This window comes from Falco cherrug, chromosome 9 (genome assembly GCF_023634085.1).
Source record: "Falco cherrug isolate bFalChe1 chromosome 9, bFalChe1.pri, whole genome shotgun sequence".
Taxonomy (NCBI): Eukaryota; Metazoa; Chordata; class Aves; order Falconiformes; family Falconidae; genus Falco; species Falco cherrug.
Genome location: NC_073705.1, coordinates 47,255,986 through 47,398,187, shown reverse-complemented (window position 1 = coordinate 47,398,187; position 142,202 = coordinate 47,255,986). Strand labels below are relative to the sequence as shown.

Genomic DNA, 142,202 nt, shown 5'->3' with positions numbered 1-142,202 from the left:
TCTAAAGGCTCAGCTGCAACCCAGTGCGTAGGCACAAGAGTTAAAATTCCTGTTTTCTTCCTCTAAGCTACTCTTCCGCCTGTAGCTTCAACATAGAAAGTTCTGGAAATGGATGAATATGAATGTATAGCTCATTCATATGGAGAATTTTGGTAAATATATACCGTACGCAGGAAGGATTTGCTGTGGGTACTGTGTGAAGCACAATTCCTGCAAGACTGTCTCAAACCACTAAGTGGGTAATTGGTGTAACAGACCTCCTTGGAGCACACAGGTTCTGCAGCTGGCCAGTTTATGGTTTCGAGTCTTGGCGCCTCCTTGCTTGCTTTACGTTGACATGTCAGTGCCTTGCTGAGTAATTGCATGAAAGATGCCCTGGGTACGGATAGCTGCGTGAGAACTACTGGTTTGATTTTTGCATTGTTTTGCAAAGCTTCTTGCAGACTCTTCAGCTGCAGCACAGGCTTCTGAAGTGTTCTGTTATTTCAGTTTTAAAAGGCAGTAGCTCCTTGTCTCTAGCACTGATCTGAAAGTTCAGCTGTCCAAAACAGTAGCTGAGGCACGGGATTCCTTTTGCTTAGCCCATCCTTTCTTGATTTAAGCCCTTCCTTGGGCTTAGCCCGAGCCCTTTCTCTTGCTTGGCTCAGACATCCAAGAGAGGGAGTCCACGGCAGAGGGCAGAGCAGAGGAGCAGGGCAGCAGTGGTTAGGGAGCGGAGGAGTGGGCACGGGGGCAGCCCACCTGCCTCGTTGGAACCGCTGCTGATGCTTCACCAGCCAGGGAGGTGGCAGGCAAGTGGGGAGACCCAGGGAGCTACTGTCACCTGGGAATCCCTTTTAACCTGCCTTATGCTGCAGGAGACCCTTTACTAAGGGTGTTTCTTAAATGTCCTCAGGGGCTTTGTAACTGGCTGCCAACCGAAGAGGATAGGTGCTGCCTATGGAGCCCCTTAAAGACCTTGCTGTTAAAGCGTGCAGTAACACTCAAACAACTGCCCAGGGAGGGAAAGGATGACCCTTTACTTGATTATTTTTTTTTTTTTTAAGTGTGTGGAGGGTTTCATTTCTACCTTTTTGTGTGTGCCTTTACTGCATATAGTATCTCTGCCCAGCTGCTTCTCTCGTTAAATCCTTGGTACAGGAAGCTCCAGGAGCCAGATATAGTGTCTTATTGTTTGCCACTTGTTCTCTGTGCTTCCCTGGGAGCCCCACCAGATTCTTTTTTCCAATAACTATAAACTCTCTGAGTTTGCTTGCTGAGGTAGAACAAGGCTTTGAGAAAATAAGAGTTAGAGCAATTGCAGGAGACAGAAGAGAAAAACAGAGATAAAGATAAATGAAATGATGATTAGTATCATAGCAGTTAATAGGAGATGAGGGACAAGAGGGAACTGGTGGAACCGGTGAACAGAGTGGCAGCGGTGGGATTATATCCACTATTAGCTTCTGATTAATGGGTTATTTGACTGCTTTTTGTGGAAGTACTGATTGTCCTGAAGTCGGCTCAGGTCTGGAAGCAGTATTTTATTCATGGTGTGGGAATCTGTTCGCACCACAGTTGTCACAGAGAATATTGTTACCGCCTGCTTCAACACTGCACTCTCACTGATTTCTTCTTAATGCCTTCTTTGCATGGCCAGGATTGTCTGTGGGTTTGCTTTTTCTGTTTTATCCCTGTATTCCGTTAGGCTGGATAACAGAATGAGTATTTCGTTTGTTGATGAGTATATGCAGCTTATCTGTTCTGAGTTGCCATGTTGATTCTAGACTGGGCATTTCTCTTAATTAGCCCTAACCCTGTTGCAGGGAAGTTTGTTTCCTAGTTACTTTGAGTTGACACGTTATTTATATCAGAATTGGAAACTCTCCAAGGAAGTTTTAGGCAGCTTTTTATACGAAAGGAATGAACTGCAGATGCCTGAAGACAAGGGATTTTTATTTTTGTGTCCCAAAACTCAGACCTGTGTCTCACACGAGGGCTCAGTTCTTGCCTTGGTCAGCACACCTCACACACCTACAAAATTCATCAGGATTGTCTAGAACTTGTCTTGTGTATCACCAGGTTTTGAGTTGTCTGATGCAGGCAACGAGGTGACAGTAAGTACCAATCCATTTACTGCTCTGGACAGAGAGGCTGTCACCCAGTACCATCCCATCAAGGGCCTAAAAGCCATCAGCTTTATAACAGATCCCTGGCGTACAGGTTTTGGATCAGAGTTACTGCATCAGTTCTGGTGTATGGTTTTATGAGAACAATGATATTGGTTCAGGTATAAATATGGACTGAGCTACTCTAGTAAGAAAAGCTTTCCATATGTGTACATTTATCAATTATAGATAAAAATCATGGTGGTATTACATAAGTTAGTGCTGCTGATGGAACACTAACACCCCTACTCTAAAAACATTAAAATCTGTCCTCTTCCTTTTTAAGCCAGGCTGTTTTTTCACCTCAGTTAGTACAGTTGACAGACATCGTTCTCTCTCACATATATTTCTTGTTACTAAAAGCACTGCAGTCCAATCTCAGTATACTATAATCCAATCGCTCACCAAGAAAAAGAAAAGATTTACAAGGAAAAAAAAAAGTGCTATTCCTAAGCCTGTGTAAAAACCAGAGTTCTCACTGTAGAGTGACTTGTGCCTGATCAAATTCATTTTAGCCCTGTTTGAAGTCAGTCAAAGGCAAAACATGAACTTCTAGCAAGACATGTTTTCTTTGTTTCTTCAGTACAATCCTAAATAAGAAAAATGAAGTTGTAGTGGAGATCAATAAATAAATGGACCAGAATGGTGTAGGTACTCATGCATTAGGGAAAAACCTACCCCACTCCTTGGTGTACAACTGGAATATTTTGGCCCGTACTGTTCTTCGGGACAATTTTTTTGCCTGCTAACCTGAAACTTTAATTTTACTCTCCATGTTGGTCTAGACACTACTGCAGACCCTTACAATGAACCTCCTGAGTTAAGCCTGGTACCAAGCCCCAGGTGCTGACCTGACCCTTTCCCATTTAGGGAGGCAAGTAGCTTCTTCTCATCTAAAGGGCTGAACAAGCCTACTAGTGTCTCCATCTTAAACATAGCTGTTAATTTGAAGGTGTTAACATGTACCACCTGGTCCTGTGAGGGTGGGATTAGCCAAGGGTATCATTAACACTAATAACTTGTTGAATGAAAAGTGAAAATGAAAGCTGAGGAAGTCTGCAAGGGTGTAATTGCTCCAAAATTAACTTTCCAATGTTTCTACCTTATGGAATGCTATATTAGCTAAGAAATGTGAAGAACCAATGAACAGGTGAGATACTCCTTTGATGCACAAGTGAAAAAAGTGTGGAGTTCATTTCCCCACTTTCAATATTGTGATTGCACCTTGGTTTTTTTCACTTGTCTCAGCCCAAGCTGTAGGACAGTGTAGAGGAACGCAGGCAGTGGGTTGGTTAGCATTGATAACATGCAGCTGTGGCCCTGCCCCAGAGGCAGTGGGTTGATCGCCGTGGATGATGTGCAGGTGTAGCTCGTTCCCGCTAAGTGGTTAAATAGCCCTGAGGATTGGGGGTTGGCTGGAGGAGGAGCAGTGTGGCCTGGCCTCTGGAGGAAGGAGAAACAGCATGGACAGTAGAATCTGACCAAGGGTAAAGCCTTGTTGCAGTCTACTAGTTTGATTGTGCTGCAACAATTGGTGCCTTGTGTGAGGCTGACTGAGTTGGACTTTGACTACAACAGGCCAGGGCCAGCTATGGAAACACGTTCTCCAGCTGAGAACATCCACCTTGCTGTTTCTGCGACGGTATCCCTGTCACTGTAAACCTCTGAGTGAAAAACGCTCATCCCCAGCAATGCTGTCATAGACATGTCTTAAAAGTGGATTAAAACTGGATTGCTAGGTAAAGAAGGACATGGAGAGATGGGTGGATGTCCCAGGATAATCCTAATGCTCACCTTAGAAACCACAACAAAAGGTCCTGAATGTTTTTACACTGAGAAAAGATAAAGGAGAAGTAGTGAAAATCACAGTTTAAATCTTTTTGTGATGGATTCCCTCTGCACTGGTTGCCTTTTACGCCTGCAGGTGGAACATCTTTCAGGAAGGCGGCTTCAGCTCACCAGCACACATGCCATACCAGTGGTGTCAAAGGTGCTGTGTGTTTCTGCCACTGCCACATTCCACCTTTGCTAGTGGCACAGTTATGTATTGGATTCACCAAAAATATTTTTCCTATCCCTAAGCAAGGATTTTAATAAATAAATGCCACAGCAAAACATTATTTGGCAAAACCTATCCAGTTCTGGGGAGGAGTACAACAGTACTCGAGCAAACTGAACTTTTTTTGTTAAATTCATTTTGAATTGGTGAAAATTCTCATACAAAATATTCTGTCTTCATTGACAATATTTGCACAAAAAAACCCTAAAGGAAATTCAAATATGTTGAGCATCTGGGTCCCAAAAACTTGCTAGATTTTCCAAAAAGCAAAAAAGTTGATGGTTTACTATTTATTTGTTTTACGTGTGGTATATGCAATTTGTTTGCTACTGTTTCTAGTAGATGTGAAATTATTGAACCTTCTCTCTGTATCTGTGGCTTGTTTTCACTTGTTTCTAATGTGCTTTGAACAAAGGACGTGGTGGTGAGTGGGAGTTCAACTGCTGTTAAATGGTCTGTGTTCATCTCCCCTTTCTCGGCTTCAGAAAAAAGGAGAATTGAAGGAAAAAGAAAAAGCTTAAAATGTTAGAAAGGGCTTATTATCTACTATTTTAAGAATTAGGATGCTATCAAGCACAGATTACTTCAGAAGAAAACAGCTGCAAATTCTGGTTTTTTCTGGTCTGAAAGTAGGGGTGTAGGGTGTTGTCCCTTGTTAGTGAGAACCAGAGAGGTCTGGAGCAACCGTAGGTTCTGCAGAAAAAAGTTCATGTTTTGCTTCATTGCTGGTGTAACGTTATATATGCTGGTCAAAGTGGCGATGACAAATGGTAACATCCACGCTACGGCACAGCACAAGGGATCATGCTTTTCAGTCAGGTCCTTTCTAGGTCATGAGTGACTTGAATGAAAATGTCAGTATCCTGCATCTGTTTTCCTATTTTGCCAGATGTCCTGAGGTGAGGTAAGAGGATTCATGCAGCTAGAAAAAAAAACGCTTACCTGTATTGTTTGTGTATCAGCAGAAAAATAGCAGGCATCCCTTGGCCTGTGCTACCAAGAAGTTTCACTTGGTTTAAACTTACCTATATTTAGTAAAGATTATAACAATATATTAGAAATAATAACCTTTGTTTAACTTCTTTTAAGCTTTTCCCCTTGATGAACTGAAAATATGACTGTGCTGCAAATACTGCCAAAGTTATGATTCTCTTAAAAATCTTTTGAGAAGAACTGACAGTGACAACTAATATCCCCAGTAAAATGCTGTGGTTTGGCTTTCATTTGTGGTTAGCTGTGGCTGGGGTGTCAGCTGGAGGTGCAATTCGCAGAAGTACTTCCAGAATAATAATTCATTTTCAGTTGTAGTTCGACAGTTTGAACTGGGTTCAGATTTGGTTTGATTCTCTTTTCTAAAATGCCTGTATCTTGTACTGTTTCTGCACTTCAAAGATTCTCTTGTTCTCTCCACCATCGTAGTTATGTGATTATAATTCTTTCATGAAGAATGGCTCTAGAAGGCCCATAAATAAATAATTCATGCCACAACCCCTAAAGATCTGTTTTCTGGATAGCTTGAAGACTGTATGTTAGCAGGAGGCTTGGGTTACATTGGGACATTTTTAAACTGACAGTCACACTTTTAACATGAATAATTGTTTTTGATCATAATAACAGCCAGTCTGCAAGGACTAATAAATTCCACTGAGTTACCCAGAGATATAGCTTAGTCTCCTTGGAATCTATAATGCATTTTTAATCGGACTATTATGGCTCCGTGGTACTGCGTATTCCATTGAAAGCTTGAAAACCATTCAGTTATAACTCAGTAAAAATTGAAAGAGTCATATAACCTGCCTGGGTTTCTTAAACTTATATTTTTGGCTTGTAGTAATTCCCAGAGATTGGGGGAAAGGCCTCATTCTTTTCAACCTGCTTCTCTAATCATCCGCTTTCCCTTACTGAATTCTTCCTTATCAGTAAACTCTGTGTTCCTTTTCTTGGCCTGTTAACAGTCTGGTTGCTTATTATTTTGAAAGTCTGTTGGGGGAAGTAACAGTCCAATCCAAGTGGTGGGTAGCATATAGGGTTCTGTCTGCGTTAATGAGTACTGTGGCCTGATAGCAGTGATTTTTTATTTTTTTAAAGGATGATCAATGGACCCAGCATCCACACTCCACTCGTTTCAGGTTTTTTCTCCTTAGGACGAGATGTAGTCGTGCCGTCTAGACCAAAAGCCCTTCAGCATTCAGGGCACATTTTAGCACAGGTTTGTGTTTAGAGCGTGCTGTGTGTGCTCTCAGATGTGAGTAAAAACAGAGTGAGGGAGAACAGCCGCAAGATTTATGACAGGAGTGTGTTCCTGGTCTGGACTAAACTGCTGACATAGATGTTCTCTAGGTGAGCCTACCTGAGAGCAGAGCGTGAACTAGACTGTTCCTCTGGCTTTCCTCCTTGCTCTTGAGAGAAGATGAAGTATACTGCTGTTTCTTCTGTGCTGGTCCTGGGACCAAAGGCAAACTCCTGCCTTTCCCCGCTTTCCCTTCCCATCTATTTAGGATGGATTGTAGCAGTTCTCCCTCTTGTTTGGTTTTTGTTTCTTTCTTTCTTTTTTGGGTTTTTATTGCCCCTCAGTTTCCTAGCTTTTTATGCTTTCTCCTCTGTGGAGGTATGAAAGAAGGCTCTCAACTGAGCATTGCTGTTAGCAAGAGTTTGAAAACAGTAGGATGTCCCTCCTGTGTTTTTGAAGGGCATAAAATATGATATGAATGCTTGCCATATTGGCATTTTAGTAATGGCAAAATGTTTTCACACTGTGATACCCTAAATAGTTGGTCTTAACTTATACTTTTATGTTTCTTCCATTATGTAGCCTGTTTATCCTTTCTGCGAAGCTTCCAGAAGGATCGATGCCATGAATAGTGGCCCAGCGTAGTTCTGGTGATCACTTACTTGCTTGGAATGGAATCAAAACTATGTAGTATTTGACACAGGACACTAAACAGCCATCAAGTCAGGATTTTGTCAGTAGTGTGGGCCAAGTTTCAACCAGCAAGGGTCGAAGAAAATTCCCTATTTCATGCTCTTCAGGCTCTAAAAAGAATGTTTTTCTTTAATGACCCTCAGCTGAATGGTACTCTAGAATTACTAAGTCCTTTACTGATCTTCAGTAAGGGTGAGTGCATCCATTTCATAGGTGTTATTAGAACCAGCTCTGTAGGTATATAAACTTGGACCAGCTAAATGACTTGACTGTGGATAAACATGAACCCCCAGCAGGAAGAGCCGGCCAAAGCGGTGACCTTGCATTTCTGACTCCAACCACTAACCCGCCTAGCAGGGATTTGATGCATGTGCTTTAACAGTGGGTAGTTTGGAAATACGTCTCCTCTCTCGAAAAAGTATTCTGTGTTTTTGGTGCAAAGCCCTATTCTACCTTTTCCTCTGGAACATGTACAGTTTTCAGTTTAAAAAAAAAAAAAAGCCTAGTCAGCTAACCTGCTTCTGAAATTTATTCATCCCACTGAATTTTGTCCTCTTTAAAGGGCTGACTCAAATCTGGACACATGAAGAATGTTTCTCCTTTGTTTCATCGTCTTGTTTACCTTTGAGCTAGTTCCTGCCTTTTTCTAATGAGCTGCTAAAGCTGGTGGCATCCCCTGGGGCCTGGGAGCAAGGCGGCTGTCTGAACCCTTCCCTTTACCCTGCTTTGCAGCATGAATCTCAGGGGAATGGTTTCCACTGTTTATTGAAACTGGGATTAAGAGTGGCTGTGTTTTGAGTGACAGGCGCTCCTGGGGAACTGTAAAAGCCTTCATTTCACTTATTCCTTTCTTTTCACACTGCCCAGACAGTGTTGTAAAGTTGCACCACTGTTAAGAGTGAGATAGAACCCCACTGCAAAGCAGCGACTTGAAAGAACCCATCTGCTTTTTGGCACCTAGGTGTTCGGGCTGGGATAGGCTTAAAACCTGAAGCCCACTCACTGCCTGTGGAATACTTGTAGAAAACAAAAATAATGCTTTTCCTGCTCTTCCCAGGACCAGCTATGCCTGTTACAGTCACCTTACTGCACGGTGTCATCTAGCACTGACATCCCTTCAAGCTAAACTGATCACCAAGTGAAGGCAACAAGAACCCGAACTTTAAGTGGTAGCTTTGGACCTCTGCAGAAGAGATCTGGCTTCGTTTGGCCATGTGGGTGTTTGTGGCTTTTAAGTGTCTGCCCAGGCCCTGAAGTTTCAAGTGTAAGCTAGTAATTTATTACAAGCTTTGCACTTTGAATGCTTTTTTCACTTCAAGTTCTACTGTTACTGAACAACTTCTGCTCGTGCAGCAATGTAAGTACAGGCTAAACTGGGATATCAGTATTTCTGGAGGATATTGTTTAGAGTTAAAACAAAACAAAATGCAACAAAAAACCCTAGCTTGGGGAGAGTGCTTTGTTAGCAAACCATTTTTGCTACATCTTACCTGGAATATCTCCAGCTCCCTTTTTCCCACTGGCTGGTCATGGCAGATTCCCAGAATTAATAAGCCACCCTTTCTTCTAGCAAGAGGAAGGCTCTCGGTCTGCTGTAATTGCGCCTAGCATCCTGGCTCTACCTGGAGTGCTTCCACCTCCTGTAAGGAGTTCAGCGTCTGCTCTGCAGACCACAGTGCATAGCTTTGGTTGTTAAAAATATTGAAGATTTATTTTCTGAAATATACTTGTAGAAGAGTTCAAGACTCAACAGTTCTTACTGCCATATAAAGCAGAGTTATTTGCGTTTGACTTTACATTTGATGCCCATTAACATTTTGATTAAGAACTTATATTTTTCAGCCATTTCTTTCATAATGCTAAGCTCTGTCTTTTTGCATGATAGCATTTAAAGTACTTACAGTGTATTTCAATGCAAGACAACACTGAATATACTTTTCCTATTGATCCTCCTTTTTCTACTTCTCTTTAGATGAGAGGTGCTTTGTGTATTGATTTACCCTGACAGATTTGATGTAAGTATTTCCAGACTTTGTATTTGCTTTTTTTGTTGTTGTTTTAGTTTGGTGCTTTTGTTTTGTTTTGTTGGGTTTTTTTAAGAATAACAGCAACTTTGAAATCCAAGGCAAGAAGTGCTGTGTAGTTGAAAAGCTTGTTATAATTTTATAGCAGAGAAAAACTGCCAGCTTTTGTCTCAAACCAGGATTTTGAAAAGTGTGAATGTATAAGTTACAAAAGACATTAGATTTATTGCCTCATCGACCAGCATGATTCTATGTGGCTGAAGAAGGTCCAGCAGCATCTGGCTGCAGTCCTGAGGGATCCCTGCTGACCAGGCTGATCTCTTCTCCATCTCATCTCTGCTTATCCTCCTTATTTTGGTAAACTCACTAGACTTCTGATAACTCTGTACGTCCAAGCATGGGAAACAGTTTCGGGCACTTGGTCTCAAAATTTCCTCCTCTGAAAGATAACAGGTAGTTCTGAGAAAATAACGCTTCATTACCAGCAGTTGCAGGCTGGGTGTGACCCAGTAACCTGGCTCACAAGTCCAGAGGCATTGGTCCCGTTAAACGTTGTTGTGGTTTACTTTCTTTTTCTTAAATGGTACAGACCAAAAAACTCCACAAAATTAGTAAGTCACTGCTCAGATGCCGTTTCACTAAAGCATTGAATTTATTTCGTTTTCATGTTTGCTCTTTCTCATTTAATTGCTGCCTGCTATGTTGCCTTCAGCATCTCCATCGCTGTAGACTGTTGGTGGCGTAGGCTACGTGCTCCGGCTGACGGCCGCCGGGCGCTGTGGGGCACTGGTGCCCTGTGAAGCAGTCTGCCTGCGCCAGCCGTGCAGGATGCCTGCTATTTTTCTGTCAGCTGGATGTAAGTCACCGCTTGCACGTAGCTTCTGCTGAGAGAAACCCTGGGGGAGAGAGAGAGAGAATGGAGCTGAAATGCACTTTTCCCCCAATACTCTGTGTATTTGTATGAATTGCTATACACCTGCGTACTCAGTGATTTCCATTGCCAACAAAGCCAGCTGTATACAATGAGCAGCCAGTCCCTGTAATGTACTGAACCCATATGATCTACAGTGTAAAAATCATTTGTAGGAAGGACTTGGCAAATACGTTTTGAGAAATTAATACATCTGCAGAAAACTATGACAAAACTTTACAAAAAATTAAGATTGGAGTAAATTACCAGGTCTTATTGGGAAATACTCTCCTTCAGAACACCTTCATTTCATGACTCTCTTGTACTGCTTTCCAATCTTTAATAAATGTATTAATAATCTAATTAATAAATGGAGATTTGGTTATTCCAGTAATCAGTTTTCTTCATCTGCGGAAGAACAGATTTTGGTTTTATATTATTTCTGCCCTGGCAGGAATATGCATGTACGTCTCTGGTTACATGATGTGTGCTCACAGCTATTTATTTTCCTCATTAATATTTGTGAGACAGCTCCTCACAATGCCCTGTGAAAACCCACGTAAACTCTGTTGTTGCCTCTTCTGTTAACTTATTACTGTAGTCAGCTTGTTGGGGGAGGGAACAGATTTTTTTTTTCAAGAAACCACGCTGCTTTGACTGAGCAGTTGATGTTTTTTATCTCTCAATGTTGGACTATGCTGTCCTTAATAACTTTTCACTAGTTTCCCACTAAAATGTTTACAGTTATTGTAAAGGAGTGACTTATTATCAACTACAGATAACTAGAATTTTTTTAGTATTGTGAGCCGTAAGTCTTTGAATTGACTGAAGCTATATACTCTGACAAACTTTCTCCAAGTAGACATCTTCCTACATCTAGCTGTCTTTTTATTTTTTAACAACACAAATCAAGAAAGACTTAGAATGAACATTTAGAAGAAGACGTCGGGGAAAGAAAAAATAAAAACTTTTTAATCACCATTCGATAAAAACTAGTCTCAGTTGTTCTAAAAATAACAAAACCAAAAGTATAGAATGCCAGCATTTATTTCCTGATGCTTCATGAAAAAATTTACAAATGAAAAATTTAAAACAGCTGCTAAATTTTAATGTGCATTCTTGGGGTGGATTCCTTTTTTTTTTTTTAGTTGTTATTTCCTTTCCCTAAAAACTTACAAAGTATTTTCCCCTGCTTTGAAGCAGTGTATTTTAAAATACCTGAATTTGCTGCCTCCTACTTCAGGCTATACCTGGCTTAAGGATAAAGCGAGAATCACTCAGACTTTATCCAGCAGCAATTATCATCATTGGCAATTGCCAATTTCTTAGTTTTCAAGTTCAAAAAGTAGCTATTGGAATGGTGCCTCCTAGTTGTTTGGTTTTACCACTGGTTACTTAAGACAGTGATTTGGTTGCTTGTTCTACATGGAGAGTAAGTTAGTTTCCTGGAAAGTTTTTGGTGATCTGTCAGCACTTAACACGGCTATTCTTCCTGAGTTTTCATCCAACACAAAATATGGTATAAGTGTAATGGGCTGTGGGATTTTTGGTTCAGTATTTTTTTTCATCTTTTCAGTAACTTGTGTTTAGGTCAGATTCTGTGGAAAAATGATGTACAAATATGACCAGAAAAAAAAAATAATCTAATTTTTAACAGAAAAATAATATTTTACCATGGGCAGATTTCCTTCATATTGTTATTTTTTGACTGCCTGGTCTAATAGCTGACACATTGTATTAGATTTTTGAGATAGAGCTCAAGCTAAATTGTCTTGCAGAATTTGTCCCAAAGCCTTCGCATTTGCTGTGAGCTTAGGGATCTCTAGGGAAAAATTATGGAATTCATTATTCAGATGACTCTGTGCATGACCTAAGTTTTTTGTTTTGGTTTGGTTTCGCATGTCTTGCTCTACTGTGTTGAAAATAGTCACTGGTTAAGTCTCCTCAGTGCTACAAAAGTCTGAAATTTTAGCTATAGATTTGAGACACTGATAAATTGCATAGCTGTTGAGATGAAGTGGGTTAATTTAGTTTATCCTCTTGGGGTGTACATGTCAATGGAGGCTATGTATTGGTAGAACAGTAAACCATATGTATTTATTCTTTGGGCAAGGATTGGCCACAATGCAGCTTATATAGACAGCAACACAGCACTTTTTTCCAATCAGTAAACCACAAACCTTAGTTTTACTGTCCTGGGACCACACTTCTCCAGTGTGAAGAGAAAACCATGTAATTCTAACAGTGTTTGTTACACAGCATCTGTACAGCCGTATGGCTGTACCAAATGAATGCATGGCACTTGTGTTTTGGAGTTCTGACCACTTGCTTTTCTTAAAATACCAATTCTTAACCTTAGCTGTGGTAGCAAATAGTGAATATCTACATTTAAATAGTTTGGCCAAAAATACTGCATCTATTTCTATACACCTATTAAACACTCTCTGTAAAATATTTGTTAATGCGGTGTAATCTTGTAATTACCTGTTAGGACTTGCTGATGTGTTCTTTCTCTGGGAAAGAAGAACATGCTTTCTTACTTTTTACCTTGCTGTAGAAATACAAATTACTTATTTTCCAAATCAAAGCCAGGTTGAGTATAGAACAGTAGTTATATGATGTGGAGAACTGGATTTTGGTGTCAGTACTATGTGCAATGGGCCTCTGCTAAATGAGTGACAGTATTCCTATACTGCTAGATTGAAAAAAATAATAATATCCTTTTGCTGCTTTGCAGGATGTTTAAAGCCTTGTGTATTAGTAAACCCTGCTATTTTGAATGAGTTTCATATCGACACCAGAAAATATTTGACCTGACTTTTTTGATTTTTCAGCAAAAGTCAGGCTTTAGAAATGTTATCTTCTTTGTACCTTGGATAACTAATCTGCAGGGAAAGGGCTATCTTTACCTATCTCAGAAGATTGTTATAACTCTAAATGTGCTACTGTCTCTAAAGAGATGAGAGATCTTGTAGGAATGCTTTCTAGAAGTCTTGAGTTTTCACAACTTGTGTTTTGGCCATTTTTCTTTCTATTCAGTGGCCAAACTTGTCCCCCTCTTTGGGGAACTTGGTTTCACTGCTGCACCTGTCAATCTTTTCTTTTTTGCCCTAGAAGAGCTTGATAAACTAAGAAATCTGAAACATTTTAGCTGCTGAAGTATCTTCTTGGAAATGCAACTTTGGAAAGTATGTTGCTGCTTGGATTAAGAAGGGCTGCACTGTTGCTGAGAGAGCTCCCATAAATACTGCGTTGAAGAATCTCATAACCAACAATGGATACTGGGAAGGAAACTAACAGTGATCCATTGATTTCGTACTACACTTCTGAACTGTTTGTCTGTTTTCAGCTTCTAAATAGTGAATCAATACACAGTAAAGTCTTGAGCTTGAAGAATAATTGCTGGTATGCAGCAGCACATCTTGTGGTTAAGGCAATAGATGGGACTTGGGAAGAGCTGTATTCCTATTACCCATTCAACCACTGAACTACTCTATGGCCTTAGGAAAATCTCTTCACTTCTTTCTTTTCCCTTCATTTGTCCATTTTTATTTATTTATTTATTTTAAGTTAGATTGACTGGCCTCTTTATCAAAGGACTATCCCTTCTCTGTGTGCTGAGCTCAGCTTAAGGCCTGGCTGGATGGTCCAGTCACATCTATGTAGATCCATCTAGTGTGTCCATTACTTGTAGTCCTATAGGTCCGTTTCTAAGATCAGAAATGATCATATTGTGCACCTTGGTGTTGACAGAATAGATAAGCTTCACCATTCTCCTCCGTACCTCGATCTGCAGCTATTTCACTCTCTTGCGCTTAGCTTCATGATGAAGAGTAAAGCATCTTTCTAGTTTAAATTTTCCTTCCTGCCTTGAGGCAGGATGGAGGGGGTTCAAATAAGATTAGATGTTTGGGAAGACTAAGCAGAAAACCTGCCACTGAGAACATTCCAGTTTCAAATCAACTTCATATCTGGTGTGCCTAAAACTCACATGCAAAACGCTCTTGTGCATTATCACGTACGCTGGTAATGGTCTGACTGGACAGATATGGGATGAAATAGGGCAGTTTGGGGGTACTCCCCCTTGGGTCAGAGTTGTTGTCAGTGAGCTCTAGCTATGCCATGTGGCTTGCAAGTACTTCTTTTAAAGAGGAGCCAAGTTAGCTGTGGGGGGTCTTCTCATCTGCAGTACATGCAGCAGATATTTCCCAGTGGGATCATGATTAGGAAAAACTGTGACATGAAAAGCAGGGTAATAGGTTTCCTTCACTCTTATGTTGGTTGTAGTGCAGAGGAATAGGAGGGAAGGATTAATTCCTCTTCTAAATGTTTTCACATTAATTCCTTGGCTTGACAAATGTTGCTGGAGTATTTTCATAGTGTTTGAAAAACACAGTGTATGGTGAAGAGTGCAAAAAAGTAAAAGGCGCTCCATGCAAAAAAACCCAAAACCCAAGAAAACAAACAAACAGCCCTGAACTGATCAGTTCTTCATCCCGTTTCAAATTATCAAGAGCACAGAGTATAAATTTGCATCTGACTTAGAATGTGGCAGGGTTTGCTCTCGCTGATCTTCTTGAAACAAATAGAAGAATCAAGATCAGAAATAGCCAACTGGAAAAAAATGATGATCAAAAGAAATAGGGAATGTTGTGTATTGTACCCAGGAAATACAAACTATTTGCCTTTTGGAAGTCAAATGTTCAGAAGGTTGCCTTCACCCGTATACCTCTTTCTCGCCACTCATTTGGCTCTTAAATTGTTTAGAGAAGAAGTTTTAAACGTGTGAAGAGGTTACAAGGTTTCATGATGGGATCCTGAGTATTTCCAAGCTCAAATACTCCTCCCACACCCACCCCCCCCAAAAAATAATCCTGCAGTAGGATGTAGCCTTGAGCAGGCATGGAAGACCTGGTGGTCAAGGATTTGATAGCGTGTTTTCTCAGGAGTGTTGTCTGATGTATTTTATTGATCTGTAGGTTTATTCCCTTTCAATGTACTCAGTATTTTTCTTGGGAAGGAATAGGGGAGGAAAAAAAGTCCCTGTTACATGACTCTGTCAGTTGTCTACAGAAAGACTTACCTAATTAGTTGGCCACTCAGCCCTGCAGACATGGCTGGAATATGGTTCAGTTCCCTCGGGCTTGCATTTTAGCACTGGGTTTAACTGTTTCATTGTGCATGCTCGTATTTCTTTCCTTCTACTGCTGTGAAGTAGCAACCTTATTAAAAATACACTTGATGTTACTAGATACTTTAGTGGGTAACAGGGTTTTGTGTAAAGTGAATACAAATTTCAACTCAGAATGCTGTGAGGAAGGTCTAACTTTTCACAGGATTAAAGCTGGCAGAGACTATGGAAATGTTTATTCTGATCAATTCTAGTACGCAAGCTGTTGCATTTTGCCAAGAATTGTATAATCTTTCTAATATCTTTAGCTAAAAATATCTTCTTGATCTGAAAAACACCCCTGCAACAGGTAGGGCATCAACTCCAGTGATTAATCACACTCTGCATTAAAAGTGGCCTCAGCCACTAGTTACTGGTTTGGTTATTTTTTTTTCTTTTTTCTTTTTTTCTTCCCACTCCCCTCCCCGGTAAAGAGGTTTTTTTTTTTTTATCACATAGTGCTTTCTTTCTATGGAGGTTCTTTTGTCCTGTAATCACTTTGCCTTTTCATTTTGCTAGATTAAATAGTTTGAGGCCTTTTATTACTACGTAAAAAATCAATTGAAAAGCTTTCTTTAAAAAAAATTTCTCAAGTTTTTCCTTTATGCTTCCCTGCTCTCCAAACTTCAGCTGGTCTCATTAAAATGTGGATGTCAGCTGTACACGGTGTTCTAGTTCACCTCACCTGTACCATATATAGAGATAAATCACTTTCCCAGTAAAATCAGCACACCTACTCTTGTATAACCAAGGAATTGGATTGCCTGGAGCACATGGAAGGATCATGCGGGTTCCAAATTCCTTTTAATAGGAATTTGTTGGTCCAATTGCCTTTCTTGCTTTTGGATATCAAAGCTTCCTATACCTTTTTGGACTTGCAGGAATGATTTTTTTTCTACAGGCAATTTAAGTGGATTTGGGGAAATGGGGATTTTTGTCATCTGCCTTCTCCAAAAAGCCTTAAGAGTAAGACTTAAAGTCTCTAGAATTTGAACCCTTTAACAACTTCCATGTACTTCTCTTCCCTGTCTCTCTGTGCCTTTAGTCTCAAAGCTGACAATTGACCTTCTCTATGTTACCAGTTTAAAGCCAGGTAACAATAATAACAATAATAATAATAATTCCTGTTCCATATCACACCTGCAAGAAGTGCATGGAAAGATAAGAAGACGAATAACGTACTTCAGTACATGAGTTGTTCCCTCTTGACTTTGCTAGGTTTATGTTGAATCAAGACAACCCTTTTAGAATAAATTAACCAAATTAGCACATAAGCGGGTAACCTTCCTCCACTCCTGGCTGAAGCCAGCAGTGGGAAAGCAACAACAAAAGGCTCACAGGGTACAGGAGCGATATCCTACGCCTTACAGGAAGATGCTATTAAACGTGCTCTCACTTTTCAAGATGCCTCCCCCTCCCCCTCCCTTCCTCTCTTCACATTTGGTGTTAAGTTTCATGACAATTTAGCTGGTGATCAATATGGTTAGCTTGGTTCTTGCTCATATTTTGAGGTGGCTTCAGTTTTTCCATGCTTCTCCAGCAAGACAGTTCGTACAAACTTCTGCCTGGAAGAAGGAAACGGGCTAGACTTTTCCAGGCCTCGCTGTGGTGTTCTGTAGGTTCTCATTCAGAAAGTTCACCTGTGCAATGATTATACTGCTAGAAAACATAAATGGAAAGAAAAGCAAGACTGAGATTTCAAGTGGCTAATCTGGATATAGGGCCTTAATATCTTCAGGCTACAGGAAGGTGACAGAATAACGAAGACTGATTTTTATTTTTTTTTTTTAAATCAGTTTACTTGCTCCAGAAATTCCATTTTAGCAGCTGATAAAAGCAGAACATCTTTTTGAACAGCAAACAACCTAGACAGTGTCGGCTCATATTGCAGTGCAGAGATTCAGGCCTTTAGCACTGTCCTCTCTTGTTTTTGGCTTAAAAAGGTGTTTAATCAGAATAACAAGCTAGGAAGCTATAAAGCTTCCTTTAAGGAGAAATTAAGATAAGTTATCAAACTTTACATAATCTTGTCCAAGCCTTTTTATTCTTTTTGATGTAATCTCTTGGTACTGTTTACACACAAAATGCAACTGTTGGATGTAGATGAAGAAAAATAGAAAGTAAAACCTGCCAGGAAACATTCCTGCTGCAACAGCATTCACTGCTGCTTACTGGCATGGGGTGACCGTGGGAGTCTCTCCCGAGGTGCCAGGGGGTGAGTTAGTGCTGTACCTCCCAGCAGCCCCACAGCTGAGGAGGCTTTCGGGGATAAACCCTCGTGAGATGCTAGTTCAAATCTCCCCAGGATGTCTTGAGTGGATACTCATAGTAGCAGGACTTTGTCTAGCTCTTCTAACTGTTGCTTCTTAATGAATCATTAGAGGTAATCTGTTGATTTTTGTTGAGTATTTAACTGATTGGGACAGGAATACTGGAAAATGTAATGCAAGGGGAGAAAATGGGCACCACAGCTGTACAAACAATGCTAAGATGTACTTCATACCCTCTCCTCGTTGATTTGCATCCCCTGCCTCGCCTCTTGTGGTGAGAGGACACAGTAAGTTGTATATACTTGATGTGCAGAAAATAGATACGCTTCTAATGTGGATTATTATGGGCATAACTTATTAATGATCATTTAAAGAGCATGCTGAGACTTACTCTGTTACAGCCCCTAGGGCATCAGTAGTAGTTTGCGGGTCCAAGAGGATTCTAAACTATGATCAGCACGACACATACCAGTAGGTGTATCTTCAACAGAGGAACTGCCATGGGGCTATTTTTAGTGTGGCTATCAGATGTCTTAGGGTGGAAAATTGCAGAGCTCTGTTCCAAAAGATCCTACAAAGCCAGACAGGATGACCTCAAAAAATATAAGTAGATTTTTAAGACTGTACCAAGCATGAATACGTTCTCAGAAAGAGGAAGGGCAATTTTTGCTAGTCATGCAGGTGACAGAGAGAGATGCTTTCCCTAAACTGTGGTAAATCATAAATTCTTTGTACTTGTTCCAGAGTTTGTTTCTTTTCCTCAGTGTTCACAGGGCCCAGTCCTAATACTTTCCTAATTTACACCTGCATCATGTAATCCCCTACCTATTTTAAGCCTTGGCTGTACAGACTGAGCTGTTACATTACTGCCACGTAGAGTTCAGTGCCAGCTACTGTCTGTTTTTTATAATAACATACATAGTCAACGGTAATCAAGAGTTCCTTGATCACAGGACTGCTTTTGCTAATCATGCAAATAAATGGATGCCATTTTTTCTTTGCTCTTATATGCATATTCCAACCAATAAAACAGGATACAATTAGTCATGTGCAGCTAAGGCTAAGATAAAAACTCCAATAGCAGGCATATATGAGAACTGCCACATTTATTTGGAATATAGAATCCATATGCATATACGAATGCATAGACTCATACTCTGTGTAACTACACCGAATTGCATACTACTGAAGAAGCATATGTTGAAGATTGTAATGAGAGAAGTAACTATGCTGCAAAGCATGGCATGTGGCTCCGTGTTCTTAATTTTAGTAGTATCTAATCTCTCTGTGGCAGTAATGCACCAGCTCAGTTTCCACAGTCAGGTGTAACTTCTTGTTAAAGTCAGTCCTGATTACATGTGAGTAGAAAAAACCTAAAGACATTTCTTTGAAATTCCTTCCCATACTCCTGTAAAAGCGTATGTGAGTATGCTTACTTGGAGTGAAGAAGAATGACATTTTATTTGAGGACAGAACTTCAATATTCTCTCGCTTCACCAGAGCCGTATCATTGGTTGTATTTTCTGGAAGCTTTCTGAGTATGCTGGTGTTGGTTTTCTGCGGTTTTTCTACCTATCTTGGATAGGGAGGAAAAAAAATTGGTGTAACTTTTGAAGTCATAGCCATAACAATTGAGTGGCTGCAAAACTACAGTTCTGCATAGGAGTTTTAATAGCTTAGTCTTGTTTTATTCATGCAACAATTTATAGGGATTTTATTTTAATCCAGAAAATAATTGATCAAAGAGCAGATATCGGTGTCTGGCAGCAAAACGTTACCTGGAAGAGTCTTTAGTCTGATACGTGTGCATCACACTTTACAGAGTGAACTCTGAGACTCTATTTCCTTCAGTTTCCAGGTGGTAATCCCTAAGGGTGCTTGCAGGTTAGACTGTGGAGCATCTTATCTCCAGTTCATATGTTACGGTTTTTACTACTCCTAGTATTAAATGGGGTTATAGGATTGTAACTGTTTGTTTTATTGTCTATCTGGGCCCTCTCTGAAAATCAACATTTTGAACGATGGTAATGTGATCTCCCTGTTTCCTGTTCCAAGCCGTTTACCATGCTCCCCAGCTGGAATTTCTGGCTCTTTCCTGTTTCAGAGTGTTCTGTGTACGGTGACTGTCAGTATTTTTAAGTTTGCTGTTCCCTACCCTAAAGGTTTTTTTTGATAAAATGTTAGCGCTTTTCTGTTGCTTTATTTCTTCCTTCTCCTTTGGCAGCTTTCCTCAGCTCTTGGCAGTTCCAGTTCTTTGTCCAAGCTGTCCAGCAGGAGATATTCTCATTCTGGGTACATTTCTCGGAAAGGACAACTTTTGTTGCCTCTCACAGAAGCCTCATAGAAATCCACACAATGTTTTCTTTTCAACCAACAGCCTATGTAAATCTGTAGGATCCAGAGGAGTCTTCCTGCTATCAAACTGTAACAGAGGTGAAAGTCATCTCTTTCACTTTACCCCTGACCTTTCATTACACACCATATTAAGCAGTTAATTGTCAATTTATTGCAATTACACTAAGGAATGAGTTTGAGGTTTTTCCTGCCAAAAGTGCTGTGCCCTAGTCTTGAACTGCAGACATCTGATGGCCTGTTGAATGGAAACCTCAATGCTTGTGGAATTATTACACATATAAAGTGGCTTTTGTACCTAACCAGTAATAGGATCAGTAGCCGTGTCAATTTAAATGATAATTTATTAAGGATAGGATTAGTAAGAGCTCACTTGACTTTCAGAGTGGAGTTAGAACCTTGCTCAAAATCCCACCTAAATCTCCTGTGACTTCTCTTTAGCTTGTCCTTGTTTCATTGTGTTCAGCTGGTCATTCAGCAGAGGTTAAAATTACACACACTGAATTAAGCACCGAATTAAAGGTTTTATTTTTTTTTAACGTTCGTAGTGCTTACTGCACCCTTTCAACTTTCAAGCTGTCTTGCAAGCAGAAATGCATTGCAGTTATAGTAGCAGTTGCTATTCTCTCTTGTTCTAAGCGTGGATTCTCTGCTGCTCTATTCCTATCTTCTGCATATCCAGTTTCCAAGGGAGAGCTGTAAAGGGTTATCTTGAGGGGAGATCTCCCCTACTTCACTGGGTCTTTCCTGACTAGAAATCTAAGTGGATTTTGAATGTAAACTTTCTTCAAAAACATCAGGAATTATTTTGCAGAATATTCTGAAGCAATCCTCTTACCCACATAACTCACTTTGGTTTTTTGTTTCATTTGGTCATGTTGATCTATTATTACCTATTAGACACTAGTATCTAATATGAATACTGGATTGCTTTAAAAATAAAAAGTGTCTTACTCCTTGTATATCAGTATAGAAGGTAAATAATTCCTGTTAATAACTTGCACCAAGTGACCTGGCTGCATTAGTAAAGCCCTCCCCCCTTCCCTGCCCCCCCTAGACCCTGGAGAAAAGATTTTAAAAATGAAGTTGCTCAACTCTTCTATTTCTGATCATATAGGTAGCAGTGAGAGTGCAATTTGACACAGATAGTAAGTAAACAGTTTTTCAAGCTTCTGCTACTAGGGCTGTAGAGTTGCAATTGATAAGCTTCAAACAGATTTTGAAAGCCTGAAGTATAATCAATTCAGAGTTGAACTCAAGGTTAGATTATAAAGGCAAGGTATGGTGGCAGATAACACTGAGCAAATGTTTATTCTGTTCTTTAATCGTAGATGAACTACTGATTTTTAAAAACATGAAAGTACATCATGAGCCTACCGTAAAAGAAAACAGGAGCAGAATATTAGTAAAATACTCAGATGATACCAGATGGAGAAAAAAACTGTAAATGTTAGAATGGGCTAAGAAATAACTACAGAAATCAGATGCTTGAGTAAGAAATGAACAGATTTGATTTGCCATAGATCATTGCAGTTTATATGCTGTCATTCTTCTATGGAAGGATAGTTAGAAACTAGAAAATACAGGAGGATGGCAGCAATGTCATAGCTTAGGTATGTTTATTCAATGTTCTGGCAATGAAATAAATACAGCGCAACTTGGGGTTGTAGGTGTAGAAGGTAGTGATCAAAACTGGTCATTGAATTGATATTCAGCACTCAGGTATTATATTTGAATAATATGGACAGACTAGAAAATAGATGCAGAGGGAAGACTAAGAATTCAATTAGTACTTTGTATAGTATATTAGTAGAGCCATGAATAGGGAATTTAGTTTTTTCAAACCCTCAAAGAGTTGACGTCTCCCTGCAGAGAATTCAAGGTAAATGTCAACACATACTTGATGTACACAAGCATTAGTGAGTAAAGTGAGCAGTTAAATGGTGATATAATAGAGACTGACAGGTTGTAGTCAGGAAAGGGAAACTTTCCTACTCCGCTGATAATGAACTCTATTAGACTGCAAAGGTGGAGGCAGCGGGACCACCTTCTCAGATACAGCAGCAGTTTGGCTGGAGGATGAGTAAATGCACAGTTGAGATCAGTCTTGTTTTGGCATGTAATACAGCTAGACGAATCAATGATTATTTTTTCACAGTTCTAGCATCTATGATGTCACTCCTGTAAAAATATTTCATTAGAGGAGAGTTTTTTATCTGTTTTTCTATAATATATTTCTTCAGTGTACTGCAGGGGTGGAAAGTCACCATGCTGAGCTGTCAAGAGTCCTGGAGAGTAAAACTTTCCTTTACTATACATCATAGGCAATGGCAGGCCATGATGTGGGCTGCAATTGTAATTAGGTTTTATAGCATGTGTATCTGTGGTCTTTTTACAATCTATTGCCAGAACGTACTATTTTAAGAGGTGAGCGTGTGCCTGTTGAGGATTGATCTGAGCTCACCAGCTAGGGTCTTGCACGCTACCAAACAGCTGTCAGAACAGAGAATTCAGTGCCAGTCCTGTACTGAATTTCATGCAAGCGGCCCCTGAGCCCTGTTTGTGGATCTGCCTGCACAGAGCTCGCTGGGGGATTCAAGCAGGCATCAGGTTGTTCCTTGTAGCTGTTTTTCATTGTGTGTTAAGTGAGATGGTCCATCTTGGAGGCCAGGTACAGGCTGGTGGCTTACTGATGAAATACTCTGTTGCCAGGATCCTTGGAAATGCCAGAAAGATGATGATGTTTCTATATTTTCTTAAATTCTTGCTTTGAGTCAGTTTCCCAAATGTTTAGAGAGCCATATCCTGCAGGACAGTGCACTGTTTCTGGCTCAGCTTTTTCAGTGTCCTCCTTTCTGGACCTCAGGAGCAGGCAAGCTGGGTGCCTCCAATGCAGAGCTTCTCCTGGGGCAATAATAACCCCAAAAGCAGTGGGAGGGAGGATGGAGCAGCCTTTGCCTCAGCCGTGTATGGCTGGGGCTCCCCCAAACCAAGGCTGCCTTCATCCTCTCCTGCTGTTCTGTCCTACGTACTGCAAGAGTTTTATTATAGGAGAGTTTTGTTAATAATGCACAATGATCCCAGTTTTGGGGACTATCAGATTCTATCAATTAGTCAAAAGTCCTGCTTTTATAATTCAGTCTGATATCCAGAGAATGGCTATATTTCAAGATCATGTCCCACACTGAGAGAAACAACCATTTCAGACTATTTCTTTGTTATCTTTAAGATGCTCCAAAGATGCTCTGGGGCCAGACAGCAATAGAAATGTGCATGAGGGATGGGTCATCCTGGTTTGAACTGTGGTTCCAGCGGTCTTGGAAAAAGCGAGACCTATGTCAAGTCTTCAGGTGTAATTTCAGTGATACTTGGCTGATATAATCCATCTTAAAATTATAGCCCTCTCCTCTGCACCAGTTTCATAGATCACCAGCATGCCTTTCAGATGGATGTCTAGATTGCATCTCCACTTGAACGGATTAAAGAAAACCCCAGAACTGTGTTTCTCACCAGCCAGTTCCTTTACACTTCTCTTTGTAATTTCCATGCTTTTGGTGTTGCCCTCTCTTTAAGAACATCCTTTTAAAATACACTGTATTAATGGAAGGCTCTTGACAATGTTAGTTCCTTTCAAAACACCATTTCATCTGCAATATAGTAGAGAAACAGAGTTACAGTAAATCACTGGACATGTTTGACCTCTAAATAACTCAGAACTTTCAGAAAATTGTATGGGGTGAGGAGCAGCCTGCTGCTTGCACGCAGGTGAAACACTTTTTGCAAAAGGAATAGTGATGCCAGTTTTTAGCAGCTGGTTCAGGAACTGCTGCTCAAATAGCTCTAGGTTTGTTAGAAACAATGTGTCTGTACTGAGTCTCTGCTAACTTCATATTACCAGGCTTGACAAGTGCTAGGGGAGCTACTCTGACACAGTGAAAACCACCTTGACTAAGCAATGGACAAAAGACAAAACTAAGATTCTGTATCTGATCACTTTACATTTAAGCATTTGAAAAGCCAGTTTGAATCCTGAGGTGGTTGCTGAGTTCAGCTTACTTCAGCTGTGGGCCTGAGTTCAGGTTCTGCAGGACGCGATAGAAAGATGACAAAGTTTTCACTCAAGAGTGCTTTCCTTCGGCTTTGTACTGTCTGACTCTGTTGCAACAGTACAGTAATAAATCAGCTCAGAAGGCTTATACATACAGCTTGTGTCTTGAAAAAGCTTACTGTTTGTCATGTGCAAAACAGGAAACGTGTAATGGTATGAACCCCAGAGGAGCCGATCCAGGGCAAACTCTCCTGACCTTGCAGAAAACACATCCATCCCAACCTCGCAGTGAAATGGAAACATACAAGTTAACCACAGAAGTTAAGAAATATCCTCGTCTGCATTGTAGTGCTTTAACGTGGAAAGTTTTTCACATGAGAAGCTGAGCAATGAATAACGCAGCCTGTAAGCTGATGCCACCACGCAACTCTCTTCATGTTGTTTTTCTTCTTCGAAGCAACACCATACCCCAGTTTGTTTTCATTTTGCCAGCAAAGTGGTATTTTGGAGTGAATGACATACTTTCAGATTTATGCAATATTAGATATTGCTGTCCCCAAAGACTAAGAAAAATGTAAATACCGAGGAGGGAGAGACATGATTCAGATAAACCTGAGCAGGCAAAAGTTAGATCATCAGTTAAAACCGAGTAGCAATTTGACTGAGAACAGATATTTCGCTCCAGAAATGATATCTTCCGGACCAGACCGATGCTCCATGATATGTAATTTTGCACCTGTCAGAATGAACACAAGGCATTCTCAAAACCAGGTGATACTTCACTCTTGTTCTGTACAGGTATAACAACAGGATCCAAATCATGGTCCTAGTGATAGCTCAGGCCATGTCCCTTAAAATACCAGGCCAAGGTTTTATTTCATATTAAACTAGAATTCGGGGAGGAATATGCTATTTGAACCTCCAGAAGCTATATTCTACTTTTCATATAAGCTCATAATTACAAATAATTCTTTCCAAATGGCCTGAAAATAGATTTAAAGTTAGAAACCACATAAACTTTGGAAGTTTTATGTATCCCAACTATAAAGCCTACTGCATAGAGATGTGCTAAATATTTATGGACAGACTAGTATTAATATTTTCCTTTAAAATTCTGGTTGTTTCAGTAGTGTGTGTCTTCACCTACTGATTGAAACAATATTACTTTAGCAGATATTTTTTTTAAGGATACTTTTAGCCTTTCTGTTAAATACAACCCTGAAGTTATTCAGTGCAACATAAACATTTAGCTCTGCAGTTTAGTCTGTAAACACTTAAACTTTGGAATGTTTATCTAAAATGGCCAGACGCCCAAAACATGCAGAGCTGATCTGTTTACAGTGTTAACAAGGAGCAGAAAATAAGGAGATTTACTCACATGAAAGTGAAGAAGACGACCAAAAAAAAAATCTCATAATTGGCTCCCATTAACAATTAGGTTCATTTTTGTTTCAGTTCTGAGTTCCCTTGGCATTTGTTTGCCCGTTGTGAACTAGTTTCAGAAGAGAATTGGTTGTGATTAAGACTGCTGCTGGAATCTCCATGTAAATGCAGGTCCCAGTGAAAGGAGGGAAGGGGCCCGGGCTGATTCAGGTAATACTGCTTTTCTATTTTTACTTTTATTTTTAAAAAGACTCACTGTGGTATGTCAAGCTGGAAAAACCCAGAAGTTTAGGAGTTGCTTCACGAGCACCAAAGTCTTAACTACCATAAAAACGCAATTCCTTTGAGAAGGGAGGAGCCCCTGTCACACAGATGTGACTGTAACCTCATGGTTTTGTCTTCGTGCTACTACTAGTAAGCCACCATACCTCTAGACAAGTAAGCAAGACCGCTCCTCAGTTTTTGGTTACTTAATATTTCCATGGAACTCTGCTAGCTGTTGTAAAGAGCTTACTTTTGTGTAGGAAGTATAAATGTTCTTTCAGCTAATTTTTTGTCTTCCTTCAATGCACTGAGATGCTGAGTCCAAGATAATCCGGAACTTGATTCATATCATCATCGGATTAGCTGTTGAAATCGTCCAATCAAGTCAGAAGGATACTGGCCACTTCCCATAGAAGGTAAGCAGCAGGAACAGTAATGGTCCAAACAATGGCTCCAAAATACTAAATTAACATTTTCATAGTTTTCAAAAGAAAGTTTGGTTCATGTTGTGATGAAAGAGCAAGTGAAATCAGGAGGATCTTACTGTATACAAGTTAGTTCAGTTGATATTACAATCACACAATATTTTAATGAAATTACAATGTAGAAGAAATAGGATTCCCCTCCCAACCCACAGCAGGGGTTAACTGAACAGCTGCTGTTTGACAAGCTCTGACTACAACATCAGGAAAGAACTCAAACAAGTTTTACAGTTAAACGTTTATTTGCCAGCAGAGGGGAACTATATAGTTATCGGACATAATTCTTTTCAATGTGTTTAAAAGTAATTACTCTCATAGACGTTTCATAGCTGTGCCCATAGATATAATTGCTGTAATGATACAAACGGCCACTTGAATTCTCCAGTGCACTTCTAGTGATTGGGTGGCTGATATTACCCCATGTTTTGATCTGCTAAATACCCTGAGGTGACTTTATTTTCAAAACCTTTTCCGTTCTTGCTATTAGTGCAATGATAGTTGCACAGCAGGGACACAGTCACTTCATTTGAAACTGAATATTGACGTTGATAAAGTTCTGGTAGACAGTAAAAGGACTCCCTCTATTGGCAAATCTGTGTGTAACGATCAGATAAAATTATTCCGTACGTTTATCTTCCTAGGATACTTGAATTTTGTGAAATCTCAGCAGTTCAGTTAAACGCAGTTGAGATTAAGCAAACAAACAGACAAAACCAACTAGCCACAATCTGCAACTGAACTGTCAACTTTGACTCCTCGTAATTCTGGTCTATTTATATCTGAGCTTCATGTACAATGTTTTCTATTAACACATTTTTCTTTCCCTGCTATAGTATTAAATTAAAATTGAAGGAAGCAGGAATTTCAGGGGCTTATATTTGTAGGTGTTAAGTATTTGTGAAGGTGAAATAGCACAACTATTTAAAGAAAAGAAAAAATGTCTTTCCCTATTTCCAGGAGAGGGCTCTGATTCACCATGTAATAATGTGTTTTTAATAGGTTGAGGATCTGAATCTTACATGTTAGCACTGAGCTGTCATTCCTTTGCACTTTGAGCCACTTCAGATAACAGGTTTTGCTGATGGCAGCTGCTTTGTAAAAATTGACAAAGTTGCTTTTTTTTCTGTATTGGTCCTAAATATGCAAATGAAAGTCTAGCTCAGGATATACTGAGGCTCCCTCCCTTACAGCTTCAACTAAAGGAAGTTTGCAGGGCTTAAAGTTAGGGTGAGAGGTGCAGAACAAAAGAAAAAAAGCATCTGAGGCCAACTGTAACCATCTAGGACTGGCCGAGTTGGAGAGAGAAGGAAAGACAGAAGAATTCCTTGGCAAGGGTGAATTATCATCACACCTGAGCCTGTGTTTTGCACATGCTCCCCTGGCTCCATGTGCAAAGCTGCAGTGAAAGGACACTGTTGGGTTCCGGGGTGAAGCTGCAGAGCAAATCTGTGCGATGCAGCGCGGCCGTCTGATACTGTACAGCTGTGCTGCTTGCTTGCCACCAGGAGACTCTCTCCTCCTGCAATTTAAAGGCAAGGAAAGAAGTACTGATTCAAAGTATCAGCTAAGTAGGCAATTACTGGAAAAACTCCCTAACTTTAGATCTGAATTTACCTTCTTCCCTTTATACAAATACTGCCTCATTGCTGTCAATACCGAGAACATAAAACTGATTTTATTCATTCTCAGTTAAATATAGTGTCATCCAGCTCTCTCAGGATCTGGTCCCCAGTCCGTGGTTAGGGTGCTTACCTGGGAGGCCGGGACACTTCTGAAAGGCAATCTTTCAGTGCTTCATTTTCTTAATGGTTGCAGAATATTTTGAGCAATCTTGGGTAAAAGATCATCTGTGCTAAAGATGGCTTAAATTACACGGTCTTCCCTGAAGATGGGAAAGGTCCTGGGTGAGTCAAGGCTGAGTCAAGGGAAGACTATGCTACTTCTACCTATGCGACCTAGTTTTTCATGTTCCAAGAGCTATGCCCCAAAGAAGTGTTTTGCCGCAGCAGGAGGCTGCTGCAGTGGAGGCACGGTTTGAGGAGGTGCTGACCCATATCATTACTGAGGTGAAGGAGTCCCTTAGAGCTTGCTATGCACAGATGACCCCCACGGGCATTAGATTCAATGATCAGAAGGTCTGACAAGTTATACTTTCAACTACAGTTGGAACTTTGAGGTTTGGTAGTCTTGGGAATTTTATATTAAGCTTTTCAATTTTGACTGATAATTACAAAGAAGAATTTTACATGTAGGATATGTACCTTTATGTAAACAATATAATATAATATAATGGAATACAGCAAGTGCTAGAAAAACTGTCTTCACTCATATTTTTTTATATATTTTCTCAGAAATTCTGCTGTAAATCAAATGTCCTTCAACTGAAAATGCAAAGGTAATGTTTTGAAATGTGCTGTTGAAATACAGTGTATGGTTGGGTAAGCCTCTTCAGCTTCCTGTGAATTTGTCAGAGAACCTTGCTTTTCTTCTGCCCAAGAAGAGGAAATACTCCGCAGAACTACTGACCCGATCTGAAAACTCTCTGTGATACTGCTGAGTGTCAGGCTGCCCGAGTTGCTTCTCTCTCCATTTCCTGGAGACAGGGTGAACAGAAAAGATAAGTATCTGTGTTTATGTCATATTAAGCTCCACCCAGAAACTTTGTGGGGCTGGGAAGTAATACATCATGATGAAGCAGAGTTCAAAATGGCATTGCAAACTGTCACAGTTGACACACAAGAGATAAATGACTGATCTAGAACCTCTTGAAATGGGTCTCCCAGTCACCTGATTGAATTGCATTCAGGAGTACTTAAAATTGCTAGCAAATACTTATCTGTTTTTCCATATTGGAAGCTTAAGCTCTGCAGGTGTATGTGGGGTGTGCATGCCAGGGCCAGCTTGGTCTGTTTCTGTGAGCTCCTTTCCTGTTCTTTAACTCTATTACTAAGAATTAGATGTTAATTGCAGTTCAGAATTCAGTTTTGCACAAGATACAACCCAAAGCAGAAGATCTACACAAACTGTAGAAAATCTGAACTGCAAAGGGCCGAACTAGTGACTTCTATGACTGTGTGCTGCAAGGTGTCAGCCCACCAAAGTAAGCCAGGTTATGTCCACCAAGCAGCAAAACACAAAGCTATCCAATTGTAACACTTATAAAGGAGTTTAATGACAAGTTTCTGTTAATACAAAATGGAAACTAAAGCGCATTTGTTACTCCTTGATGAAACTGTTCGTTTCAAGACTATATTCCGCTGTGTGTGAAGGGTAATGGTTTAGATACAAATGCACACTCAACACTCCATAACTTGTATAGCCTGGAGCGTAGAATTAGCTCTTACCTTAATCTGAATGAATTTAGGAACAGTGTAAGGTGTTTGGATCGACAGCCCCACAGATCAAAGCTCACAGCATGATTGTTTTGGGAAAAATACGAAATACGTGCAAGAAAATCGTTTCAGCAAAACTCCAGTGTAGTAAAGACCTATTCATGTCTAAGGTAGATGCTGTTTGATAACACAGTCTGTACAGTCCATCACAAATTCCGGTTCAGTTTATGAAATGGCTGTATTGTTGCATTCTTCAGCGTACATCAAGCCATAGGTGCTATCACCTGTATTTCCAGACTAGGGGCCATGCAGAGTCATTAGACATTGCTGTCTCCCATCGCAACACGAATGCACTGGGAAAATGAAGCTGGACTGGAGAAATCAGTCCTGCTAAGCTTGACTCCAAGCAATGGATTTTAAGCAGTAGAATTTTCTCAGGACTGTAACATAGATTGAGGGTAATGCTACCTCTTAGATACCAGCAGGCCTGGTATGATATGCTAGGGGGTACAAAGAACCTGGAAAGGAACAAGCAGGGGAGACAAATACAAGTACATAATCTTGTCTTGCAAGGATCTGGTTTAACTGAAGGCTCAGTTACGAAGAAGGAAAACAGGTACATAGAAGAATTGCAAACGGCATGATTTGGAAACCACATGCGACAGAAGTATGTATAAAACCTAAGGAATACTCAGGAGTAGTAACAAAACTGAGGAAGGAAAATGAATGCCTTTTGTTGGCTAAAACAGAGTGAAAGCATTTGGCAAACTGTCTTTTCAAAATCTCCATCAACTAACAGGACCATAAAGAAGTGAACTACAACCCAGAATGACTGTGAGAGAACTCCCTTTCTCGTAAGGGAGAGCCGGCAAACAATGCCTGTCGGTTCCGCAGGGCTCAAAGTCAACATAGGCTGTGTGTACGTGCATCTTCAGAGGGTCAGAACCTGATCAGGTTCATGCAGGAAGCCTATGGGGTAACCCCGACCACTCGGGGTCTAGCCCAGTCTCCCTAGACTTCGGGAGTCCTCCCAAAAATGTACCATGGCCTGGCTGCTACTCTAGGGTTTCTAGGTTGCCTGAAAGACAGTGTTAAAATACTTGCAGAGACCTTTTTTTTTTTTGTAGTTTCTGCTTGCTTTTAGCATGTGAATTCTCATGTATTTTATCTGTGAGTTTTCACCAGTGGAATATTTTAGTGATGGAAATGAAATGCTGAAAAATGGATATGGAAGAAGGAAGAAGACAGCACCTGTGAAATCAGGGGTGTGGTTGTTGTACTGAATTAACTTACTAGTTTCCATCACTTGGTGCTGGTTTGTGTGCTGTTATGGCACAAATCCACTTGGCAAAGTCTGAGGTTGGAACTGAAGTTTGGAAGGGGCACTAGGAAAATGCAGTGCTTGCAGGAAATGCTGCTGTGATTTTGTGGGTTCTCCCACATAGGCTTCTCTGGTTTAGGTCCAGAGTCAACACCGGCAGAGTGTCAGAAGGCAGTACAACCATGCTCGAGACGATATGCAAACTCTCACCTATCCCGGCACCAAGGATTCTAGGCCTCATTTGCTGCTGCCTTATCCCGGCTGCGACGTCACTGTCTGTAGCCATTTGGTTCGAGATCCTATTACGGAATGACAGTTGTTAGTATGAGTAAAAGTGAACTTCTGTCCAAAGTGCAAGGTACACGAGGTTTAGGGGTTCTACTCTGGCCAAGTACCAGTTTAAATACTAAAACCTTGAAGACTAGAAAAAAATGAGATATTAAAACTTGCTGGTAGGTTTCCTGTAAATTTAGCTGGAGAAAATAATATCCTTGTTTTCCTCTCTTTATCAGCTGCGCAGCATGGCTTCTGTGGTTACCTTAGGATCTGTGTGCTGGAGTGGTTCAACTTCCAGGTTGGGCCAGGTTTCCTAAACTGAACCAACTGAAATCAGTCTCAGAAGGTATGTATACAAGATACATATAATAAATCTATGTAATATAGCATGCTATACTGTATGTTTCTGCATACTTTTCCTCTTGTAAACTCTTAAGGAAAATGTCTGCAGTTACATTCTGCTCTCAAGAGTAGTCAGTCAAATTGTGACATAATATTTACTTCACTAGTAAACTGTTCTAATGTACTTTTGCGATGAAACGTGTTACAAAGACATAGAGGAGAGTCCTGGTCAGAAATTTTAAGGCTTTTAGATCTACTACCCTCCTGGTAGTAATCCATGATACAGCTAAGCTGATGTAACAAGGATCAGAGAAAGCCTGGCTGGAAGTGAAGGGTGGAGAGGAGAGAGTGGCCTTGTCCCTTTTTGGCAGCAGCTATACTGTGAACGTCTCTGTGGGAGTATCAGATGCAATGCAGCTGAAGGTGAACACAAGTGGGCTTTATGTGGAGTTCCTGTTAACACCTCGTTTTATTTTAATAAACTCAAAGGGAAGCAATAATCTAATGTGCAAGTTACATCTAGCTCTGTAACTTTGAAATTCACACATCCTCCTTTTGAAAATGTTTTCCATATTTTATGTAGCCATATATTTTTATACATTTGGGGTGACAAAAATTGGTGCTTTTCAGATTATACTTTGTCAGTTGTTTGAACCAACAACTTGAGGTATTAAATAGAATTAAAGAGAAGAAATAGTGGGTCAAGGAGTTACATAAACACATTGCTGGAGCTAGATCTTCATTCTTGTATAAAGTACAAAAGAATCACTTGTTAGTATTTAATGCTCTGAATGTTCATTTGTGCAACTAATGACTACATAACTGTACACATCCACAGAAAAAGGAACATAGTAATCTACCAAAACCAACAAAACAGGCCATCTCTGTGTCCGTTGTTTTTTTTTAAATCATGAGCCACTTCTTTATGAGGGACCTGTCAAAATCATGGCCAATACTTACTATTGCACATGGGCATCCTCTTTGATATTTCAGAAACTGTTATATCTGTGCCACGTAATTTCTTCACACATGTATCTAAAATAGATGATCCATATGAAACCATCATTATTTCTTCATGTACTTGTTCCTGTGATTCTTGCAGTCTGAGATTTTTGCCAAGGGATGTTGTGAGATTCAGTGAGTTTAATAATTTTTGCCAGGTTGAACAAAGAAAGGGACAAAGGTCGCTGCTGTACTCTAAAAAAAAAAAAAGAGTAAGGGCATTGCTGTCATCTGCTTTCTTCTTCCAGCAGTGGGTCCGCATCTTGCTCCAGGAGTGGAGACATGGGTGTCCCCTCCCTTCAAGAGCATCATGTATTCCTTTCCCCTGTAGATACATGAGAGAAACAGAAGAGGTAAGAAGCCCAGCAGCCAGGGAACACGGCATTGAATTAATAGTGAAGCCTTAGTCACTACAATCCTATTGCTAACAAAATTTTCCCCTGGGCTTATTTTTCACCTCGGAGGCAGTTTGGGAATTCAGTCTCCATTAAGGTGTTTAGGGAAGTTAGAGCCATTGTTTTGGGCTGCCTACATTTCCAAGCAGGCTATACTATATTTCTTATACTTTGATCACTTTTCACAGGTTTTCATCATTTTGATGAATTTTTACTGATAAAATATGCTGCCAAAGCTACTGCGCTGATATCTTTTTCTTTTGCTGACAAGAACATTTTCTGCCCGTAACCGCTTTTGCAGGAAGAAAGGTTTGCTCCAGCCAAAGCTCCCAAGGAGTATGGGCTTGGAGGTTATCATTCCTGTGGAAAAATTTCCAGAAATGAAATACATTAAGCAAGTGCCTCACTCCCTGACTCTCTGAACATGGCAGCTAGTGAGGTTTCCATACAATGGTTTCCCTGTCATAAAAATATTCCATATGCTGCCGTAGCTAGCCCAGTTTTCTGTTCATGAATGCAGTGTCAAAGGTGTGGGACTTCCAGCCACCGAGGCTGGATAAATAGGGGGATTCATAGAAGCCAGCCAAACCTGGGCCTTAGTTAAATCCATGGAACATTTGGAGCTGACTTCAAAGAGAAGTCAACCGGGTCTGAAATAAATACTGGGCTGGCTGCAGCAGAACAAGCTTCCTCGTACATCCCTTCCAGCCTAGGCATGATAGTCAACAGGCTTTTCTAATGAGAAGGTAACAGTACTTAAGTTGCAGAAATACACTGGAAGAAGTAAGTCTTTGTAGAGGTCACCACGTCCTTGTCGGATGGGAGTAGCAGCTCCTCTGAATGGCTCCTAACCCATTTCAGTCAGAATTACTCTGGTTAACAAAACTCTCCTGTTAGCGCTAATTGTGGCCCCTTTTGGCTGGCCCAAGTGAGATGAGTCAGCTCCTGAGAGGAGCTCTGCCAGCATACTGAAATCCCAATGATCCCTGGCTGCCTTTCCACGTGAGCTACTCTGTGGGCACATCTTAATTTTTCCATCTGTCTGCCAGTGAACTTCAGACGACACTCTGCCTCAAAACCTGTTGATGTTTAGCTTTGCCTGTTAGTCAGAAGTGTCTTTACCAGTGAGGTTTAGGATCAGCTGGGAATAGATGTATAATTTACGCCACAGCACAATAAGCCATTTTTAAATTGAAATACACGTGTTCACCTGCTTTAGACTGCGTTGTTTAGCTTTCTCCCATGGGTGCAGCCTTGGCCTTTGGTACCAGTTAAAATCTTTATGAGAGGGGGGAAAAAGGGGGGATTTATTTTCTTTAGTTCCATCACAGCTTTTGTATTTCAGTGATGGACCATGATGGTACGTGGCAGTTGTATGGAGAAAAAAGCCTGGCCTCTCCACTGGAAGGAGCTGGCGGGTGAGCAGGAGGTGTGCTGTAAGAAGCATGAACGCATCCATCAAAATTAGTTTATTTCTAAATGAAATTGCCTGTTACAAAGCATACCTGTGAGTGAAACAAGGGTTGGAAAGGATGTTCCGAGACCCTGTTCACTAAAATCCCTGCTGCCAAGAGGAGTTTATTCCCCGCCCAAGCTGTCTAATTCCATGATTCAGTCAGCAATGGTATTTTGATGAGTCTCTTGGCGAAAGACATTTGATTGGAAAATGCTAGGCCCTTTTATTTTTCATTATTTTGTTTTGTCTTTCTAAACGCTTCCATGTGAGCAATTCTACTCATCTTTAAAGAATGCATGTAGGAAGAAAGATGTGTTTTGAAGCGTTTTGCTAGTATTGCTTGTGCTGGAAAAGGTCAACATGAAAAATCTCCCTCTAAAATTATTGTAGACTGTTACTGAAGGAAATGTGTATTATAGGTAACAAAATGGGGCTTTCTGTCCCAGCTTGCCCAGCAAACATATTTTCTAGAATGTCTTATGAATTCCTGGTGGAAGCCACGGGTTTTTGGGGGTTTAAATCCGATGTTACACCGAAGGCTCACGCCGCAGCCTCTGGCCTCAGGAGCCGGTGTGCCCTGCGCAGCGCCCACCCGACGGCGTGAGGGACGTTTATTTATTATTTTCCCCCTGTTCGTTCTGGTTCCGTGAGGCGGCCCTCTCACTGCAGGCCGCCTTTCCGCCAGCCCTGCTGTGCGGGCCCACCAGCAGCAGCCCCGGCTGCCCTGCCCGGGGCCCGCCCGCCCCCGGCCCTGTCCGGGCGGTTCGCCCAGGATCGCTGCGGCCGCCGCGGGCCCCGCCGCTGCCGTCACGGTTTCCAGCGGCCGCGCTGGGCCGGCCCTCCCCGCCCGCGGCCCTCCCTCGCCCCAGGCGGCGGGGCGGGCAGAGGGAGCGGCGGCCGCAGCGGCTCCTCCTCCCGCCGCGCAGCAGCAGCAGCACCCAGCCGTCAGGACGGGCGGCGGCCGCCGCGGCTCCCCGGGACCCCGCGGTAGGACGGGGCAGGGGGCGAGGGGCGAGGGCTGCGGGGCCGCGGGCCGGGCCGGTGTCCCCGGGGCGACGGGGAGCCTGTGGCCGCAGGAAGGGGGCGGCAGGAGCCGGGGTGCCCGACACCGGGCCGGGGTGCCCGAGGGACACCAGCCCCGCGGCTGGTACAGGGGGAGGCCGGGGCCTGCCGCAGCTCCGCCGTTCGTGGAAAGCAGCTCATGGTTCTGAAGGAAATGAGGTGGTTTCAGACGAAAAAATAGTCGTTTTGCTCTTGTAGTTGGAGTTCGGTACGTTGCCTGTGCCGTTCGTTTATCTTTAACGTCCCATGTTGATGTTGTTTTTTCCTTAGAAGAGGAAAAAACCCAAGATGGTAGCCCTGTCAGCAGTTACACAATGCTTTTCCTTACCAAACGTTCCTTTCTACAAACTGCTTGTCATGTACTTTACTTTTTCTTATGCTGCACATACCTAAAGCGCCTTAAAACTGAAACCCTTTAAACTCTTGCTATACCTTAGCTAGGTGTTTGACAGAAAACAGCTTAAGCATCTCATTTTTCAGAAGAGCAGAGTCCCTCCCTGTCCCAGTCCTGTTCCTGGAGGAGAGGGGCTGGGCAGTAGCTGGGGAGCGTCGCCTCAGGTTGGTTTTTTCCCCCTTTCTCAAGGTAGTGGTAGTTCCTGGAAGCCTCTTCCTGCTAAAGAGGAGCAGTTGGGGGAGAAACCTTCTGAAGGGAGCGGCAGGGGCATGGAAGGCAGCGCAGCCAGGAATGGGGATGGATGCGCTGGGGCAGGAGGCGTGGAGGTGAAGGTGTGGGGAGAAAAAACTGACACGAGGGAAGAGAGGTGCTGGTGCAGTGCGTTTTGGTGAAGGAGCTGGTGAGTAGGTTGCTATGCATCTAAAAGCCTGGCTGCTGTAGGTGGGGGTTCGTTCCCCGACACCCCCAGCACACGGGGTTTCCTGCCGAGTGCATCAGTATTTTCTGTTACCCTGGGGCGTGCCTGGTAACATCGGAAGCTGTGCAAACCCAGTGCGTGGCTGCTATGAAGCTTGAGTGCGTGAGCGCATTCCCCACAGCTCGGCTGTGTCTGTAAGTTCCTGTTCTTGAGCACCTCTGAGAGTCACGCAGACCACTCTCCTCCCGCTGGGGCAGATGATAGCTTGCATGGGGCACTGCTTCCAGTTTTGCCCAGGGCCTGGTCCCCGCTTCATTTCTTCTGAGGTTTTTCTTTCTGAAAGTGCCCCTGTAGCTACTTCTGTGACTTTTTCTCCCCTTGCCCCCAAAGCACCATATAGAATACAGTGTACCCTATATAATAAAGAATCAGCAAGATTTTGAAGGGCCTGATGGTTTTATGTCTATGTCGACAGTGATATTTATGTACCTTTCTCTTGCCTGACCTCAGTGTGAGGTTAGGAGCTCAAACATCTCTGTGAATCTGGACTTAAAATTTCTGGAGTACTCGTCACACGCTTTTGTATGCTGTGTCACTTCTTTAGCTTGTTGTCTATAATCCCCAGAAGTTCTGAATCATCAAACTGGAAATTCTGTGAAATGTCAGAAGTCACTAAAAGATATAAAAAACCCACAGCGAGATGGAGACATTTTATGAAGGTATTTAGAGAAAAAACATTGTGAAGGCGGTAGTGTTAGGTAACAACTTAAAATACGTAATCCAATCTAGTACAGACAGTTAAGCTAAGAAGTCTGTCTGGTTTGAAGGCTACAGGAGATGCTGTTTTCTAGACCTCTAGCAAGTTTCAGAAGATGGAGCATCCAGAGGGTTTGTTCAATAATGCATTAATCAGAGCTAAGATAGAGCCTGTCTTGGTTCTGTGATCTGCAATCTAGGGATAAAAAAGGACGTTAAAGCAGAGATGTAATCAAAAAGAGCTGATGATTTAATGGTGGCTACAGGAATAGCACGGCTTTTGAACAAATAGAAAGTTTACTTTACTTTTAGCCAAGGCTCTGTGTAGGCATCGATAGAAAGTTCTCAGTCAGCTTTGAACTGCAGTTAGAGGCTTCACTTCAGTGGACAGCAGAGTAGCAGCACCGATGTACTTTCTTCATACAATTGTCTGCTACTTTGAAACATATGTTTCTTATTGGGTATATTAAAATTGTATTATATAAACAATTGGAAATAAGTGGAGATTTGTCAGCTGTATGACTTTTGTTTTGGGCTGTTTTGAAGAAGGTAGCAAAAGCGTTAAAAAAAATAAAAGGCTGCATGTTTATTCTCCTGTGAGCAACACTTTCACCCATTTGAAACTTGGGTTCTCATGCACTGAAGCTAAGTTGGTCCCTTTGCTTTTCCTGTTGCCGGTTTATTTGAAAGCAGGTGTGTTTGATGTGAATGCCAAATCACCTTCAGGCGGTTCCCCAAGCTGGGAAGAATGTAATGTAAGCCAAAGGGCAGCACTAAGTATCTACAGTGTATTGCTTCTATTGTTGCTCCATGTTTGTTCTAGATTTTATCAGAGCTCACAGCAAAATCTTGATAGGAGGTTAGATCCTGGCTTGAGCAAGCCTGGAGTCAGTTATGGGTCAGAGTGGAGACTTGCTGGTGTCCTCCTGAGAGACAATTTCATTACCTGCGTGTGATTACCAGGCATCTGATCCTGCCTACACTTAGCAGGTGTTTTTTGTGGGTATGTGTGAAATTGTATCCCTACTATTCAGCAGTCACAGGTGCTGAGTGTGGACCAGTGCTAATCATTAGATTGTAGGGGCTTAGACTGAATAGTCTTCAAATGTTGGATGTTTGTTGGTTTTGTGGTGTTTTTTTTTTTTAAACAAACACAACCCCATACAGTCCTGCTGCTTGGCTGTTCCCTGTCCGGTGGAGAGCATCACTGTGCTGTCTGACTGGCAGCAGTAGGCTCTTCTTCTAAGATAGACAAAGAAATGGAAAGAAGTCCTTCTTAGATGTTGCTTCTTTTTTTTTTTCCTTACACATTGTTTGAGATAAGATACTGTCTTGCTGAATAATAGGAAAGGTTAAACTTTTTTTTCTTTTTTTTTTTTAATTCTTATTTACTACAAAGCATGGGTCGTTTTTTTGAGGGCATTGGGAAAGTGTTCGCCAATAGGTCACTCCGTTCTAACTTTAGCTCAGCTGTTGTCCTGAGGAAGTGCTGGACTTTATTGTTTCCTTCCTTCTTTGGAGCCATTAATAAGTATTTGTTTCATCGTTAGGAGAGGTGGGCCTCCAATTCAGGCTCTTAGATCCCAACTTCTGTCAGGCTTAAGAACTGTCAACCAAAATAATCCCATATTAAAGATCCAAATGGGTTTTAAACCTTCGCAAGGCCTCTTGTTTGTGCTAAATCTTACTATAGCCATTGAGTCAATATGTATGTGAAGTGATGCTCACTGTAATTTATGCATGTAATTCACATTCCCAAAGACCTCTTGCCTGTATAAAAAAGCATGTTAGATTTCTAACTTTGGCCTAACAAGTTGCTCTAAATTTGTCTGCTTTAGGAATCTTAAGCACTATGTGAATATCCCTTTTATTGTTGCTGGAGAGAACAACTTTAAGTTTGGAAAATTGCACTCCTGTAAACACTGCACCTATCTGTAGTCCAAATAACTGGTTATTGGTGCACTTGGAAGTGTTTTTAGAATACATTTTCCATTAGCTAGGAGAATAAATGTATCTTACAAATGTTAGGATTTTGGTGGGGAGAAAACCCTTCTTTTTCAGTAATAAGCGTTAGGGACCAAAGTTTGTTCATCCCACATGCAGACTGGATTTAAAGGTCTTGCTTGCTTTGAACTTTGCTGTTTTATGGTTGTTGTGAAATACCTGTCTTTCTAGTTAACTCTGCTAAATTGGCTTTTTCTTGAATAAGTTAGAAAGAATTAATCAGCTGAAAATCAGTAATTCTTTATAGTCACCAATGAATGAAGTGTGTCCATTTGCTCACTGACAAGTAATAATCTTGCTAGTGTGGCTGAACAGCTGTGTAAGCCCTTCGCTGTTTAGAAAGCATGGAAGCCATCACCTTTAAGAAAAAGGTAATGCATTTGTACACTCCTATTTACCTCTTTTTTTTTTTTTTCAGCTGCAGAGTTCCAAGGCTGTCAGCCTGGTGCAGAACACAGAGGTTTTGTGCACAGCATAGGGTACGTCCATGCAGCTTTTAACTAATGTCCCATAGAGGTCCTGTAAGTGTGCCTTTCTTTGTGGAGTTGTCAGTTGAACAGCTTGGTGGTGTTTGGCTGCTTCTGCAGCCCCAAAAAATCTAAATGTAGGAAGTACTGGCGGAGGACCTAATGGAAAACTTTTGTCGTGCTTTAGTTCCTGTTGCTTCGCAGGCCTGGGGAAAACCCTCTGCTTTCGCAGCAGGGCCACTCCCCCCCGACTCTGTGCTTCAGGCTCAGGCACAGCAGCTCATTTAAAATAGGTGGTGTGAAATGAACAATTAGGTATTTTTCTAATAACTGTTTTAGAGGACTGAACATTATACTATTGTTGTAGTTCTGTAGGATTTCCCACAGAGTGTACTTTGTGAAATGGTCCAATTGGTATTTACCTATGCTGACTTGCACTGATGATGTAAAAATTTGTTCTTGCATGGTAGAACTTAAAATAGAGTATAAATCCCTGAGGCATTAGTCAGTTGAGAACATAATTCAGACTATTTATAGCATGACTTTTTCGCAACACATAATTTTATATGACAAGTTAAGAGTTTGAAATAGAACAACTTAATTCTATTATTTCTTCAAACATCTCATAAACCTATTTTGGTCTTATTTCTTGCTTGCTGTGTTGTTAGGGAAGTGCCTTTATCTGTGTTGTCATATCTGTTTTGACTGTCTGTATTGTAAATACTACAAAGAGAACATTGCAAGAGTGTGCTACAGAAGGAAATGCTTGGATCAGGGCGGAGTCGGAAGCCGAAGTGAGGTTGACCTTGGTGTGTCATGTTTTTTCTGCATGTGGCTCTTGAGAATCCATACAGCTCAATTAAGTTATTTGGGTCTTTTTGCCTTAAGTATATATGTAGGGACTGACAAGTAAACCCAGAGAGGTCTGTGGTCTTCCCAGAAAGTCACAGATGCTGAATGAAACTCTATGCTGGTGGAATAATTGTGAAGCTACGTAAGCAGCACCTTCCCGATGATGAAATGCTGCCACTGCATGGTAACTTTATATTACCTTTTTCCCTCTCCCCTGTTGTCTGCTGTTTGCACCCCTAAGACAAAAGTCCGTAAAACCAAGCACAGGAGTATGTTTCTTTCTGTTCACTTGCCATCTCTGTGGTTCGGTGCTGGTGAATAGTGTTACATTGCCATCTCTGGCAGACCCAGTGATGCAGGCAGCTAGAATATGAGGTTGGCCTACGTGCACTTTCCAGTTTTGCCCCTCTGCAAAGGATGCAGCCCTTGAATTGTCGGGGAGATGTACCAGTGAGAGTATGCTCAAGCTGGGACAAGCCTGTGTCATGAAGGAGACAAGGGAGCTGGGGCTTTTGGTCCCTGTTTGCCCGTGTAACGCAGCAGATGCTGGTTATTGTTACTAGGTGTTTAAAGAACTTTGTCATAAAGTGGCTGAGTTGCCTGTTCCATCAGAATTAACCCTCTGCAGGCTTCTGAGGTGTTAGTTGAATGTGGTGTCATTTTTGTTTTGCTTTGTGTTCTTGTTAGCCAATAAAAACAAGCAACAAAAGGTACTAGTTGCAGGTCAGAGTGAGTCACCTGGGAAATTCTTTGTGGGCTAGATGATCTCAGAGGTCCCTTCTGACCCAAGTTATTCTGTGAAACGCAGAGTTTGTACTGGTGCAGGTACCGTCAAAGCAGTTGTTTCGCTACTTTGGAGAATCTTATTTTGTTCGTATGTTCTCTGTTTCTCTGTTTGTTTCTCTGTTATGTAGATTGTTTCCAACACTGTTCAAATTACTCTTCAAGTAATGTTTAACAGTATAAAAGTATAAAGTATAAAATATTTGAAGTGGGCTAGTCTTATATACAATTTAAATCATTGCTGGAGGTTTAGGAATTGCAGTGCAAATGTGCACTTCTGTCTAGAATCCATGACACGAATCACCTTGTGTCAACATCTCCTGCAGTGGTACGCCTGTAATGTCATGGTTTATGCATCTGTTGCTGAAAAAGTTAGATGAAGTTCTTATTTAACATTTTTACAGCTTGATTGTGGCTTATGGGTCCATCTTCCCATTCAGCTGTTCTTCGTTGGCCATAGTATCTCCCCCCTGCTCTACCTTATTTTGACTAAGGCTTGTCAGCGCTACCTTTCTGATGCTTCCCCTCCTGCCTCTGCTTACCCCACCAGGTCAAAAAAATGCTAGATTATCTTCCAATACATTATTTCTGTAATGATGATGATGGAATTAGCAGGATCATCAAAACGAAATGGGCAGTGTCCCTGACTCATAATACTAGCAAGCAGTTCAAAGGGTAGTTTTAAAAGGCCCCCTTATTTTGATTTCTTCCTGTTTCACCATCTATTCAGAGATGTGGGTTGTTGTTTGGGTGGGGGGGGTTTAAAGAAACATCTTTTTGTAGAAAATGGATGACGTGTTAGTACTCTTTGAATATACCTTTTGGGATGAAGACTAGTAAAGTTTCCTAAAGGTGAGCTATGAGTTCGAAGTTCTGTGTAAAAGAGCTTTCCTGAGTTTTGGCCGGCATGAACTCAACTACTACGTTAAGCCCTGTTGGAAGGGGAATGCATTCTACTACATCAGGGGTTTTTTTGTAGTGAAAGGAAGGCTAGGCAGGGAGTCACATACATAGAAGACAATGCAAAACCAAATTATGGGGCTTTTTATCTGTCAGGGTGAAAAATACTGCACCTGGTACAGGCCTGTGTAACGCTGTGCTGCAGTGTGTAAGTCAAAGATAAATCTTGCTCAGGCTCAGGCTGGTAAAATAGCAGTTAGCTAGTATGATGCTGGCTGTGGCTTGTCCTTGTCTTGCAAAAGCACAGTGGTGGATGCCTGAGTTCATCTCTGATGAAAGTCCACAGCGTATTGTAAGGTGGTAAGTTCTGTTGGGCTGATTTCACAATGAGGGATCAGTCTCGGAGCATGTTCTGTAATTTATAGCTTTAGGCAGCCTTTTGTACTACATCCTGGTAATTAACCTGGAGTAGGAGTAAAGGCCCAGGGTTTAAATTTACTTGGTGTTCCCTGGGAAGTGGGTGTAATAAAAAAAAATACTTTGAACAAACGTTGGTCATGGTTTTTTAATCCTTTTTTGCCCTCAAATTATTGGGCTTTGCTGTAGCTGGAGCCTGAGCAGCAGCCACTGAATAACTTCTGGGAGTGGGCATGAACGCAGTGGCTGCGCTTATTTCTATTGCACCTTAAAACAGAAGTTTTCTGGCACCCTTAAAGTTTTATTCTTTACTTCTGCCATCATTGTGTAATTTGTATTTTTGTTACATCTCCAGCTGTAGTCCTTTTCTGCTGTGGCTTAGAGGAGCCTATTTTCAAGAGTCCCATTTAAAGTATATTACAGATTGAATCTCTTATGAAAACAGGTCTGTTCCTTCGTAGCTCTGCTGAAGCAGCAGGAAAATGCTCAAGAGCCTGAGCGATTCATGGCCCGCAGAAGTGAGAGTGCAATGTCTGTGGCAGGAGTAAAACTTCAGATCTTTATTTAGAATTTTGAGGTGGACCTCCAGGGTGAGCACTGGGAATGGGGAGAGGACTGTAACCGTATTTGTTCTGTATTTTGTTCGAGACACTCCCACTTTCCATGTGTGGTTTGGTTGCCTGGATTTTTTTCCTCCTCTTAGGCACTGCTGCTTTTATGGCTGAGCAAACACAGACCTTGCTGTTCCTGTATCTTCCCACACATTATTTGTCTAGCAGGGTGTACTTCTGCATCTTCTGTTCCCTGGCCTATGCCACCACTTTGTCAGGAGGCGAGTGCTGGTCATCACTAACAATTTTAGTAAGATGTGGATGTAGCCAAAGAAGTCTGGGAAGATGGGCTTAGAAGATTCAATGGAGACAGGCTTGTGAAGTGGCCAACAGAGACCTGATGAAGTACAGAAGAGGTGGTGATCAGGAAGTTTATGAATATAAGAACTTGGTGCCTTTGTGGATCTGGTTTGCCTGGAATCAAACCAGTGGGGAAAGTCTCCCCTTGGAAAAGTCCTGGATAGATGCAGCGTTTAAAAGAAGCAAGTAGAACGTTTTGAGAGAGAGAGGTGGGGTTTTTTTTTCAGATTGCTAATTAAGTTAGCCATTATTTCTCAACCTCAGCTTTAATTACCAAAAGTATCTTTTAATGTTGGGTTTTTTTCAATTTGAAAGGAATGTATTACATAGGATTAAAAGCAAGCAAACAATCCTGCTAACAAAAACAATGGCTAGCCCGTTTCTCCTCCCCTACCACACAAAACCCCTCAACCGTTTTTGCCTTAAATTTGTACCTAAAGCTTTATTGAAAAGGGGTCTTACAATTTTTTTATATCCTTTCTTTGTATTTACATGCAAAGCTAAACATAAATAAATAAATAAAAAATAATTATGGTTACACATGAAGGAAAAAATAATTTCAATGCTGTAATAATTTGTATATAAAAGACATACCTGTTGACATTATGCATACTAAGAATCTGGGTTGTGGTTTTTTAGTTTGTTGTTTGAGTGACTGGAGTAATAATTGCTCTTTTTTATTTTAGTACCATGGCTATGTTTTATTATGTAAAGCCAATTTCTGATGTAGCGGGGCTCTGCAATACCAGGCTGCCTTCTCTTGGGTGTTGGGTTTGGTTTTTTGTGTTTTGGTTTGGTTTTGTTCTTTTTTGGTTTATTTTGGGTTTTTGCTGGCCTCTGTCCACTTCTGTGCCCCCGTACCTGCCCAGAGGCAGCAGTGGAGTGGAGCTGGCAGCATGGGCAGCGCAGGCAGTGGGCTGTGCAGCTGCCCTGCCACCACATAAGCCGTCCCAGCGTGTGGCTGGGGCCTGGCAGCTCCCTCCAGCAATCAAACATGCCTTTGTGCAGGCTGTTAGGAGCATGGCAAAGCACCAAGAGGAAGCTGCCTGCTCTTTTTCCAGCAGAGGAAAATACATGTTTTGCTTTCAGCTCTAATCAGGAATGTTGAGGTTTTGCTTTTTGGCCTCATGAGCTTGGGGTCTTAACAGCCCTTATAAGGGTAACAGCAGGCATTGCCCCCAGCAGCTATGATTCCCTTGGGATAACAGTATCTTGCAAGTGCTGTTTGGATGGATTTTATAACTTGAATTTGCATCTACTTTAGTAAAGTGTTTCGTTTATAGTGTTCTGTAAATTTGCAGTGAAGTGCAGTGGCTTTTTCAAGATGTTCAAGCTGGAACATTGTCTCTCTAGAGCATTGAAAAAGTTCCCAGGTAGCTGCTGCCATACCTTTATGCTCTTTATGTTAGTATTTAGCATCAGTGAATATTCAAAAGTAAAAATGCATTATTTTGCTGAACTGCAGGGGTAACCATCAGAGACTTTTTTTTTTCCCCAAGATTCAGCTTTAGCATTAAAAAGTATCCTAATGTAGGATATGCACTGGGTACACCTGGAAAAAAAAAAAGAATTGAAAAATTGCTCTCCCTTACGACTGCTCTGTATGGAGTTCGTGCTCCCTTGTGTATATCGCACAGTAATTGTCTTGTATGCCAGATCTGGTGCTGTAGGTTTTATGCACTGTGTTTGCATATGAAATGAAAAATTACATAAAGCTTAGTCATGTAGAGAAGTGCTTGTATAATCAAAAGGGTGTTGTCTTTTCAGCTGTAGCAGCTGATCTGGTAAGGGATGCTACTTCTTTCAGCAAACTCTTCCCTCTTAAGTAGGAGAGTGGCTGTTTTATAGGTAGCGGTGTTATTTTGAACTTTCAAGAGTCTGCTCTGGAACCTGTTTAAACATTTAGGTTTTTCTTAATGTGGCCCTGTAGAACATAATTTGCTCTGCGCAGAGGTGGTAAAATAAATGCTAGCAACAGCCTTGATGTTTAAATTATTCCAAAACTCCTAGATAGCTCTGCAGTGAAAGATCTCATTGGGAACCAAGGCTGAAGGTAATGTGGGAAAAACATTTACCGTGTGATGGAGAGAGCATCTTTTAAGCATCTGATACAATACAAAAATTTAAGTGAGCCTTTACCCTTCAGACATAATCTAGTTATGAACGGTGGGTGTCATGTTAGCTAATCTGTAGTCTGTTCTACCAGCTGAATGCGCGGAGTAGGGCCATGAGGTTTGTAGGTGGCTTTCTCTTCCTGGGACCTTTCTTGAGACATTTAAATGTGGCCATTTGTGATTGACAGTTTACTGATTTAAAGCCTTATTTGCTTAATACACTTTTAGTGTGCTCTGTCATTGCGATTTCTATTAGTTTCTTTCTTTAAATTTAAATGAGTACATGCAGTGTGAAGTCCAAATAATTTTTAAATAAATTGAAGATTTCCTAGTTGTATTTTCCTTAAGAAAAAAAGAAGAAAAAAGCATTTTTCCGTTCTGGTGTTGCTATGCTCAAGAGTCATGGAAACCAGAAAAGTAAGTTAAAGTGATCATGCAAAACAAAAACAATCCCACAAAAACAGCACCTCCCACAACCCAAACCAAACACAAAACAAAACAAAACTCCACAGCTGAAATCCAAAACATGGCAAAACAAGCCAGGTGCAAAAGGTAGTGCTTTAGGGGAAAGAGGGGAAAGAAAGGGAGGGGATACTGCTTGCATGGCAGTTTAAAAATAGATTGGGAATTGTCACTAAAAATAACCTTGAAAAAGTTAAGACTGATTATGGATGTTTTTGTCCTCTGGAACAAGTTCCTTGAGTTACTTTTACCATCTGTTTAAAATAAGGCTTTCTGTGTGCTGGAAAACAACTCTCGTTTTGTCCTTCATTTAGCTGTCCTTCCTTTTGGACAGCTAATGAGTCTGCACTTCTGTGCTCCAGAGGCACTATCAACTTTGAGAGATAAATTTGTTCTGGTGATCTTATCCTTTCTGTCAGCCCTTCATATTTTATGGCAATGCTGTAAGCATGAAGTGTATCCTTTCCACTTCTTACTCTGACCTTGCACTTTTGCAGATGCTTGCAGTTAAATGCATTTTAACACCTCTCATACAATTACTCACTTGAAGATATAGCTGGTTTGTCAGACTGTTCTGTATGGGTTGCAAACTTCTGGAGACTTTAATAATGCAATAAAGTAAGCTTTTTGAAGTCATACATCCTTATCAACATAATAGACAAAGCAAGCAGTAAGTAGTAATTGAAACAAATAAGAAAAATAGTCTGAGGAGTGAATTTACAACTGCTTAGGTACCTGAACATGTTCATTGGCCTAGCAAAGGGAAAAGCCTGTGCAAGTTGTGTAGTTTACGTCTACATTTTGGTAACTGGCTGCTGCAAACATGTTGCCTGTTAATTTTATTTGGTGTAATTAGTGAAGCATGCCAGAAAATAACTGTTATCACATGCACTTTTCAGATCTTTGCCATGAGTTACCCTGGCTGTCCCCCAGCAGGTGGATATCCACCAGCAGCCCCAGGTAAGTTGATCAGATGAAGTAAACTGGTTAAATGGCTGTGGGTGATCGTATCTGGAATGGAAAGGTGGCGTGGACAAAGAACCGGACTGCAGAGGGTTTTCTTGACTCACTAAAATTTTCTATGCTCTCTTGTTAAGTCCTAATTTATCTTGGCTGGGGATTCTGACTTCCGTAATGTGGGTGCTCTACCACATGCTCATATAAGGTCCATTTTCATTCATCTGAGATGCAGCACACAGCACTAGGAGATGGTCATAATTTGACCAAAATTAATAAACGTCAAGGAACAGTGTCCTGTCAGTACTGAGTCTTGAAGGGAGCTGGTGAGAAAAATTAGTATGGGGAGAAATCAGTCACACAATTTAAAACCATATCCCACAAAAAATTAGGGCTTTATTTATGACATTGTCCATAATTCACTGTTCTTAGGCAGATGGTTGTATATGGAAGGAGTAGGGCTGTTAAAAAGGATATCAATTACAATACAAAGATGATGAAATGTGTAACTACTGCTTGGTATCAGGGTGAACTTTACAGTTGTTGGTAATGAAACTTAGAGTTGTTAGTATTGTTGGTAGAAAGAAAGGGCTGGAGCTATATGGGTGTGGTGAAGTGTGGAGTTTGGCAAGCTAACTCGGGAAGGGGAAGCAGTATACAATGAGAAGCCAAAACTAGCCTGGGAGGGTAAGTCCTGTTTCACAGCAGAATATTCTGGCTTAGACTGCTGTGTGGAGAAGTCTGCACTGCTGTCTGCAGCCAAGTTCTGTGACTTGTGTATCTGTGAATGTACTGTGTCATGCTCTGTAGACATCTCTCAAATTGGCAGCCTAAAAGGCATTAATAATATCTTCCTACTGGAAGACCCAGACAACTTTGTAATTTAAAGGAAACTACTGTCTATTCAAAATACAGTGTTTACAGTATGAACTCTGAAGTGTTAAAACTTTAAAATATCTTCAGGGTTGTTGTAAAGGGCAGCTTACAGATTCAGTGATAACCAGTGTGATTAGAAATATCCAGTGAGGCTTTTCTTTACATCGTAAGTGTACTGCTGTCCTGCACCTCTTCAGTTCTTTTTCCTTCTCCCAAACTGCTACTCTTGAACAGACATCACATTAAAAATTTAAGTAAGGAGTAAGTTTAAAAAGATGTAGTTTTTTGTTTTAGCACAGCTGTTTGATTTCAGGTAGCAGTCCTTGGGGCGGTGCTGCCTATCCACCTTCAAACCCACCTGCAAATCCTCCTCCAATTGGACTAGAAAATGTGGCTGGCTATGCCAATCAGTTCAATCCCAACTACATGGCTGGAATGGTGAGTTTGCTTTCATTTAGTGTGTTTTACTATGACTTTCTGAAGTGCTCAGATATGTTTCTGGCATTACCACTGACAAGTTTATTGCTTGAGTTCTGTGACTGTCTAGTCTGTTTAGATGTTGAGCATTCAATATCATCTATTGAAGAAAGTGGTTACTGCAAACTATTTCTTATTTTAGGAAAGCAGACTGTGAGTTAAACGTTGATTTGAGAGCCTAACTTCAAGTGTCATGGACATAACAACAGTGTAACTTGGCTTTTGCTGTGCAGACAAATAGGGGACAGGCTAACACTACTGAGTATCTGTCCATAGTCACACTGGCAAATGCAGTTCAGATTTTGCCTGTTACCTGGGTTTTGGCCAGTCTGAATAAGGAACAAGGCTGTGCAATTTGAGGTACCGGTGACTTATTCCTGAAAAGAATATGGGATCCGCTGTCTCCTATAAGCAGTGATGTTTAACAGATGGCAGCAAAAACATTTTATGTTGACTGGAGAAAATGCACACGTTTCCAATATGACCTTTTTTTTTTTTTTTTTTTTTTGCATATAGTAGAAGTGAGTGACACTTATGACAACTCAGTCTTCAGAAATCTGTTATGCTGCATAACGAATGCGCAGTTTGTAGGAAGGCATTTGAGTTAGATGCCTTTCTGAGGCAGCGATTAAATTCCGTGATTTGGCAGCCTGCCGTCAAAATGAACAACAAACTATCTAGGGTGCACCACAGCAACTAGCTTCTGAGAACACTGTAATCATCAAATGTCAGTTCTTCTGGTTCCCCTGTAGAAGAGGGCCTGGGTGTGTCACGTGGGGAAGATGATATTACATGTGGAGTGGAGTATCTTTGTAGCAGTTTCGGTAGATGTCCTTCCAAATGTAGAATGCATCTAGTGCATCATAAACCAGCCAGAGGTTGCTCATAGTAAATCCCTGCACTCAGATGGTGCTGAGGTCATGTAAAGCAGCCATGGACAAAGAAGGGATAAGCATAATTTTGTGTTGCTGAAGTAAGCTTTTAGACTAAGAGGTGGGTGGCTGTTGGTGCTCTTCTGTGTGAGTGGTGTCTAATGCTGGATGTAGTGGCAGGTATGGGTCTCTTGGTTCTGCTTCGTGATGAGTGGCAGCTGATGCAAGAGTCAACTGAATACAGGGGGTTTTCCGTCTTGCTTTCTAGCAAGACGTGATCAGTGCGAAGTTCTTTTGCGGATGCAGAACCACCCATCTGTGTTGGTGGGGAGGGAGGCTGTATCGTATTAAGTACAATATTGTAACGCAACCATTTGTACACCTTCCTGTCTCTTGCTTTATTGGCTGTCATTGCAGGCATCCAGCCTGGCAGGGACCTTTGGAGGGACAAATGTACCACAAGGCATATATCCTTCAACACCTGGGGGTTATCCCCCAGTCCCTCCTGGTGGCTTTGGGCAACCTCCGTCAGGACAACAGCCCTCTTATGGAGGGTATCCACCATTAGGAATGCCATCTTACCCACAATACCCAGGTGGCCCTGCACCAGGCCAGCCACCGCCTGGTCAGCAGCCTATGGGCTATCCAGGACAACCACCAGCAACATACCCAGGGCAGCAGCCCATGCCGAATTATCCACCAAACCCAGCTGTGAATCCGCTTACGCCCTCTTACCCGGGAGCTACTGGGCCTACGGTCTCTCCTGTAACAGTAAGAGCATTCAGTGTTTTGGTTCTGAGATGTGACCATGTGTATGTTTCTCTACATTTCCTTTGTGTGTGTAAGTGTAAAGCAACCCTAAAAATGAAAAGAGGTCACGAAAAGAAGTTTAACTAGAGAGAGATGGATCCTTTCCAAATGCAAGCAATACAGGCTCATACGACTTGAAACAAATGCTGTTTTGCCATATTGTCCAAGAAGAAACATTTGACGTGAAATCAAATTTAATGAAATTTGCCTTTCCTAATTAACAAAGTGCTGCCAGTTGTATATACAGGTTCATCAAACTTGAATTAATTGGCAGCAGATTTAATATTGGTGAACCTTCTTGACCTTTAATTTTCTCATAATTTGGCTATTGAAAGGAAAAAATTGTTTAAGGTGGTGTCTTTCTGAGTTCTCTCTGTTACTTTTTTAACAAAAAGAAGATTGGTAACAGTGGTCATCTTTCCTAGGTAGTAAATCACAGTATTTTACTGATTGACAATAATACACAACTCAACTTGGTCTGATTTTAGCATGGAAACCGAGGCACAATCATGGATGCACCGGGATTTGACCCTCTGAAGGATGCAGAAGTCTTACGGAAGGCCATGAAGGGATTTGGTGAGCAGTCTGTGGATTTACATTTCAGTTAAAAGCAGAATTGCAGCTTTGATTCAGCACTGATCTTTCTCCATTGTTATGTGTGTACCGAGTGAGCCAGTTCACATGGTATTGTCTTTGGTTATGAGAAGAGTTACTGGAAGTTCATATAGGCATAAACAATACCATGAGTTTGGCATTTGGTTTTGGAGTTCTTTTGTTATTCTTTCTGTTTTTTGTGATGGGAGTAGAGCTTCAAGTTCTGTGGTCATACACAAGAGGAGATACTGTAGGTGAATTCAAGGCATACATGCCCTTCAGTTGGGTATAGAAAAGGTAATAAATGGAAATGGAAAGCTGCATCCTCACATGACGTGCCTGCTTATTCTGTGGTGTCTGTATACATTGACAGGAACTGATGAGCAGGCAATTATCGACTGTCTCGGAAGTCGTTCAAACAAGCAACGGCAGCAGATCATCCTGTCCTTCAAAACAGCTTATGGAAAGGTAAATACCTCACGAGAACAGAAGGAAGAAGAATAAAGAGCCTACCTTCACTGGAAGTCAGAAGACTTGGGGTTTGGAAAAAAAGATTGCAGGTTGCTTAAGGGGAACATGGGGCACAAGTCATAGCCTGTTTAGGGTTCTGCTTTTACCCACTCTTGACTTGTTCATGGCATGTTTCAGATGAAACATGTAAAGCAGTTTCTCTGCTAAATGGATGCGTTGACTCTGGTCTGTGCAGTCTATTTAGTTGGACCTTAATGACCTAGATGTACATGTTACATTATGCTGTTTTTAGTGTTGTTAAGGGGAATAGCTTTACTTTGAAGATATACTATTGATGCTTACACATAAAGAATTCTACTTAAAATCCACAATTTTTGTGCTCACATTTGTCAGTTTTGGTCTTTATGGTTTTTTGCTTGTTTTTATTTCTCATTAGGATTTGATCAAGGATCTCAAGTCTGAGCTATCGGGTAACTTTGAGAGGACAATCTTAGCAATGATGAAAACACCTGTCATGTTTGATGCTTATGAAATCAAGGAAGCTATAAAGGTTTGTGTCAGAGATGAAAATTTATAAGATGGAGAAAATACATGAGCTGATAAAATTTTTGGTAATCTTTTAAAAGCTTGGACTTGCATTCCCTCCTCTCTGTCCAGATATTCAGCCCACTGTTTGACTGAACTGTATCCTTTTTCTTGGAGGTGTATGATAGTACAACTGAGAAATGTTATTCCCATAGGTTATAGGTAAAGACTATTCAATAGGATGGTGTGGTAACAAAAAAATATTAATAAAGAAGTACCCAGAAAAGGCAGAAACTGAGTTCTAACAGTTTCTGCAGTTCATTTATTACATAGTCTTGAGTAAGCTACTGAGACGGCTCTCTTCTAAGCCAGCCACTGCATGGGGTGTCTTTGTTTCTGGGTTTTTGCTTTGAGCTGTGATGGATCTGATTATAAACCCGCTCGACTTTGTTTCCAGTGACTTTACACTTAGTGCTCAAGAATAATTAAGAAAACTAGGTTCATAAAGATTTTGGACAGGGTGTACCACCTTCTTATCTTTTCCTCCACCTCGAAATTATATTTCCCTAGCCCGTGCTGAACCTTTTCTGAAGTGTTATGGAAGTATTGTGTACTTTCTCTTTAAAACAATCAGACTATTTTATAAATGTTTAGTTTTTTTAAAATAAAAACAGGTCAAACATTTGTATTTCAAGACAATGTTTAAATGAAGGTGAAAAAAATACTTCCATTACTAAGTCAGTACATATATTTACATGTTCTTTGGGCACAATTTTCAAGTAGCTAGGAGGATGAAGGAGCATTAGCTGTGTTGTAATTGCAACTGCTATGTGTTAGTTAGTGAAAGTTACTATGAGAATTAACAAATTCATCTTCAGTGGTGGAAAAAATTTATTCTTAAAATGACTAAAATGGGGGGTGAAGGATGACGTTTTAAAATGAAATTTTCTTTTGATAATTATTTTCATTATCTGCCTAATTTGTATCTTTAATACATAGGATTTAGCACTTAAACTACTTTGACTTCTCCTATAACAAGATTATATTCTAAATTGTATTTTGTTGTATAGTTTTATTACATTTCTTTTTATACTAGGCTGTAGAAGCAAGATGAGAATCTGGAGTGTGTTTTCTCCTTATGCTTTTTTTTAGGGCGTTGGCACAGATGAAAATTGCCTCATTGAAATCTTAGCATCTCGCAGTAATGAGCATATTCAGGAACTCAACAGGGTCTATAAAGCAGGTTAGATTTGTTACAGTTCCATCAGAATTTTCTTCTTTTTCGTTCTTAATTACTGATTGACAGTATGAGTTTAGGAAATGAACAGAGGTGTATGATGATTCATGGCTGTGTGTCTCTTCCAGAATTTAAGAAGACTCTGGAGGAAGCAATAAAAAGTGACACATCTGGACACTTTCAGAGGCTTTTAATTTCACTTTCTCAGGTACTTGCACGCTAGGATTTTGGAATTTGGGTTTGTGTGTGTGTTTGTAGGGTTGGTTTTGGTTTGTTTTTGTTGGTGGTTTTTTTTTTAAAAAAAGGTCCACCAGTAACATATTTGCATCTTCAAATTCTTTTAGGGAAACAGAGATGAAAGTACAAGTGTTGACATGTCTCTTGTACAAAAAGATGTGCAGGTCAGTGGAAATTCTTCTTCATTTCTACGGTGAACTCAATACACTGAAATTTGACTGTGTGGCTTCTGCTTACTCTTAATTTTGGAGACCTTGTGACTTCTCCTGATGTAGTGCTTATGTTTCAGTGGATGGAAGTGTTAAGAAAAGCCCTGACAGAGCGTTAGAGCCATGTAGCTCCCTTACAGAGATGGAGCTCTCGCAAACAGAGTCCATGGGGGGGGGTGGGGTGGTATCTCTTTCTGTCAGCTTTCTGGCTTTTCCAGGTGTTGCGTGACTCTACATAAGTCCCGTGACCATTGTGCTGCCTATTATGGGAATGGTCCAAAGAGATTTGAGGTGATATGTGTGTGGATTAGATCTTAATCTGTGCAACACCTGCATTAGCCTTTGCCTGTTATTGAAGGAACTCTGGATTTTTGCAGCAAATAAGGCACTTGGACTAGTAACTCGCCCAGATAAGTTTTTTGTATGTTTTGTTTCACCACATAGCCAAGAGAAAACCCTGGATCATTTCAGTACACTGCTGTCATATAAATAGTAATCAGCTTTCTACGTAGTATGCCTCAGCCAAAAGACAAGAAAATGCCAGAACATCCTTAAAGGTGTAGAAAAACAGCCAGACGTAAACCCAGTTAGGAAGGACAGTCTTCAGTTATTTTTAAACAATTTTCCCTTCTTTAGTAATCTGGAGCTCTTGTGTCTGAGCCCTTAGTGTCAGTAAGCTAGGAAGACTGCAGGCATAGCACATTGTAGGGAGGTTAGAACTCTATATTTAGTTGCTTGCTCCTGTTTTCCAGCAGTACATAGACTAAGAAATAAGTATAAAAGGAGGGCAGGCTATAAGGAAGCCGATCTGAAACTCAGCTTTTCAGCCCAACTGCTTTTCTGAGTAATGAAGTGTGAATTGCCATCTGTGTTCAGGAGCTATATGCAGCTGGAGAGAACCGTCTAGGAACCGATGAATCCAAATTCAATGCCATTCTGTGCACAAGAAGCAGGGCCCACCTCAGAGCAGGTAATGGTGTCCTCTGTGTAAACAGTAACTTGGTTCTGTTGTAGGTAATGATAAAAATGACTCCTGAAATCTTTCTCTCCCATTAACAGTCTTCAGCGAATACCAGAGGATGTGTAACCGGGACATTGAAAAAAGCATATGTCGTGAAATGTCTGGAGACCTGGAAAAGGGCATGCTGGCAGTAGGTATGTGTCGTCTTAGCCAGGTCATTCCTGGTATTCCACTACAACTGGCTCAGATGGTGGCATCTGTGACTCCAGCGAATGATGGTGTTCTTAGTAATAATTCCAGTTTTCTGCTTTTAATGTTGAGCTTTCTGTGAAGTCACTTGTAAAACAGGCCACTTAATTTACTTCAGAATGACAGAGGAAGCTTTTGTTTCGGGCAGCTGCAGAATTTAAATCTCACATGTTCAAGTGTGGAGGCAATTATTAACTGTACTTGGCATTGTTTTAAGAAGTGATGAGGACTTGTTCCAACCGCTGAGTCAGTGAGAATGGAGTATGTGGGACAGCTTTGGAAATGAAGCAAAATATAGGCATTAACCTTCTAATTAGTTACCTCTACCTCTGTTTAGTAGAAAGAAAACTTCAATTTTGTTGCAAAGGGGTTAGTTTTTCCACATTTCCTGTAGTTAAGCTTTGCTAAATGTTTTTAAGTGCCTCCAGTATTTCTGAAAAGTAAAGGCTCTTATCTCAAGTCTACTGTTGTCCCTTAGGAGGTAGTCATTAGTTTCCATGAGGTTGGGACAAGGCCTCAAGCTGTTGTGCAGTACTTTTGTTTGGAATGTTTTGTTCCAGATAAAATTGTGGAGTCTGTCATCTTTCGTCTCTCATCTCTTAGACAAGACTGCTTCTTTACATCTCCATTCCTTTTTCTGTTTATTATTGTGAATTTATTGTGGTATCTAGAGCCGCTCCTTTAAAAGTGTTGTTCTTTGGTGTTGAATATGTTAGTGAAAAGTGAGATACATATATATATATATATATATAGCGCCTCCTACCAAAATAACTAGGAAAAATGTACTTTGCATCACTTGGAAACAAGATGGGAGAGGAAATTTGGCTCAACTGCAACAGATTTTTTTTTCGTGGAAGTTTGTAACAAAATCTTGCAAAACGGGAATCAGTTTTAAAAGCCTCATATTTTTTTTCACTCCTATTTTGTGCATATGTGAACTATGTAACTATTCTTACTCTACTTGGCCAAGCTGTCACTATAGTGGCTTTTCAGTGACCCAGACTAGGTCCAGCTCTGTTGGTGTGATTCAGAATTTATCACCTCAAAAAGTATTGTTAGAAAACCAAACTTAGGAAAAATAATATTTCCCAGTGTTTCTTGGTAAAGAAACTGTACTGTCAGAGTTAGGAAGTCCTTTGACTTAATGGAGCTTTGCAGTCACTTGACAGGTCCCCATGTAGATACAGATTCAGAATTGGGACTGTAGCTTGCAAAGAAGCCAGTGGCCCTTTGAGCAAGCATTGTCATTAATATTTGCTGAATAATTCCTTTATTGAATAGATTTTGGTTTAGTTTTTATTTATTTATATGTGTATATATGTATATACACATATATAACTATATTGGTCAAAGATGTTAGCATCATTTGTTCTGTGAACCTTATTTTCAGGAAAAAAAGGTTTTCTAATTGAATATATTTAATTTTGCTTTCTTTAAAGCTTTCTGGATTGTACAACTGGTAACTTACAATAACATCTTCAGACATCTTAAAGTGCAAGTGTGGTGTTTTAGCTAAATACTGTGATAAAGAAACATGTAATTCATTTGTCATTTGTTTTTGAATTCTATTATACTTATCATTGACAACTGTGCATGGTGAACTGCGCTCTCTCATCTACATTTTTCTATTCAGAAATGTACTTTTCCCTATATAGAATGTGTGTTGCTGTGAAACACGTATTTAGGTTTACCCCTTTGTTCTGTATTTTACGTGATTGCTTTTGATACCTTTTTGTGCTATAAAATACCAGCCAGGTGTGGTTTGTTTTCTCTGTACTTTGCCACAGATTGCATGATTGTTTACTTGTAACCAGCATAGGATCAATATATAGATTTTAATTCTGAAGAGTGATGGAGGCTTCTTTCATCATCCTGATTAACATGACAGTAACTTGATTTAGATTTTGTTCTTTAAGATTTCTGATGAACTGTGCTAATTAAATATAAAGTCCAATCATTATTAAATAAGCATGTTAAGAATTTTTCAGGTTTCCTGGTGAACTTTGTGGCTAAAAAAACCCAATAATGTAACTAACTTTAAACGCAAGGGTGAGGTTTTTGTCGTAGGCGGCTTCCCAACTTATATTGGGGCAGAACTTGAATTTCTCATACCTTTCAGGTACGTGGCCTAAGAATTCTTAAATTAGGGAAAAAGCCAGGAGCACCACTATGTGTTCTTTCAAGTCTTCTGCCCACTCCCCATCCTCTCTTTTTCCCTTCATAAGCAAGAATCTGGTCGTTAGACTCTTTTAAAGATTAATTATGGGCACTTCATGCTAGATGGTTTCTAGTGACAAAAAAGTTGGCCTTGAGCCATGAAATGCAATAGGCTCTTTATTGCAGTTGCTGTTTGGATTTAAAATCATTTCAGTGACTAACTGAAGGAGCGGAAGCTGCGTTGTATTGGTGTATGTTTATGTAAAATTAAAGCATGTGACTATCCAGGGTAAGCTCAAAAAATGAATGTGAGTTCTGACTGGGGAGGAGTACCTGATTTCTGTAATACTGTTTCTTTTTGCAGTTAAATGCCTCAAGAACACACCGGCTTTTTTTGCAGAGAGATTGCAGAAAGCTATGAAGGTAGGTGCCTGTGACTATATACGTAAACTTAGGGTGTGGGGTTGGTGGTTTTTTTTGGTTTTGTTTTGGGTTTTTTGTATGCCTGTACAGCTCATACATTCAGCTGAAGGTATGACATTTTTCAGTGGGCAGATGACTAACAAGGTGCAGTCATTATTATGAAAGGCTGGGAAAATCCAGCTAATTTGATCCACTTAACAAAGAGATGCATACAGCCATACCTTAAACAGAGTAACTTTCACTTGGTAAAATACAAATATGCTTAACACTCACTGAAATTGATACCTTTTAAGTCGAGAGCTCTAGCTGAAAGAAATAAATAGGCCATTAAACTCACCCAAATTTCCTGACCCCCTGTGCCTCTGACAGTACCCCCCACTTCTTTTTTTCTAACTGTTCTTGTGCAGAGAAATGACTCTTAGTGTCCTACCAGTAACTTTAATTTATTAAAGCATGATAGGCTGAACTCCGTTCAAGCTTATTGAAATCAGTGGGATTATGCTAATAAACGGTTATTTATGGGGTGATGATTCATTTTATTATATTGTTTTTACTAGTGCTGTATCATCCAACATTTCCACACATTATTAATACATTGTATTGTTGTTTTGTTTGTTGCAGGGAGCGGGAACAAAAGACAGAACTCTAATTCGAATCATGGTATCACGCAGCGAGGTTGACCTGCTGGACATACGTGCAGAATACAAGCGGATGTATGGCAGATCTCTCTACACAGATATCCATGTAAGACTTGGAGATTTTATCTTCCCTGCTGTGACATCCTTTCTGCTAGTAGAACACGGACCCTTATGCTGAATAGCTATTAACTGCGCTGAGCGTAGGGCTGTGTTTGGTTGGCTGTGTTTGTCAGGAGAGTGGAGGCTGAAGTGCCAGAGAACAGACAGCGCTTGCTTTTGCTTGGGGACCAGATGGGCTAGAGAGGGGAAGGAAGCCAACAGACAAGGAAGGAAAGGGGTATTGGTCCGGAGGGGTTTCAGAGACCTGGTTTTAAGTCTGGTCTCTCTCCCAATCTCTGTATATGATCTTGTCAAAACCATTTAGTCCCCCAAGTGAGTAATGAATGGTGCTCTACCTCGTGCCTGTGTTGAAAGAGTGCAAAGCTCCTGATAGGCTTTTAAGAGTCGGCTGCCTCTTTCTCTTGAAATTACAAGATTTTGAAAATCAACTTCAGATTCTTTAGCAGTTTATCCACCCTACTACTGCTGTTAACAGCTGTAGCAACAGTCAAGAGGATTCCTTGCCGATGGAGAAGGCAGGCAGAGCTGGAGGAGAGTGAGTGGTACCACTTTTCATTTACCTTGTAGTGAAGGTGCCATATCTGTTGAGCCCCTGTTTATTCCTCCTGCTGTCGCTGCTGAGGGCCTGCAACTTGGTGGTGTTTGGAAGGAATCCTTGCAAAGACAGTGAAGCCAAAAAGTCTTGATGTGAGTCTTCTGCCAGCAACAATATGGTCTTTCTGCCCATGCGCCACAGAGGATCACCTAGCAGAAGTTTTTCCCAAGGGTGTAACTCTGGAGTAAAGATGTGCTTCTGCTACAGTAGTTACATGCTGTGTAACCACCAATGTCTGAGTAAAAAAACAGTGAGACATTGGTGGAAAAGCTGGAGACACACCCTCACCCCCTTCACTCTCTTCCTCCCCTGCGCTTTTTTTTTTCTTTCCCCTTCTCATTTGATCTGACATTAAAATAATTCTACCGTTCAGAAACAGGCCATACCCATTTAATGGGCTGAACTTACTTTAAAACTTCGTTTCAATGAGTATGGGGCATGCTCGTCCACAGTTACATGTACGTAAGCTATACTTTGTATTTCTATAAAAGTAAAGCTGAAAAAATCTTTGCAAAGGAAATTCTTAGTTCCTTTCTTTCTTCTTTTTTTTTTATTAGTGCATATATAAACAGAAATGTTTTATATTTTGTAGGGAGTGCTCTACACATGCACAGGATTTATCCTGTTCTTTGAGGTGTCTTTTTGTCACTATTGTAATAATTTTGATCTGGACAAAATGGTTTTCAGTCATACCTGAAGATGAAGGACGAGATAAATGCACTAGCTGAAGCTGTTCTGTGTAAAGGATTGTCAGGCCTCATCAACCAAAACTAGTTAATGAGCAGCTCCCAGGGAACACTCCTTACTCCTAAGAGCACCAGGCAGAATTCAGCTGGCGGGGCCTTTCGTCATTAACTACGTGTGTGAGTGCATCCATACCGACATTCACTGCCCACAACATGAAGGATGTTCTCTAATTGTGGAAAAATCTTTTTGATATCAGGGCATTGTTTTTAATGTTTAACATAATAAAGAGTAAACTTTCAGTTGCTGTCCCTGGAAGAATATCCACACTGACTTCAAGGAAAAGCGCTTCTGTATTATTTTTCCCATAGTTTCATACCTTTTGCTGGAAGACAGCTTTTTAGTCAGATTTTTTTATTGAACTGTTCTCAGGTAGGTAGTTGAACCTTTACACCAAACTCAGTTTGATAAAGAAATATATTTTCTATTGACGCTTCTGGTTCCAGTTACAGAAGGAACACATTTTACCGTGTACTTGTATACGTGTATTAGACTGATTTCTAATTAGCTTTTTTTTTTTTTCTTAAGAGGTTAACACCTGCTTTCCTTCAGCCCTGGATGCGTTATCTTTTGGTCATTCATATCATATTTACAATGCTTACATTTCTTTTCTTCTGTTTCAAAACACAAGTCTTTTTAACTTTTCTTTTTCTGGGTTCCTTTCCAGGATGATACTTCAGGAGACTACCGGAAAATCCTACTCAAGTTGTGTGGTGGAAATGACTAAATGGAGCATTGAGCTTTTCTTAAAAAAGCTGCTATTTCCATTTTTTTGCTTTAAAGCACCTTCTTTTTTTTCTCTGCAAAAGTAAATATAAAATGACCTGTTTCTCCTAAAGTAATTACATTTTAAAAGGAGTGCATATATCTTTTCTTCAGTTCAAAAATAGTAGGCAGTACATGCCCCCAAAAATATGAATATCATGCTTCTGTGCCATCTGCTCAGGATTCTGTATAGTACTTTCAGCAATCCGTGAATGACAGGTCATTATTTCTTTTTTGCTTATATTATACTGAAATAATATGTTTGGTTTATGGAACAAAAATCACAGTTGTATGATTGAAGGTTTTATTTTCTATAAACTTTACGTGCCATTTTAATGCAAGTTTTATATATATTGTATGCAGAGTTGATTTCATGCTAGCCAACTCCCCGATGTGTGGAGAGAACAGCCTTGAGATTTTGTGTCTGGTTAGGACTGTTCTTTAAAGAAGTATTGTGATGTTCAGTTTTCTTTGCTTGATTGTTTTTAAGGAAGTTGTGTTTCACGTTTCATTCTCACTATGGCAGTTGTCACAAGGCAGTAATAAGGTTGACAATAGTAAATGTTCTATGGTTTATGTTTTAGGGTTTCTTGATTGTGCCTTAAAAGTATGTATGTAAGAAGAGATTATGAAATTAAAGCTGTCTTCTAACTTTTTGCAGATCATGTGCTTGTTGGTGTTCATGTTGATTTACATGTGAGTGATGACTCAGTTTATGTAACTTAGTGTTTTCACAGAAGTTCTCTGCTTGAATCCACAGAAGTATTCAGAAATTGTTGTGTTGACAAGAGTTTGGGACTTGTGTGCTCTTAATAAGCAATTATCTGTACATGATATAAGTAATCTGTACTTATTGCTCAGTGTTTTCAGTTTGCATGTTATAAGTTCTCTTACTCTTGGAAGTCCAAATTTTTATTCTCAGCTAGCACGGCTGATGTTTCTTCAGCTTGTTTTTCTCAAAATAGAAACATGTAAAGAAAAAAGAAGTGCAAGGGGGGAAAGGTTTGGAGCTAGGTCGGTGAAAATAGACTGCTTGTTAATAAAGAATGTGCAGACTTCTCTTATTTCACACACACACGCACACTCTGTCTCCATTCTGTAAAGGTCAGGCAGGTCCTTTTCCCTAGAAGTTGTGTTGCTGTTTGTCATGGAAGAAGATGGGAGTGTCATAGGGGTGGATATTGGAATTAATTCTGGGTTGCATTGTCACTACAGGAATGGCGAAGAGTGCAAAGGTTTCAGAATAAGGTGGCTGTGTGGCCAAATGACAAATTTCTGACTAGGGTGTGCAGGTAGGACTCCTGTCGCCGTCAGTGGCAGCAATGTGACTACGTCCAAAGCCAGACCACTCCATACGTTCAGTTTTGTCAATCTAAGTGTCTGTTGAGAGGAAATTGGAGCTGAACGTGTATCTTCATTGATTTACAGTGATAGCAAGGGTTCGCTTCGTCACCAGGGAAGGAGCAAGCTTTTGAATTAAGGGAAGTTTGTTAGCTGTGCTTTGGTCCCGGACCCCACCTAATCTTGTTTTCTTACTGAGGGGGCTGTATTTGAAACGTGGTTTTGAGAAAGTAGGGCTGCTGAAAGATTTAAAATACAAAGCTTTGAAATAGTGTCTAAAAGCAAGTACCTGTTTATTATAAAGCACAGGAACACGTAAGGCAAACTACAGCTGAAGATTGTTCATCCCTGCTCAAATTCTGGAAACAGAAGCTTATTAAATGAACAAAAGTGCAACTATTCACGAAAACTATACTGCTACATTCAGCTGTCTTCTGTCTTCACGGTGCTCAGCTGGTATCTGTATAGAGAAGAGTTGAGATAATTTTTTTTGGTTATAAAATCAGAATCAATCTTTGTGAATAAACACAGTTTAAAATATGAACCCTGCTACTTTAAACTGGGGAGTTGTCACTTTGATTCACCGAATCACAGAAGAAAGGTCCTGTCTGCAGTTCTTGAGCCATTTGGCAGTAGTTGCAAGCTCAGAGTGGTACTTACTATAGGTGTGCTGCAAATACACTGAGATTGACTTAGGACTTTCATTTTAAATTCATTGTAACACTTCACTGGAATACTTTTCATTTTTAAAAGAAATTATCATTGCAGGGAAGTAACTCAATTGTTCGTTATTAATTGTCCCTTATAGAAAACTGGAAGTTTTAATGAATAACAGAGTTGGTGTCGGTCATGGTGACCAGATCCATACAGCCACCTGCAAGAACTAAAAACCAACATAAACTCTACTGCTGTCTACTTGGAGCCCACTTTCCATCACCTAAGTGCTCTATAGTATGTGCCCATTACCTTTAATGAACAAACAAAACCCCAAACACTGACAAGTCTGACTTCATAAACATGTCTGTGGGTGCCCATACCTTTCCACAAGAGGTTTATTTTCCACCGGGAATCTCTCTCACCTTGTTAAATGCACTATTGATACTTGGGCAGAGAATGAAGAGGACAGAGCACTGTAAGAAGCTGTGTAGAATAGGTGGCGTGATCTAACTGGTTTCTGTTGTGGTTTAATTTATTCCACAAGTGTTTATCAGGAGCATGTTTTGTGTGAGGGGCTTGCATGTCAAAATTTGATTTAACGTATAAAAATGGTAATACTTCCAATAACTTTTTTGTATGTTGTTGCCCTGCTTTGTTTCATGTGTGACACATGAAACTATAAAGAATCACAGGATCTTAAAACTGGAAGAGACCTTGAGGCTGCTCAGTCCGTCCTGCTGTTCTAAGCTGTGATGCTTGTTTAGTTTTCCAGTGCTGGGGAAATGACAGTTGTATCATTTCAGTGGTTTACTGTCCTTGTAAGAAAGCTTTACATTGTGCTTTACTTGAGTCTTTCTTGCTGCATTGTTTCGTGTTTTATTCACTTTTGCAGTGGGGAAGAGAACACAGCTTTCATCTTTGTGGCAGCCTTACTTGTCCTGGTGGGCTACTTCAGTATTCTTTAGACTAAACATCCTCAATTTAACCACCTTTCTGTGTAGCTCGTGTATCTAGCTCCTTGGCTGGGTGTTTCTTTATTTGATATTTGGAGGTTTTTTCCCCTTTTCTTTCTCCCTCTCTCTTTAGTGTTTGTTGAAACCTGGTGTTCGAAACTGGACCTAGTATTTCAGCTGAGACCTTAGCTGCGCTGAATTGAAATAATTACTTCACATCTTAGGGGGAGAAAAGGTGACACATTTGGTAATAACGGATGCAACACCGCTTTCAGCTTATGCTATATCCTACTTGATACTTACCATCAAAAATGTCTATAAGTGGGGTTCCTGGAGCAATGGAGATATTTGATGTCGTCTCACTGATGATGTTGAGGAGCGATTTGACTTCCGATTCTAGATGCTCCACTGTTTTTATTACCTTCTAATGAAAATAGGGGAGAAAAATGGAGAAAGGTGGTAGTCAAAGGGTCAAGTGGAAGGAATTGTACCCAAGGTGTTAGCAGAAGTGCAAATCTAACGTCCCATAATGCTAACAGCTAATAGAATTGATAGGGCGCATTGCAGATTTAAATATTTCTTCTGTTATGCTGACCTCTAGTGGCGTGAAGTATTAAAACGTTTCACAGGAGCTACAGAGCCCGTTTATGAAAGTCACCTGTGATTTGACTTCTTGGAGGGTACTGCACATTAACTTTTTTTTAACCCTCTCATTTCTGAGCCGCCATCATACCCAAGAAAAGAATCTGCACGGAAGATGAGAGGAGCTGACGGGTGGAAAGTAAGAGGGCTGGGACTAGAGCAGGGGAGAGGTAATGTTGCCATTTGAGAACCAACAGTGTGTAGTTTGGCAGCTACCCAGCTGGAAATAGTTAGCGCTGGATATGTATCTTGTGAGTACTTAAGCCACCAGGGAAAAAAACTTAAAAAGTTCAAACTTTGCAGCTTTCCCAGAATCTCAGTCATATGGTTCATTTAGCTCTCGAGTGTCTGCAGGAGTGAGCAGAAACTCCTCTGTCAGGCTTGGACTCACCTGCAGAATTCACATGAGCAGATGTGAAACTGTACCGGTATCAGTTCTGAGATTGTTATATTAAAGGCACAGTTCTAAACTTTAGAAAAGGCTGATATGTGATAGTAATTGGTTAATCAGTTGTTTGGAATTCGTGAAGATTATATGTTTTTGTAATAATGTAATAATTTTGTAATAATGTAGAATGTAATAATAGTTAAAGCACGACATCTGAAAAAAATAGCCAAACTTTGAACAGAACAAAATCAAGAAGAGACAGTGTCTATAAACATCATTCTTCTTTCCTTTCTTTGGTCAGGATGGGCAGAGGTCTGGTAAGGTCCAGGAGCCGGCACAATAGCTCTTACCTCTTCAATAATATCTAAACGTTTGTGGATTGTATCATGTTCGTTACACCAGCTTCCTCTTCCCAGACTTCCAGGTAACACACTGATAGGGTCTGCAGCAGCTGGAAAAAAACAGCCACAGTTAGTTGACAGGAGCTTTTTGATAGCAGTCCTTACCTTTCTGACTTCTGAAGTGGCATTTTGCATGCTAGACATCGCTGTTTATGAAATCACATGTAGGACCCCCAGGTAGAAACTCAACCTCTCTCCCAACAGCTACAGCTGTATCCCAGTGCTATGAATGTCTCCTTGCATGTGCACGCTGTCATGGTTGGTTGGAAGAAGGTGTTTTCTCTGGCCGGGTTGTTTTGTTTTTTGTTTTGTTTGTGTGTGTGTGTGTTTACACAATCTGTTTTTTTCCTACCTGTGTAGGGTAAGGTTATAGACTGTAGCTGACTTTACAAGTGTAAAACCTAAACATTAGGAAGGTCTGCCTTTACACATCAGTTCCTCTTCTTTCTTCAGATTTTCTTCAGAAGCAGCTGGTACAGCAAAGCTTTGAAGAGTAGCTGGGTTTGTCCACTTATGCCCTGAACAGATACAAAAACTGGTGATTCCACTGTGCCACCAACTTGTCCGTAGCAGCCTGATACTGCAATGGGAAGGGAAGCAATAAAAGTGTGTACAGCTGATGCCGTTTGCTGACCGAGTCACTCATATATGCTGCTGTATACAAAGTCACTTATCTCTGTCAGTTATCTGTAGTTACCTCTTGGTACTCATGAGCTTTCTTGCTCTCTGAACGTTGCATTCTGCTGGGTGCAGTCCGTGAAAGGTCAGCACGTGCTGGTGTCTGTGCTTCAATGGAACCAATTTCATTTTCGGTGCAGCATTCAGTAACATTTAGATTTTGGTATGTGTGCATAGAACTGTAATGGAGTATTGTGAACCCCACTAAAATGATAACATATCTTGCTCCATGTAAAGTTAGGTCTTGTTCTTGTCTGAGGCCTGAAGAAACTATTGATGATGAGAAAGCAGCAGTAACTCATTCTCTTGTCGTTTGGTTGTAACAAAGAGGAAACTGTGAGCTTCTGTTATAATGAACAGTAAGAAACCTAAGCGACTAGTTCTACCTTCAGTACTGTTGTGCAAGAGCAGCGATTTGGAACTGCTGCAGTGCTTCGTCGCAAGTTCACGCCAAGATTTCTGGGGTGTAGGTACCAGATGACGGCAAACGCATGTCAGTAAGGGTTGTAGCCATTACAGTTTGGTGGGATGAGAGCGGTACTCTGAGTTGGAATGGTATCCTTGAAGCTGGAGGGCGGAGGGCAGAGAGGAGAGCTTTAGAATGTCATCTGATGTCCCAGGTGTTATTTAGAGACGTAAGAGAGAACTGGTGGTGGCTCATTTGCAGTGAGATTTGGATTTGGGTTGTTGTGGTGCGTTCACCAGGAGGTGGCGCTGTCGGGACAGACGCCCGAAGAATGTCCCTGTTCACAGAGCTGCCGAGATGTGGCAGGCACTTAAACACTGGATGCTTTGCAGTTGCCCTTCCCACCCCCCTTTCCTGCTGCTAGTGGTGTTTTGGGAGCGTTGTTACCTTGTAACTTAGTGGTCAAGTGAACCCTGCTGCTTCTCAAAATGTTTGTGTATTTACATGGTTTTTTCCATCATGGCTGGAACAGTACTGAGATACTGAAATTCTCAGTTAGAAATAGAGGTTACAAAGCAGCGACCAGTCTTTTGTCTACAAACCTTGGCTTTCCTAATAGTAGAATAATAGCAAGGTAACCTCCATTTTACTGTCAAAGATTAATAAAATTTCCTCCTTTCCAATATTCCCATCTCGGCTCTCAGGATCAAGCCTGGTGGCCCAATTCAGCTGTGTGCTGAACTGCCCCCCATCATGTTGGAGAGAGCGCCGAGGGCAAGCAGAAGGCATGGTGAGGAAGTAACTGTGGATCAGTTGTTGACTGCTGGGAACATTCCCAGATCTAAGTACAAATGAACTGTGAAAAGAGGCAGCAGAAATCATTAGGTGGACTAAGAGCAAATGGAAGAATTTGAGATTCCCCCAGGAAGTTATTTTTCACCATATTGACCTAGCTGTCGATGACTGGATCCCAAGGTTGGATGGAAGGTTTGGGTGAAGACCAGCACCGGTTGTGTGCAGTTTTTAAAGGAGCTTTTGGCCGCAGAAGTTACATGCCAGGCTTGTTTAGTTCTGTCCATTCCCTAGAAATGGAAGCGTGAGAGGGTTAGCGTTGGCCCTTTCTCCTTCTCTGATCATGCATCTTATAGCATGGTGGCCCATTAAAGACAGCCTAGAGCTCGTGTGCAGGAGAAGCAGAAGTAGCTGTCTGTCCTGTCTGAATGGGACGCTGACCCAGAGGCTCTCTGGCCTTTCCAAACTGCCTAATGGCACGGTGGGGACGCCTGCTGGCACCGTGCAGGGGCTCCTTTCACCTTTCTCCTGATACGGGACCTTAAATCCGCAAAGTGACTTTTTGAAGCAGAAATGATATAAGGTCTTACCCAAAATGCTCCTTTAATCATTCTTTTAGCTTAGCCCTTCCGTCTGAAGGAGGATTCTGTTTAGCGCAAACCTCAGCATTGTGCTGACTGCTAGTCTAGGCAGGTGTACGTAGATGGGGAGGTTCGATGTGATGGATGAGTGTCACTTGATTTCGGTGTGCCATCGTAGATATGTACAGCCTACATAAGGCCATTGCATCTCACTGTGAGGTGTGTGCACATGCATGTCTAGAGAGCTGGGTAGAGGGGTTGCTGTGAAATGCAGGACTTAGCAGTGCTTGGCTCCTTGGGCTGGTTGGTTCCTTTCTTCTGACATGGAGACAGAGAACTTTCCAGCACTCGGAGCACATCACTGCGTTATAAACTGTAGCGGGCTTACTGAATGAGGAGGACGTGTCCTAATTTGATGAGGCTGTAAGGTGTTACTCAGAACCACAGGACTAGTGCAGTGCCTAAAAAATTTGACTAAGAGTCAAAGCCTAAGTGTCTTGGAAGCACCTGACAGCTGTTGTTAGTGAGTGATAAGAGTTAGTAGAAACCAAAGTGTGTCTAGTTCCCAGACCTCACAGTACGGAGCTGTCTGAGGGCTGACCCAGCAGAAACCCTCTCAGCCAGGACCTTTCGTGTCTGTGCCTGGTTAGTGACCTTGACGCTGAGACAGACGCGCCCTTGCGCTTGCCCCTTCGCCAGCAGGTCGGAATGGGGTACTTCAGGTGGGTGGTTGCTGCTGCTGCTGCCCGGACAGCCAGTACTTTGGTCAGCGTAGTTTGCATCTGTTTTCTGAGCCTTGGCTTAAGGCTTTGGCTACTAAAAAAACCTTATTGTAATTTTGTTGTCTGGCTCTAGCTCTTAACCCACAGCCTTTATCTCTGGGATGGGCCGTTCACAAGTCACGTCCGGTCCCGTGTAAATATGGCACGTATCTGGGTCACTATGGTCAGACAGTCCAGCTGAAGCAATAACTTCCGTGTGCTCAGAGAATCACATGTTGCTTATGAGTTGCTGCCCTTCTCGGCGTTGCAGTTGGTGAAAGAAAATGACGTGGTCTGCCTTTGGCACCGACCTTCTCCGGCAGCATCGCAACCTCACGTAATGACAGCAGTCGCCTTGTAAAGGGAGTGAAGAACGGAAGGCTGCAAGCCATGTAAGCAAAAGGCTGATGGCCTTTTAGGATACTTCCACGTACTTGCTCTCTTCTTGCTGAAGAAACGCTTTAAAAATTTAAATTAGAATTTTTACTTGCTCATGTGTCAAAGCACATGCATAAATGCAGGAAATTGATAGTAAATTTTAAAGCTAACAGCCCTTGCAAGTAAACTCTTTGTATGCTGTATAAATTACGTATTTAAAATGAAGGGGTACTTGCAACTTCACTCTTGCTGTCAGGAGGAGGCATATTTCAATGTCTTAAATATCTGATTTGAAACTTAATGGATTACTTGAGGCAGATATTTATTCTAACATTTCAAAACGGCAGAGAGAACATTACCTTTCAGTTAATCTCCCATATGCAAATTCCCACCAGATGCTTCCTGTGAGATGCTTAGTTCAATTTTTGATGTCCATTCTGTTTGATATACAGGTGGTAATTGTCCATCAAGAATCAGAACTCTTTTGTTCAACATAAAATGGCCCGTGCCTTTTTTTCCTCCGATTTAAGTCCTCTGTGCTATGTTGATGGTGCCGGTAAAGCTGGGTGGTTCTGACGGCCCTGTGCTGTGAGAGTCAGAGACCAGCAGATGGAGCAGGAAAATGGAGAAGCTGAGTTGGTTGCTAATAAAGGTGTGTTCAATAGATGAATATGCTTAACGTTGGAAAGAAGTAGCACGGTGAAGAGTAAAGTTCTATGTATCATGGTCAGCCTGACTGTAAAAAACTTGATCTTATAGCAGGGGACGGAACGAGCGACGAAGTCAGAATTAAAACAACTTTAGCAAACAGGTTAAGAGCAAAGGCCCTAGTTTTAGAATACCTCTCAGTTTAGCTCCTCTGCCTCCTGTACATTTGATATGTTCCCCCAGCCCCCCAAATGTTGCATCTGCAGACTCCCCGAAGAAGTCCCCTTCTACGACCACCAGGATTCTGTCTATCCAGATGCTGGTAAATGGTTCATTTTGATCATCCAAATAGTTGCTGATATTAAGCATCAGAATAAACCTGAGCAACTGTCTCTTCACTGTCATTTGCTGCTGTTAATAAGGCTGACAACCGAAGTATGCCGTCACACGGATCTGGCAGGTCTTTGTAAGTATCTTTCCTAAAGGTGCCTTGCTGGTCAAACTGAAGTTACAGGCTTGGTGTAGAAATTACTGGGTTGGGTCCCTTGGTCTGTGTTATTGGGGAAGATCAAGCTGAGTGACCATAATGTTCTCAATTGGTCTTAAAGTCTATAAAATTCCTTTTGCATCATCCTATGATCAGTGTGGTTTTGCAAGTTAACTGGGAGTGTTATGTTTAGTAGGGAGGGGTAGAACAAAGCAGGCCACAAGCCAAATGAAAGGCAAGTGAGATTGAAACAGGAACCAGATGGCAAATAAGGAAGTGTGAAATCGTGGATAGACCAGGGAGGATAAAGGAGAACATGTATAACCCTTCAGGAAAACATACTGTGCTGTGTGATCTTGTTTGCACTGTCTTAGGTTTAGCAGTATCATTTTATTCCTGGAGCGTGTTGCATAAAGTGGCCAGATAGCTTCTAATGAGAAAATGAAGGGAGTAGTAATGGATTTACGTTCCAGTAGGAAAAAGGTCATGAACTTGAGTATCAGGTTCAAATAATGAATCCAATAACCAGTTTGGGAAGAATGCAACAGACCTCTGAAGGGATTTGCTGATCTTTGCTTAAATTATGCCTTGTCTAAATATAAGTGTTGGACTCCACTTGAACATGTGTATATAATTTTGAAGTGTTAGCTCAAGAAATTACACAGCTTACAAAGATGGTTGGCACAGTTAACTTGCAGCTGTATACAGGAGAGGTTCAATTGCTCTGACCTGTACTGATACTAATAGTATTAGTGCTTTCAGACCTGAGTTAAGTCAAGGCTGTTAGTCATATTTAATTTGGGGGGGTTCTTCTTAAAGGTATCACATGTAGTTTCCAGTTATGTCAACCCTTAATTACATTGGCGTCCTTAAATATGGAAGTACCGGATTAACTTTCTGTACCAGTATGGGGTTTATTACCACCAGTGTGGCCAAATTCCTTTTAAGCTGGATTCTATATAATGTAATCTGTATCAAATTTTATTGTTAGGACACCAAAGGTAATTTATTTGGATAGAAAGGGTTGTACTGGAAATGCTTTTTAATGTGCAGATTGTCTTCAAATTCTTACGTGCTCAGGGGCAGAGCTTTAACTGGGCATAGAGCTGTTATCCATAAAACACTGTCTAATGCTTAACTGCGATTCAGGTACCTCTGAACCTCTTTCTCGAGTTTGGAGCTTCTAGTTGCTTAAAGATAAGGGAATTCTTACCTTTAGTGATTGCAGTAAAGACTGCAGGAATTATAATAAATATCTAAAATTTCTTAGCTTCTTATATACTGTCATAGGTTACTATGCTTTACACAGGAGGCAACTGCAGGAGTTTGCTTGTATATGTGTGCAGATACACACACACACATATAAATACGTATACGTACACACACCTTTATGGGGCTCTAGCTTTTATGGCAGAATGACATTGCAATGTCCATCCAGGGCAAATGTGGAATATTCAAAGTAGGAGATGGAAAGCAGGGTTTGTATATTAGACAGAGAACTGACAGTAAAAGGCTCTTCTAGAATTTGGGGGGACAGAGGAGGACTGGTTTGGCTTGGCTTGGTTTTTTTTTTTTTAATCATTTCAAGAAGGTACATTGAAAGTTTTTAATGCCTGATTAGGGATTAATCTGTAGTTTATGCATTCACTGTATCTTCAACTGCTACCAGAATGCCGTCTTGGAAAGATTTCAAACATGGAACAAAATCTAAGGGATTCCTTGGTATCCAAGATTCATGAGCCTCTGGTAATAATGCAAGTATCCGAATTAAGTTTCTTCCATGAAATTAATTATTTTTAATATTCACTTTAGAAGCTAAATATCAGAAAGTCAAAGTTCCAAACTTGCAGACCTGATTCATACTCTGTTTATCAAGATGTGGAATATGCTCTATGGATATTATTTCAGATCCTGGATCAGTTAAGATTGAACTTATTTTAATTCTTTTTGGGGTTTTTTTCCTTGAAAGAGAAGAACCAAATAGGAAATCTCATGTGTTGCGGGATGTATTGCGTTAGTACAGGTGGGTCAGGGTATCATCCTACCAGTTCTCACTCCTCTAACTTGCCTGTCCCATCAACCTACATGTGAGATGTCATGTTGTGATGTGTTCTGGTCCTACTGTGACTCACTTGTCCTTGTGAAATATGCAAAATCAGAAATGGGACTTGACAGAAATTTCCCTGACTAGGAGATGGCTGCCACCTATTTCTGTGTAAAACTACTTGGTTTGGAGGAGGATTTTGCTGTCGTGATCCCTGTCATTCTCACTTCACAAGGGAGCTTCAGCTCACGCTTACCCAGCAGCGGAGGTCGAGAGGGAGTGTGCAAGACCAGGGGTAGTTCATGCTGCCGTAGGGCATTTTTTATTTTATTTTTTTTTTCCCAGGCACAGCAAAATCCACGGCCCCTGCCATGGCTATCTACGAGATGCAAAATTACTACTTGAAAAAACATTTGCTGCTGTGTTACCATATTTGTGATCGTAAGAAGCACTTAAGTTTTGTATATTTTCATTCAAAGGAAGGAGGATAACAATGAAATGTTCCTGTGAGGGAGCTGTTAGCTTGGAATATATTTCCAGCATGCTGGTCTTCTGATCAGGCAGCCAGGGAATATTCTCTTGTGCTTGCTGCTGTAATGGAAAATGACTACAGGGAATTGGGGTGATGAGAGATATAAGCTGCATAATTTGCAGGTAGTTTGCTTTAATTAATGCTGTAACTTACAGTGGGATACCCTGATGCTTTGGGCTGCAAACAAAAGTTTCACTTTAGTATGTATTTATTTCTGTGTGAATTTGTTTCGGAAACTAAGTCAGAGCGTTAGGAGGGTTATAGCTAGTAGCTGCGTGGGACAGACTTGTGTGTCGAGAAAGGGATGAGCTGTTTTAGGAAGAAGAGGAGCCGTGTTGTAGCATATGTTAAGAATGTAAGTTGTGTAGAGTGAGCGTGCTTAAGGCTGGTTTGGGAATGGAGGAGGTGAGATAACGCAAGTATTTGATTCCACCGTCAGTTTGAGGATGGCCACTAGTATCAGGGTATAAAGAGGTTTTCAATTTTATGAGGACGTGGCTTTTGGTCTGTGTTTAGTAATAAGAGCTATATAGGGTCACGGGGAGTGTGTGAGGTGAGTGTGACTTATTAGTCAGCTCTGTGGTTGTGTAGTTTGCATATGAGTAAGTTATGGTAGTGGAAAGAAAGATGATAGCACAATGAAATAATATCCTTGTAGGTTTTTTTCCAATACTTAAACAAGTCTAAGAACTTGCTTGAAGATACATTTTCCTCTGACAGAGAGTTCACGTGTGCTGCAACAGCTCAGGAAGTAGAATAGTGATATGTATATATACACACACACATAGACATACATACTACATCCTGGCACTCGTGGCCAAGACTCACAACTGCTTTGACCAGAGCAGATCAGCCACGTTTATAAATACAGCTGCATCCTGCAGATGAACAGCAGGAGTCCTGTATTTCTAAACCCCGGACTTTTCTGAGTTTGGTATTAACCTTTGCTTTACACATGGAGGATACAAAGGCCATGGAAGTTAATAAAAATCTGTGAAAAGGCTCACTTCCGTACAGAACCCCTACTTCAGGTGCCTCATGGCCTTAAGAAACAACCTACATCGGGGTACACTTTGTGACAAACTTCCTTTCTCCTTCCTTGTTGGAGCTCAGAGAGGAGTGTTTGCAAAGCCTGTAATCCTTGCACTGGAGACAGCAATGCCGGTAGGTGTCTATAAGGACAGAAAATCTCCGTAACAGGGGGTATAAGTTAAACCACTACCAGTTCATAGTAGAGAAATAAGTCCAATATGAGTCCAACATAGATAGGACATCTCTCATAAATTTTTATTGTGGATTTAATTCTACAATGCAATAGTTTAATCTCCTGGAGGCAAAACACTGTTCTGTGAGAGTGCCAGTGGTCAGTTTGGGGCAAAAGGAGGCTGTTTTGAAGGGATATTTTTTTTCTCTCCAGTTTCTAGGCAGTGGTCTAGCTTATAGATCTTCTCAGCTTTGATATAGCATGTGGATGTCAGAGGATCCAAATTTTTCTGATAAGTCATAATATATTAGCTTACACTTGTTTTACTTTAACTTGTAGTTAAAAAGTGAAGGAAAGTTCAGCTGTTTAAAAAGAAATCTTGCCAGCCTGGAGTATTGAGCAGCAGTGCTTCCACGGAGCTCTCCTGTTGCTCTTTCCCTAGTAGCGTGCTCAGCGTTTGGTTTGCTCAGCTAAATGGAGCCTATCAGTGGGGCCAGCCTGCTTGCCAGGTACTTGGTTACCTGAGGACTCCAAGTCACCTCTCTGCCATGCATAAATGTGGAGCAAAGGCTTTGCTGTTGGGGTGCTGCACCCCTCGGAACAATTTGCCTGGAGGTTTTTGTAAGAACGGAAACACATTTAAATGAGGCATGTATTGAATGTGCTAGTGCCCCAGGCTACATTGTAAGCTACACTTGAGCAGCACCGCACAACCTAACCCAGCAAGGACAGCTAAGAACGAAGAACTGTGGCCACGAGGCAGGAGCACGTCATTGGGTCCAGAAGGGCTCCCATGCCAGCCTCTTCTCCTGGGCTGTTCAAAGGCTGAGCTCCGTGAACAGGAGATTGTTCATAATAATGGCTGGATTAAAACATAAATTCTACATTGGCCAGCCCCCAAACCATTTTTAAGATGAAGCCATGGGGATTGGGAGGGAGGATCTGTAAGGAAATCAAATATTAGGTTCCCTGACTCAAAGGTAGCAAAGGGAAAGTGGGGATGACTTTCTTAAGCCTGTCAACCAGTCAGGGTACTCCCATGGCCATGACACACGCAAAATTTTCCATCTGACATAAAGTACGCCATTGGGACAGTGAAAATGATTCGCTGAGTGCGTAGCATGGCATGATGCTGGGTACTAGTCTCCACGGCAGTTATTATTCAAGTACTATTCTATTTAGCTGAATTTTATCTGAGTTTGCTAATGATTTCAGCTTAAAACCGTACTTTTGGGGGAATAAATAAAAGCATTCTTCCAGTCTTTCTTTGTTCTTCTTTAATTTCACTTTTTTTTTTTTTTTGTGAAGCTCACAAAACTGGCAAGAGGATAGTGAGTACTTGTGGAGTAAAAAGCAAGTTAGGGTACCCTTGCTGGGGTGTTGGTATTTCAGTTCATCACTGATAAACATGACAAAGCCAGTGGGGTAGGAGGGAGTCGGGGCAAAGAAGAATGACTAGGTCTTGGGGGCAGAAGGGACTAACAGTTTTTCAGGAAATGTTTTGATTGTAATGGAAACTTACTACTCTGCCATGAAATACAAACATTATGTGTTGTCAAGAAGTAAGAGCAGAGGGAAAATAAAGCTGGGCCTCAGCTAGCAGAAAACACGTAATACAAACAGGCTGGGAAGCCAGGTTTGTGGTTACACAGGGACTATAAACCCTTAAACCAGCCAAACCGAATAGCTTTCAGTCCACTGTCAGCTACAACATGATTACAGGTTATTCCAGCACTAATCTGTTGTTAATGACAGTAAAATTCAGATGCAAGCTTATCAGATGTTCTGTGTTAGTAGTCCCCAAGGCATTTGGGGAAGGTGTTATGTGCCTCAAAATCTCAGGAATAAGTAATCCAAAGCAGAAAAGAAAAAAACTTGGTGCTGTTAGAGCAAATCTAAAAAGAAAGGTTTAAATAATAGAAGATCTTTTTATATCAGTCTTGAACTTCGATCTCACTGCTGAGTAGATTAGTACGTATGTTAATATGGCTGCCAGAACAGTAATTATGGAAATGCAGGGCGCTGGCTGCAACACCTGAATGTGGTTCTATATTTCTGAAAATACAGTAATAGTATCTCCTGTGAAAAGTGAAAAATCTCTACCGAAGCCATATGCCTCCAGGACAGACTTTAATAGCACAAAAATGGAGTTTTTCCTGTCAAAACCAATATTCCCACAGACGTTTGACACATACCTGTGTCACCTTCATATAAAACCCACAGAGTAAGCAATTCTTTACCTCCCCCTCCCGTTCCATGCAAAGGCTTTGACCACGCTACAGTGAAGCTATAGTTTCTGCTTTGCAAGCTCAGAATCACTTACCTAAGAGATCTTGCTCCTGCAGGACTAAAGCAAACGCCAGCGCCCAAAGGAAAAGCATGGTTTCAGCCTCTCCAAGCTCTGCCGTAGTCCTGGTGGAGAGCCCTGCAGCCTCGCTCCCCAGCTTCGTATCGACTCCTCCGTCCAGCCGTTCGTGCTGAGGTTTAGCCAGAGTTAGGAGGAAATATGCCCGGGCTGAGCCAAGATTCTTGAGCTGTTCTCTTCTGCTTCCCTCCTTTTAAAAAACACCCTTCCAGCTCCATGCAAAGTCCAGTTACCCAGGCAAGCTGGCAGTGGTCCAAGCTCCCCAAAGTGTTTTTGGGTTTTTGCCCTTGTATTTATCTACACAGGCTACAACTGGAATGTGCTGAAGAGCTTTGGATCCTGTAAATACAGCGTGGGGCAAGAAAAGGAAGGGAGAATGGAGGAGGAAGGGTTGCTGGATGTTTCCCTGTAGGATTTCATCTAGGGCGGGGAAAGCAGGAACACTGGAAAATACAGTATCTTTAGATCTTGTGAGCTTACAGGGCTTTTTCCATTATTTGTTCATTTTGAAGACTGCAGAAACGTCTTTTTCTGCGTCGTGCCAAGTATAGCAGTGTTGTGGGAGGTGGCAACTGTCTGTGGTGCTTCATGCTTGGATGGTACCATAGGAGCTCCTGAAAGTCTGGACTCTTTAGTTTGACAGGTTTTTGGAATATGTTAGCCTTGATAACATCACGTGCAAAAGTGATGCTGCTAATGGTATTCTGACAGCATATCTGATTCTTAGCAGGATCTTTAATTAAACAATAATTGTTTTGTAGATGCATGGATGCTGCTTGGGCAATCGTCAGTCTTTAACCCCACTAGACTGGTGTTCAAAGACTTAACATTATCTCCTTCCTGGTACTGATCCTCATGTTTGTTGAAGTTGTTGCCTTTTTTTCAAACTTTTTGCAAGTAAAAGGTGAAAGGCCATTAAGGTGCCCCACTGAATCCTAAAGGCTGCTGTCCAGGATAAACGGTGTTCTAACTATTGAAAATAAAACCTGCAAACTAGAATAGATTTCCTCAGCCTTTACCACCTCTCTAGCAGGCAGAAAATCAAGTTATTTGACTAGGATATCTGAAAGCGAGCCTGTAGAGACACTATTGTAGAGTTCAAAGTACGATCATCCTTAGTGACTTCCAAGTTGTAAGCTCAATTACAAGGCAAAATAGCCTCAGTAATAAAGATTCTGTGATTGCAGTTTAGCTGGTAACTTTGTTGAGGCACTGAGCAAAACAGGGCACAGAACAACCTCGGTGTGTAGCCCTCAGGGCTGGTGCTAGTAAGCTAACATTTTTGTGAAATAAAAATGAAATTGGCTATAAGAATTAGAGTGGCAGTGTTTTTCTGGGTGTTTTAGCTTAAATCACCGTGTAGTAATACTGTAATCCATACAGGTTCTTATTTTATCAGTCCTGCTGAAAAATCACATCAATTTTAGTTTTGTTATAAACAGGTCTTTAGAGAGGAACCGTGACCGGTAACAGCGAGTGCACTCTGGTTTATTCTGTGTTTGAGTATGAGGTGCTGTAGGCTATGATTTTCGAAGCAAGAGATTATCTGCGTTTTGCCTGTGCTTTGGAGAGGAGGCTGAGGGGCCGAAGAGTATTTATGAATAGTTGGCTGCTGTTCTCTGAATGTGCTTGCCCTTCACCTTTGTACTTTCTTAAGCAGAATCACCCAGTGCATTCTCTGTATGGCGAAGGGAGCCTGTTTGTGGATGCTTTTCTGCATGATCTCTGCCGTCCTTTATACCATACTATTACAAAGCAATAAACATTCATTAAATAAGTTTTCCCTTCAACACACTATAAAAAATAATGTGATTTCCATTCCAGACCACCTCTGCTGAGGTCACTTGCCCCCTTTACAGCATGTTTCCTCGAGGTTCCTCCTGAATTGCTCTCAGGCTCCTGGAGCAGTTGAGTTTCTCAGAGGCACTTGCTGCTTATTTTTACGTGTTGTGTTGTGTTTGACCATAGTGAGGTGCTGGTCTGATAGCCATGGAGAACTAAACAAAATAGTGAGGGATTTCTCTGGTATCATACTCCCAGGGATTGGTTCTGTAATGAGAGAGAAGTTTTTTCCACTGCAGGGAAATGCAGCCAGAAAGAATACTTCTGCCAAGCAGGATTCTGGTTTCAGTAGGACTACCTGTCCTGAGAATTTTGGTGATCTTAGTTAATTACCTGAGATGACTTTTGTTATTTCTAAATACTCAGAATGAAGCTACAGATGAGGACACTTTAATTAGCAACACGAAGTACAAAAAGTCCAAGGTGTGTTGACAGAAATCATTAAATGGCAAAGTAGATTTTTCAGTGAACGACAGAGGATTTGAGAGCAGCAGAAAGAGTGTGATACAAACCTATTTGTTTTCTCTGATGGTTTGATTACCATCAGAGAAAGCATTCTTCGGCACGTTTATCTTGGAAATGTCCATATATGAGAATATAATGAGATCATATGAATATAGGTTTGAACAAAACCCAGCTGTCGAGATGTTCCCAAGAAACCGGCAGCCAAAAAAAGCATACCAGTGAACAGGGATGTGAATTTTCGCCAGCCGGCAGTCTGGTGAAAGGGAGAGCAAACATAAGGATTAAGTCTATTTTGGGAGTAGGGGTTTTTTTTGTACAGGCTTTCTGTATCTCTTTCTTGGACTAGTCAAATGTTTGGCAAAAGCAATAAATAAGTCCACAGTGATCCCACTGAGTGCGCAGGGAGAAGGAACAGAATAAACAAAGGCCATGTGTGCCAGCAGAGGACATATGTGCCATTTGAAGGAGATCATGTTGGTTTGGGGCATGGAATCCTGCAGCGCGGGCTGACAGAGGATATAGCTGAGCATACACTTGGCAAAATTTGTAGTGCGTGTACTGCAGTCCCTTGGGACTTCCAGTGAGACAGAGACAAAATTAAGTGGAGATTACTTCAGGGAACAAAAGTATGGCAGAACACCCGCCCTTGTGGGGAGAGAAAAGCACCTTATACTGAAGAGGCGGAAATGCAAGAGAATGATCTCTCTCCTGGATTTAACGCTGGTGGATGATGAAATAAGTGCGGGGTTCGTGTGTCCTGCCTACCTGCCCCTGGGAGGAGATTTGTGTCTTTAGGGACTGTAGAAATTCCTCGGGTTCTTGTCACAAGCTTAGTATCTGCCAGCTGCTCATGACCAGAAGTTCTTGCTACTTGGAGGCTGTGAACACTTTCTGGAAAACGAGGCTTGGTTCGTGATCTTTTTAGAAGTCGTCAATTATTTTCACTCTCTCAATTTAATCAGTTTCTGGCTGCTGGGTTGGAACAGTGGTTGGATGGATGCGGAATCAGAATTTTGTTACCTGGAGAGGTTGATTTCCACAGAGGAGGTATTCCACTTGTGGACTGCTTCTAGGGGAAGCAGAAGCTCGCTCTGCAACCAGTACATCTATCTGGTGAACAGATGAAAGGCCTCTTGCGGTGGTGGCTTCACCAGAATGAAGTAGACATTGCCATTCAAAGCTTTTGATAGTAGTGACTCTTGGCACCACGTCCACTGAGCTTCTGTGTGTCTGTTGTTCATGGGGCAGCCTCAGCTGGTGTTACAGGTCTTGTGGGCTGCGGCCTTCAATGTGTGAATACCTTCAGGTTCTGCGTCAGTGCGATCCCCTCTCCAGTCTGTTATATATTAACTTGTACTGGCGTTTGTTATCTTGATTTGCAAGTGACATCAAGAAGTGTGAAGTTCTGCTATTGTCATAAAGGCATAATCTTTGACGCTGCTTAAAAAAAAAAATTAAAATCACATGGTTGATGGTATGAGGTACTGTCAAGATCAGCTCTGTCTCTAATTGTATCCTCCCTGGAGAAGTTAACAAACTTATGTGTCATGGATCCAGCCTTCTTCAAAACAATACGTTTTGTACTACGCCTAAAGGCAACAGTGAGTCAACTACAGGAATTTTCTCTCTTGTGTCATCTCGGTGCCAGCACACTAGGCTGGATTCTGTTTGCCAGCATTAGGTAAGCATCCGATGGCTTCAGGCTGTTTTGCATCTGTGGCTTCAGTTTCCTGAGCAGTCATCTGCGAGGAAACTGAATCAGAAAGCTGAAGGAAAAAGGTGGGTCACATGGAATATTAGTGAATGACGATGTTTGTTTTGTATTTTTAACCAGTTGTTAGTGCCTTTCATGCGACAGATTTTGTGCATTTTATGAAGCCTGACCATGCCTCAGAAACCCCTGTGAAATACGGTACATGGTGTGCCTGCCTGTTTTAGAGAAAGGAAAACTTTGTCCTAATGAAGCTGGATTAACTATATTCCCAGCTAAATCAGTAACTCGGGAATAGACTCCCCACTCCCAGTCTTATATTGCACACATGGTGATCTGATAATATGTGCTATATTTTTCTGTTACAGAAGGCTACATCCCTTTTCTATTGCAACTTTACATCCACCCATTTGCGTCACATAAAAACGTGAAATAGATCTGTGAGTCCGTGACAGATAATATTCTAGAAAATAATACTCACGGGGGAAGTACTTGATTATTCCCAAATTAGAATTACTCAGCTAGTGTCTTGAACATATTGCAAACCACACCAATTAAAGGAAATAATTACTTGAAATTGGACCAACGTTTTTCATTCTGTGAAGGAACAGCTAATATCTGAGAAGCTATTAATCTGTTGAATAGCACCTTGCTGAACACAAGTCATGACAAACAGCAGTAAAGCAGAGGTCTGTGTTACTTAACATCTGTGTATTTTTCTCTATTAAGCCATGTATCAGCCATGTATATGAAGCCTTTGAATACAAGCGATACATACCACATGAGGGACTTGTGAAGTGGAGATATCTAAAGAAACAGAGAAACAGCTGGAAATAAATCCCATTTTTGATTACTAGTCAGCTTGTTCTCCTCTTAAGTACCGCAAGGTCACAGACATATGCAAGGGAAAGAATGCCTTGCCAGAGAGGGAAGCCAAGCTAATCACTCCACTGCCATTCATCTGAATATTTACAGTACATGTATTATTTTACAGCCAAGGCAGTAAAAATCCCAGGTTAAGGGTCCTTTTAAAATACTTGTGTTGGGAGAAATCTAATACTGTAGCAGGATGGTAGTAGTTCCTTTGTTATTACAGGTCCTTAAACATCTTTAGCTGCAATTTTTCTTCAAGCGTGCTTCCGACCCATGCTGCTAGGCAGAAACCGAACAAGAATGTGTATGAACTTTTTCATCCTGCTGTCTGCGTGGTTAATCACGTGGTGGATCCTGTCCAACAAGATTCCCCAACAGACAGCTAGCTATTACTGTATGGTACTGGCTTCTCACCTTTTGAATTCCACCTACAAAACTGTGTTAAAAGACAACTTAAATACATCCCTAATGTTACTGTTTACTAGGAGAATTTGTGGTAGTTGCCATAGGGAAATTGTGTAATCATGAATGAGAAGTGCCCATGAAAAAATGTATATTAAAAGCTGATCTAAGGCATGAAACCCCTTGTGAGGGTATGAACAAATTAGTAGACTAACAAGATTAGCATGCACCACAAGCTCTGGAGGAAGGACATGAATTCAGATTGTTAGAAAACAGATGTGGCTTTTGGATTCTTGTCCTCCATCCCTGATTTTGAAATTTTTTTCTAATGAGATCCTTGAAGTGTGATCAGTTCCATATGTGTTTAAGGGGGAGGCTGATGGTGGTTACACCTGCTATTAGTTTGCTGCATCTGCATGGATATTCTAGTTAGTGTTAAGGATGAAACAAATAAGAGCAAGAATTATCACCTGAAACAAGGTAATTGCAGGAAATCAGGATAGCATGGAACCCATTTCCAATGCCAGGTTATAAGACACCCTACCTTGCTTCAAGAGACCAGTTGGCTCCAAATATGTTAAAATATCTGTTACAATACTCTGTCCACATGTAGTAAAATGCTTTAAATTATCTGTCCCAACTGTTCTTTAATTCAGACCCACCACTGGAACTCATTGTAAGAATAACAGAAATATATATATATTTTAATTCAGATACCCATCTATGTAATTTTGTATTTTTATTTCTGTAAGTGCTTTCTGTTTTTTCCTTCTTGGATACTACTCTTTGCTATCTACACAATAATGATGGGTAATTTTCTGTTTCACAGTGGTGACTGCCGAAGGTTTCTTCTAATTAACATTGAAAAAAGAAGAAATAGAAGACTAGAGGATGACAAATGTGGAAGGGGAGCAGAGGGCTCATTGCGTGTGTTCAAGGAATAAGAAGCACCAGAAGTGAGGAGAGAGAAGTCATGTAAATCGTCAGGATGCTGTAAACAATTCCAAAGTAATCTCTTTTCTTTAAACTATTGTTCGGGAGGTGAATTAGGAGAAGCTGATAGAACAAGAGACTGTGGTTTGAATTGAGAAGAAATTGCACCAGTCCAGGGTGTAGAAAGGGTTCTGCTGGTGTTAGATACCAAGACTGGGAAACAACCACTGGGAGGGACTTGATCGCTCAGCCTTGATGGAGTCAGTGGAAAGAGAGGTGGGACCGGGCGGAGCGGAGGCGAGGTGGCCAGGGGTGGCCCGGCAGAAGGGCAGGGGAGGGAGCGCAGGGAGCAGGCTGGCTATCACGGGCCAGCGTCACCAGGCAGCCAGGGAACTGCCTCACCAGGTGATCTTTTCCCGGCTGCACGGCCACCAGGTTCCCCCAGGAGCTGCTCTGTCTCCCACCCACCCTGTCCTCGGCTCAGGTGGCTCCTTCATTTTGCCCTGCTCGCAGTGGCACCTGCAAGAGTGGTGACCTCACCTCCAGCACGGTCGGAGCTGCCACCGGCAGTTCAGCGCTTTAAATAAGCGCAGCGGGAGTGGAGGGAAGAGGATTTAGATCGAGGGGAGTCTAGGTCAGAGTAACAGACACCAAACCGTTACGTACCTGACCTTGGCTGTGCTTAGGCTGGCGGAGAAGCAGAGGAGTTCACGTAGGTGCCGGTGCCCAGAGGGGCTGGTGTATGGCACCCCGGCGAGGCGTTAGTGTTCGTTCAGAAATTGTCACCGGTTCATCACTGCTGTTGGATCTAAGCAGTGACATACAAACACTCCAAAGGTTTTTTAAGCCTCTGAAAGCATCACGTAGTAGTATCTACAGACTGCGGCAAATCAGAATTCCTTTGAGAGTAAGTCGGGGGGGGGGGGGGGGGACGGACGGACGTGCTAATTGTGTTTCAGCTCACATTCACTTACCATTTGAATGCTTGGTGAGCTTTGTTAGTGAAAATAAAGTTAATGATTATAGTAGTACTTTGAAATTATACGGTGCTGCTGTGATGTTCTAATGCCGTCTGAAATAGCAGAAGGTGATGCTGCCGATCACAGGTGCTGTGCTCTGCACAAATACGGATTTTCAGGGCTTCAGCTAGTGCGCTTTTCCTCTGATGTGAACATCACCGCGTGACCGGTGCTTTAGACCCAGAAGGACAAAAAGCCTGGAGTCAGTGATGACATAAGGTATCTCATGCTACCCAAAGATAACTAGATACAGTCTTTGCTAATTAGTATCATTTTGTGAGATGGATTCAAATAGATTATTGGATACTATCATGCATCTGCAATGCTAATTTACTGCCTCTGCATGAAAAATGTTATCCTACAAGTTGAAATTGAGTTAAGCGGGATATCAGAGAGCTAAATAACCCAAATTGTTATGCTGGTTCTAATCAGTTATTTAGTCGCAGTAGTAGAGAGTGTGCATTTTTTTTGTAACAGCAAAGCACAAACTTTATGCTGGAGTTCCCTATTTTCGCTCAGCTGTTGAAAGGTACTGGTTTGGCATCTTAGAATTCGAGCTTTTATGGATATAAATACTCTTTTGGGGAAATAATTTTTGGACCTCCAATGTAATGTTTTTGCTCTTTGTCTTGAGAAATAGTTCATCCTTTCTGCAAAATGCTTACCTGATAAGCAGATGCTGTCCCACATAGTAACTTTACACAAAGCATACCCAGACTTCCCTCTAGCCTTTTGCACCAGCAAATACATTCTTTGAATTGATGCTGTCCTTTCTCTCAGCCACTATAAAATACAGCTTGAGGAAGCTAGATCTGTTACCACCGATCTCAATCTACCTTACCAGTCTTTTCTCAGCTCCCTAAAGATAACGAATGGGAACGTGATGTTGCACTACCATGGGTCAGCTTCTATCTGACAAATAGAAACACTGGGGAACTCTGGTCTGCTCTGTAAATATTGGTTTATACAGAAACTGAAATGTCAGTTAAATTAGTATGTTAAACTAGAAGGAAATGTGAAGCTTTTTGGTGTCTATTCCTTTTTCTTTTTCTTTTTTCTTTTTTTTTCAAGTTGGTAATTCTTTTTGAATTGTCTAGATTTATTTATCCATCTGATTATTACAGTGGTTTACCACCACATTTGCATCGATACATTGCGTAATCCTAAATTATCATTTTGGTTTTCTGTGTTGCTACTCTCTGAACAACTTCTATTGTTTTTCTTGGCCTAGCTGCAGACTGTCCCCACCCTCTTCCCTTCTGCGACTGATCAAATTCTGCAAAGAATTCTCCGCTTTGGATAGACTGTCGCTTCCCACCCATGCTGTTCTCACTGAGGTTGGAAATGTTATTAGTTTTATTTAGTGTGGGGAAAAACTTGGCTAACCCTTCAGAACCATCTTTCAAGTCCTGTAATTCAATGAAGTCTTTATTTACAATGGTAATAGCTATTTTTCCCTGTGCTGTCCAAACTGAACTCTCTCTGGTTACAAGAGAATGAAGCACTGTTTTTCCATTTTCATGGCAAAATGGTCCTATTTTATTTTTCAGTTTGGGCAAAAAGCAGCATAACCTTGTTTAGAAGGTTTACTAGAAAAAGAAGCAGCTGTTACTTTCCACATTATGCTATCTTTTAATAGCTTTTTTGCCAGGGACTGAGGGAGGAAGGCAGGCAGTCATATACAACCTGATGAGTGTGAAACTGTTATTCTGAGACTTGGATATTCCACTTCTTTCCAGTCCTAATCATTGATTTTACACACTAAAACATGAGCGCTGGATTCAGTCCCATCCCTTTTTCCCTATGTGCTGTTTGTCTGGGAGTGTTTTAGAAGGACAGCAATTCAACACTTCGCGTACCTCTGTCCTGAAACAGCTTGGTGAGTTTGTTTCCAACTACTTGGCTGAATGGTCCCAAAAATCCTTCTACTGCTTTTGCGTGGTCTGCAGGTGCGAATTACAGATCGGGGGCCTCATTTTGTGAGGAGCTGAATTCACATCAAGACTTCAGTGCATCAGTCTGGATTCCCAGACACCCCAAAAACTAGGCACTGTGATTTTCACTACTTTTTAGTTCCCTTTGCTGCCCACCATTGCACTTCAGATGCGTTACGAGCCAAGTGGTAACTGCACCCACCTTCTCTCTGTGCTTCCAGGCACTGGTGGAGTTGGCCTGAACCTCACTCTGCAAATGCTGGCAGCAGCTGGCTGTTTTTTTGTCTCTTTGCTTCTGGCAGCAGTGTGCTGCCAGGTTGTGGCCACGTGTAGCATGTGCCACCTCCACACATCCATCACCTGGAAGGGCAGGAGAAAGGGCTTTTGGGTGGGAGAGATGGGAAAAAAACGGTGAAACTGGAGCTTCATCTGTACTGATGAAGTAGGGGAGCATGGACCCCGCTGCCACACCAGGGTAGGGGAGGCTCCACCAGCACAGCTCAGTGTCCTAGAGATCCCAGACGAGTATTTGAGCATTTATTCTGACTTTCCCATATAAAGCAGATGGTAATATTTCTTATGGTACTCTGTGAGGAGGGTTAGGTCACAGCTTGGGTTAGATTTTATGATGCATCTGTTCTCTGTCTTGGATGTGAAGACTTTGTATGCTGTCAGCAGAAAGCAGAGGGCACTGAGGGTCCGCTGACACCTCAAAGGCACACTGGGGCAGTCCCCAAGCACTCCATCAGGGCTGTGTTCCAGAGGAGAGGAACCACAGAAGGACCCCCTGCTCCCATCCCCACTGCACAGCCATTCTGCATCTGGAAACGTGGCCCTGCCTTTGCTAGCGCTCTCAGGGCAATACAGAACAGATTCGGGTCGCTGTTTGGGTTTTTTATATCTGTTGCCACAGTCTTTTCCCTAGATGATCTCTTCTTTCCTAGCTGTACGATCTGGATATCTCTGCTTTTCTGCTGCAAGGACGTATGCCAAGAGAAGACCTGAGCGAAGTAATCGGTCTCTTCTGTGCTTTAGTCACAAAGACCGGTGTCCCTTGGTGCTGCCTTAGAGGATCCCTGTGGGTGACCACCACCACAAAGCCAGCATCCCTTTCCTGCTGCCTCTGCCTCCCGAGCGCACGCGGTGAAACCGCGGGCCCTCCAGCGTGTCTGGATCATGCCCCACAGCTAAGCGGTAAGTAACGAACTAAAGCTTCGAGTGTCCTGCTAACAGAGCGTCACCTAAGCATAATCCAGGCCCTGACTCAAATTGACAAGGACAGGTTGGCCTCTGAAATAATCTCTTTAAATAGCAGCAGCCGTCTCTCTCGGAGGCACTGCCCTCCCCCAGCAGCGCTGGAGAGCCGCTTACGGCACGCCGCCCACTGTTTCCCACCCAGGCACTGCAGGGCTGGCACTTCTCACAGGCAAGTGTGTCCCCTGCCCGCAGGCTCCCAGCTTTGCTTTGCACCCGGAATTACAATGAACTTTGCAGCGCAGTTTCTCTACTCCAGGGTGTTAAAAAACAGAACTCCCAGGGACTACTCCAGGGAAGATGAAGACTACGATCCTTTCTGGCAAAGGTTGGAGAATATTGCTGTCTGACTTAGAGCTAGAGTGCCTCTTTCTCCCCCTCAGGGGTCATGGTCAGCCCTCGGGGTCCACCCAGGGCCAGGCCCACGGACATGACAACCCCTGGACCCCTCCTGCCTCCTTACGGTGTCGTAGTTGGAGTTTTGCTTCACCTCGTTGTTTATTTAGTGGCTGTGCTATATAGGTAATGCTTTCTTTTTCCTTTCCTTACTTTCTGAAAAAAAAAAATAAATTGTTTGTAATGTTCCAGTATCTCCCAGATCTCCCAGGGCTCTGTGAGTGTGAGCTGTTCTTGGAGTCATCCACTAGCAGCAGTGGAGAACTGAATACTTCAAGCCTGCGGAGTTCAGCTTTCTTATTTCTTCATGAGTATGGCATTAGAAATAACCTTAGGCAGGCCGGTGGACTGCTGAAAATTTATGGTGGGATAGCCTGTATCAGATCCTGTAATTACAGGTATTCCACGGTTGTCTTTGTTATGGTGTTTATGGTCTTCTTGAATTCCTGTTTTCAGGCTTGGATGGTGCAGATGGAATTTGGGAGATGTCTAGTGCCCTTGCACAGCACAGGCTGGGGTGTGTGCACCCGCGTGGCATGGTTATGTTTGCATAACTTCACTCTTAACCTTTTCCATAGTGTTTTCTCCCCGAATTTTATTATCTGGATAAAGCTAGCAAGATCACAACCTGGTGTTCCCAGATGTGATATAAAGAAGGGGCCATTCTCGTTTCCTGCATCCTGCCAATAGTCACAGATGTTGGTAATATTTAAAACATAAATTGTTTCAGTGGGCTTAATGCTGTTAATAAACCCTTATGAAACACCAAAGGGGAAGACAAGATTCCAGTTCTACACTGAAAAAATGGGTTGCCCAAAGTCACGCACGATGTGATGTGTTCTGCAGCGAACTGAGAATCTTAAAGCAGTCCTCTCGTTACAGGAGCACTCTTCCCTCTAGTTCGGGTTATGCTGTTTGTTCTTTGTTACAAGTGAATTATGGAGATGTGTAATCACCAGAGAACCTCTAAACTCAGAATACATTTAACTTAAAGAGGAAAAAAGTTTAATTATGTGAAGAGTTTTAACTGTCAAACTGTGTGCGGTGTTTGGCAGTGGTCATTTGACGTGCACAGCTGTGAACATCCTATAAGCACTGCTTAGAGGGATGGGTCTGAAGGGCACTTGGAAGGTGTTGAAGCAGAGGTACCCAAGAGGGCTGCCATTCTGAGTTCTGGCTTCCAGGTTACTTTTTCTCATGTTATCTGCTTGGCAGCTGGCACCCAGTTGCCATTGCCAGCAGTAAGCAATGACACCTCCATAGTGTGTGTGGAAGCCTGGCAATGGATTATTGACCACAGATGAAGGGAGATATAGTACTAGGCTCGGGCTCTGGCAAATCTGACTTACAGACAGTAAGGGGATACTTTATCAGAAGTGATGAGGCAGCTTGATTGTTCCCTGCGTGAGCCTGAGCTTTCTTTGCCTTTGTTGCTGCTGTAACACCACCTGGTTTTGTCAGACCTGTGACATGATGTGGTAGGGTTATGAATGCCTGCTCAGCCTCAAGGCTTGCTTATTCTGTACCTGTCTGTGTTGGATGGTCGCAGTGCATACATCCCCTAACATTTGTGTCGTGCGGGCTGGTAACTAAGCCCTGATCTCTTTGTCTTTAAGACACTCTGCTAAGTAGCCCTGCTATGAACTTCCTGCTGGAGTCTTAGGCAAGTCACTCGATCTGTCTGTGCCCCAGTTTCTATCAGTGAAGTTGAGCTAATGATTACTGAATATATATTTCTGCTTAGGGCAAGGTGTTGGTGATTCCTATGTGACTTAGGAACAATCACTTTGCCGAGGGTTTGTGTATCTGAATGTCAGAGATACATTTTAAATTTCCATCCCCTAATTGCCGCTAGTTGGAGTGATACAGTTTCAAACAGATGTCTCTAAGTACTAGTACAAAATAATGGTGATTCAAGAAAGTAATATTTGAGTGCAGTATTGTCTTTGATCTTTTTTAACTGTATTGTCAAAGAGAGATCTAGCGTGTTCCTTCCCCATGCCTGGAGCAGTTTACTTGCAAGACCCTGTGGTGCTGTGGAGGATGCTCAGACACTATACGGGGCAGTAACCTAGAAATACTAGCAGTGAAGATAACATCTGTTAATGATGTTTCTTGCTATTTGTATCTCATCGAGCTTCAATTTTTCTATCATTTCTCTTTCATAAAGGCCCACTTAAACAAGCTGCTGGGATGCTTTTAAAAATTGCCACTATTGAAGCATTTGGATGTCATTGGGGACCGGGGATAAAAACATAGAAGAGGAATTGGGATGGAACAGGAATGTTTAGGAGCTATTGGGAAGGGGTATTGCAACAAACAGGGGCAGTGTCAGCAGGGTGGGAAGGCTCGGTCATCCTGAAGGGTCAGAGGAGATGGGGCTGGGGATGTAGAATAAGAAGGATTAATGGAGCTGGGGAGGTTCTGGGTAAAAGAGGGATTTGGATGAGGGAAAGGGCCCTCTCTGTCATACCCTGGGATTACCTCTTTCTCACTCCTTTGAGAGGAGATCCCAGCCCTAGTGAAATCTCAGTCATAAGCCAAGCAAACTGCTACCTGCAGCAGGCTGCTTCCCTTGTCGCACAGACACTCCCCCACCGGTATGTGACTCATCTCTGCTCAACACTGAGGAATGAGGCAGAAGTGCCTTTAAAGGGGTTACTTTCTGCTGTAATAAGTATTCTGAACTTGCAGGCATGAGATCTGAGCCCATTTATCCAGAAGGCAGATGACAAGTACGTCTAAAACTGTATCTTACCAATGTCTGTTGCTTGGTGTGCTCCAGGAAGGTCTTCAGGGAGCCTGAAGACGATGACAGCACATAAATAGGAGCTTATGAAACCTCCAGCCTCAAAACGTCATTTTTTTTTAAAAATCCACATACAGAGAAAATATGTCAAAATGCCGATGCGTTAATTACAGGCTAGCTCCAGTTCACTGGGATGGTTTGAAGTGTATTCAAGCTTAACGCTTTGCCAGTTTGCACTGTGCCAGTGATCAGCCCAAGTCTGGCACTGGAGTTTGAAGCCCCTGTCATGGCGTAGACCTGTATGGATGCTAAAATATTCTATGGAACTTGTACCATGCTGTCAGTCCCTCTTCATGATGAGTGCCTATCGTGGGGAATGCAGACGATAAAAGCTGCTGCAGAAATGACAAAGAAATTCTGAAGTTTGAGTCTTAGGCTAAAATGCCTTTGTTTCCTTTGTGACACTTGAGTTTCTGTCTGTGAAGCAGCACAGTAACATGGGAGCGTGTGCCCATAATTCCAGCTTCATTTCTGCCTCAAAACATGTTGTTGTGACTCATATTGTAAGAGGTGTAAAAGCTGCCAAATGGGCCAAATGCTGACATCGGGTATGTCTGCCAATCAAAATGCCAACACTGGGTCAGACCAAAGAGCAGTCGACCTTTGTGCCTTCTCTATAGTGGTGGCCAGTAACAGGAGCTTGGAGAAAAATAAAAGCCACCTAAGATGCTTCCTCTTGTACGCTTTCATGTCTGCCAAGTGCGTGCTTAGGGGCTGCCTGAATCAGCGATTCCTTCTTGACCGATGTGTTTATTGGTCACTATTAGACCTAGTTCCGTACAGTTGCACAATTTTATCCTTCACAGCGTCCTGTGGCAATGAGTTCTGCAAGCTAATTATTTTCTGTAAGAAGGGAACTTTTAAATTTTCTCTGGTATTTTCACATGATCTCCCCCTAACACTTATATTGGGAGAAACAGTGACTAATCCTTCCCAGTTTGTTACTCCCTGGACATCTGTGACTGCAGAATTTTTGCTCCTTCAGTTTTAGAAGCTGAAGAGATTCAGTATATCAGTTTAATCTGGTTAGTCTGTTTCATGGATCCTGAGGAAGGCAATCTGCCTGTGCGTCATCTGATGGGGGCATGTCAGTGTCCCATCACTGCAGGGTAACTGTGTGGGCATCTCTTTCTCCCTGTAAAGAAGGCAGCAGTTTGTGGTCTTTAGGTATAGCATGTACTGCAACTGGGGTTTATCCTCCCAAAATCTTATTTGTTGTTTTTCTTAATTTCTTAGTTTATTACTGTTTTTCCAAACTTGTTTTCCCCGGTGCTATTTAGCTCGACGAAAATTATCAGTATATTCAAAAAAACAGAAACAGAAAAATTATTCATTCCGAGTTGTTGCTTTTTATCATTCTGCAAGTACATTTTGGCACACGCTGTCTTTGCATTGGCTTTGAGACTTTAAACTATGTAAAGCTATCTGCTTAAACAAATAATAGTATTTCCAGTTCCTTAATTATCTATGGAATGTCTGCATTTGGATCTTCTCTTATTTTTTACAGTTATGCTGAGCAGCTGTTCTCGAAAAAGTAGGTTTATAAACAGTATTTTCATGTTTGCTTTTACTAATCATTTTAAGGGTAAAATGTTGCAATTTATAACCACCTAACAAAGCTTGCCAGCTGCATGTTTGTTTTAAGGCTGGAAATAGACAGACTTTTTTATGAAAACTTTCCTAGACAAACTCCAAAAAAGACAAAGTGATCCATTTGAAAGAAGCAAAGTTTTGTAATGCCAGGGTTTGTATTTATATTGGCTCAGATTTTCATCTGGTGGGCATGGTCACTGGAATAGGAGTTGTATTTTGTTACTGTGCACGAGCAGTAGCATGCTGTCTTTTTTGTGAGCCCTTGCATGCTTTCCTGCCTGCTTGGACTGTTCCTGCAAAAGCGATGCATGCTGAGCTGATCTCTGCCAGGCACGTCAGCCGTGTGTGAGGAGAGAAATGCGTCTGACCCGACGAGGTTACTAGTTGCCTGTTTGCGACGGGTTATCAAACCCCAATCCGCTGTCTACCTTGGGAGCTGGGGAGCTCTCAGTGGGTCTGTGGCACACCCAGGCAGATTCAATAGGGAAAAAATGTCATCCACTAATGTAAATGAAAAATACGTACATAGAAGGAGAATAAAAAGTCATCTGAAATAAATACAATACATACGTATACAATAGAATGTTGATATTCCTTTTGTAATGAGGCTGCTGACCTCTCAGAGGCAAATGGATGATAGTTTCCATATTAAACGTTGCGATGGTAATGTTTCAAATGTTCTCTAAACATATCTCAAGCTTGAAGAGCCTATATGTATTTTACAGCTGTTAGACTTCTGTTCTTTTTTTTTCCAATGGTCATAAGGTGTTGTCTCCATCAGGGTCCTGAGCAGCTGTTCACTGTTCATGAAAGCAATGCTGCAGATCAAAGACTGAGAATCTGATTTACTTACCTCCTTTGTAGGGCCAAAGAAAAGGAAATCCGAGACTAGGGCCAAAAATCAATATCTCGTTATGGCCTTTCTATTTGCAGGTAAAAATATTTCATGGCGCTAGTGTGGTGAGGCAGTACACTGGAATTTGTACTTACTAGCAGAACCCTGGTTCATCAATGGACTTTTTGGGGGTCATCTTTGGCTGTTTTCTTTTTTTATGGACTTTCTGTAGTTGATTGCAACAGATGGAAGGAAAAAGTGTGACTTTATTTCCTATTTCATATGCCAGTCAGTAAAAAAATTTTTTACATAGAAAAATTGCAAATTTTTGATCTGCCTGTATATTTTACCCTACACATACCCTTTTAACCCACTGCCAGAAATATCATTTATTGCTAATGCTTGCTGAACATTTTAGATAATATGCCCAGGGATCATGTGCATATGGTTTTCTATTTTGGAGTGGTTATGGTCTACTGTGGTACGGAAAGTGTTTTTTTGGGGGGGGGTAGGATACAAACGCCTAACAGCGATGTGGCCTCTTAGGTGCTGATAGCTGTTGCTTGTGCCAGGGGCTGTGCTGTAACAAGTTCACCGGGACACAATTGGATCTGATTCTCATCTTTGCATTAAGCTAACTGATATGCATGAGAACTAACACTGGAAACTTCACATCTTGATAAAGTGTTCCAACTCTCTAACCACAAAGGAACAGAAATGCAGAAAAGCATGGAATATTGCTACTTGATAAGGTATTTAATTTGAAGGCAGAATGCCTGCTCTTTGGGTGTATCAGCTTTAAGGTACAGTATTGGGAAAATATTTTAAATCACAAGTTTCAATATAAACATGTGTAAATACTTTATTTATTTATCTTAGAAAATTATTGTGGTTCTCATTAATTTTGGAGAGTGAAGACCTTACAGCAAAATTTGTCTTTTTTGTGTCCTGCGAGGATACACAGAATTATTGATGCTACTGGTATGTTATTTGATTCAAATAACAAAACCTTTTATGTTGCCCATATTGTTATATGAAGCCCTCAGTGAAACAATTGGAAGTGTAACAGGAAGCAGAGCTACTGGCACAGATTATTTGGATCACAAAGAAAACGGATGGCTCTGCCACAAGTGGGGCAGCTGCTCAAAGAAGCAGCTGTTTCTAAATATTTTAAAATTCTTTTTGGAAATTATTACAATGCATATTACACTGCTGATTGCTGCTGTAAAACTAGGGCAACGTTTGCTTTAGCTATCCCTGCTGATGAATAATTGTATAACTTAAACCCAAATTATTTTGTGAAAATGGTAAGTATTTTTTGTTGGAGATGATGCTAAAAACTCAGACATAATTTAACATGCATATTTTTTAGAAAACCCTTTCTTCCAAATAAAATAATAAATAAAACTGAGCTGGTTGTGTAGAGAGGCTTATACCATCTGTGTAATCATAACCACACAGCAGGGGTGGTAATCAGCTCTTCTCCAAATCACTGGTCTTCTGCTTAATGCTCCTTTTCCCCCACATTACTTTCCAAATTCCAAGAATTCCTAGAAGGTTGGCATTTATTTGTTAGTAGGGCTGCAAGATCCTACACTGCAGTATGTTATCCCCTGTGAACTCCTGAATGCTGTGGGACATAGAGTAAGGCAGCTGAAGGTAGGAAAACTGGCAAATTTTTGTAGCAGCGTTGTCTCTCCAAAGTTCCTTGGGCAATGAGGTTTGTGTGGTATCATGATGTCATCTTATCTGCGGGTGTTCTTATTTATGAAGTGTTATCTTGCAGATCAGGAGACCTAGTTCTTTGCCTCTGTAGTAGGATATAATTGTTCTCCCTTATCAAAGTAATTTCCTTCCTGTCAGGAGGCAGTCGATGGCTGTCAGGAGTATGCTCCGCAAGTACGCAGGAGCAGAGAAGCAGACCTCTTGTGTGCCACGTAATGACATTTGATGCTGCTATTAATAGTATAAGGGAATGCTCCGCAGCAGCTATTTGCCTTTTTTGAAAAACACAGAGTTGCGTACAGCAAATACAATTCCATTTATTCCAAAATTTCTGGAAATGCTGAACTGGGATCATTGATGATTGAGTACTGACTACTGAGGAAGATCTGGGCTGCCCAGACAGCATGGATTATAGCTTTCTTGGTCTCTTGGGTATGACGGTTTCCCAGTTTGTCCGCATGCCAGGTTACCTGTGGCTTTTCTAAAAGCTGGCTGGTTACAGTAGCTGTCAATGCACCTGCGAGAGAGGTAATAAGACAGGAATAATGCAGTCTGCCTATTTGAGACTGGCAAAGGACAACTGAGATGTGCATCCTTCATAAATGCTAAATGTCAAGTCTTTCATCATCCAAGCTTTCCTAACAAGTTTCTTTTATTTTTTTTAGGGATGACAATAAAATAAAGAAACAAGATGCCCCAGCACTTTGTGATCTTCACTGTTGTAAAGATGGGAAGATAAGAAATGGCCTTATTGGGCAGAAGCCAACCTCTATCAACCCTGAGAGACTCAAAGATTTTGTTGAGGAGGATTACCTGAACGGGGACGTGAAGACCTGGGAAATGAAGATAGTGAGCCATAATGAGGAGTTACTTAGGGATGCCCTTTCCCGCATCCCTCAGTCAAGCAGTAGGAGCAGCCTGTCAAGCTGTAACAAGCTGATTCGATTTGAAGATATTAGTGCAGCAGCTTTCAAAATCCAGTGCGGTGTTCAGAAAACCCCTTGCATGGTAGGGAGACTTTATGGCTTTGCATTCTCTCAATGTTTCTTTTCTTTATAAAAGTCGATCAGAAATGAAGGCAGAGTATGTGTGAGCTGCAGGGTATAGGTCTGTGTAAGATGACTCGTGTTCATATTAGTTGCTGTTAACTGTCAATAATAATCCTCTTCTTACCTGTTTACACTAACCTAAATCCTCAAAGATGCAATGACAGAGGGTAAACCACATTAGACGTAAACTTAACGTAGTGTGGTGTTATGCTCCTGGTGAAAAACTCTTGTGACAAGGAACGTGAGTTGGAGGCGGCGGACTGTCAGTGTTTGAGTAAGCAGGCTTGTGGGAGGGTCTGGTTTGGAACTAGCCCTCATATTTGAAGAGTTTGAAGGTACAGGTTTTCCCTCCTAGCCTGGTCAACCTGGCAAGGCTGTATACGTTCTGTAACCAGGTGGTTCTGCCACATGCATCCTCAACAAAACGAGGACATTAAAATATAAACGCACAAACATACGCACCTATCAATCAGTGTAGGTATGAAAATGACTGAGATGCTCCCATAAATGCAAATCACGCTCTTGATGAATCCCTCCCTGTTGCTGACCAAGGCACCCCGCCAGCCTCACTGGCCGTGGGCTGATTTCTGACCTGCACAGGGAAGGGACCCTGGTGTCTGAGCCACTGCTTGGGTTAACAGTCCCTGGAGCGCAGCGGGTGGCTCTGTAAGGCAGTTTTCCTGGTTCCCAGATGGTGCCCGCTGATCCAGAGACATCATAATTACTTTTGATGATGTTTTTTTTTTTTTAGTTTAGACCTCCCAAAATAAGGATAGCTGTGGGTTCTGTTGCGTACTACTGAAGAAGTGCGTCTTGTGACAAGGGACATGATACAAGACCGTTTGGGGCTGCATTGTGGCACAAGAACCTTGCAGGGCAGTCTTGGCCAGGGTGTGGGGAGAGAAGCTGGATGTGTTTTGCGTTCATGCACTTCCCATTCAGAGTGACTCGGGAGCAAACCGTCCTGGCAGCTGTACCTGGGGTTTCCTTCGGAGTGGACAAGTCTGCTTAGAGCCTTGCTTGGGAAAGCCGGGGCAGGGGGAGTGGGCAAACACGTGTACAGCATGGGTGGTCAGGGGCCAGGGCTTGGGTGAACAGAGGCAGCGTACCACACTCTGCACATTGCATCGTTTGCCACCAAACCTCTGAGAGTGTTGTGCCTGAGCACAGACAGTGCTCTGGGTGAAGGTGTCAATATTCTGCTGTTGTGGAGAGACTGTCGTAGGAAGAGAAGATTTGCATTTGTGTTGCAGGTAATGAGCACTGCACTTCTCTGTGTTGGACAGCTCTGGTCATGTTAGATGGGTTAAATCTTGCTGTACAAAAGCAGGTCTATGGGCAGGGAGAGCGAGTGTGTCACGGCTTAATTTGGAAAGCAGAGCTAGCTGGCTCCGTACCCTTTGGTGGCCTGGATCATCCCTTCCCTGCAGCTCATGGCATTGTGCATTTCTGCCAGACAGTTACAGGATACTGCCTCTGCACATCTGCCAGTGTGAGGCTCGGGGACCCTTGGCCATGTGGGTCCTGGAAGGACCTTGTTCACACCTTCAGCTCAGATGGATCAGACCAACAGCTCAAAACTAGTAAAGTCCACCTTGGCCCCATCCCCTGAGCCATCTACGTGCTCCAAATGTATGAGCACTTTCACTCTGAAAATTAACCAACCAGCTCATCCTGATGTAGGAAAAGGCAAGACTGCACCACTGAGTCCATCTTTTGTTCCTGCAGACATCCGTGTCACATGAAACATTTTGTAAACTGATCGTGCTCCTGCTCACAAGTAATTAAGATCTCTCTGGCCAATTCAAACCATTTCTTCTCACGCAGCTTTGTCCCTTTTGATGGTTTTGGCTGGGGTGGAATTAATTTTCTTCATAGCATCTAGTGTGGGGCCGTGCTTTGGATGCGTGCTGGAACAGGGCTGACAGCGCAGGGCTGTTTGGTTACTGCTGCGCAGAGCCTGCCCGGAGCCGAGGCCCTTTCTGCTCCTCTCACCGCCCCACCAGCGAGGGGCTGGGGGGCACCAGGAGCTGGGAGGGGACACGGCCAGGACAGCTGACCCCCGCTGACCCAGGGGATGTCCCATACCCTCTGGCCTCATGCTCAGTGTGTAAAGTTGGGGGGAGTTGCCGGGGGTCTGCTGCTCAGGGTCTGGCATCGGTCAGTGGGCAGCAAGTAATGGTTTTCATTTGCATCACTTCTCTGTCTTTGGGTTTTTTTCTCTCTCTGTTATTTTCCTTTTCATTACAATTTATTTTTTTATTTTATTTAAATTGTTAAACTGTTCTTTTCTCACCCCATGAGTTCTCTCACTTTTACCCTTCTGATTCTCTTCCCTCATCCTGCTGGGAGGGAGAGCGAGCAAGCAGCTGTGTGGTGCTTAGTTGCCAGCAGGAGTTAAACCACAACACCCCTCGACTTAAATAGTTCTTTTCTCTTGGGTTTCCCTGCCAGATTTATGCAACATGGTTGTATCCGCTTTCTGCATTTACTTTGCCGAGATAAACAGGCTAACTTTCCTTAGTCTCTTTTTATGAACTGTGTTTCTAGGATGATCAGAATGGTGGAAGATCTGTATCTCCACTTGTTTTAGTGTGAAAACAGCCCATGACTGTTGCTGTTGAAAGTAATGTTCCTGCAGAAGTCATATCTTGGTATATGTTTCATGCACTGGTTCAAAAACAAAGTATTGAAAGCACAGAGCAATGTCAAGAAAATCACAGATCACCTTTATTTTAGCTCGTCGCTGAGAGGTAAGTTTCCCTTTCAGGGGCAGATGTTTGGGTTAAAAAAGTGAGCGTGACTATAACCCATTCAGTTAATTGAATGGAAAAACACTTTGTGCGGTGATTCCTGATCTGCAGGTAAGACCATGGATGGAGCATCTTGGATCCTTATGCAGGAGTGTGCCTGGAGCTGAGATACGGCATCGTGAATGATCATACCAGATATCCTAGTGGTAGTGCGTATAGAAAAGCAAGGAATCAGCATTAAATTGCACGCTTGGTTTGGTTACTGATGTAGGAACCTTAAGGGTTGCTTTATGTTAGCTTTGTGGATGCCAAATGGAGGCTGCGCCGTGTGATGTACATTAGACCCAGTACCTGTGGTCCATAGATAAGAGCACGGTGACAAAATGGAAAACTTACAGGCTGGTTCAATAAGTCTTACAAGGTCACGCATCAGGTCAGCACAGCTGAAAATAGCACCGACACCTCCTTTGCTAGAAGTGATTGCTATATTTAGGCTACATAAAAAAGCCTTAGTTGAGGGAAGCAGAAAAGAGTAACCTAGAGGTAAAATATTGAATATCAAAATGAAAGAAAAATGGCCTGAAGTACACCACCTCTGTGGTAAAGAGTGACTTAATGACACATATTTTTAAATGTCAGAGACTTAGAAACTTTATAAAGTCACAGGATTTATCTCCTTAAATTCTTTTTCTCATTGTTCACTCTGGAGTCCAAGATTGTCTACAAAACCAAAAAATGGTAAAACTAGTACAACGTGAAGAAGCAGTAAAGCAGTGTTTCCTGTCCGGTGTTCCTGTTCTGTTTTGCGTGGGCATTCTCCATAGATTAGGCTGTTTAGGATAGAAACGATTATCCTATTAGAGTACTAAGCACTTTCCATTCTTTCAGTTCTGCGATTTGCAGAGGAGCAGCAAGTGGTAACTCCTGTTGCAGGATTTTCAGAAGCAAAATAGAGAATCTGGCCCCACCTATGGGTGAGGAATTTAACATCAGCACATCCACTATAAAGCCTTGAAACATTCATCTGAAATACTTAGTTTAGCTGTATACATTAAAGCAAGTATCTGTTTCAGATACATTCAGTTTACATAAACTCGCTTTGGAGCTCCCACAGTCTGAAAAATGTGTCAGTACATATTAACAATGTACACTATCCACCATATGCATGACACTGTCTCTCTTTGTGACTTATCATAAATGAGGGCTTGATTCCCTAAATCCCCAGGTCCTCATTTGCTTTGGCAGGCAATGGAAGAGATAGAGCCAATTACGAAATAGAGACGCTGTAAGCCTGGGGAACTGGAACCCACAGGCTTACTGCAGCGCTGTTTCATAAGTTATCGTGTTTGAAACTCTTGTTTTAGATAATATGGTAACAGGAAATTAATATGGCGATGCATGCTGTGAGTTTCACCATTTGAAAAAAAACAAATTTAAAAAATCATGGACTTGGACACTGCATCGCATGTACTATGCTTGCTAATTCCTCTCTGCTCTGGGATCCTTTCTTTTCCAAACACTGAGCATTTTCAAGCAGCTGCTGCTTACACTTGCAATCCTGGGAAGTATTTTTTTATTTCCATTGTTCTTCAAAAAATAATGTCTTTTCTAATGTCATACTGGCCTTAGAATACAAAACGGACAATACTCAGTAGTGAATTGGTGTCAGAAACTCTAGCGGAGCCGTAATGGGACTCAAAGAGGAATTTTCTAACTGCTTTTGCGTCTCTTAGGAGGTGAGTATTCAATATCAGTTCTGGCAGGTGCAAAAATATCAAACCATAGGGTGATTTTTGAAATAAATAAGAATACTTCTTTTAAAATCTCTATTTGAACAGTAAGACCACAACAAGTGCTATTTTCAGAATTCGTAATAGCATGGGGTATGTATTTCCCTGCTGTGAGTTTGAAAAAGACTTCCATAAACCAGAAGAATCGGGTAGAAATACACTGTCATGTATTTCTAAAGAAATAGATTATGAAATTTATTTTTTAGAGCTCATACATAGCAGCTGAATGCATGTCTCACCAAGGAGCTGATGGGGTGTGGAAGGTTCTTCTTTTACATACATCCCCATAATGACATTTCTATACTCCAGTATTCTAGGCTATCCAAGCAGTATGGAATGGACATCTATCTGAAGAAAGAATTCCTTCAGTACACAGGATCTGTGAAGGAACGTGGTGTACTTTACCTTCTGACATCATTGCCTCAGGTATAGCAAAATGTCAACAGTCAAAAAGAAATAGATTAGTTCTGGTTCATAAAAACGGAGCAGCATTAAAGATACGTTTACCTATAATGTCCATGGAATCACAGCATTTCTTGCCTTTTGAACCATTGAGCTGAACAACATAGATAGTCTGCAAGTATCTGAATATAAAATACTTTATATATGCTTGGCTGATCTGCTGGTGAAATACTTAACAATATTTCAAAGAAAAGCTTGCAAAATGTAAACATTGGTGGTTTTCTGCAGCACTTAGATGAAAGTGTTTTAATGTGTACTATAGTTCTGACATGTTGAAACCACCAGACTTTAAGTGATGATGAAATTCAGTTACAATGGGTCATGAGAAAGATCTAGATCACCAATTAATTTTGTAATGAATTTCAGTATCATTAGATGAATAGCTCGTTTATCATTTGCCGTAGGAGGTTATTGAGTCTCTGCAACAATAATAATTATAATTGGCATGATACAGCAGCCCAGAAACAGTGGTTATTCCTGCACTTCTGTACTAATATGAATAAATACTTCTATTAGGGAACCTGAAATGAAAAAAATTTCACACAGGCAGGGAAGAGGGACCAGATATCAGCTCTGAGAGGTCAGACAGCAGCTCTTGGATTGGCTGGAGTTTTGCAGCTAGTTCCAGTGGGACAAGAGTTGAACCCACGGGAGTGCAGGAGCAGGGACTGATCTTGTGCTGTCTCTCAGCTCGGTTTGTAAGTCCTGAGATCACACCAGACATGCATATGCTATATCAGAATATGATCAGCTAGTAAAGGAAAATAAGTAAGTCAGACCATTAGAATGATCCAGGATCATAAAGGACAACTTTGTGACACTATATAATATGCAATAAGCAACCCTGTTTTTTAGGATCAGCAAAGAAAGGGAGTGATTGTGGCCTCGGACAGTAACTTTTCCATGGCTGTTGCTTACCACGCCTCAGAGCTCCGTATTCCAGTGTTCGTCATCATGTCAACCAGCACGTCCCCGGCCAGAGTGAAAATGTGCCGTGAGTACGGTGCCATGGTTATATCCTATGGCACTACCGCTAAGGATTCCCAGATGCACGCAAGAAGGTTGGCGCAGGAGAATGGGTACCTCTACCTCGAAGAGTAAGTGGAAAGTCAGGCTGTTTAGAAAGATCAGATTAGATGCTCACGCAGCTCTGCAAAAATAATTCGTTTCATTAAAATTTGATCACAGGTCATCAAAAAATTCCCCTTACCTGGAGTACGGACAGTTACATACATATTCCTAGGCACAAATCATGAATCTTTTTATGACGGGGGTGGAAACCAAAATGAAATGCTCTTCTTTCCCCCAAATGAGGCAAACTTCCTATTTAGGAATTATTTGGGCTCCTTTGATAATGGATATATGTTAACTCTTTGTGAGCCCTGTCAGAAAGCTGTAAGACTAGCATTCAGTTTTGGTCTCTCTGTTTGGAGTAAGATGGGTAAAAGCTGATCTTTAACGCAAAGGGTTCAGTGGCATAGTGTAGAGCAAGAGAAGGTTAATGCTGGGAAATTTTTGCCTATCTGTTTTGAGAAAACTGATTCTGCCGTGAAAAAAGATGATAAGAGGCTTCTTCACACATCTATTTAAAGTAGCTAAGGATGAGTGTAAATTTAAGTTTGAACTATTTGAGGTCATTGGACAAACCAGATTTAATGAAGACATAATTAGAATAAGACAGGCAAAAATATTTAGAATGGATCCTTTTTCCCTTTTTTTCCTTTTCTCTCTGCAGTCTCTTCTGTCTTTCCCTTCCCTTTTCCTTTTTCTTCTTCCTTGCCTTTTTTCAAGTAAGCTTTCCAAAAGCGTGGAGGGGTGACTCATTAGTGAGAGGTAGCCGAAGGTCCCTCTCATGCACTGAGCTGGAATGTTCCACTCCCTCCCCATCGCTGCCCCTGTGCAGGCTTTATCCACGACTCCGTGTTTGTACGGCACCTGCTGCAGTGAGCGCCCGTTCCCCTTCGGCTCCTGGGCACCTACCGCACTAAACTGGTGATCGTGAGGGGCGTTTCTTGGAAAGAATATCCCAGAATGGACGGAACGGAGAAAGTCCTCATTTCTTTCCTGGTTGGTTGCTTGGGAAGGAAGTATTAAAAACTGTACCCTTCAACTCCACTGTGAGCTCTGCCGACAGCAAGTGACCCACAGGGCTGGCTGGTGTGCTTTGCCTGTTGCCGTGGGCACAACCTTGTCCCAGACTGAGACTTTTAAAGAAACCTGAGGGAATGAGTTTCCCTAGATCCCACTGAATTTTAAACCCATTCAGGCTCTCTGAAAACCAAGCTTTCTGTAACTTTGTGATTTCTGACTGTCTGACAGTCATTTGTTAATCGATGTGTTAACTCTTGCATCAGCTATCACGTTTGCACCTAAGAACTAAACTGTTGTATTGTAATTTCATGTTTAATCTTCCCCTCCTCCCCAAATAATTATTCGTGTTACATAAGGTAGGTGTTCTCCAGGTTCATGAAGCTCCAGGGACAATGCACATAAAAGACTTCAGCATCTGGCAGTGAGGCACTGTAAATGTACACATTACTATTAATAATGCCGAAGCACTCTGATTTATTTCAGGTTTCAGGTTACAAGTGGCAGGTATTTTAGGTTACAAGAAGCAGGGTTATTCAGTCTGTTACCGTGTTTAAGTAAAACCTTGCAGATGCAATTTTTCACACTCTGGAGAAAAAAAAAAGAGGGGTGGGGTGGGGAACCCCCACTACAATTGTGAGCCTTTTCGTAACAGGATGCCTGTAACATATTTCGTTAGGTGTAGACTGGGAGAGCTTTCCCAGGGAGATGTACGCACGTACGCCTAGCCAGTCTTCTTCTGTTCATCGCTACCTGCCAAAGCTGTCTGTAAAACATCAGTTCACCTCCTGTGCTTCAGAATGGAACTTCTGAAATGTAGTTTTATTTCAGTGTAATTCTAGCTTGCACAAAATCTATAGCAATTTCATCCCACGATCTCCCTAACCAATTCATTCTTTCCTTCCTGAAGTCAATGTTACATGACTGCACGGGTAGTGTCCTGTAGCTGGGTGTGTCGGTGTCAGTCCTTCCCATTTCTTGAGTGCAATTAAAATACCGTGCTATGAAAATGGTCATGCAAGAGCTCAATTAGAGGAAAGAAACTTTTGGTCCGACTGTGCAACTTCCTGCGAGATTCCAGGAAGGAAATGTGATTTTCCAAGTTGGCATTCAATCATTAAGCCTACCTAATTGCTCCTTAGGTAACATGGGATTTTTTTTTAATAACCATAGATGTTAAGGACCTCGTTATAAATCAGTGCGACTATTGCCTATAAGTAACACAGTACCTCTGGGATGATGTGGGGAAGATTGATTTGTGAAACAGAGGAATAAGAGTGCTACAGATTGAATTACACACCTTCCTTCCTTGTGAGGCCAGTTTTTTCTTGTGTAACTCCATATCCAAATACTGACCAGACCTGATCCTCGTTATTTGGGATCTGGTTAGTCTGTTATTCTAGGAAGGACAGCTGATAGCTTTCGAGCCCTCTATTTGGAGAATGGGGGAACGTGGTACCCAGTAGCTGACATGCCAAAATTTGTTGGAAAACCGAAGCCTGACGGCCCACCTTTGATTGCACATTTCAGAAGGCAAATGGCCAAATTTCTAGCTTTGGCTCAAAAATGCTTCTTTAAATCTACAGTCTTTAGATTTATCTGCCCTTTTTCTTGGTTTCGCTTCAATGGTATATGATACTGAAAGAGATATGTTTGCTTTCAGAAAGCAAAATTAATCAGTCATAGGGCAAATAAAATAACCCGTATTACTATAAAAAGCTGAAGGCTGATCAGTGAGCTGGTGTTCTAACTAGGTGTTAGCAAGGAAGGCATGATTATCTGAAACGTTCATTCAAATGGCTAATACACCTCCCTGCCCAGAGCAGTCTTCTTCAGGCAGAAATTTCAGTTGATCGAGAAGTTTTACTTGTAAATTGAATGTCCCAGGTCCTCGTTCATTTTTGCAGGTCCCCATGGTTTCCCACATAACCGTGAAAGAGGCAGCTCTGCAAACTTAGTCCTGAATCTTATTTGTGAATAAGGCTCCAAAACGGTTCAGGAGACCAGCGATATATTTTGTCACATGTAAGAAGGAGGAGAATGCTACTTCAGTGTCTTGATAAAGCCAGTAAATTCAAGGGTTCAGTTACCCATTCCACTATGATTTCTTGCCTTTGTCTTTAGCTGTGCTACTGGAGTGTAAGTTCATTCCTCCCATCCTTTCTTGTGTAGTTATATAGACTCTCGCCCTGAGGATTTTGCTGTGGTTTGCTGTATATGTGAGGTAACTCCCCAGGAGGGCCCTGGTCTCCACCTTGCAGGCATTCTGTGTTCTTGCAATGAGCCTCTCTGTGCATGTCTAACAGTAGTAAAAGCACAGCTTCCTAGTACCCAAATGTCCTGGGTCAAGTAAATCAAGTGAAGTCATTGGCTGTATAATTCTTTTTGCTTATCCGTTTGCCAGAAAAAGCAGAACACACAGGCATACAGTGATCTCATAATTTTTTTGTTCATATATCATTCTATGTGTACGTCATTGCTAACTTTTAAATAAAATGCAAACCAGCTTTTAGAAATAGATCCAAGTCAATTGTGTGACTGTGCAGTGGGCTTTTCTTCAGTCTTTGACTCTGCTTGTCCTTATCCTGCTCATTGTATTACCTTTGCCTAAAAGTGTTTTACCAGTGAGGGTTTTGGCACAACTAAAGGCCCTTCCAGAGTCACGTGAAGATATCAGATATTGGCGCTGGATTGTGGAAAGACTGAACTCTGTAGCAATCTGTTTGCTATTTTTGAGGTTGAACGTAGTGATTAAATTTCATGAGAAGTCCCATTTATCACAAACACCAAATTCCTATTGTAAAGAGAAGGAAGGAGATTTCCTTTTGGGACTTTGCTTTTAGTTTGGACCGCAACACTTAAAATTTATGAAGCTGAAGGAAGCAATGGCACAGAAGCGTGACTTCTGCCTCGCCAGCTCCCTAAACACCTGTACTGGTAACAACAGAGATAAGTGCTCCTCAGCCTGAAGGCTGTTTGGGGGGTTTGTCAACGGCAGGAGTTTTCTCCCAGCAGGTAACAGCACACCACGGTCTGTCCGATGGCAGCGTCCTGATGTGTTGCCTCCTCCTGTCGTGCTGGCGACGTGCTCTCACGTGTATCTTTTTCTGCTGAATGGTGTCTTTACAGTAGTAGCTTGAACTGTTGTTGCGTTGCCACCTGTGAACCCTGCTGAGCTGTGCCCTTCCTTCCCGCAGGGAGGATAGTGCTGTCTACCTGTCGGGCCTGGGAACCGTGGGGCTGGAGGTGTACGAGCAGGTGCCAAAGCTGGATGCAGTGATTTTCCCTGCAGGAGGCCACTGTGGCTTGCTGGCAGGGTCAGCTGCTGCACTCAAACACCTCAACCCACATATTTCTGTAATTGTAAGTTTCCTTTCACCTCTAAGTGTTGCATTTGGGCAGCTTTTGCACAGCTATTCTTAAAAGGCGCTGGTACCTAGCGATAACGCTGCACTGGTACCTGTGATACACTGCCAGAGGCTGCATTTGCTGGGGACAGGGACTGTCTGATCCTGTGGGCTTCACCTAGGAGAAGAGCTTCTGAGAGCCTGGGAAGCCTCCTGTCCCTTGGCTCCTCGGCTGGAGTTAAGAAAAAATATGGGAAGATTCTTCCAAAGCAAATGAAATTTGCTTTATTTTGAAATGAAGCTGTGTTCTGAAATAATTTCTTATGGGAAAAGTTTGGTCCTAAATAAGCCACAGCATAAGTTTAGTGATAGCACAGTTATTACGCAGTTTGAAATTAATTGTTAATTTGGAGACGAAACATTATGTAGCTGCTTTTTTTTGTGTCTACTTTGGTGGTGACTTCTGTTATAACTGGATCAATAAAAAAGTGACAGCACTTGTCTTCCCCAGGGCGTCGAATCTGAAAGTTTCCCTGTATTGCAACAGTCCTTGAAGGCTGGCCACCCTATTGAAGACCAGGCTTGCAGTAATCATCACTTTTATGGAGGTAAGAAAATGCATTCTTCTTTTGGAGGTAAAGGTTGTAACTGACTTCTTCAACTGCATTATTTTCTCATTAATTCAGTTCAAATATATTTTAAAGGAAATCTCTGAAGAGTCAGAATTTAATTCAAGCTGTAAGAGCAACTTCTGCCACATTTCCACCACCACCACCCTGGGGTACAATACTATTTCCAGTGCACGTGAAGTGTTCAGGTGAATACTTAGAAATATGAGAAAAATGAGAATTAGAAATAATAAATAGAAATACGACCATTGTGCTCACAAGCAGCATCCTAACGAATGAAAATCAACGGGAAAGCTCTCGTGTAAAAGACTAGTTTGTGAAAAGGCAGGAAAATACAGTACTTAAATATTTAGACTCACAAAACTGTTTTCAGAACAATAGTGTTTATAAATGATGTAGTTGTTTCCACATCATTTGCTCAAAAACCCTCAACTGTTAAGCAATCTAAGAATATCCTGTTTACCTGGTGCTCGACGCTCTGGAAGCTTTGTCTTAAATGGGAGTTTAACGAACAAAACACTTCTTAACTTTCCGTATGCTCTGCCTGCCTCTACTCCTTCGCTAGCTGTCCTGCTGTAGCTAACAAGGTACTTCTTGCCTTCAGCCCTTGTTCGAACAGTGAAAAGCGTGGGGCTGCAGGGTCACTCTTGCAGTGCGACTATGCCAGTGAAGAATTGTCATCTTCTTCAAGGGGTCCAAAATGGCAAAATCTTCCTGTGAGATTTGGTCTTGGTCACCAAACACATTTTTGTCATGTAAAAAAATCAAGCAACTGAAGAGCAAAAAACAGCAGTGTGCTGTGCTCATTAAGGGCAAGAAACAGGCAGGGCTCTAAAAAATGTTGAACTTGTCTAAAGCAGCCAGCTTCATATTTTTGCCTTTTGAAATCTGCAGATGTGAGCGGACTCTGCTTTGGCAGCAATTCTTTGCAGCTGACTGGGAAACTTGTGGATAAAGTTGTTGCTGTGAGGTAGGTGAAGAAAAACACTGAAACGAATAGTACTGGGTGAGCATTGCTGTGTATGGAAAACATGCTGCGCCACCGGGCTATGGTGGTCCTTCACATACAGTGGAGAGCAGGTTGGCAGGAGCTTTCATCATGCACGCTTTGTGAGAGCGTGGCGGTGGTGGGGTGCCTTTCCTTCCAAGAGGGGCACTAAAGACGCTGAACCCAATCCCACATATCACAGAATCATCGAATATCTCAGGCTGGAAGAGATCCATAAAGGATCATCGAGTCCCGCTGCCTGCTCCTCGCAGGACTACCCAAAACTAAATCATATGACTAAAAGCGTTTCCCAGACTGACCCCTTTGGCCAAAACTTCACCTGGGGCTAGTACCTTGTCATGCTCCGGGTGTAAAATTTGTCCTTGTGTTCTACAACACTTGAAGGTAGCCTTTGGCAAAAAAAAAATAAAATTAGATCTTCACAGGAGGGGCAAGTTGGATGAACATACTTACCACTAGGGTTTAGCTAGCACAGTGGTTCTAGTGAAAAATGCCATCCTGCCTTTCAGTTAGTAACAAGAGAGGTGTGTGTTCACCCCCAGCAGCACAGCTTTCGGTAGCACCACCCTGGGGTCGTGTGGGCCTGGCACGATGGAAGGAAACCAGTTATCCATAAATGTATTGTCTTCTGCTTTTGGTAGCTCTTCTGGGTTTTTGGCACAAGTCTTTTGCTTTCAGGGAGGAGGACATCCTCATTTCAATGCTGAGATTGCTGGAGTACGAGCGAGCCACGGTTGATGCGGAAGGGGCCATTGGACTTGCAGCGCTGGTTGCGGGGAAGCTGCCTGAGTTGAAGGGTAAAAGGTACGGTAGCTATGGCAGACATGGAACTGTGGTCAAAACACGGGGTTGAGTGCCTTGGTTCCAGGAGATGAAGAGAAGCTACTTCTTTTAGGAGTGACAAGGCAATTCCTGCCCCTGTGCTGGCAGTGGGCTTATCTGCGGCATCGACTTCAGGCTGCAGAGACCACTCACCAGTCGGAAGACCATGTTGAACAAGACAGACCTCAGCCTGGAGAGCTGACAAATCTTGCCTTTTCCTGTGTTCTCAGACGGCTGGGGGAAAGGCGGTTACACGCAGCTCCATGAGGCATGGTCGCATCGGCCAGGAGCGCATCCTGCTCTTAGCAGCCTGCTGCCTTCTCTCGTTCCGCCTGTGGAAGTCAGCCCAGTCTGTGGTGGGACAGGAGCTGGGCTGTATTCTGTGATCGCTCAGTGGCACCTGCCTCCCGGCCCCGAGAACTGCCCCAGTAGTCAATGGGATTACCCTGTGCTTAGCCTTAAATGTGTGGCTAAGTGCCTTCTTGCATCTGGGCTTGAGCACTCAGTACTTAAGCGGATTGAGCCTTGGCGCAGGACCTAGTCCAGAATGTATTTAAACATACAGGCACTGAGGACAAAATCAAATTTCCAAGCTCAGCGTTGTATGCTAACACAGTGCTGAGGCAGTTCTTCAGAAGAGGCTGACAGAGTACGCACAGAGCTGCAACAAATTTCAGTTCGGTACAACTAAAATAAAAGGGGAAAATGCAATGGTTTGGATTAAAGAGGCCAGGTTTGACTCTGCAGAGCGAGATTATCATGGGCTAAGCGTGTGGCGCTTCACTTGATCTTCAAACATTTCTGCACCCATTTTGCAGGCTTGAGATGGAGTTAATTAATAGTTAACTGTTAAGAGGCTGAGCCTCAGAACTTCCAGGGAAAATGATGTCACGTTTTTAAAGTTTGAAACAGACGTAGAATTCTCCAGCTAATTATCTCTAACAAAACTCAGATCTCCAGGAAATGCAAAATGAAAATGAAGTTTTAGACCAACTAACGCAGCCAGCCTCCAGGCCCCCGCTGCCTGCCCACAGCTGATACGGAGAGCGGGGGCCGCTCTGACATGTGCAGTACTTATCGATCAAAGGGCTAGCGGGTCTTCAGCCGATATTGAATACAGGGTCTGTGATTTATGGTTCCTTTGCATACACAAGAGCTAATCAAAAATCCGATTTTTCTCTCTGTTTTCAGAGTGGCAGTTGTTATATGCAGCGGAAACTTGGAATTACACCTGCTGCAACAGTGCATAGCTCGTGCCCTGACCCTCGATAACAGAGTGTGCAGATTTTCCCTTGTGCTTTCTGACTGCCCAGGAGACATTTCAAAGCTACTGGAGATTTTGGCTCGGGAAGATGCAAGGTAGATGTAATAGTAGGGAAATCTAATCACAGAATAGCAAAAAGATTATTAAAGATTTGGACAAGCTTCCAAATGTTCTCTGAAGGCATGTCTGTAAGTAATTAATTAATCAAAGGGGATTTTCTTGTTATATTTCAGAAAAACTTTGTATTTCACTGATTTCTGTTCCAATGCAAAAGCACCTTTGCAGCATAGGGTAAGCGTCTAACACAGAAAGCAGCAAAGATAGTTACTGTCCAAACACTTACAGAAACTGTTTTACAATGACAAACGATTGTTGGGATCTCTAATTTATCCCTTACTTGATCTAGGGTTTTGGATATCAAACAAGAACGCACGTTTGCGACGTCTGAGCTCTTCACTACCGAGGTAAGATGAGATGTAATTTCAGTTTCTCTAGCAGTACTGGCCTCCCCTAGTTTATTCTGTTTTCCTACATCTTTATACGACGATGTTGAAGAAGCTTGCTTAGTGACTTGGGGAGCAGTGTGATAGATAATTTCTTCTGCGTTATATAGCACTTTGCTTCACTAAACACTTGGTAGGCATATAAATAACACAGGACCTGTTTTACCTGCTATTGCGACACTGTGGGTGAAATACTCTAGCTGTTACCATTGCAAACCTTCCTTGCCTGTGTGGTGGAGTGCCGGAGGTGGTGAGTAACCTGCAGCATCCGTCCAGAACTTGAAGAGCCAGCTGTGTAGGCTGGCTGTAATCATCTGAGATCGATTTGCCTTAAAGCGATGTGGAGAACACCCTTACTCTTAAGGAATCCTCATTTTTACTAGGGCTGCAGTTTTGTACCTTGTCCACCAAGAGCACAGAGCAAAAATCGTTATTCCTTTGTTATTTGATACAGTAACAGAGAGGAGGTGTTCTCAGGTAATAGCATCACTTAAAAGGATCGTTTGTCTCCTGGTATATCCCGTATTTCAACTGGTTTGGCAAAGGTGTGGTTCCACTGATTTCGTGCTACTGCTGTTCGAGCCCAACCTGACTTAGTTTGTGAAATCATAGGTGGAAGTCACATTAGGGATCTTTGCTAAACAGGCTTATAACTGGGATCTGGTGATGCTATTGAGCAAGCAAGGTCTTTGATTTTGGCATTTAAATCTAATTTCCCACCTGCATGCAAAAACCTGCTTGGTATTTTCACCTGTGGATATAAAGAAATGGTTAAAGATGACTATAGCAAAGGACTACGATGAAGTTCGTGAACGTGTTTCAGAACATGATTATTAGCGGTTTTCTGAAGTGTCTAGGACTAGAACTATATTGTTCCACAATGTGCCATAACGATAGGCCAGCTGACTGGTTTGGGTAACTTGAAGGTAACGTGATGCTGCAGGGGGTAGACAAGTCCCTCTGATTCAGTGACTAACTTGTGACTCTGAAAGTTGAAGGCTAGATTTGACAAAGCCTGTAACTCTTCTCATGTTGTAATTTTTTTTAATGTTACTAAGTAAATGAAACAAAATCCACTGTCTTCATTTTTGATTGAGAATGTTAAAACAATTTTCCAGTGCTCTTGCAACCTCTCCCAATGAGGGAATTTTATCAGAATCTGCAGTAAATACAGTCCCTGAACGAGAAAGTGCCACGCGCGCTTGTCTGCACTTGAAACACAATGTATTCACACTGACTGCCCGCTTCAGGAATCTGACCGTGTTATTCAGGAATTCGTGTCCCTGAATAATTTAATTGGATGCTGGATTTGCATGATGGCTTTTAATCAGTCTGGGAGAGGCTATCGGATAATTAGATGTGAAGTGCGAAGTATTATTCCAGATTTATAGACCGCGGTGGCTTTGAGGGCAGCTCTGCCTGGTGACACCTAGTGAATCATGAAGTTTTTCTTTGAAAACTGAAACAAGGGTAATCAAAAAGGGTAAAACATTGAATTTACCTTTAAGCATCAAAATGGATTTGCTTTAACCAGATATAGAAAAATGTACATTTTTTCATAGTAAGGCTAATACACATTGGGGAGATTTTGCTTTTTTCTTTGTTGTTAGGAAGAGCTGAAGCCCTGTGTCAGCAAAGCATTCTGAGCGTTTGCTACTAAGCAGACCTGCAAAGGACTTTGTATCATTTTCATCAGTGTAAATCACAGCACGTTAAGCATGCATTTAGATCTGGATCAAGTACCAAAATTATCAAGTGTGTGGAGCTGGTGGTTATATAAGAAAGTTGTTACAGCTATACCCACTCCACTCTAACTTCAGCACATACTTTTGACTGTGGATATAGACGAAGCGTCTGACAGCACAGGGCAGTAAGTGTAGTGGCTCATTTAATACACTAAATCAGTCCTGTCAGGATTGTCATCTCAGTATTTAATTGGCCTTTTAGATTCACTCCTTAATTTCCAAAGGAGAGAAACTTGTTTTCTAGTCATTGCTTATCAGGAAAATAGAGCTTTTTATTTATCCCCTCCACTCCCCGTCTAGTGAAATGCCTTACTGGGTTAGTGTTTATTCATCTGGTGCATGCTTGGAACACTGTGGGAAGATCCTTGCTGGTAGTCTGATTTCATAGAGTAGTATGGACTTTCTAAAATGAAGCTTTATGTTCAAACTACACTTCTTGAAACATAACTTTTGGAACATTTTACTGGCAAAAATAAGAGGGTTTTGGGTTGTTTTTTTTTTTTAATAAAAAAATGGATTCTGGCTACATTTGATTCAGCTGATTGTTACTGAAGTGCCTTGTGCAGTGGGATCAGCTGGTCACATTCTTTGGAAACAATATGGGAGCTTCTTTTGGATGCTGCCTGCTAATACCTCCAGTTTAGATTCTTCTTCCTTGTGACTCATGCTGGGTTTCTGTCTTGCAGAGAACCATGCCCTGATTCACTCTTACCTGAGCAGTTAGGGAATGGCTTCCAAAGTCCCGATATTGAAATAGATAACGCTTAGCAAATCGTACCGATAACCAGTCTGGTAGGCTTCACATTTTACAGCTATTGAAGCAGGTTAGATTACCAGGAATATCTAGACAGAAATAATGATCAGAGCTAAGGAAAAAATCATCTGACAGACTGGATCTAGAGATCTAGAGGATTGGCCAGTTCGTAGGAGGAGGCTGCAACTTACTGCTGTGAACTTTCCCTGTTCTCTATCAGTAATATCCCTCAGATTCCATGTGGGACAACTTATCGCTTAAATTACTTCCATCTGTAAACCTCTTTATAACCATTTAAATCCCTTTAATTTCATATTATCATTGACACAGAGAAGTCAATGAAAAAAATCAATAAATGGCTTAATAAGATAAGAACTATCTTTGCTCTGAAGCCATGCAAGGCTCTGCTATAGATCAGCAGCTTGCCTGCTTAATGGGTGTCTCGTATTTGGAATCGGGCAACTCAGCTGAAAAAAAAAATAATCTTTGAGCTCATCAGGTTTTAGAAAAGTCTTCTCCTCACCACTGAAACTGCAGCATAATCAGACTGGCAGGTACAGGAGGGTCCTGGAACAGAGCACTGAGGGGCTGCAGGGTGTTGAGGTGCTCCAGCAGCTTTGCAGGGAAGCCGCGGTGGTGGCAGCAGTCCCTCCGACCTTGGTCCTTTTTGATGTTATAGGCTGGGCTGGGCTGTTCACTTCAAACCTCTTGGGAGCTTAACTCTGCTGTGGTTTTAAATAGCTCAGAAAAGATCAACTGTAAAAAGAGCATCCATCACATTACTTCTCCCTCTGACTGCGCAGCAAAATCCTAACTCATTAATTGAATGTTGCTTTTTCTTTACGATAACGTTACATGTTGTCCCAGCGGTGCTGGGTTTCCTGCCTCACTTGGTGTGGTGTAGTACTTGTTTTTTCCATACAGTTTATCCACCTCAGGCCAGAGCTCATTGAATTATTTCAGTCTGCTCTGGTCAATTTGAGTAAATTCCTTTGGGCCAGCTTGCATTTTATGAAGGGCTGAGGGAGAGTATTTTGGATAGAGTTCCCGGTTGCCAACACATTCCATGTTGTTGTCCTGTGAAGAGAGCGCAGGGGAGCGCGCAGCTGTCCAGCTACGAGAAGGATGCTGTCATTGCCAAAGCATTTCCTGCGTGACCCTGGGCAAGGCACCGTTTCCGTGCTTCAGTTCCCCACCTGCCAAAAGGAGACACTTGCAAGTGGGAGGTTCAACAATACAATTCTTCTGAGGCCCTCCGAAAGAATGTGGTTATTTTCTTTAATGGCATTCCGCAGCAGACAGGCGGTACGGAATAGCCTGCCCCAGCTGTAGAAATAAGAACCTGACTCCAGGGAGGCTGGGAGCAGACCTGTTGGATTACCGTCTGACTTCTGAAATGTGACAGTAACTTGTTTGTGCTCATGCTCACCCACCTGAATGCCAGAATATGCCAAAAGATAAGGGCTGGGGTTGCACAACCAAGTGACAGCTGTGGCAGCTGTTATGCTCTTTCCCAAGCGTTGCATTGCATCGCCCCGACCTTGAGGGCTATCTGGCAGCTGATCCCCAAACCATGAAATGAAGTGCTGTTGCCAAATCATCCGTGATGTGCAGTAACCCACACTGGGTGTTTACAGAGTAATTCGGAAAATTACCCAGTTAATATATATATATTTTTAACAGAAACAAAAAGCCTTGCTTGCTTTATAGAACTGAAACCAGCGTGTATAAATAAATCCAGTGGTTTTCATGCAAACAAACCTATGCTGTTGCTGAGTGTGGTGTATCGTGAATGTTAAGTTACGTGAATACACCAAGACCAACAGCGCAGAAGAAGGTGATGATGAGTATGGTTTCTAGGATTAAAGTGGGATCCAAAGGTTCAGCGGATGAATCAGGGACATAAGGAATTGCAGTACCTGGTTACGATCTATCTTTACATGGAGCCTGGAGAAAGCACAAAAGACTGGGATCTTCTGATTGAGCCTCGCTGCTCACATTTCCTCTGCTCTCTAGTGTTGGCTCGCCATGCCCACCCAACATCTTCATTTGCACACACACCCTACAGGTAGCAGGCATCAGGGAGTTGAGAAGCACTCTAAATGAATTTTTTAAATCTAGGAAAATACGGTCTAACAGGTTAAGCACCCACATGTGAGATTTGCAGTTAAAAGGGACAGAGGTGCCTGCTCTTTTGCCCAAATTATTCAGCACAGAACTCTGCAAATTTCTTCTTTTGTGAAGTTATGAACTTTCCTCTCTTTGAAATTGAATTAATCCTGTAAATATTTTAATTTGCGTATCTGGGTTTTGGTGTTGCCCTGAGTAATAACTTGTGATCAAGTTTTGCCTTTATTTTTTTCCAGCCTTCGTCTTGCTCCCTCAGTTATTTCTAGCTATTAAATAAAACCCACAAGAAACCAGCGTTCAGTGAAGGCTGTTCTCTCTTCCATTGCTTGAAGCCCTATTATAAAAAACCCCAACAGGCTAACTAAACCCTTAGTTTGGAATCAATCTTTAAATTACCTGCCACCAAGAGCAGAACTCTAAATGCAGTGACAGATCCATCTGGCTGGTTATTTTAACGGTCTTACAGGACCAGATAATTTCGTTATTATTTTTTAATCCAGCAAGGATGGAATATGCAGGAGAGAAATGCATAAAATGTACTGGGTGGTGGTTGGTTTTTGTGGGGTTTTTTTTGTTTGTTTTTAGATGCAGAGAAAATTCTACTGTGCAAACATGGTCCTGCAGTCCTTGAAGTTCTGCTCAGTCAAAAAGCCGATGTCTAGTACTGAGGGCTTACGGGTTTGAAACAAATTTCAAGTTTTCTCTAGTTGTCGTGAGTTATCTTGTCTGGAGTATGAGAAATACCAGGCAATAGGTTTCATAAATTCTTCTTAAATAAGACCAGTTTGGAGCCCTTAGTTCATCCGTGGCTGTGCAAGCTCCTGTAGCTGGTAGTACTGGGGTGACTGTTCATCCCAGATAGATGCCATCCTCATATACCTCCCCACGAATATGAGGGTTGCCCTGTTGGACACTCGTGTAACTTATACTTCCCAGGTGAAGCGAATGAGAGAGCAGAGTCTGTGAAAGTAAAATTGCAGTGTAAACGGGCGTAATCTGAGGAAGAAAGCAAATTCTTGCCGCCTTTGCTGTGTAGACCTGTAGCTGCTCTAAAGTACAGTGTGATTCCCTGTCTGCTCCTGCTGTAGGCAAATGTTCTCTGTTCCTCTATTTGGCAAGTGTGAAAAATCAGGAAAATTTCTGGAGTTTTTTATTATTACTGCTGGTTTTGCTGTTACTTTTTATAATCCACTGCAGCGTATTAATGGCTGTATCACGTGTTGGATGCTGCGCACGCCCAGAACAAAAAGACAGTATTCCTCCAAACTGTTTACAAGCTCTCTGGCTCCAGTCTATCCAAGTCTGTCTGGCTTCAATCACTAGCAGAAAGAAAAGGGCAGAGGGGAGGGGAGTGAGCTCTGTAAATCGAACCGCTTTCCCATGCTTGCTCCCAGGGCAGAGCAGCCGCGCGCTGCCAGACATGCAAAGCTGCAGCTGGCAAGTCCGGACGGGTTCCAAGTGCAGCACTTGATTTGCTCAGGACAAACAGGCGCGAGTGCAGTGGAAGGGCAGGAAAGCTGCTTTTCGTGCTTACGGACTCTGTGAGGGGTGGGTGTGCGCTCTTGAAGATATGGCTGCAAAGCTTTAGGGATTTTGTAGGAAGCAGGGAATGGATAATGGGTGTTTGGTCCCTAGATACCCTTTAGATACTTTTCCCAGTCTTTGTGTTCTCTCCTCTTCCCTCATTATTAATTGTCCTCTGTGACTGCCCTTCTCTTGAGACTAATTCCCATTTTTTCAGAGGAGGAAGAATTTAGCATCTAATTTGTGTTCCAAATAACTAAACATGAATAGACCTATGCTCAGGGTAAGAGGTGAAGAATTACAGAAACAGATCAGAAATGTGGCTTATTTCATGATGGATGTTTAAGAAGCTGTAGCCAGTTTTCTAATGAAGTGGGCTCACGGCTGTTCAGAATAACCTGGAGTTAGTGGTTTGTCTTCTCCTTCAGCAGTTTTGGTAAAGGTGTATTGTTAGTTTAAGCTCAGCCCTGTAAAAATATAAATTCACACAGTTCTTATTTAGAAATGTCCTCATAAACATATTTGAGTAGACACAATTATTTTTTTTTTGCCTTCCTGCAGCTCTGACAGGAGCATTACGCAGGGCGTCTGTCTCTAGTAGGCCACCGTAAGGTTACCATGGCCAGGTTTTTTTTCTGTTTTCTGTAGATTTGCCTGTTAAGATAAACTCTCTGTTGTTGCACCGTGATCCTTTCCTCGCTAGATTTCCAGGTTTTTGTGAGGTCTTTTTTCCACGTGGCACTTTAAATGCCAGCGTTAATTCCAGCAGGGTCAGCGGTGATTAAGTTTGTAGTCTAAAATCGCAAAGTATCACTTTCCTTCTGCACCTTCGTATTGGTGCCTCACCTTTGGTAGTGCCCAGATTCTCGAATGATGCCGTAGAGATGTGAGTATGTAGAAAGAGGGATTAAAGAAGAATTGAAAAAAATGACATTGCAGTTATTGTCTTCAGTGGCTGCACGACAGGATTGTCAGTAATACTTGTGGAGGCAAGTGGAGAATAAAAACAAAACTATTAAGATCAGGTTTTCGTGGGTTTAGTTGGATTTAGCAGCAGAACCATAGCCAAGGACTAGAAGCAATGCAATGAGCAAACAAAAAAATCAGAATAAAACAAAAAGGTGTGGGAGGAGATGCAGCCCGCTAGGATACTGCAGAGATGGTAAAGGTCTGGGGGATAACTCCATGAGAGAGAAGAGGAGGAGAATATAAAAAATGTGAAGGATGTAGGTGTTGGAACAAACACTGCCCAGAAACATGGAAATGCGGTGCAGTAAGAGCCGGAGATTGGTGAGGTGGCAGCAGCGCCACGTACACACCCCAGGGAACGGGAAAGAGAAGCTGCTAGCGGGTGACTTCAGGGAGGCCGGCAGCAGACAAGTATTTTGCCCAGGAGCCAGCAGAGGATCAGCCTATCTTAAATTTTGAAGGCAATAAAGTAGGGCTGTTGGAAGGTTTTAAGACGGCATGGAAGGGTTGGAAGAGCCCCAGATGTCTGCAATGTCAGTTCTCTTACCTGTGTAGACAGGGGGTGCGAGGTCCAGAGTTTTTTACTGTTGAACTGATCGTTTTGCTTTTACGAGTGTGTTTTAGGATTGAGTTGGAAATGCCTTTGTCCAAGATTGCCGCCATGCCGTCAGGAACGATCCTAATTCTTTTCCCAGGTCACCTGCACGGTGGAGACCAGAGACAAGATCCACACAGCCCAGCTGCGGAACGCGCTTTTGGAACGCTACCCCACAGCTGCCTGGACCGAGCGGTGATGGGCACGGTGGCCCCGGTCCTCCAACAAGTATCTTACAGAGCCCTAATCTTGAAGCATTCAGAACAAATATTATCTTTCAAAGCTGAACAGTTAGCAAATAGTTTCAGGATATTTATTTCCTGCTCAAAAAGTAGTGAATGGCCTTGGGAATTTAGTTAAACTCAAAATTTCAGCTTAGCTAAGGGAAACTTTTAGTCTCTGCTGGTGTTGGAATTCATTAATTCATTATCGGCTGGTGGTCTGGATGTTGGCTAGTGCGTAGGATCCAATGGTGTTCAATAAATGAGCAGGGAGAAGGTGTTTTTCTTTACATCTGACTATAGACCTCTCAAAGGTCTTTTGATTGTGATCCTGCTAGTTAAAGATATGCAGCTTCTTGTGCTGGACTTTGCCATACTACTAGTATAGGAATTTTACATTTCCAAGCCAGAAGCAGTTCTCCATTTGCTAAGTCTGCTTCAGGAGGTATGTACTTGTGTGTGGGTGTAGGTTTGAACACACTTTTGTTCTGATCTTTGCTATCATGTGAGGAAAAACTATGCTAATAAAATGTGATTAACATACAAAACCAAAACAACTTGGAAGATAAAAGCCAATATTGTATTCTTTTTTTTTTTTCCTCAAAGGGAAAATGATCCTATTTATAAAGTAAAGTTCCAGAATGTTGCAGCAATAAAAAAAATAAGGTATTCTGAGTATAATTAGACCTCACATGCAGAATACAATTGTAATCCTTCTCTCTGCTTTTGGAGACTCAGTACAAAAAGGAGCATATAAACTGGCTTGTGTTGCTTTTTATAAAGGGGTCTCTTCACCCATGCGAATTTTGTGATTAGCATTCTACTGATCATCTTAGTCTGCCTAAAACAGACTCTATCCACCTCGCCTGACAGATTAAGTACACTGTTAAGAGTGAAATACTTTTAAAGACCACATGTTAATAGCCAAAGGCAGTGCCGGGAGAAGAGGAAGCCTAAGTCTTAGGCACATGGCTAATGCAATTAACAAAGAACACGTTGACCCAGATACCATTTTCATCACTATGGGCAGAGATCCACTAATCAGGTAACAGAGGGGGATGGCAAGGAATGTAAGAGAAATTCAGGCCCACTGCCGAGTGTGCATACAACAGTCACTTTTTCGCTTGGGCAAAATTCAGTTTAAGGCCAGCTGCGACAGAGCTCCTATAGACCATTCCACATGGTTAAATTTAACCAGGATTGACCCAAATTTTTCTTGTAGGTATTTTAATGAGAGGTCTTAATCCTGCCTCTAGCATATCGAGTTGATAATTAAGTTATATTAAAATAAATATGATGTAGTTAGCAGTGCCCTAGAAAAGCTCAGCTGAACATCCAGCAAGGTCAGAGTGAGCATCTCCACGGGCTGCATGGGATCAAATCGTTCCAGTTCCCACAGGCAGAGCTGGGTGAGCTGTCGCTAGGTGTCCAGGAAAACCAGCTTTTACTATAGCTTTTTCAGGAGATGCTGCAATCTCATAGTGATGCTCCTTTATTGTCATGCTATGATTTATAAATTGAGCTTCCATCTTCAGTCCTCCTCTGCAGTTTGGAACGGTCTGCGGGGATGTTTCCTTCCCTGGTGCTGCAGTAGGACACTTTTGGCTCTAAAGCACCACCAGCAAGTCACATGTGCGAGAGGAGATACCCTGGGGCGGGCGAAAGCTGTCCGTAGGCTAGGAAGGGCATCATCCAGAGAGTTGGAGCAACCAAAACAGAGGGTTCCTAGGGACTAGAAAGAATGAACTGCATATCCAATCTTATGCAGATCTCACTTTTATTTTACTTACTACTTAGGGATATCCAGCTATATCTATAAATTAACCTGCACCTGCACCGTGGGACGAAGGCAGCAGCATTCTGGCTATCTCTGCAGTACTTTTTTCTGGGAAACAGTCTGTTCCTTCTTACTGTGTCTCATGAAGGAGCAGGAGTAGAGAAGAGACTCTCACATATGGTGGGCAAATCATAAAAGACCACTGACTTGCTGTGGTTTTGGAAGGACCATGTTGGTTTGCACGTGGAACTGAAAATTATTGATGCCCCAATGGTTAGTGTCTTTCCCTTCCTGCCATCCAGAATGATGGGTATAGGGCTTGGTCTCCAGAATGTGTCCTGTAAATCACAGCCTGGCAGGCACAGCTCCTTCCTTCGTGGTCAGAAGGGTTTAAGAAATCTGTATAGAAATAGGCGGTGATAGACCACGTACTGCGCATGTGCTGCTTCCACTGAAGCAAGCAATGAACCACATCATCAAAGAGCAGATCTGGGGATGTAAAAGCACTATGAATAAGGGTCTAATTATTCTCTCGTCTCTTTTGGTAAAACTCTCAGGAAATTATGAGGATGTCTCAGGTATCTAATGAGAAGAAAATGGGACTTTATAACCAAAGTTCTCAGTAGTGGCCAACAGCTTCTGCTGTCTGAGTCCCTGGTTTATCATCCTGCATGATCCCAGACTTAATTTTTTAGAAGCTCAGAGCATTTACAACTTCTTTTCTGATCAGTGGGAACTGCATTTAGCAGATCTTCACAGAACAGGGGCAAGAGAGGTAGCGGGCGGAGCAATCAAGAACCAATGCACTCAGAATCACTGTCTGATTTTGAAAATGTGTTTTGGGGAGGGAAAAAAGAAAAAGGAAAATAAAAAGGAAAGTGATGTCTAGAAGATACTTAAAATGTCAAACAGGATATACGCTGTTTGGTTTTATTTTTATTGTACTAAGTATAAACATAAATTGTAAATCACTCTTCAGTGGTAAACTCTTTACATGAGAATGTAATGATACCAGAATTGATTTCCAGTCTATATTGCTGTTACGCGAGTCTGTTGGCTTTAAAGTTAAAGTTAAATACTTGCAAGGGGGAAAAAAATTATCAAAATTAAACATTTAAATGAATTTATGTAATTGGAAAGAATACCAAAATATCTGTGCTGCTAACGTTTCTGCGTTATGAAATGCAATAGGACTATGGCATTTCAAAGGCACAACAATTTTTAAATGCTTCACTTAATGAAGTATTTTTATATAAGGCATTCTTATGTACCTTAAAAAAAAAATCACTTTAATGATTATGTAAAAATGTCACAAATTGTTACATCAGCAAAATGTAAATCTAAGCATTGTATTTATTCAAAATATAATTAAAATTATGCTATGCCACCTCAGCAGTGAAAGATTTGTCATTCTCTCATATGGTACTAATAGCAGACTTGCATTAAGAATTCAGAGTTCATTATTTTTCCTTTCCCTGTCACAGACATTGACACGAGATCCGTGTCATTCTTGCACGGGAGCTCTGGGTGGCCAGAGGGTGGCCATGGCCAGGCAGGGCTGCAGCTCTGGCCCCGTGAGGATGGTGGGGACTGCCAGACCCCTCACCGGCCAGGCAGGGTGAGCGTCACTGCTCACCGGCTTGGAAGGAGATTCTGTTTCACATAGCGGGTCAGGTGCAAACGCTGCCTCGCGTGTGCCTGCCTGTGTCCTTGGGCAAGGTGCAGGGCCTGGGTGCGGAGGTGTCCTGGGCTGGGCTTGTGTGGGTGAGGGAGGGCCGCGATAAATGTGATGAATTGGATCCCAGAGGTGTTCGTCAGATATCATGACCTTTGGTAAACCCATCCTTCAATTTCAGGGTGCAGCAGCCCCCCTGCCAAAATGCCTGTTCTTGTCTCCAGTGGAAGAGGATGCTCTGACCTGGGTAATTCCACTAGAGTGAAGCTACTTGGCTGTGGGAGCAGCCCTGTGACCACATGGTTTGTCAGGCACACAGCACAACTTCTTCCAAGGACTGATGCAAACAAAGCATATCTTTAATTGAAACAAAACCTCTTTCCGCATTCATTCCTTAATTTCTTCCACCAGGTCCTGTTAGCTCTGGATTAACATCTAAAGCTCTGCCAGTACCCGCTTACACAGCATCAGGAGAAGCCCATCTCCCCACGCAGGTGGCACGTCCCCACGGGTGGCCCTGCCACCTACCCTGCTGCTTTCGGTAGGTTTAGGGACGTGCGTTCCTTCTTCCCCTCCCAAAACACCGTCAGTGCGTTTGACGTGCTGTATCACACTTCTGTTAGCTGCAGACCTAGGCGTGGGGTTTAGTGATGGGAAAAGGGAATTGCAAGATGCTAGGGTCGGGCTGTAATTCCTGCCAGTCATTTATTTGATGGCCTTGGTTCTCCTGCCACCTTTGCTGTTCATTTAGCTGTAAGCAGCATGCCATGTATAGGATATTGAAGTTTGCAGAGTTTCGGTCAATTGCAAACTTCTGTTTTCATATGATCCTAACTTTTTGCTATGTGCCAACAGAGGGGGAATCCTTCTGAACATCATGCCTTCCTGAGCTGATGGCTTTCCCATTGTTCAAAAGCACTTCATTGATCGATCGATCGATTGATGCAAAATAAAGCTGCAGAAAAAAATCGAGGGCTGTTGTTGGAAAACATTCTAATAAAATATGAACGTTTTGAAGTAAATCAATAATGACCACTGACAATAACCAGCTGCCTAAGCCCATACAGGTGCTCTCTGTGAAGAAAGGAAGAGCCTGACCAGCCACAGCTGAGTGCATCCCCAGGAAGGATATGAGGGGCTTGCCCTGCCCCGGGCAGGAGGGGTGTGCTGTTGGAGGGGTTCAGCTCTGCTGCTCATGTCTGCGAGCTCTTCTAAATGCAGGTACTTCTATTTGTTTTTTTTTTCCCTAGTCCTGTAGCTATGAAGTTTTAAATCTTTCACACTTCTGAAATTTGTGGAGAAGGGTGTTGTTTGCCTGCTGTTGTCCTTTTGATAATTGTCTGTGGTGTTTTCAGAGGGGTATTTTACCTTGTGTGGTTTCTAAACTTGGTATGTTCTCCCTGTCTATTCCCTCAAGGGGCACCTAAGAGTTTTTTCTTTGAGAGAACAGTCTTGAAGAACACTGATAAATGATACAGCGGTGTTCGTTATGCCACTCCTCTTCTCCTTCCCAGTTGTGCACATGTTGTAGTTTATGTTTGGGGTGGTAGGGGCCTCGTAAGGTCTAGTATTGTGTGTGGATTGTGTTGTATTATTACCTCTCCTCTGAAGAGTGACAATAGAGGTTTGACAACAACAAATGTTGATGTTTGAGGGTTTTTTAATTACTATTTATTTTCCTTTTGACAAACGTGACAATTTTTTGAGCCGTGTGCCTTGCATACAGGCACCAGTCTGAATAAGTGTGTTGCTGAGAAGATAAACAGAATGTGTAGGCTGTCAGCTGTATGCCAGAAGTTTTCATTCAGTTCCCAACTGAGTGGAGTCACTAAAACAAACCTTCTAGAAATACCTCTTTATTTTGTATGTGGAGATCACCTGCTGGGAGGCAGGGGAATACAAATGTGCAAGCTTATAATTAATTAACAAGCGTAAAAGCAAAGGATTTCTTAAACTGTGTAGTCTAGTAAATAGCGGTGAGACTGGCAGCCTCATTAACGAAGGCTCATATACAACAGTACTGTAATTAAAAAAAAAAAAAGGAATTGATGATCCCCTCTCCCTATTCAAACATGAGGAATAAATACAGAAGGAAGTAGTTCAGATTTTCTCATTCATGGAAACATTACTGCATTAGCTCCTTGGTTGGTTGTGTTGGTGGTTTTTGTGGGTTTTTTTTTTTTTTTTTTTGCAAAGGTCATTTACCTGAAAACTTTACAATCGGTGACCTAGCAGCTGCTTTCCGTAACACGTTCCTCTAAAATCTACTGTAGTTGGGGGGGGGGGGGGGGGGCTCTGCAGTTTCTGCCACCCGCCTCGGAGATGGTGCCAGAATGCCCACAAGCAGCAGACTGTTGGACTTCAAAGCCCTTGCCTATGGTGGGGAAGTGTCCTTCAGACTCTGCCAATGGTCAAGGAGGCTGTTCCCCCAGCTTTAACTGGGCTCTGTTGCTCTTCAGGGGACCAGCTGCTGGGCAAATTAAATGTCCGTAATTAACTACCCCATGGGTATTTCCAAAGGCTGGCCCAGTTGACTCCTGTCACGTTTAGAAAAATCTAGGTCAGCACGACAGAGAGGCAAAGCAAGACAACGTGTGCTCCTAAGGGAGGTTTTTCGTTGCTCCCTTGCAAAAATGAGCTGCAGCCCTTAGGGCTTGAGAAGTTTCTTGGAACCAGCTGGGAGGCATCTCGCCGCCTCTGTTCAGGCTTGGCAAAGCTGCTGAGCTGATGCTGCATTTCATGGCTCAGCTTCACATCAGCAGAGCTTGATCTGAGCCGTGATCTGCCAAACGGGCTGATCTGGATTACTCGCCTTACTTTAAGAAATAATTACGCTCATTTCCACATATTCCCGTGTATTATGACTGAAAGGTGAAAATGGATCTGGGCGGGTTCTTTGTGTTTTCTCCTGCAACGAAGCCACCGAGCAAACACAGCATGAAAGCGCTGTTGTAAGCAATGCCGTTATTTGTGACCTGTATGAAATAATTCCTTTTGATTACTGATGCAGGTCAAATAAATAAGAACTTTTTTGTATATGCCTAGAAAAAACAGGCACTGTTATACATTTTCTTGGCATCTACTTTATTAGCATAAAGCATACCCAGTTTTGTGCATCAGCTCTCATACCGAGGTGGGTTTTCCTTATGTTTTCAATTTGAAATAGATGGCTGAACAGGTTTTCTCTTCAGTGCTGTCAACAGCCTAGTCAGCAGGAATGTCTGTCCTGAAAGACCTTTCTCAATGTCAGCTTAGCTTTCTCGGTGATTTACCTTATTTAGTGGTGGTCTTGAATAGTAAAAGCCCTTCTGTAAGTTTCATTTGGTTTTCTTTTGGTGGGAAGTAACATTTTGAATTTTGAATTATTTTTTTTTACAGTCAAGTACTAACATTTGCAAGTGTTTTCTTTTGGCAAGCCGGGTGGGTCGGGTGTTTGAGCTGAATGTGAAGGTACACTTCTGTTGCTCTCCCCTTTTGTTGTGGAAAGGTATTTTGATTGCAGTGGAAAGAACTGCTCTAGGTGGTTAAGAGCCTTCCTTTATGGTCCCTGTTCGGGTGGCCTGGAGAAATGCTTATGCCTGCTGTAGCCAGCACTGCTGCTTCCGAAGAGCCTGTTCCCCCGTGAATGTATGTCTCTTTATGGGCTCAGTGAGTCACAGGCCTGGCTCATACTTCTGCTGGCTTTTTGTAACCATAGCCTTGTACACTATGGTATGCTTATTTTGCGCCGCATTAGGGACACTATAAACAAACACTCAGAAATGGTATCTTGGTGTTACTGTCCATCTTGTCATTCTGCAGGTTTTTCTTTTCCTCATGGCTAGTCAGCAGTGCTTACCCCGTGCTCCTCAGGTTTGGAGTTGGGGATCTCGTGGGCTTCACAAACCTCAGAAGCTGCTTACAGCTCTGGGACAGACACTGAGAGTAAATACCTTGGGGTTTGTTTTTTTTCTTTAACCAAGTTGGAAAACTGAACTGCTGCCAGGCAAGGGTAGGGAAGAGAAAATGTTTGAAGGTAGACAAATACAATGTAATCAATGTAATGCCATCTCTAAGAACTGTGGCAAGCAGTTCACAACAACCTCCAGAAAAGAGAGCTTGAGATCGGTGAAGCTAAAAAACCAAACACCGACCAACCAACCTCCAGCGAGGCTTCAAAAAATTCTGCTGATGCCAGTATCTGGCTAACAGTTGTTCTAACTTGGAAATGTTTTTGAATTGAGGCAGTTATAAAGTGACTGCCGCTTTTTTTTTTACTTTTATAGCTTCCTTGGGCTGCACTGAGGAAGCTTTTACCATCAGCTTTCTAAAAGGAAGCCCTTCCAATTAAGTTGACTCTAGCAGTTAGCTTGTCGGAGCCGTGATTTATCCATAGCTGTTCCCCAGCCCTCGCGGAGGAGCTGTGAAGGTGAGCCTGACACATTCAGCACGCAGAACACCTGGGTGGGAAAGCTAGTGTCATAGTTCTGGCCTTATCTACAGCTTCGCTGATGGAAAGTGAATAGTGGGAAACAAGAACTGAGAAAAATGCCTATTAAGAAGAAAAAAGTCTTTTACCACCTTTCCGAAGTATTTAACTAGCCTCGGCATCATTACGGCTTTTTTTCTATACAGGGATGCTATCATGAAAATATTGAACCGAAGTTAGTCCATTTATCCCTTCACATTCTGAAGTTAATGCTCGTTACACACTCAGAGTTCACCTTGAAGCACAAAGTATCATACCTATGCATGTTTTAGTGCCGTGGAGGTTAGTGGGTTTGTTTTTGTAGACAAGTCACAGGGCTACCTCGCTCTGTTAGAAACAGGTAGAAACCAGACTTCTGTGGGCCTTACTCTAGAAAGCACGCAGCCAGCTGATCCTGTATGTTCCAAGGATGAATAACAATACCGCTGTAAAAGCGATGCTTATATATTTTGTTTGCTTATTTATTTCCAGGATAAATTCAAAAGAAAACCAAACTACTTTTTTAAAATCTTTATTCCAGGGTCACAGACTAAGATACAAGGTTAGACAGTAACACATAGCTTGGGCTCTTGACATTCCTGTTGGATTTCTAGCCACTAAACATGAATTTCTACTTCTCTACAAAATGTTAATGTTACCAGTTCACCATTTAACAATAATTAAAAAAAAATAACCCAAACCAAACCACCATTTCAAACGCTTCAGTTCTCCATGCTTTTAGTGCCTCCTAAAAAGCAAGAACTTAATGTACCTGTGCTTGAGCAAGACTTCTCCATCAGAAGTGTTACAGTTTGTAGGTGCTGCACAAGGCGTAAGTTTGTTACCGCCTTGTGGAGCTCTTCATGAGAGGAAGAACCACCTTTTCTCGTCCTATCTTCCAGAACAGCAGCATCACAGGTGGTGTGGTAAAACTCCTCCCCACACCATAGTTAGTATTTTAAATAGTTATTACTTTTTCAAGTGCTAAAACAAGACAGGCTAAACTTGTTCAAATATTCAAAAGCAAAAGACTGTTTGACAGAAGGCTCCCTACACATACAGAAGTGCTCTGAGGGGTGCTTAAGATGGTCTCTCAACCACAGATTTCAGGACATCATCTGGGAAACAGTGGTCTATGTTTTCTTGCTACATCCAATTTCATTCACAAATACAAAATTTTCAGCTAGATTTTGGAATGCTAATTTTTTCTTGGATAATAAATTACTACTTAGAAATGCTGCCCTCAAACCTACGGGATTACTACTTTATGCTATGCTAACTCAAAAACTGAAGTCTTCATTCAAAAGATGAGGTCGTGCTGCATAAAACTTAAGGCACATGTATTAAACCAAGTCGAAGTGCTTTATGTATCCAAGCTCATCACTGCGCCTCAACCTGAACTGAAACTTGGTCTTTTTCATGTGCCTGCAGCAATACAGTAGTGTGTCCTTTGTCAAAGAAAATAAGGTGACAAAACAGAGTACAAAGACCAGGCTCTAACAACAAAGCAGCAGCCAGTAAAACATCCTGTATAAAAAAACTACAGGTAAATTTAAATCACATCACGAAACAGGTGCAAGTTGCCTTGTGGCTGTAAATAACTCTCCCTGTTGCAGAAGAAAAATCCTTCACATGAAAAGGTAATTTATCAACCACTGCTACCAGGTGTCAAGGACATTCCAGTGACAGAGTATACACTCTATGTCAAAAACTGTAGAGGAGCGACTTTTGGCTTCTTGCATAATAAATGGGATTAAATTTTACCAGTGCCAAGGCTGAAGGGCTGAATTTCTAGTGAACTATCCACAGGGTGCTGTGAATTATAATTGTCTCGGTAGTAAGAAGAGTTATTTGGGCAGAAGGGCACTGCATCAGGTAGCAGGAATGTAATTTAGCTAATTACAGCACCTAGACATCTAAGTGAGGATGTTTTTGGGAAGATGAGGATGAAGAATGTGAGAAGTGACTTCTTTCACTGCCTTCTAGTAGTGCTTCTTGGCTGAAGGTTTGTAAGACACCAGAAGACCAAAGGAAGCATACCCAAATAAAAGTGTCTGAATGAACCATTGAAACTGAATTGCCGGGTCAGTGATTCCTTTAGATCTGTAACATTAACAAAAAGCATAAAATATGTCAAAACACTTAGGGTCTTGCAGACTGTACTGTGACACTTACAAAGCAAGGTTAGATATCTCTCCCAATCCCTGATACATCATATTTGATTAGAATTTCAATCTAATGAGACTTATTTCCCATACTAACTAAACATACCAGTTCTTGTGATTTTGGTGGATTTCAAGCTATCTGTTGAATAAAGGCTCTTTCAGAGATTTCATTCGTACAATTTCCTCAATAATATATGAACTGCAATCTCAGCTGATGCTATTTGAAATGACTTATCCTAGAGGTTTATATGCAAAGAAATTAGAGTAGATTAATGCTGATCTTAATACACAAGCCTGTATATAAATTCTTGTTGCCTACAGTCCCTGAAAGTAGACTGAATGTCAGCAGGGCAAAGCGGCCTGACAGTTACTGTGCTATGCGGGGTGGAGAAGCACTGTTACCTGCATCTGTGGCTAGAAAAATACAGGTACAGGGGCTGAAGACACCAGACTTGTTTTATGAGAAGGGACCTTCCTCTGCCAGTTAGCTTTAACTTAGCATATCGGAATTTTCCCGTATATTACAGAAAATATAACTTTTTCCGCCTCTCTGAGAAATACTGATTTGTCAGAGAAGACTATGTATAAACATGATAGCAAAACCAGAAGATTTCACATTTCCAGTACACAATTGCCAAGCGTAACTGCTCCAACTCATTAGTTTACAAGGGAGCTCCCTCTACTGACCTTTGCTAGAACAGTTCAGCTGTTGTTCCATAGTCTCTACACATACAAAATGCTTCTGTAGCAAGTGTTAATTAACACATTTCTTAATGTTCACTCTTGAATTCTTACCAGCTGTGAAAACATGTTTTTAATAATCCCAGCTGCAGTGTTTCCAAATAAGTGCAGAAACTAGAAAACCAGGGCTTAAGAAATTGACCTGCTTATATAAAGCAAGCTTACTTGAATAGACCATACACAGAAATACAGGCCAGCCGCCAGCGACAGTGCTACTGTTAACCAATTTGTATCTGCTTCCTCACTAGTTATTCCTCATGCCCCCTTTGTGGTGTTCGTAAGTAGGCGTTGCTTTTTCATCAGTAGACAGTACAGGGTGTTTGGTGCCCAGGCTAACGTATGGCTGTTTTGTAAGCTACAGAAGTATGGCTGCAGAGATGGTGACAGGCAGGCAAACGATGCTTTTATGGGCCGTAACGCAAATTCTGTAAAACCTCATTACAATACACACATTTGGTATGTTCACGGGTAATCTAGTTCCCTAAAACTTTAAAAAATCACCTTAAGCCTATATACCCATCTGCAGAATCGAAGTTCTAACTTTAAAGCTTCATAATTTAAGACTGAAGCCTGGTAAAAGAATTATTATTAACTCCCATTCTGAAGAGAAAGTGTTCATCCATATTCTACTATCTCGAGAGCCACCTTAAATAGCTTTCCATGGAACAAAATCCCTTTGTGTCCAAGAGATGTTACCAAAGAAGCCTGTGACACCTGTACACTGAACTAAATGAAGTTGAAAACCACTGTTTTTACAATGGCAAATGAACTGGCCATCTACTCTGTAGAGCATGAAAACAAGTACCTACATTCTTCTGAATTATTAAAAACAAAATTCAAATGAACAGAAGGACGATGTGTTCAGACAGCATAGCTTTCCAAACAATTTGCTACCCTAACATAAGACTTAGTTGGCTTTACTTTTATAGTCTGGTTAGTCAAAGTCTTCTATCCCACAAACCTGCATATACAAGGAGATCTTAAGTAGTCCCCAATAGAAACGTCCAATTGTATTCTCACAATATAGATGTAATCGCTTAAGCAGGTAATTAGCAGTCTTAAAATTCTGATGAGGTAAGAGCTGATGAAGTTGTGAGTTATCAGACTATTTCTACACCACCTATTGTTCCCTCCGCTTCCTGCGGCACAGTGTTACCCAGCACGCAGTGAGTTCACAGGCAGACGGACAAGCTCTGACAAGGTTTGCTGCTGCCAGTTCTGCAAGTTGCTGTCCCTTGCTTTTGCCACCCTGTACAGCAGTAACCACCAGCAAAATTTCCAGTAAACTCTTGTGGACAGCAAATGATCACTGCCGCAAGAATTTCATTAGTGTCCTCTGAATTAATATTGCTGCTGGGAACCACTGAAATCAGTAGGTAGCTTGTATCGCTTCTATCAGAAATCCTTTCCAGAGAACCTCTGTTGGGGTGAGGGGAGATAACAACTTACTGGCATAACTTAACACCGTAGAAGGCTTCTACTATGTGAATCAACCAGGATACCCAGAACCTGATAAAAAGAAAATAGGGTTTATTTTGTTGAAAATCAGGGAGAAGACTGTTGTATCCAAGATGTGTTATACAGAGAATGTAAAACTGGAAGCACAGAAGTAACATCTCACTTTAACCTCGAAAGTGAGGAGTGTTTTTTATCTTGGAAAAAAAAACCCCATGCATGCTCTTAAAAGAAATTTAAGTCCACTGAGAAAATGAGAGGAACTGTAACTTCTGCAATATGCCTTGACCTGCTATTTCAAGTATCTGCTGCATGTTTCCAGAACTTTCAGCACTTAAATTAAACCAAAAAGCAGAATGCTTTGTGAAAGCAGTACAAGTTAATCTTTAAGTGCGCAAAATCTATCCTTTTACTTACACAGGTATTTTTAGCGGTCCTGATGAGTTTAGATTTAGTTCTATGAAAAAACCTGTGTATATAGAATCAGAATATGAAACCTGTGTATATAGAATCAGAATATAATATGACTTGATTACTCAAACTTGGTCTAGAAACTTTCATATGGAAGCTTTTTATTAAAAAAGTAACACAGGATATTCAGTTAAGATCAATTCAATGCGTTGCTAAAGCAAAAAGATGCTCTTAGCAGAGATGAAGGCTTATCTTCTGCACGATGCATGGTAAACAAAACAAGAAAGTCTTGCTGTATTTACAGGAAATGAGAGACTGGTTTCAAGGAAATGTTCTCCAGCTCTTTTGTTAAGATAACAAATACTAAGTTTTGTAACCCAGCAAAACTTAGTAGTATGCCATTTCTTCCAGCAGGTCATTTCTCACAGGGACAGGATCGGGAGAAGTTAGTAGCAGGGTAGAAAGCATTATTTAATTGAAGCTGGAAAAAGAAGAGTCCTACAGAAGGAACTAAGCTACTTGAGTAAAAATTTGCCAAAAAAAACACTTTAGGAAGCGTTACAGATAGAAGTTTATATATGGACTAGTAACTGTCTCCAAAAGTAGGATCTTAATTTTTTCCCCCTTTCTCACTATAACAACACAAATGCTGAATTCTAACTTTTATATTAGCCTTAGCCTGTCTAGTCTTCTACATGCTTATTACCCCACACCCTTAGTTGTAATGAGCTTGAAAGGAGAGCTCTTTAGATGTAATTAACTGGGTTACAGGAAAGCTTGTTAACACAGACTAAGCAGAAGAGTCAGAGACAGGCAACAGGAGAGATGCAAAATAATTACACAGTCAAATATAACTTACCCATAGCATACCCATTTGTGGTGGTTTTCCACTAAATAATTAAGGAAGCTACCAAATATTCCCAAATAACTATAAGGTATAGTTGAAGGCCAAAGCGTTACCCACTTAAAAAAAAAAAAAAGAGAGTTAGGTTACTTCAGGGTAGAATTATTATCAATGTACCCTTCCAAGTAGTTTTCTTTTTGCTCCCCTCACCCCCGCTTCTGTCAAACATGATTTAGGGCTCATCTATTCACAGTATTTCAACGCCTTCATTCCATTAACCTTGTCCAAGACCCGTATTCTTCAACACAATCACTGGCTTTCTAAAGCACATGTAAAAAGATTCAAACCTATAAAATTTCTTTTCCTTGACATAAAAGATGCTGAAGTGGCAAGTTTAAGGTTGCCATCTGTGAACCAGGAGTGCATATCTGCACATTAAGTGGCATTTAAGTTGTAAGCTCATTACCTATTACACACAGCAGCAGCAAAAAATACATTGTCTCTGTCCTGAAGAAGTTAATCTGATGTAACTGATCTGACTAGACTGAGGAGGAGGAGTAATTATTTATCTGTAGGGGGTAAGTCTTTCCTCTGTTCTCTTAAAAAAAGAAAGTATTAAGATTTTCTTCTGTTTTGAACAGGGGACAGAGAATAATTGAGCACGAAGCCCAAAACCAAAGATGCACGTAGTGTTCAGATATTTTTCCTGTTGCTAACTTGTCCACAATGTTTATCACTCACTGTCTACCTTTATTTTAACAACCTGTGGAGGAGAAGCAGGGCATCAGTGAGCTGTGCACTTCAGTCCACTGGGGATACAAGGTAAACAGTGAAGTTATCCTTCCTCTGGTGTTTTTCACCGTTGCAGTTTCTAGCTATGTAAATTTGGCTATGCCAAGGATGTGGCAAGATGGCTTTAAACAAGGAATTTGCTTAAAGCTCATTCTGTTTCTTGAAACAGTCCGAAAGCTGTTTTGTGAGCTGTTTGGCCTGCCTTGACCGTCATTTCTTCAGTGGTGGTTCTTATGTGTAGAAAATCCATGCAAACAGAAGAAAAACTACAACGTGGAAGTTAATGGATGACCTTCATAAACTTGTCAGATACATCAAAACTGTCATTAATCCCATCACTGCAATAATCTGACCTATTTTAGCTGACATCCATTTTTAGAAATTAAGACAACATGGTAACTGAACTGGTCTGTTTTCCAACAACACTACCAGTTAGCACGGTCTGTAGCTAAAACCATCCCTTGTCAATGCACCTTATTTACTGATACAACCCATAGCTGCCCTGGAGCTGGTTTCAGGGATGCACAAGCGGCTCCAGCGTGCGAGGGCCGCAGCACCGCGGTGGCTGGGATGGCGCCCAGGGACCCTGCACGCCTCGCTCCGGAATTCAGTCCAATGGGGTTTATTCACTGAATGCCTTCAATTCAATTTCTTTGATGTTTTTTCCCCTCCTCTGTACTCCTATTTTATGTTTTTCCTCTCAACTTCCTTCACAGACCAGTGCAGCCGCCGCACCAGCCTGCCCTGCCCAAGGCAGCGTTTTTAGCGTCCTCTCTCTCCCGGTCTCTGGCAGAAGGCGCCCCCCAGGAGGCTGGGCCCACCCGGGGAGCCCGTTCCACCAGCCCGGCGCTCCCCGAGCCCCGCCGCGGCGGCAGGCGCCGCAAACCCGCGGGGGGCCCGGCCGGTCCCTCGGCCCCGGGGAGCCGAGCTGCTGCGGGCCGCGCCTCCCCGCCCCGCTCGCTCCTTACGCCGAGCACGATCATGCCGAAGGTGATGGCGATCATCCAGATGAGCCGGGAGCGCTGGAAGTGGCAGCTGCCATCGCGGAGCCGCTCGGAGCCCGTGCCCGCCGCCATCGCGCCGCCGCTCTGCGGGCCGGGTGCCGCCGCCGCCGCTAAGGCCGGGGCGCGGGGGGCGGGGCCGGGGCCGCCCCGCCGGTGACAGGCCGGCGGTACCACTGTGCGCGGCGGGGGGGCGGCCCGGCCCACACCTGGGCGGCGGGGGGGGTCGGTGGGGCGGGTGATGGGAGTCGGTAACGCGGCTGTGCTGGGAGCAACCTTATGCGGCGGATGGCGGTGCCGGGAACGGGCCCAGCCCGCGGCCGCCATTAGCAGGGGCGGCAGCAACCCCGCCGCGGTGCCCGGTGTCCCCGTCCGTGAGGGGGCGCCGGCGCAGCCCGGCCCCTCAGGAGCGAAATGCGGTTACGGAGTAGCGCTGAGCTTTTCGGCTGGGCTCCAGACGCGCTAGGGACAACGGCGCCGCTTCGGGGGAGGGGGGGGCGGGCGCGACAAAGCGGAAAATGTACGAAATCAGTTACGGTTCGGGCTGCGCCGAGCGCTCCGGTGCACCCCGGGAGTCAGGCCCCCACGCTCCCTCCGCCCGCCTTCCCCGGCCTGGGCGCCGCGCCGAGGGCGCCCTCTGGTGGCGCGGGAGCGGCGCCGGGGTCACCCCAGCCCCGGGCAGCTGCGGGCCTGGGGCAGAGCGGCTGGGAAGGGCCCGGCGGGGAAGGGCCTGGGGGGGCTGGCTGGCGGCCGGCTGGGCAGGAGCCCCCCGCCTGCCCAGGTGGCCCAGGAGGCCAGCGGCACCGGACTGGTGCCCGAAACAGCGTGGCCAGCAGGCCCGGGGCAGGGACCGTCCCCCTGCGCTCGGCACCGGCGAGGCCGCCCCTGGAACGCTGTGTCCAGCTGTGGCCCCGCACGGCCAGAGGGACGCAGAGGGGCTGGAGCGTGTCCAGAGCCGGGCAGGGGCTGGGGAAGGGGCTGGGGCACCCGTGGGATGGGGGGCGGCTGGGGGGGCTCAGCCTGGAGAGGAGGGGGCTCGGGGGGGCCCTTATCGCTCCCTGCAGCTGCCTGACAGGGGCTGTAGGCAGGGGGGGTCGGGCTCTGCTCCCAGGGAACAAGGGACAGGACAGGAGGGAACGGCCTCAGGTGGCACCGGGGGAGGGTTAGATTGGGTGTGAGGGGACATGTCTTCACCGAAAGGGTGGTCAGGCACTGGAACGGGCTGCCCGGGGACGTGGTGGAGTCACCCTCCCTGGAGGTGTTTAAAAGCCGTGTAGATGTGGCACCTGGGGACATGGTTTAGTGGTGGGCTTGGCAGTGCTGGGTTAGTAGTTAAGACCTGATGATCTCAAGGGTCTTTTCTAACCTAAATGATTCTATGCCTTTTAAATCCATGCCTAAAGTTTGTGCCAAAATCAGGAGACGGCCCGAGCTCTGAAGAAGTGCCCAGGACTGCCCCGTGCAAGGAGCCCTGCCCGGGCACCCAGCGCCTCTATGGGCACGAGGCAGCAGTTGTACTGGAAGGGAAGGAAGAGGCCAGTAACCGCGAGCAGGCTGGCCGTGCAGCGGGCGAGCGGGCTGGAGAGGGCAGGCATACACGGGAAGGAGAGGGGCCATCAGTAGCTGGGGCTGGTGGGCGGCGAGGTGGCGGGAGGGGGAAGGTGCTGCTGCCCCGGCCATGGGTTGTGACCCGCCGCTGGGGACGGGGAGTCAGATCTGCCCCTTCCCACTGCCCCTTGGAGGGGGACGTGCATCCCAGCTGCTCGTGCATCTCCGTGGACATTTGCTAACAAAGACTGGCTTTGGTGGCCAAAAGCAGCCAGGTGAGGTCAGAGGCAGTGTCCCCTTGTCCCTTCTGCCACGCTCCGGTGAAGACTTGCCCGCATGGTGTCATCTTGGGCAGAGGAGGGATAGCTGGCTTACTCTTCTTTCTCCTTCACCACCAATAACTGATTTACCTTTTTATTAACATTAAGTGATGCTCTTCCTGGCCCGGACAGGCCATGGTCACAAAACCAGCTAGCCCAGCATGTGGCCCACCAGAAGGGCCAGTCTTCATGTGTGACAGCAGCCCGACTCGCTGCCAGCCTTGTAGACACAGGTAGCTCTACCAGCCCTGGGCGTCTCCACAGCCTCGGACTTGAAAGTGAAATAGTTAATGAAGACAACCCCCTTGACAGACCTTTTGTGGGGGTGGACTTTCAGCCTTTCCATATCGAGGGCAGTGTCTTTGACCTGGTTTTTTTAAAAAGGCTGTTTCTCTTGACAAAAAGAGGAGTCTGGAGTATTTAAGAAGCTGAATATAGTTTTGGTTTTCATAATTTAAAGCCAGAAGTCCTGTAGCATCATCTAGTGTGGCCAGCACAGGCCATTAAGTATTACCTTGTTTCTCTGAATTGAGCTCAGTAACTTGTACTTAAAGCATACTTTTCAAGGGGTGTGTTACCTTGAAAACAAAAGCCGTCAAAAGACAGAGAATCCACTGCTTTCAATGATTAGTCTTTCTTGTGTTTCTTAGGGGTTGTGCATACCTAATAACAAATTTTGAGGGACTCATTTTCACAAATTAGTTGAAAAGCTTGCTCTATCATATTTTGCAAAAAGTTTGCATTTATGCCTTCATATTTTGGACCAATAAGTTAGCTACTTTCGTGGCTTCAGCACTGCAAATGTTATTTGCCGGTGAATTGCATTTATTGACGAGTATAATCTCAATTAGAAACTACAAATCCCAAACAGTGTTATGTGAATTATTGAAAAAACGCAAACCCAATTTACTTTGCCAAGTTTCCAGGAAACAAAACTATTTCTGCATGCTTTACCTCACCGTAATTTCTGAGTTTTCTACTTTTTTCCTTTCCTTTTCTGTTAATCGGTGCCACAAAGTGACTGAATGAAGACCTGGCAGGCTGTTACGAGTTGGCAGCTCCCGATAGCATACTACACACTAAAATGTCACCAAGGCTGAGTGTAGACAGACGGCTTGGGCTGCTCTGTCCATGCTTACTAGAAGCCAGATTTCAATTTATAGTTTGGAACACGTGTTTCTGTTGTTACAGGATTAACACAGCTCGGTGTTCTTCCTCAGGCCTTTCCTGTGCTAGAGAACATGCAGATATTGGTAGCTAGTGATCGGCACAGCTTGCCATCACGGTGACAGGGCTCTGTAAGCATTTGAGGCAGGCGAGCTAATCTAGCTTTACCTTGCTTCAGGCTGCAAGATTGCTAAACTGAGTCTATTTTTATAGTAGTCAAGGCCATAGGAAAGAGAGGATAATCTTAAAAACAAGTTGGAAAGAAAAGAAGTATGCTGCCTTGTAATTGCATACAAGTATTTTTCTTTCACTTGTATCACTTGATTTAGATTTCAAATTAGGTTGGTCATTGAAGGTATGAGTACTTTTCAAGAATCTAGGACCAAAAGAGATGTTCGTTATGAGATCAACAGGTCTTACTAACCGTATAGTAACATGCAAATGAGACATATGATCCTCCTTGTGATTTCACAGATAACTACATTAGTTTTTAGAAGAGTTTTTTCACTGAAATTGTGTCTGTAGGGTCCTGAGGTCTCCGTAGTGACTGGGTATGCAAATTGAGGTGGGTTAGTTGTGCTGAAAACAATAAAATGGACCTGTGCATTCCTCCAGCCTAATCCCTGAGACATAGCTGGCTCATTTCACACAATCAGTGTATCACTCTCTCAGATTTTAAAATACTAACCTCTGTGTTGTACCTAGTAGGGGAGAAAACTTGTTCCCCCTTCAGTTTAGAAACATTTGCTATCTCCAACTTAGAGATATTGATTATCTTACTTTCATCGGGAAGTACAAAGGGTATTTGCCAGGTAGTCAGCCTCTTTTGTTCGGTGTTCTTGGTAGATGCCAGAGACTAGATAGAGACATGTTAGCTCTTCTGTGTCTCTTAACATTCTCGGGGTGGGGGGGGGTGGGGTGGGGGTGGAATAAAAAAACAACAAAACTGGGGGAGGGAAGGATTAGTCTAATTCAGACCAACCTTTATGGTGTGAGTCATCCTACTGGAGTCAGTGATGTGACTTGTTTAAACAGCAACTTTCTGTAGAAGTAGGGATTAAGGGATTTGGCTTCTTTTAGGAAGTTACTTGGAAATGAACTGCAGCCAACTCTAAACTGAATTTGAAGCTGGTATAAAAGAGATGAGATGCATTCAGTGAAAGTTACCTAAGAAGATGCAATTATCAATAAAACATTTTTTAATCGGGGCTAAATGACACAATGCTGTAATGAAACTACCGCAAGCAATGTCTGATTCCTCATGTAGCTAGTTAACACATGACTGTTCCTCTGTCATTTGTCATTTTTAATGGGGAGTTAAAAATTATTTCACTTTAATCTTTTAGCTCTAAGACTAGGGAAGCTAAGGAAAAGTTCAGTCTTTAAAAATATTTCATGTTGCATTTTGACAAGCATTACAGCTTTGAGGTTAATGGTCAAGATTTTCAGCAGATTCCCATACTTACAAAAAAATTTAAAGAGTAGTGAGATCTGCATAAGAAGAAACAATGAGGCATAGTAATTCTGCTTGCTGTTGTAATGAATATCCTTTGTGACTTGGAAGTAAATAAACCTTTGTACATATCTCTGCTGTATCCTTCTCATAGGTAAATGGATTCCTTGGATGTTTGATAAAACTAATTCTCTTCTTCTATCACATTTTTAACACAATTGAGAGCACAATTCAAGTCTTGGAAATTGTCAGCTATAAAGGTCCCATCCAAATACTTTGCAAAGATTAAGAGCTAAGTAATACCTATAAGCTATAAAGGTATGAATTTCTTGTTGGTTTTACTACAAATTCAGTCTGTCTGTTTAAGAGCTGAATTCTATATGCTCATCCCAACGCTATCACAGTGGGTTGGGGTTTTTTTTCTGTTATTAAAAAGAAACAGAAAGGTGAAACAGACTTTTTTTTTTTTTTTTAACATGATGCTCTTCAGCCAACATTGCATTAATAAGCCCTTCTAAACAGACAGGCAAAGCTCACCAATTTGAAGTCCAGGTTGCACAGAGAGCTTCGGTTTTGATCACAGTTGTGCATTTTACAGTTCTATATTTGTTGTTACTGATGTCTGCTGGAAGTCAGTAACTTTAGCCCTACTAAAAATATTTTGTGCATGTCTCTGATGGCTTTCTTTTGTTGTGTCAGGTAGCTTTAAAAAATGAAAGAGCAACAAGTAGTATCCATTTGAAATCTCAGTTTATAAAGGTTGGATTTATGCTACAAGTATTTGGTGGAATTTTTTAAATTGGATGTGTGCTACAGGTATTTGACAGGATTTTTTTTGAAGGTATGTGGGCAAAAAAAATATTTTATGTCATTTGGGGAGGCTATTTAATAATACTAAATGTACCTTGCAAGGATAAATTACATGTGACCAGCCAGCCTTGTTCATATTAGTCATGTTGGAAAAAGCTGAGGAGTTTAGACTCTTCAAAACCGTATTACATACAGATAAGGGGCCATGACTCGCCATCCCAGCATCCCACAGCATTATTGACTGAGTGGTTAAAAGAGGCCAAAGGAGTAAGTCTCCAGCAAACCATCAGTGTTTTGATGCCTTGTTCTGTCCCTTAATTATGTTTTAATACATAGTATTTGGTATCTGATATCACCTCTCATTTCTCTCTGAAGGAATTCCGAACTTTTTATTTCTGCTTCCTATTTTGAAAAACACTGCCTTGGGTTGCCAGGTTCTTCACATGCATTGTAGTAAATATAAGAATGCAGTGTTGGGGAAAAGGAAAGGTTTCAGCTTAGTTCACTGTTCTTGAGGATCTGTTGGGACCAGCTAATGCATCTTTATTGTGTTTCTCAGGTAATGAACAAGTAATGTCAATTGACACAGTTTTCTAGCTCTCAGTATTTTTTTCCCTACACGTCTGGAATAGGAATATCATGATGGAAAAGCTAACTACAGTACAAAAAAGCTAATTTAGATCTAGCGAAGAAATGGGGTCAGTAGGGGATGGGTGAGGTGGGTGAGATGGGTGGGAAGCACATTTCATTATAACCACATGGGTGGGGATGTTATTTGGGAGATGAGAAGGAATAGGACTGACAAGGGAGGTTAGTGCAATAGTTCTTTGAACAGGGAGAAGACCTCAGACAACTTGTCTCCAGTCCCAGCAGACTAACCTTAAGGCCAAATTCACTTGTCTTTAGGCAACTAGTTATTGTAATCAAGTTTGGCAGACCATGGTCTGCCAATTTGTTGTGTTGCTATAGTATCACGTGGGTGTGTTTGTATCCTGTCAGCACAAGAAAAACATAGTCCTTTTCCTAAATCATCTGCAGTCCAGAGGTCTCATCCTCGCAGGTGCCAAGAGTCCACAAGTGTTTCTGGAGCTGATCAGTCATAGGGCATCTGCCAGTTACACAAATGGCATGACTGAGGATGATGACAGACTTTCTTACAAAGGAAAGGAGGCAGCAGGGAGTACAAGTGAAAGAATTACCATCAAGTAATGCAGACTGTAAATCTGACTGTACTGGGTGTAAAATACTGCTACATTTATATGAAATTTTATTTATCTCAGTGGTGGTGGAGCAAGTGAGGTCTTGCTAGACTGCACTGCACTCAGTAATCCTCTGGAGGCCCAGGCTGGATTTCAGGAGGGTATTTTATACACAATTTTTTGATGTTTCTTGAGGCAGGATTTTAGTGAACACAGGGTTGCTACTGCATGGGTTCCTGTGCAGCTTTTCTTCTTGGCATTCAAAGGGGACAAGAATACTGATAATCTATGCGTTAGGCTTATTACAAGTGGAAATCCTACTCCACCCCGTTCCTGTGCTGGTGTGGACCCTGCTAATTTGCCCTTCCCTGTGGTCATCCTAACTCTTTACAAGCTCAGGCTCAGCCTGTCCAAACTCTAGATCAGTGTTCTGTGTGGCTGTGTGAGTCAGATCTGTCCCACAGAAGAGAAATTTCCCTCCACCAGAGCAGAAGACACTGTACTGCGTCAGACCAGAAGCACTGGCCACTGCCTTCCCAGCGAGTCTGTGCTATCCTACATCCATCTCCCAAGACTTTTTTTCTGCTGCCTAGGAAAAAAATTAACAGTGTTGGGCACCAGTAGGCTACCACTTCACAAAAGACACAAAGTTTGCAAATACTTTGGCTTCAGTTTTACCTGGCCTCTTACTTCCTCCAAAATTAAGGGAGTTTTCTATTTGAAAGGGATGACAATTTCTTTCAAGACTGTCACAGGACTCAAAAACTCACAGTAAGCAGCATAAACGATAGTACAAGTAAGGGACTATTTTCAGGTTCAGACAACAGATAACCATTACAGCTCAGAAGTGAGATCTTGGGAGTCTGATAGATAGTTCTATGAGAATGCAAGCTCAGTGATGGTCAAAAAAAGCAAAGCAAATGCTAGGAGCTATTAGGAGAGCAATGGAGAAAAAAATCATTATCATCATAATACTTAAAACACCATGATTCCTCTACATCTTTAATTCTGAGAGTCATTCTAGTCTTCCTATCTCAGGAAGGATATAGTAGAACCAGAAAAGGCAACACGAATGATCAAAGGCATGGAGCTCTTACCATAGCGTGAGTAATAATGCACCAGCTACCATGAGTAAGATGGAATTCTTCAGTCTGTAAAAGAGGTGGCTGAAGGGCGAAAGTGGTGGGGTTTGATGAAAAAATGGGCAGTGTGAACTGCTGGAACCAGGAATGGTTATTCCATGTTCTTGTGTGGGAGCCAGCAAGCACCAAATGATTCTAGCAGGCAACATGTTACGAACACATGAAAGTAAGTGTTATTTAATATAATGTATGGTTAAATTGCTTGTCAGAGGATGCTTTGGAAGCTAAAATTTTACTTAGGTTCAGAAAAAGCCTGAATAAATTCACAGAATAGAAGCATATTGTGTTTTCTGTATACTTAGAAACTCTTATCCCCATCAAAAAGCCTCTGGGGTGAAAATGACCACAGTCGTCATCATCATCATCATTTGGTAACAGTGTGTTGCTGACTGAGCTGGTTATAGACACCTACCTTCCCTAGGCAGGTATCCATTTCTGGCCATTGCTGAAGACTTAGCTATCAGGCTAGACAGACATTTGGTCTCAGCGAGTTTGAGCTTTTTTCACAGTTACCCTAGATTTCAAATAATTGCAACCTGCGCCATGAATTTTTTTAAGGGTTAAATACAAGAAAAATTTAAGTGTGAGGTTATTCAAAAGTTATGTGAAACTGACCTAATGCCTTTTTCACCTTGGAAGTTTAATGAGAAGTGAGCCAGAGGACAACTGGTGTGTCTCAAAAGTGCATGGTGTTTTCAGCAGTATTGTTTTCCTCCACTTTCAAGTGTTAGAAACAACATTCATTGCAGGTAAGAAAAAAGGCTGGAGCACCGCTTTGGCATAATAAAGGCGTTTACTGTAAGAGAAGGCTCAGCGGTGCAGGTGACGTCTCTTGAAAGACAGTTCTGGACTGGGGAACAACTGCTCTTTCAAAAGTAAGAATTATCACCCTCTTTTTGCTCAAGGTGCAAAATGTGCCTCCATCCTGCTTGCCCTGCTGACACATCATAGAAGCATGCATGTCTAGCTGCTGCATTATTTTCAAAACAAGACAGGCTGCTGTAAATGTTCCTTTCCCTGAAAAGCAGGTGAGAGCACAGCCATCACTTGGCTCCTCATGTTCTACAGAGGGCTCCTGGGCGCGTCTGGCTGTGGCAGTACTGTGCATAGGGAGAAATCTTTGTGGAAGAGAATCCATGTTGTTTTGCTGAATTCCACAGTTTTCCATTTGAAGGTGAAATCTCTTTGCAATTCTCCAGGGTTGCTTTGTAGCGTTTTTATTTCAGTGATGTAAGAGCTGCCTTTTACTGCCAAGCCCATAATTAAAGCAGTGTTGACTGGTAAGTAATGGGCTGCAAAAGGTGTACCAAAAGATAATTAAAGATGCATTCCAGATAAGCAGGGCATGAGCATCCTTTTTATGAGGTGTTAATGTCTGAAGACCAACTAGTGAAATTGATCTTGCTCCTTCAGTTCTGCTTAAACATCAATAGCATTGTACTGCCCTAGAAGATGTTTGATGTAGGGATTTCTAATGGGCTGTGCTTGTCCTAAGACTCCCCAGGCAGGCGCCTGGTGACAGGGCTGTGCTGCACTGGGTAATCTGGCATCCCATTCACGCTACCATGATTTTGAGGTTGCCTTTGTAACTTCTAACACTAGGGCTGCTCTGGAGGGAGAGAGGAGAGGAGCTGCCGATGCCCTGATGCAGCCTAGGGTAGATGCAAACCTTTTTTGAGAGCCATTTTAGAGAGCACTGTGGCTAGTCCTTGTCTAATAACTGTGTTGTCTCTCTGAAATATTATTTACATACACATATCTTACTTTTGTTGCATTTTTTATGTATTCCACATATGATTTGGATTCCTCTGTAAATGCACAGAGGCATAAAGGAACATTAGCAGAGGGCACAGTCGGTTTCCACAATTGGACTCTACTGAAATCTATAGCAAAATTCCATGGATTTTGGTGGGAGCCTGAAGACTGAAGAGATGCTGTTTTTGTTAAGCATGCTGCTTTGGGTATTCTTGCTTCTTTCCCCACACTCTTCCCATTTTCCCATTGCCCTATTTGTGAAATGGATTAAAAATACAGTATGTGTGTGTGTGTACTATTTTCCCGATACAGTTTAGAGAAGAAATGGGGGAGCTCATAAACAGTTGTTTTGATTAGGACTGACATGCAACAGCATGATGATGCTAGGGGAACATGGGCAGCAAGGGGCTGGTCAGTGTTGTTCCCTGGATTAGCGTATGGTCAAACTCTAGCTGTAGCAGAAAGCAGCTCACAAATTAGGCCAAGTCCATACATCTCAGCAGAAGAGGGGGAAGAGGAGGGGGAGGCAAAGATTGCCATCTTCTTTCCTGGAATCTCACTTAAAAACAAAACTTACAATCTAAGTCCCTATCAATTAGCATTGCAAAGAAAATCTCTGAAAACGAAGGGTGTAAAGAGGCTGCCTGGCAGAGTGCCTGAAACAATAACTCCGGGAAGTGTGAACTGCTCTCTCCATAGCCAGAGGATGTTAACAAAAGCCTGATCTATTTGACCTAGCTAGTACTGATGGACAGTCAGTATTAGCAAGCAGTGCAAGTTGCTGCAAGCCTGTGCAAGCCTCTGCTTGACTCCTCCTTATCTCTTCTGCACTGGCTGTGGCTGTAAGGTGTGTATCTTTGTTGGAGGGGGTGGCTTCCCTGTCCTTTTGAGATCAGTATTGCAGGCTGCCTGCAGGGTCAGCTTTGCGTTGTGGTAATTCCTGGTGGATGATTTTTCTGCTATGAAAATTGGATATCCAGAAAGAAAAATGACAACATTTGTTCTAGCCTTCCCTGTGGCCAGACTGAATGAATAAGCCCTCTTTGTACCCTACAGACATCCTTGGTATCCTTGATCCAGTTTATTATGCACCCCATAGAGAGCCATATTGGAATCACAGAGGGATGGAAAAGTCCTACGCAATTCCATACTTTCTCATGCCAGTTTAAATCAGGGCCCCCCAA

The 142,202-nt window shown here is 42.2% G+C and overlaps 4 protein-coding genes across 11 annotated transcripts; 2 read left to right on the top strand and 2 right to left on the bottom strand.

Moving 5' to 3' along the window:
- The first annotated feature begins 32,574 nt into the window (after positions 1-32,574).
- Positions 32,575-60,278, top strand: ANXA11 (annexin A11). Of its 5 annotated transcripts, XM_055720388.1 has the most exons (16): positions 35,046-35,143; positions 39,209-39,269; positions 46,596-46,656; positions 47,843-47,967; positions 49,296-49,649; positions 50,177-50,264; positions 50,656-50,750; positions 51,190-51,303; positions 52,431-52,521; positions 52,644-52,723; positions 52,860-52,916; positions 53,838-53,931; positions 54,021-54,116; positions 56,693-56,751; positions 57,373-57,495; positions 59,516-60,278. In XM_055720388.1, exons 3-16 carry the CDS (start codon positions 46,605-46,607, stop codon positions 59,573-59,575), a joined length of 1,488 nt encoding a protein of 495 aa, XP_055576363.1. In that variant the 5' UTR covers positions 35,046-35,143; positions 39,209-39,269; positions 46,596-46,604; the 3' UTR covers positions 59,576-60,278. The 5 variants fall into 5 exon arrangements, with proteins under 5 accessions (XP_027652982.2, XP_055576364.1, XP_055576363.1 ...); XM_027797181.2 differs by lacking the exons at positions 35,046-35,143; positions 39,209-39,269 and adding an exon at positions 32,575-32,658; XM_055720389.1 differs by lacking the exon at positions 39,209-39,269 and having other exon boundaries at positions 34,998-35,143.
- Positions 60,279-61,230: 952 nt separating this feature from the next.
- On the bottom strand, positions 61,231-75,221 carry PLAC9 (placenta associated 9). Its single transcript, XM_027797183.2, has 4 exons — positions 74,830-75,221; positions 63,945-64,045; positions 62,868-62,988; positions 61,231-61,414 (listed from the first exon to the last, which is right to left on the bottom strand). Exons 1-4 carry the CDS (start codon positions 74,885-74,887, stop codon positions 61,404-61,406), a joined length of 291 nt encoding a protein of 96 aa, XP_027652984.1. The 5' UTR covers positions 74,888-75,221; the 3' UTR covers positions 61,231-61,403.
- LOC102048466 (putative threonine dehydratase) lies at positions 67,402-119,488 on the top strand. Of its 4 annotated transcripts, XM_014286861.3 has the most exons (12): positions 83,348-83,453; positions 84,995-85,244; positions 93,328-93,670; positions 98,564-98,680; positions 99,572-99,813; positions 104,002-104,167; positions 104,663-104,759; positions 105,675-105,750; positions 106,468-106,593; positions 107,803-107,970; positions 108,282-108,339; positions 116,196-119,487. In XM_014286861.3, the coding sequence occupies exons 3-12, from the start codon at positions 93,503-93,505 to the stop codon at positions 116,292-116,294; spliced, it is 1,317 nt and encodes a 438-aa protein (XP_014142336.3). In that variant the 5' UTR covers positions 83,348-83,453; positions 84,995-85,244; positions 93,328-93,502; the 3' UTR covers positions 116,295-119,487. The 4 variants fall into 4 exon arrangements, with proteins under 4 accessions (XP_055576362.1, XP_014142336.3, XP_027652980.2 ...); XM_055720387.1 differs by lacking the exons at positions 83,348-83,453; positions 84,995-85,244 and adding an exon at positions 67,402-67,550 and having other exon boundaries at positions 116,196-119,488; XM_027797179.2 differs by lacking the exons at positions 83,348-83,453; positions 84,995-85,244 and adding an exon at positions 85,379-85,632.
- A 5,243-nt stretch (positions 119,489-124,731) lies between these two features.
- Positions 124,732-131,966, bottom strand: TMEM254 (transmembrane protein 254). Its single transcript, XM_055720393.1, has 4 exons — positions 131,592-131,966; positions 129,847-129,950; positions 128,571-128,630; positions 124,732-126,318 (listed from the first exon to the last, which is right to left on the bottom strand). The coding sequence occupies exons 1-4, from the start codon at positions 131,949-131,951 to the stop codon at positions 126,198-126,200; spliced, it is 645 nt and encodes a 214-aa protein (XP_055576368.1). The 5' UTR covers positions 131,952-131,966; the 3' UTR covers positions 124,732-126,197.
- Positions 131,967-142,202: the final 10,236 nt, after the last annotated feature.

Bases quoted from the DNA above. Each gene is read 5' to 3' on its own strand.
- LOC102048466 (XM_027797178.2), top strand. From the start codon at position 85,693: ATGGTCAGCCCTCGGGGTCCACCCAGGGCCAGGCCCACGGACATGACA. The intron at 85,827-93,327 runs GTAATGCTTTCT...TATTTTTTTTAG, and splicing joins TTAGTGGCTGTGCTATATAG to GGATGACAATAAAATAAAGA. The intron at 99,814-104,001 runs GTAAGTGGAAAG...TCCTTCCCGCAG, and splicing joins GGGTACCTCTACCTCGAAGA to GGAGGATAGTGCTGTCTACC.
- TMEM254 (XM_055720393.1), bottom strand. From the start codon at position 131,951: ATGGCGGCCGCGGGCTGGGCCCGTTCCCGGCACCGCCATCCGCCGCAT. The intron at 128,631-129,846 runs GTAAGTTATATT...TCTTTTTATCAG, and splicing joins CACAAATGGGTATGCTATGG to GTTCTGGGTATCCTGGTTGA. The intron at 126,319-128,570 runs GTAAGTTGTTAT...TTAATGTTACAG, and splicing joins TACGGTGTTAAGTTATGCCA to ATCTAAAGGAATCACTGACC.
- ANXA11 (XM_027797181.2), top strand. The intron at 52,917-53,837 runs GTCAGTGGAAAT...ATCTGTGTTCAG, and splicing joins TTGTACAAAAAGATGTGCAG to GAGCTATATGCAGCTGGAGA. The intron at 54,117-56,692 runs GTATGTGTCGTC...TTCTTTTTGCAG, and splicing joins AAAGGGCATGCTGGCAGTAG to TTAAATGCCTCAAGAACACA.
- PLAC9 (XM_027797183.2), bottom strand. From the start codon at position 74,887: ATGCTTTTCCTTTGGGCGCTGGCGTTTGCTTTAGTCCTGCAGGAGCAA. The intron at 64,046-74,829 runs GTAAGTGATTCT...GTTTTTTTCCAG, and splicing joins GCAGGAGCAAGATCTCTTAG to CTGCTGCAGACCCTATCAGT. The intron at 62,989-63,944 runs GTAAGAGCTATT...TATTTTCATTAG, and splicing joins GTTTAGATATTATTGAAGAG to AAGGTAATAAAAACAGTGGA.